The sequence below is a fragment of the Lytechinus pictus genome, chromosome 12 (genome assembly GCF_037042905.1).
Source record: "Lytechinus pictus isolate F3 Inbred chromosome 12, Lp3.0, whole genome shotgun sequence".
Lineage (NCBI taxonomy): Eukaryota > Metazoa > Echinodermata > Echinoidea > Temnopleuroida > Toxopneustidae > Lytechinus > Lytechinus pictus.
Window position 1 is genome coordinate 24,532,071 of NC_087256.1, and position 130,285 is coordinate 24,662,355.

The 130,285-nt window shown below is 36.3% G+C and overlaps 2 protein-coding genes and 1 non-coding gene across 3 annotated transcripts; 1 reads left to right on the plus strand and 2 right to left on the minus strand.

The window, feature by feature from the left end:
• Window positions 1–12,031: 12,031 nt before the first annotated feature.
• TRNAA-AGC (transfer RNA alanine (anticodon AGC)) lies at window positions 12,032–12,104 on the minus strand. Its single transcript has one exon. It is a non-coding gene; the product is annotated as a tRNA-Ala (tRNA).
• Window positions 12,105–12,400: 296 nt separating this feature from the next.
• Window positions 12,401–44,022, plus strand: LOC129272607 (nucleolar protein 14-like). The gene is made up of 20 exons (XM_064108048.1): window positions 12,401–12,483; window positions 20,934–21,179; window positions 21,569–21,703; window positions 22,273–22,411; window positions 23,624–23,682; window positions 23,899–23,964; window positions 24,578–24,673; window positions 25,330–25,407; window positions 26,424–26,590; window positions 28,432–28,505; window positions 30,934–31,220; window positions 31,702–31,756; window positions 32,420–32,639; window positions 33,054–33,189; window positions 34,054–34,218; window positions 34,825–34,985; window positions 35,775–36,000; window positions 37,043–37,164; window positions 38,735–38,896; window positions 41,238–44,022. The coding sequence occupies exons 2-20, from the start codon at window positions 20,997–20,999 to the stop codon at window positions 41,335–41,337; spliced, it is 2,631 nt and encodes an 876-aa protein (XP_063964118.1). The 5' UTR covers window positions 12,401–12,483; window positions 20,934–20,996; the 3' UTR covers window positions 41,338–44,022.
• Window positions 43,317–64,966, minus strand: LOC129273058 (shootin-1-like). The gene is made up of 11 exons (XM_054910109.2): window positions 64,796–64,966; window positions 60,976–61,094; window positions 60,142–60,223; window positions 58,056–58,150; window positions 57,090–57,248; window positions 54,688–54,932; window positions 53,751–53,806; window positions 52,599–52,789; window positions 51,917–52,049; window positions 50,666–50,714; window positions 43,317–47,165 (listed from the first exon to the last, which is right to left on the minus strand). Exons 1-11 carry the CDS (start codon window positions 64,929–64,931, stop codon window positions 46,673–46,675), a joined length of 1,758 nt encoding a protein of 585 aa, XP_054766084.2. The 5' UTR covers window positions 64,932–64,966; the 3' UTR covers window positions 43,317–46,672.
• Window positions 64,967–130,285: the final 65,319 nt, after the last annotated feature.

The window sequence follows — 130,285 nt, forward strand, 5'->3', positions numbered from 1 at the left end:
CGAGCTTTCGAGTGCCGCTGCAACTCTTTATCAAGTGACGAAAATTATCTGACAACGTCGCCTATTTATACCAACCCCCAGGACCGTACACACGAACGCGGGAACAATAGGTGGGCACTGATCCGTTATGTGATTGGCCGACCAATCACATAACGGATCATTTTAGAATAAAGTTTGTTTTGTTCTGATTGATTTCAATATAGCTTGTTATCTATGGATTCCTTGCCTTTTTTTTGTAGCAGAACACTTCAAAATTTGAGCATGCTTGTTACAAATGGCTCCAAAATTTGTTAAAAAATAGCATATCCATACATTGGTTGGTTCCAGTTTCAATATTACTCCAGTCTTGAGCGGAGAGCTGACAAAAGCAGACCTTATTATAATACCTATAATTCCTTGTAAATATCTTCTGTTTATCTCTTTCCATCTTTAATTCATTCTGAAATATAACATAAATGGGAAAATGATCAGAACTATCAGACAAGCCATTAGCAATGCTTGCTCGGTGCATGCTGGGACAATCCATTTTTATCGCAGGGGCGAATATAGTGCTTTCATCAAAGGGAGTAGGACTAAATGTTGGACAGTGATGTCAGTGATATAATACCGTGTATAAAATATGTGAAACCATAGCCTAGGAAGTTGGACAAGACGGTAAATTGAGCTGTGATTACATGTTTGCTTCATGTCAATCTCACTGAATAAAATCTATTTTTTCTAAGCATACTTCTTTAATAACAATTATCAGAAGACGTTGGTCTATTGTGAGACCTTTCACCATATTAAGGAGTTTCAAGTTATACATAAATGACTTCAATGCCAAATCCCCCTTTTATTTGGAATGACTGAATCTGTTAAATCAGTTTTTACCGACATCTTTAACAAAGGTGGTGATGCACACATAACCTGTGTGTAGAGGTATTTTCTGCCCATCCACACTGTATTCGTACAGTGGTTTCCCCTCTAACCAAAAACGAAGTGTTGGGATGATGAGGTACTCAAAATCTCTGCTTATTTAGAGCTGTCTGATCTCTTGTCGGGAAAGCCTGAGCATGCCTTGTGAAATGATCGGTTACCACGAGAACATTATCTATATTCCTCCTCCTGACAACTCTAGGCTCAGAAAGTCAAGGCAGACTACAGTATAGTTCAAGCGGTCGTGAGTTCTTAATTGAGGTCAACGGTGCTCTTGACTTGGATTCTCTCGTCTTCCTTACAGTGCAATGTTTACATTGTCGGATGTATTCTTGTATACACAGGATTTCAGTCCAGGACGGAAGTATCAATCTTGCATCAGAGCAAAAGTCCTCTCTACTCCGAGGTGACCCATGTCTTGATGTGCCTATTGAAGAGTTGTTTTCCTCATTCCCTTTGGAAGAACTACCAGTGTGCGATCGTCATCTCTTCAGTTTGGTACTTGTCTGAATCCATCGGGCCATCCGTCTCTGATGATCCGGGCCAACATGATCATAACTGGATCGACTGCTGTCTCTCTTAGCAACGCTTGTTCTCAGAGAACACAGACAAATCATAAACCTCTAGCTTATTCCATCGTCGAAGTAGCATTCTAACGGCAACTTTTTCTTTCTTGATCTGATGTGATCCAGGTTTGCTACCACTTTCTATTAGCTCAATGACGCGGTTATTGACCAAATATTCCATCTGAAACTGAGCGATCTCTGCCAAAGTCATTCCTTGTAACTCTGTGCTTTTGCACTCATTCTGTTGATACTGATCTGTAGCATGTATGTTGTGATGCTCAGCCACCTTGAAAGGAATGTCCTCTTCCGGAAATGTCATGGGCAGTGGTAGTGAAGTCCAAGGTGCGCCTTACTTCTTTTGAAGAAATTCTTGACAAGCTGTCAGCGTTATCGTTAGACTTCCCTGGCTGGTACTCTATGTCTGGATTACTCTGTGCCAAATCGTTAACCCAGCGTTTACCATGAGCGTCCATGCGAGTTTTTCCTAGAACGTATGTTAGTGGGTTATTATCTGTAATTGCTGTTACCTTCCTTCCGATTTCATAGTCTCGAAATTTCACGGTAGCAGCTCAATGTAATGCTCTGAATTCAAGTGTATATGAGCCTGATACCTGGCCTCTCCAGACGACAAGCTCCTGCTAGCATAGGAGATCACTCGCTCTTTACCATCATGTACTTGTGCAAGTACTGCTCCTACATGTAGACAAATCAAAGATGCCTCCGTCTGAAGGATTAATGGCAGCTCAAAATCCAAATATCCCAGAGCTGGAGCTGACACTAGTGCCTCTGAAATGATGAAGACCAAAAAAAATTAATTTTGATTTGAAATTGATTTAACATTTGATAAATAACAAATTTAGAATTTTAAACCTCACAACACTGCCCACAGCCCACACAGAATATACCTGTTGAATTGAAATAAATAAGTGCAAAGAAAGAAATAAACTTATCAATTTATAGAAATACATTAATTTCATTTACAATCGAGGGAACAATAACATATTTATGCAGACTTCTTCATATTCCAGATAGACAATATAATAAACATGTTGTACAAGAACTGGGCCCTGTTGTACAAAGAGTTACGATCGATCCAATCAATCATAACTATGGAAATCCATCAGTGTCATAATTTCTTCTACAGGAAATTTGTAAAATGTCCTTTGCAAACAAAAGAGAACACACCAAATTGTCAAGAAATCAATGAATTTATGGTTATACATTCATATCTAGAATGTTTTTTGAACAAAAAAGCATTTAATATGTTGACATTGCTGGCCGTCCACAGTTGCGATGGATTAGATCAATCGCAACTCTTTGTAAGACGGGGCCCAGGATTCGTAAAATTTCATAAAAGTTTTCATAAACAAAATAGTTACCTAATTATTTACCTGACGCTATCGGTTAAAATTGAAGCTAAATTCCTCTGTCTGACTCAAATTATGAAACAAAGGTGGACATCAATATCAGAGTAGGAAAATTGCAAAAAATCAACAAAAATGCAGGTGAATGAAATATCGTCTGTCTCTGTTATTTTTATGGAATTCGAGCTGACGTCAGAAGGGTTGTGCACAGGCGCAGTTGATTTGATGAAAAAGGGATATTCCAGTCGTGCGGGGGGGGGGGGGGGAGGGGATGTAAACAAGGTCTATTGTGATAACAGAAATAATAAACATTTATACAAGATAAATGCATATGCTAATAAATAATGATAATAAATTGATTCTTTAACATAACATATATATATATATATGTATATGTATATATATCTCTGAAGTTTGAACACCTGAATTTTATTTATCTCAAATGACTTTACTACAGTTCATTCATAACATTGGCAGGAATCAGTAGAGTTACCAATATTTACTTTTCATAGAAAAAATGAGAAATGCTTTTCACTTGAGGGTAATACATGTATAAATGGCCCTATGAATGAATAGGCCTTGTGTTCCATAGCCCTTGCTTTATTGCAAAGACATTTCAAGAATCTCATATTTTTATTGTCTCACCTGCATAGCAGAGTGAGACTATAGGCGCCGCTTTTCCGACGGCGACGGCGGCGGCGGCGTCAACACCAAATCTTAACCTGAGGTTAAGTTTTTGAAATGACAGCTTAACTTAGAAAGTATATGGACCTAGTTCATGAAACTTGGCCATAAGGTTAATCAAGTATTACTGAACATCCTGCCTGAGTTTCATGTCACATGACCAAGGTCAAAGGTCATTTAGGGTCAATGAACTTAGACCATGTTGGGGGAATCAACGTCAAAATCTTAACCTAAGGTTAAGTTTTTGAAATGTCATCATAAATTAGAAAATATATGGACCTAGTTCATGAAACTTATACATAAGGTTAATCAAGTATCACTGAACATCCTGCATGAGTTTCACGTCACATGACCAAGGTCAAAGGTCATTTAGGGTCAATGAACTTTGGCCGAATTGGGGGTATCTGTTGAATTACCATCATAACTTTGAAAGTTTATGGATCTGATTCATGAAACTTGGACATAATAGTAATCAAGTATTACTGAACATCCTGTGCAAGTTTCAGGTCACATGATCAAGGTCACAGGTCATTTAGGGTCAATGAACTTTGGCCAAATTGGGGTATTTGTTGAATTACAGCCATAAATTTGAAAGTGTGTTGGTCTAGTTCATAAAACTTGGACATAAGAGTAATCAAGTATCACTGAACATCTTGTGCGAGTTTCAGGTCACATGATCAAGGTCAAAGGTCATGTAAGGTCAAAGAACTTTGGCCACGTTGGGGGTATTTGTTGAATTGCCATCATATCTCTATAAGTGTATTGGTCTAATTCATAAAACGTGGAAATACGAGTAACCAAGTATCACTGAACATCTTGTGCGAGTTATAGTAGTTTTCAAAATCAGCACTGCTGCTATATTGAATCGCGTGATGCAGGTGAGACGGCCAGAGGCATTCCACTTGTTTATAAATTTGGAATCGAAATTGTCATCTTGGAGTAAACTATTTTTGTATGCCATGTCCGTGATATACCCCAGCCCTTGCTTTATTGCAAAGATATTTCTACAATTTCATATTTTTATTTATGAATTTGGAATTGAAATGTCATCTTGGAGGAAAGATATGTTTGTATCCCCTTGATATGTATGCACATAATTATTAGATTTTATGAGTATTTCCTCACCATGTCAAAAAATTATTCTCGAATGTAAAAGGTAAATTTCATCTCAGTCTCAAATATCTAGAAGAGGCTTAAATTTGATTGTATGACTTATTGTTTGATATTGTTAATGATTCGTTGATTACACCAAATAGCAGCAGTTATCCTTCTCATTGAAATTGAAATGAATTACTAGAAGTTCTGCAAAAAAAAGTTTAGTACTAAGTCAAACAGTGACACAGTTTCTTTGATTAGTTTATGAAAGTTGATAATTATGATATTTAAAATCTTGAGTTATTTTTATTGTTGCCTGTGTTATGCCTTGGTCTTTCAGTATCGTGTATTATTAAATAGAAAATGTAAACTTATTTATGAATTATGATTTCTATGATTGCAAGTGGATGGGCTGCTTTGCCAAAGGACTGATTTTAATCGCATGAACAGTTAGTAGCAATATGACACTTTAATTGGTTTGCCAGAAACACTTTTGTTAGTGAATTAGCCTGGGTGCCATATTGCGTACAGAAATGAAAAGATGTGACTATTTCAAAGCACGCTTGTGCTCAGTCATGCTATTTCAATTTCTAGAAGAGAATTTCAGTTCTGAATGTCAGAAAATCTTTTATTGGCGTAGTCAGTGTATATTTTATGTTGGGATTTTGTAGCAATAGCCACTTTAAACTTGGGTCCTGTTTCACAAAACATAAAGTCACAAGCTGGTGTATTATAAGCTATTGGTATACTGAAATATAAATATATCCCAGGATCTGAATGTTTATGATTGACAACAAGTTTTATTGAACAGGGTCCTAAGTTTTGGGGCCCATTTCACAAAACTTGTCATAATAACAGTTAAAAGCTACTGAAATCCTTCTCTTTGATTGGCTGGTGGAAAATTGTTATAGAAATTGTGCATTTGTTATTATAACAACAAGGCTTTATGAAACGGGACCCTGTTTCATGAAAGCATCGTAATTCCTTGATAGTCTGCAAGCTCAGACTCATATCTAGAGTGAAGACGAGATGCCAAACTCTGTCTGTGTCAGTGTGCATAGAGCCAATCACAGTACATACTTAATCTAGTCTCACTACTTCAGACTCTGCATTATGCACTATGCCAATTGCGAAAAACCAAATGTCTATGCCTGCAGACTACCTTCTCAATGCCATCTACATGGAGGATGAGATTGACATTACTCATTCGTAAATTAACAGATGAACGTTAATCGGGGAAAGTATATATATGTCAGTTCACAGACTATGATAAGAAAGTTTTTGCATCCACTATGCAGACGCTTTCTGGAACATTGTGAATCTATTGTCAAAAGCCCTTCATGACAAAGCAGCCTTTGTTGACAATCGGTGAATCAAAACAGTAGTGTCGTCCTGGACTCTGGACAAACAACATATTTGCAATCCGCTGTCCCTTTTCACCAATTTACCACAATTACCTCTTATTTGTTGTTTATTTATTTATTATTTATTTATTCACAATCTTTCAACAGGATACCCAATCAACATAAAAATTGCTCTCCCTTGGGGTCCAGCATAAATTATTAAAAAAACGATCAAAATATACATACATAGAACATGATAGTTGAAGTCAGAAATAAGCAATACTATGATAAAATTAATGCACATCATTAAAAGTAATGGAATATACATTCATAAAGCGTGATAATTGAAATTGACATTGGATATATTTAGTATTGGAAAATTAAGCTACGAATTGGACTTAAAGGTTATCTTTTAAATATTTCTTTAAAATTGAGAGGGAGGTTATGTTTTGAGGTTCAGGTTGAAGACTATTCCACAATGAGACAGCTTGATAATGAAAGGAGTGTTTAAATGATTCAACATGACTTTGGGATTGAAATGTAACTTATTTTGAGAGAAATTTCCTGTGCAGTATGAATGAATTTCTTTGATTCCTAAAAGTAAATAACCTAGATAAACATGTGGGAGCAATATATATCGTACATTAGATCATTAAGATCAATCCAAAAAAGCAAACTCTTGCAATTTAAAATACCTGTGTAATACCCCTTTCACAAACCCAATTATGCGGATAATATCCGCATAATTTGGTTGTAAAATTGGGGCAGGACCAGAGTTATCCGCATTATTTCGATGTTGCAATTATCCGCATAATAGCAGCATCGGGACCAGATTTTGGCTTTGTGAACGCATTTCCAAAGTAATGCGGATAATTGCCATGGTGTGGTCACAAAAGGTCACCCTTTTCCAACACAACCCCATCGGAGGGGGCGTGTGCAGTTGCCATGATAATTATCCGCCTTTTTCAGGACGCGCGCTCGTAAAAAATAGTGCGGATTATTTTTGGAGTTTGTGAATGCAATTTTTATTGAATTATCCGCATTACTCTTAGGCGGATAATTGGATGGGTTTGTGAAAGGGGTATTAGTAGATTGATTGATTCTCAACATTCCATAAAGCGCCTGCACAGTGGTTGCAAAAATTTGCTATTGTCCAGCATTACTTTCCATAAAGATGTCATTGAGCTGGAGTTATGAGGCTCTCATAAAACATGCCTCAGGTCTTGAAAACAGTTATGCTTAATTCTATGAAAATGTTTTGTATGTTGGGTAAAAGTACATCATTAGTGTGTATAGTATTGATCTTCACTGCTTAAAAAGTTAGTGCAATAAAATATATGGTTTAGTATCTTCCGGAGTAATAATTGTGTATTTATTGTTATTGTGTGTTGCTGTAGCTTATCACTTTCTTATGCTTTATGGGGATTGTCCAATTTCCTACGGTACGGTACTTGATAATTAGAAACTATTTAAGATATCTTTACACCCGTTTCGATTCATCATCTCTCTAAAAATGTGTGAAATTGCCACTCTTTAATGAGTGAGTTTATGAAATATATGGGATTTCCCGTGTTAATCCTTGAATAACCTTAAAGATCATTGAAGTGCTCCCAAGGTCTCTCGAACATCCCTCCTTACTTCATTAAATTTGTATCTTTCTCATTCACTATTACCCCTTGCTGTTTCCTAATCTTTTTTTTTTATTTCACTTTTAAGTATTAATTGAAATATGCCATAATACAGAGTTCTTTCTTTGTAATTTTTTTCCCTACATCAACCCTGACATCAACTACAAGTAGATCAACACAAACTTACAAGGAATTCATAAAAATATGAACCTCCATTTGGGGACACTCTCCCTTTATATTGACAGGGGAGGGGTGGGTCTACTCGTTAATTATTAAATCAGTAAAATTAGAAGAACATATCATTGAAGGTTTTAGAAAAATAGATAATAGAAAATCAGTGGGGATTTATTTTATTTTTGTTATTTAGTTTTCATGGTGTGTACAGAAATTGCATAAAATTACCTTCTTCCTTTCTTTAACAGAAAATTGAGATTCATTTTATATGATTTATTTGTCCATGTCTCTTAAAATAATATACAATGAGAATGAAGTGAGTTGAATGATTCTTGAATAACTTAATAAAAAATAAAGTAAAAAATGCAAGGTGAAGGAGTATAAAATCATACTTGAAATTGCTATATGAATGCATGAAATTCCCAAGTCATACACATCATTTATTTTTCTTCACCTAATAGTTTACAGGGAAAATCAATTCCTAAACCTATTATGGAAACAAATTAAGTTTTTGTGTACATGATTTATTCATTTAAATTAATTAGGGTGATTCCATACGTGTCGTACGGGACATTTAGAGAACATTTTACAGTTTTTTGACAAGAAAAACAAAAAATATTCCAGTAACTAAAGGTGATCATCAAGTACTACCAGAGTGTTAGAAAATTCAAGACTTAACATGACTTGAATTCACATCCTGTATAATACAGATTTAAAATAGTAATGTGTCGTACGGACGCAGAAAAAGTGGCTTTTTTCGAAATCTCAAGTTTGTACTCTAAAGTCTGTGAGTTGGACGGATAATTTTCGTAGAAACTGAACTCAAATTGATATTCAATTACCCAAGAACAAACACATCTATGAAAGAAAGCAAAATAAACATTCATGAATAAATAAAGCAAATTACAATTTTCGAGAACATTGTGGCGTACGGGACACTCAAAATGTGTCGTACGGGACACCTCTAAATTGAAGCCAAACTTTCTTACTTTATGTCTCTTTGACTTCTTCAATCACTCTATTTGGCTGATGATAATGAAAGTCCTATCAAACTAAAGACATTCATTATGTTAGAAACCGCAATTGGCTGAATATTTCTGTCAATATATCATAAACAAAATAATGTGTCGTACGGGACACTTGTGTGTAGTACAGGACACTTCTGTGTCGTACGGGACACTTTTGTGTTGTACAGGCACTTGCGTGTTGTACTGGGCAGTCTGAATAAAACAATGAACTTTTATCAATTAGAAGGGGAGCATTGCCCCTAAATTCTTCCTTTTTAATAAAAAGTCTTTTAATAAGTAGTCATTCAGGACAATATAATTAAATAACCTCAATATATACAATCGGGAGCAATATGTTATCATTTTTTTCATAATGGGAAATGTACAAGGGTTCGCAGCATTTTTTCCAAGCTGAAGAACTTGAGGTTTTGTGTGAAGTTATATTTTAGTAAATTATTTGATGATTTCCAATACACTATTTAAACAATGAATGAATGGAACTGTAAATTATGGGGTTAAAATGTTATAATTTTTCATATAAAATGTATACATACATGATATATGTCACAACTGTCACTTATAATTCCACAAAATATTTTTTTCTAAAGAAATGCGGTTCTACTTTTTCAAACCTTTCTGCATTTCATGAAACCATATGGTTTGTCTTATTTTCCAGATTTTTATTTACAACTTGAAAAAAGTAGGAGTTTCAATACTGTATATAAAAAAAATAGTGATCATCAAGGGAAGTCCAAATAGTTGATTGATATGTAATTTTTTTACATCTTATAATAATTCCATGCAAGAGGAAGTCATCTTCCAGGCTAGGGTGAATCAATTATAAAGGTTTTCTTTTCATGCTCAGTGACAAAGAAATTAACCTGCTCTGACCAGTGAAAATCACCAGTTTAGCTGCAGGGATTCCCAAAAGAATACACCTACACTATGAAATCAATTAAATGGTTAGAATCACCTATTTCATGTTCTATGGAGATAAAAAAAGTATTTTTTTTCAGTTCACTTTATGTCCAATCAATTACTTGAATCAAAATAGGCCTACTATTTACAGTTTCTGAATCAAAATCCTGCAATTAAATGCATTATATATTGTGTGTCGTACGGGACAACTTTTAATAGGACAATTATTGAAAAATGAAGGGCTGTGATTAGATCCTTATGGGATAAATCGATCACCCATGGGTCAAAGAAAGAGAAACTGATATTGTGAAATTGCATCATCAAAAATAAAATTGTAGGACAAACTTTTGCATCTTTATGCGTCGTACGGGACATTGCCAAAAATAGGTTCGGAAAAATCAGGGCTGCCCCTATTATGGATCATGAAAATGTTGTAGATATCATTTGGAACCATCAATGATACATTATTCCATTGACGTGCAATATTTTCAATCTTCTCGTGCTTTGCCAATAATTGTTTCAGGCAGTGTTTGTACTTGACTATTTAATTAGCAAAATTATTGAAAATTGAAAATTCCATTATTCTTCCCCAAAAAAACTATATCTGATTTCACTTTTGGTTAAAACTCATAATTTTCATAAAATTTAGGTATCATAGTAAAATATTACACTACTTATGACTTATTGAAAGCATGTTGAAATTTCTGATATTTTTGAAGTTCTATAGTGTGGAATCGCCTATTAGCAGGTTTCATGAAACAGCTATTTTCACTTACCATTGTTATAAGCAACTGAAAATAACCAGGGGGCAGTCAAACACATTGCTGTACACATGTGTGACCAAAAAAAAAGTGTTTAAACAGGTGTTTTTACAGTTTTGGACGCGGGCCATGCTCGCACACCCGTTAAGGGTATAAAAAACACAGATTTTCAAGAAAAAGGATGGTTTTGAAAGACTGGTCAATGCGGGGCAAAATAGGGTATTCTTTTCCAATGCTTTTTTTTTTAAAGACTAGCCAAACGTGTTTAGGGTATGTTTTTCCCCAAGCTTTTTCCCCGAGGTCATATTCTGGCGACAAATTGTGTATTTAAAGCCCGCAAAAAACTTGTTTAGGGGGTTATTTTGTACATGTACAGAAAAAACCGTTTAGGGGGTGTTTGGAAATAATTTGGTCACGCTTGTGTACAGCAATATATTTTACTGCCCCCCCCCCCCCTAGTCTGCTGTGCAAACCCTTCACTCGAGTTAAGGGTCTGAATATGCAGCCGACTCATGCCTTGTGTACTGAAGGCCCTCTCGCTCACAGCAAGTTTTGTATGTGCTAGTCTTTGCGTGGAGACACACTTGCTGTTCAAAGTTTCAATCAGGGTCTGTGTCTGCAGACTACCCCCCCCCCCTAGTCTGCTATGCAGACTCTGAATGGCTCGTGAAGTGGGATCTGCAGCTGGTTTGCGAAGCAAACCAGCCTGAAAGGGCGAGCGTAGCGACATCTGCAGCTCAAGTAGACCATGTAGACCTAGTCTGCTATGCAGACTCCTTGAATCAGCTGTGATACACACACTGCAGATGTGGGTCTACAGTTGTAGACTACCCCCACCCCGGGGGAAAATAATTCAGTCTGATCGGCTGAGAGTACGTAAGCCTGTGAAAATCACTGACTTTTAGGTGTTAGTGAATAAGAAAAATAGAATCCAGATCGGTTTTGAACCCATATGGGACATTTTCATTTTTATAGATTATAATATAATGTTTGAATGTATTCTCACATTTTTATGGTATTCGATTCTGAATAATATGTATTCAAACATGAAGAGAAACTTCAATGCCTTACAGAAGTCCCCAGTGTAAATGATGAGGATTCATTTTAGGGTGTGAAGTTTCACTATACTAACATGAGAAAGATATAATACTCTCCTGCTAAATGCTGCATTATTATAATGCCGATATGCACTGAAAAATTGTAATTTTTCTCTATATTTCATTACATGGAAAAAATTTTAAGTGGGATTCCACCATTTTTTGTATTTTGTAACCATTTAGCATTTCATTAAAAAGTTACTCAATTTTTTTATTGTTAAATTGTTAATCAGATTTGTAATAAATTTCTAATTGCAAAATTTTGTCCATCCTTTTTTCTTCGCATGGCAGCTTTCTCCCCCCCCCCCCCCTCTCTTGTTTGGGATGACAGTTCTAAGAAAAACAAATATTATTTGACACCAAGACGAAAAACGTTTTTGCTCAAGGAATGATGAAGCAAACAAGGATCGTATATAAATTTATAACAATTTGAAAAACGATTGGTAGCCTTGGGGACAAATAACAAAAAAGTTTCCACTTGGAGAACCCGGGCATCGATCCCGGTACCTCTCGCATGCTAAGCGAGCGCTCTACCATCTGAGCTAGCTCCCCTTGTTGAATCTCCCGGGCTTAAATAACGTATATATAGATTGCATTTTTGCGTTCTAAACAGTCTTGTTCAAGGTTTTTCATTCATATCAATTTTATTTATTGACAAAGTGAAGGGCAATACTATCTTAAATAAACACCATTCGTCTTTATCTGAATATCAGCAAAACACTTATCAATTATTTTACTATAGCGGTAATCAATGATAATTTAGGAAGATTATTAGATTTATTGAAATTTATTCATTTAGTCTGAAGAATTGTACTACTAACCCACATGTAACGAGCGCACGTGGAATGCGACATTGCGACTTGTACTTCCGCATTAACACATCATTCGTGGGACTTGGACAGTCGACAACACTGAAGTCACCACCCTTACCGTAAGTTGCAAATAATACAGCAGTTGTTTGATTAAAAAAATAACAAAATAACTAATCATACAGAATATATATTCTAGATTGGAGTGTAGTTACTGCTTAATAAAAGTCAATAAACGTTCGGCTAACTGCCGGTAAAAGCTAAAATGGTGTTGGTGCGCTTTCGCATCGCACGACGAAATCAACGCAGTTTTCCACGAGCCGCTCGCCGGCACCGCTGGCGCAGGACGAGACCGGAATTTCTTAGGCGCTATGAGGGTGCAAAAGCGCATTAGCACCAAATGATAGGACATGGTAGTGATTAGACAGGAATAACCGTCGTTTCTGGGGATTTATTCAACAATTTCTGACATTTTACTGTAATCCCCATTTACCGACGGTAGAGTGTTCGTGTGGGCTCGCATGTGTTCTCACTCCCTCCCTTTTGTCAATTCACAGACACAGTCCAAAGTTTGATGTAATTTTAATTACACATCGAATTTAGACTCTAAGGATTTATAACCAACAAACTTTTAATACTTGATATTCCATTTTTTAAATACTTTAAAACGATATAGATGAAGGCATGAAAATTATACTTTACCGATGTTTAATTGGGTTGAACACGATGAAAATGGTCAAAATGGCAGCCAAACGAAATATTTACAAACGAACGGAGAGGGCGTCAACAATCACGAATGTGATATCGATATTGCTTTCGATATTATACGATCTGCTCCATATGCGAGCGAAACCGAAGATAAACGATACTAGTTATACTAGTTATAATCGCGATATATCAAGACATTAAAAAATTAATAACGATAATGACGTCATTCAAGATGGCAACTTGCAAGAAAAACCGTCGGGTCAGGTGAAAATGTCTTAGATGACAGATTTCTCAATCATCCAGAGGATTTTTTTCAATAACTCCGGCCCAAGGTATGCAATTACTTAAGTTATTTATATTTCCCTGATAATGGAAACCATGAAACTTTTAATTTTGCTTAAAAAACAGTTTTAAATCGCGATCTATAAAACGCTAGTTCACTATACGTTGGCTGTAGCCATAGGTACGGGCCCCCATCCTCTTCAGTCTATGTATGGTGAGTGGAGCCAACGTAGTTCAGTGGAACAACCAAAATACAGAGACTGAAGCTTTATGTATGGTGAGTGGAGCCAACGTAGTTCAGTGGAACAACCAAAATACAGAGACTGAAGCTTTTGGTCTAGGTAGTAATGGGCACGTTGACTTCCTTGCCTTTAATTTGAACTGAAACTTTAACAGTGTTTTCTGAAGGCAATCTGAATGTTTCCCATCTACTCTGCTGCCTGCATTCAATTTTGTTTTATCTAAAGTTGTTTGCTTGACATTAATGACAATAATAATACTAAATTACGAGGCAGCTGTCTGTTTCGAGGAGTATTCGCCTTTTCGGTCACCCTGTCCCTGCCCAGAATTCAGTCACATGACATTTTGCAGTATTTTTGTCCAATAAAACTTTTTGTATCCTAAAATTATTTCATAATTCATGTGTAAAAATGCAAAGACTACAAAAATAAACTAAATAAAGATTAAAGTGAGAGGAAAACATTGCTTTTAAAAGAAATTTGACATTGAAAAGAATGTCCCCAGGCCCAGTCTCCAGACACACGTACGTGCATAGCGCCAACTTAATGTGTTCCGCCATCTTGCTTGTTGGTTGCCGATAAAATGCGCATTTTCAGATTTTTTTACGCTCAGTTATTACCCATGACTGAAACATTGACCAATCAAAAACTAAGATTCTATAAGAAATATGAATATTCATATACGAAAGTATAAACATAGATAATTCAGTTTTATGTGAAATTTAAACCCAATACTTCAAAATATGGTTAGTTTTATGTCTCTAAAATGACCCTTAAAACCAGAATTTTATTACTAAAAAATAAAGGTTTTCCCAAGTTGCCATGGTAACGCGGTCTGAGATATAAAAGCTTAGCAAACACTTCATTTCAGTGATCGAGGATGTATTTGTTTACGGTATACGTCTACATAAATTATAAAATTTTTTTCCAGACCATGGATGAACTGTCAAAAAGAGACATTTTAGGCAAGTTTTTACGATTTCCGGCAATTTTCTGACACAGGCACTTTGAAGAGGTAATTTTTACAGAATTAGAAGAAGACATCATGGATTTTCCTAATTATCACGACGGATATGCAACTTACTTGTAAACAAATCAAACAAAGTCTATGATACATTTTCGATAATGCAAAAAGAGACATTCAAGTCTCTGATTGAGAGCCGCAGATTGAACATTCGCACGGCGCAATGGTAGCGTTTTCGCCGAATTCGTCGGGGCGAAAACTCCAAGCGAGCCGTACCACTCACCAGTCCCGAACGCTGCGCTGTATGTTTGATGATTTATCTGGTGCCATTTCGTGCTTATAAATTTGTTTTTTCTACAATGCCACTATCTCATTAAAATTGTTTGTCATGATAACATTGGAAATATTATCGTTTAATGGCCCAAAGGATCGACTGTAATAAAAGATACTTTGAAATATTGTCAGAGAGTGATTAGTTAGGTGATGTTTATGGTCAGAATTTAGTCATGGCTTCGGGTGAACTTACGCGAACGCGGTCACTTGCTCACGGGGCGAGTCGGCCTGGCCCTTTGGTGGAAGGCCGTTAGGCAACGTGCAGTGCAGCTAGAGCAGAGTTGGGGAGTTATAACTTATAGGTATAAAAATACTTTGAAATAAGTAATCTGCAAATATTTTTGTCTTATCCCTTTGGATTACTTAGATAAGAAATTCTAATTCTCAAAGTTTAAATCAAATTTTAGACAGTGACAACAAAGAGTGGTGCTGTATGGGGGGGGGGTCTTGCATGCCCCCAAATTAAATTCACAAACAAGAAAAAAAAAGGAAAAGGTAAGAGAATCTTGCGAAATTGTTCAATTTGATTTTTGTAACCAAAAGTCAAAATTATGCTTATGTCGCTTGCTTGCAACTATATATTTTATAAATTTTGCCTGATACCCCATATCGTAGTACCCTCAATTATTTTCACTTGTTACGCCACTGACATGACTGATATAACATCTACTATATAGTTTATGATAACATTATTTGGTTGCGGGATCAAAGCATCAGCTATAGCTAAAAATTTATACTTTATGCCTGTTCAACTTCCAATACAGGTTTAGGCCTGTATTTATGAGATGTTAAGATCTATGGGTGCCTTTATTATTTTCATTTTCAATTAAAACAATGATTAATTATGTATTAATTTAGTATTAACCTCGATGATACATTTTATTGTGTTAAATCGTACAATTTCTGTTGTATTAATCCCCTTATTAAGCCCTTTTAAAAACATGCTCAGTAGCAGACCCCCCCCCATATATAAAGACAATAGAAGTGTATATAGAATTAATTGACCCCCCCTATTGAAGACAAAATGAAAAAAAATACTCAAAATAATCGACCGCCCCCCCCCCCCCTTTGACGAGGCAGCTGTCGGTGGCCTGATGTCTTCATTCACTTCTTTTTGCTTGTAAAAATAATATTAAAGAAATAGGGGCTACTCTAAGTGTCCCCTATGAAAATTGATTTGGATCTGCAAGTGCATGAGGCTGCGCCCCCTCCAACGTCATAGCTACCCCATATCTTTAGGTTCAAGCTCTCATATTTTTCAGCTCCCTGATTTTTTGGAAGAAAAAAAAACGAGGCGAAAGAAAAGAGTGAAATAAATGAAAAACGATTAATCAAAATTTGATTTGTTTGAAAGAATTATACTTATCAGAGAAACTAAATTAAATTCTACAACCATGAGCTGTAGAGCTGGATATGTTCAGTAGGTATTATGAAAGAAGTCTAATTCTGTTCTGTTTGATTGAAAAAGCATCAAATAACAGCAATCTTGATAAATTCTGTTTTTTTTTCAAAATCAGAACCAATCAACCTTTTTCTGATTATTCTGTCACTTTCCATATTTTGGAGAAAAAAATAAAAGTGTTCATCGACGCCCTGTACTGCATGATGAAACTGTATCCCCACTCGGCCCTCGTAACCACCCCCCCTCTCTCTCTCCCTCCCCCCCCCCCCACCACAATGCCCCTTGCTCATTTCTCTTATCTCACCTTGACCTTAATTAATTAATCTTAACTATTTGGCGGTACAGTCAAACGTGACTGGTCGCCATCATAGTTTCATCCCCAACAAACAAGGAACAAACAATAACAATTCTGTTTTTCGACCCAACATCATTCCTTTCAATACGCGTAAGGCTATACGTGGGCATGCACAAACAACGTGGGTTAACAAAAACTGAACCGCGTTTGGACTGAAATTGTGATTAAAATAAAAATGTTATAAATATGAAAAAAATATGTGTATAATGAAGGATATTTGATAAACGGAAAAACATCAATCGCTAATTCATAAAAATGCTGGAAAAGATTTGACAGAGGTTTTTAACAACGGTAATCAAGGGGAATTAGTGTATGGGTGAATGGCGTTCGAGTTTTAGCCGAGCGTTAGCCGGTGAGGGCGCGGGCCAAATCTGCCTGAATCTGGCAATATGGCGTCGTCCATTAAGCTGACGTTAGCCAGCGGCGACTGCACGTACGTGGACAAGGAGCAAAATATCTGTGCCAATAACATTCACATACTTAAAGGGATCGTTTAACTTTGTGAGCAGCTGATTTAAAAAATTCTCAAACTGAGTTGAAACGTGCGTATGAGTGCCTGTATTTGTCCTCAAAAACCCTGAAACAGACCACAATATAGGATGAAAATCTCTAATTTAGATACAAGTAGCAATTTATTAGCCTGATTTTGAGAACCATCTAGTAGACGGGTTCAGCTTATGACCAGTTTTCTCCAATTCAAAAAGTCTGTTGGCTATTTTGACTGCCTTCTGTTGTGTGTATCTCCTATACACACGCTATAAGCTGAACTGTACATTCAGTGTATACCTTGTACACACTGTATGTAGGTCATGCTGTGTTCATCTAGAAATAATGTGTTGTGGTGCACAGATTCCCTGTATACACATAGTCATTGAAACCAACTCCCAATTATTTTCAAACTATGGTTTACATCTCCAAGGTTTTAAAATTGATCCTGTAAATATAATACTATGAAACTTTTGGGATGGTATTTTAACACTATAAGCCTAATGTTTAGCCCATTTTCAGGAACAAAAAGGAGAATTTTTTAAATCAGAACAAAGTGAAATGATCACTTTAAGACATAATGGTTATGCACACAAAATACTCGGGTGACGGTAAACTGGGCAAGTGTCAAACACATGTAGCCTGGAGCCTAGGCTTCTGGGGAGTAAAGTCATCTACTCTACGAGTCTACGTAGGCTTACTCCCCATTGAAGCCTGGGACGCAGGGTAGGAATTATTTTTTTTTAGGGGCTACTTTTTTTTTTACATTGGGGCTACCACTGAATATCTTGGGGCTATTTTCTAATTCATGGGGCTACTTTTTTTATCGCATATCAGCAATTACCTTTTGAAATTCCGAGACTCAATGTGATGCCTAAAAGCTCAGAACATTTTTAACTGTAATTACTGTAGGCTACAGGCCTTACAATAAACAACAGTGATCCCACCAGAGCAGTGGCGTACCTAGGATTTTCACAGGGGGGCAAATTCGTCCGCCCAAAAAATTGACAAGCAAAAAAAAAAAAAAAAAAAAGGTGCATGGGTTGTGACTCGTCAGGGGGGCAGACTGCCCCCCCCCCCCCCGTAGGTACGCTAGTGCACCAGAGTCGCCTTCAGCTTCACACACTTCAGATTCAAGCCAATCGAGGCCCTAAGACTTTATTGTCGATTGTCTCTGTACAGTACTGTTTCTTTTTTGGCTTATTCTTCTCAACAGTATCTCGATTTGGAGAGGCTTCTGGCGCTGGCTCTGGCCGTTTGGCTAAGCCAGGTTGAACTCGAATTAGAAACTTATCAATCTCGCACTCCGACTCGATAATCAGCGCTGTCACAATCACCAGCTGATCGCATACAATTCTGTGCATGCCTAGTACACATAATATACTGTACGATGCACGTGGTCTCGTTACCAGCTGTGCAGTCTAATCGTGCACGCGTACATGTACATAAGCCATGCGGCAAGTGCGTCAATAATTCTAAAACCCCGTGCTAAAGACTATGCGTACTCCGCATCCCATATTGCATTGCGCGTTTATTTTACAATCGCGAAGCTTCCGGTGTTAATGAAGGTTCGGATATTGCATCGACCGTTCAACTTAAGCTAGCAAGGGCGATATAAAAGATGCGCTTGCTCCGCCGCCGGAGAACGTATTATGTGAAGTATTTTTTACATTGTCGATGGTATTTTATTGGGGCGATTCTGAAATAAATAGTCGCCCCAAAGCATTGGGTTTTGAGAATTTTTAGGGGCGATTTGGGCTGTCATGGGGGCCAAATTGCCCGTCACCCCCGTGTAATTCCGACCCTGCTGGGACGCTTAGGCATAGTCATGCACATACGGCCACAAAACCTGAAACTTTCGCCCCCTAGATTTTTACTTTCCCTCTAAAAGATCTAGCCCTAAATCATGTACATGGGTTTCAACTTCATTTCCGACATTTCTGCGATATCGATTTCATTTTTAAAGAAGAATTCATAAAAAAAACGAGAAAAATGTTATGAAAAGATGGGAAGAGCTTACGGCCGTGTTTACGTCGCCATCTTGATTTCTTTGTCTTCCGCTTGGCGACAGCACGCAAATCGTGCGATGTGCGTGCTGTCGCCGAGGCTTCAATGGGGAGTAAGCCTACGTAGAGTAGATGACTTTTACTCCCCAGAAGCCTCCAGGCTAACCACATGGCAAGAATAATGTGTGACGCCCTGTATCTCCTTGTTGAAGGCACCCTTGCATTTTAGCTGCAGTAAAGTGAACATCTACATGTAGGAAGTACTCTTCACACACATATTAAATTCATTCTACCAGCAGATACAATGGACATTTACAAGTGTCTAAATCATGGCCATATAGCTCATATGCTAAGAAAACCAAGAAGTGAAAAACTGTGATGACACTGACCACTTGAGAGGCCAGTTTGACCAATTTCCAAAGTGGTCAGTGGGCTGAACATTTATCAAGGTGGTGATACATGCTTAGATCTCTGAAATATCACATTTTGGTGGCTTCTAAATTATTCCTGAGTTTTCAACAGCCATTGAAATAAAAACTGACCTAATACTGGACATGTTGTGCTACTGAAGTTTAATTTAAATGTAATGGGACCTCACTCAGCTGTAATGCTGCATGTAGCCAAACGGCCTCTGATGTTCTTATGACATTGTCTTGTCGTTAAACGGAGAAGAACAAGAAGTTCTAGCTTTTGATGTGAAATAATAGTATGTGAAAAGTTCCACACATACACTCACAACCAGTGCGTTTATCTTCATCAGTTTGAAGCAGCACTTTGGAAGAAGAAGCCTAATGTAAGTAGGCCTGTGTTGAAACACATAAAAGGTCTAAACTAACATTGATTTCACCAGGAAATCCACATTTACGAAAAATCATTTTGATAAAACGGGGTTAATCCTGTTTTTTTTTCCTTTATAGAATACTCTTAAAACATATAAAGGATTCAAAATTTGAATTAAAAATTACATAAATGGAACAGATTTCTTACCAGACCGATGTCTTGTGTCTCTAAAATGTTCCCATGCTCCCTACATAAACACAATGCGTATAACGTTTGACACATTTTTCATGATGTGTAGATGTGCTGGTCCACACAGAGAGAATCGATGGGATCCGGGCTTACCTCATCCCCGAGGACAAGTTCTCGGTCGAAAGGCAAACTTGTCTTGGCATACTTGAATTTGAAACTCAATCGAAGGGACACTACCCCTTCAGCCAAGTGTCACATACAAGTACATGAATGTCTCCAATCGAGGAGAGGAGCACTGGGGGAAAATCTTGCCAATGCAGGTTTTCTCGATAGGGAAGAGGTTATATTATAACTTTGTACATGTACGTAGGATGAGTGGTCGCAGTCAGACTTCGTCTTTGCTGTAGGCCTAGTCTATAAATTCAATTATGAACCAAAGTTAGCTATAAAATTTGTGTTACCATGTGGTTTTACATGTAGGCTACTGTATGTTTAGTTTAGTCAGCCATTTGCATGAATTATGATTGCTAACTTTAGTCCGTGTCAAAAATGCATGTACTGCAAAGACGAAGTTCGACTGATAGTTTTCATGACAATGTTGAGATAAAATATGTCGGATCCGAAATAGACCTGTTCCCGATGCATGATGTTGCTGAAATTCAGGTAATCAAATTTGTGTAAAATGTAAATACAAATTGTCCTAAAACGTGCATTTGGGTTGGCTACAAAAACTTTTATGCCTGATCTTGCCTGCCAGCATGTATATCAGATCGCACAATGTTAAACCATGCCATGGCTGATTTGTATTTTTATTTTAAACCATGGCAGATTGACCTGAATGTCTTCGATGCACCGCTTTTGATGGATGGGTGATTGTGAGATAATAGAAACATGGCCAAGAATAAGAAAAGACGAGGTCTGACATCCAAAGTGGAACAGCGCAGCAAGTCAACAGACGTTAAACACAATCCATTTGAAGTTAAAATCAACAAACAAAAGCACAACATTCTAGGAAGAAAGAACAAACATGGAAAAGGAATGCCGGCGGTATCCAGGTCTAAAGGACTGCAAAAGGTAAGGTTCTCTTTGCCATTTTGAATCTTCCAAACTGAAGTTGTGAATTACATGTAATGTATTCGAGCTTGCACAGTGGTGGATCTGGCTGGCTGGTCCCTCCAAAGTTTTGTATGGGTTGTTTTTCTATCGTTGTGTTTTTTTCAAAAAAGGCCACCGTGCATCGTTAAAGAAATATGTTAACTGTATTATAAAACTATGATGGGAAGCTATTGGGCACAGAATTAACCAGCAAGAGAAAAAAAAGTACTGATGGACCATGTGTCTGGCATTTTAGGGCAAAAATTTGTGTCTCATTTTGTTCTTTTCCAATTTTGACCCCACTCATCTTTGTTATTAGCAATCATGACAAATTCTCAACTCCCAAAAATTCTTTATTCTATGTGCAGAGAAATGCCACCCTGCTGCAGGAGTACAAACAACGGCATAAAACGAACAAGTTCCTTGACAGAAGACTAGGAGAGGACGATCCTGGAATGTCAGTCGAGGAGAAGATGATGGAGAGGTTTACGCTGGAAAAACAGGTTTGTTTTCTTTGATTATTGATTTCATGACTTATCTCATGACTGTGGGCGCCTTTCACTGGTCTTTGAGGGTGGAGTATCGAGTGGATCAAATGTCTATATCTCTGTGTGAAGTTAGAAATCAAACAGAATTTTCCATATAGTTTTACTAAATACAAAATCATATTTAATTGATCCATCTTTCGTGATGAATGAGAGCATTTCCAAGAACTTTTGCTTCAACACAGTTGAAAACTGTGTGTATAAAATGCAAAATAATTTCTGTAATCTTCATCTATCCCTTCAAATGCATTACTAAATTGACTGTTATGTTAATGTGCTCCTTTATATCATTTAAACACCTATTCCCACAAATCCATGTTAAGCTTTTTTACTATAATATCATTCATATCGGGTATTGAGTTTTCAATTACATGTAGGATACAAATATTCCTTACAGAATGAAAATTTATGAGTGTTCAAAATAATGCATGTTTGCAAAGCTTGTGTTGTATTAAATGGCTGAATGAAATTTTGTGAAATGCTTTTAAATATTTATCTTTCTCTTGATGTTTGTTTGTGTTCAATAGAGAACACATGAGAAGTCTAGCTTGTACAGTCTGAATACGGACGAAGATTTGACACATTACGGCCAGTCTTTATCAAGTTTGGAGAAGTTTGAGGAGCCGGATCTTGAGAGTGATGAGGACGACACGGGTTTGATAGATAGTAAGTATTCATTCATTTGTATCCTTGGAAGAGTCATGAAAAGTTTATGTCAACTTCGTAATTGTAACAACATTGAGACCTTCAAATCTAAACTAAAGGTAGATTGCCAATTCGTCCACTGCCGACTCGTCCACCCACCACATGGTCTACCTTCATTTAGTCTAATCCAGTCCATCAACATTTTGTCTAACAGCCATTTGATCGAATAACCATTTGGTCCAATCATCACTTTGTCTAATCACCAGTTCATCTTATAACCAGTTGGTCTAATATTCGTTTTATTTTCATTCATTTTGGCCAATTAACACCAAGTCTAATCAGACCAAATGGTATATGGACTAACTGGCTATTGGACCAACTGGTTATTAGACGAAATGGTGAGTGGACGAAATGGCAATGAGATCGTGGGGATATTGGACAAACTGATGGTAGACCAAATGATAGTAGACAAGTTTGTAATTAGACGAATTGGCATTGGATCAAATGAAAATAAACCGAACTGAAGACCCAACTTTTCCAGAATTTTGTGAATAATGTGTGGCATACTGGGGTGGCTTGCACCTTTTAATGTTGGCTGTTCATCATCATCAAGGGTGGCATTTCATTAAATGTGTCTGTAATATATGTGCAACTTTACACATAATTTTTCATATGACTAGTGATCTGTGCATAAATGTCAAATGCGATTCGTTGTCATTTTGATGCCATCAATTGAACTTGAAATCAGGGGACCATCTTACAAAGAGTTGCGATTGATCCGATCAATTGCAACTATGGAAAGCCAGCAAAGTCAACATATGAAATGCATGTTTGTTCAAAAAAATTCTAGATGTGAATGCATATCCATAAATTCATTGATTTCTTGACAATTTGGGGTGTTCTTCTTTGTTTACAAAGGACATTTTGCGAATTTCTGTAGAAAAAAAGGATGACACTGATGGATTTCCATAGAGTCACGATTGATTGGATCAATCGTAATTCTTTGTAAGACGGGGCCCAGATCTATAGAGATTGGATTTCTTGTTATGAACAAATATCTGAATAAAAAGTTTACAGGTGTTAGTGCTAGAGAATTCATTTTGTGAGTCCAGGAACCCAAATGAAATGATGGTACCCAAACTGTTTTTAGAGCATATGTTTTTTAGCTTGTTGGCATCCTATTTGTTCTCATATGTTCACGTCCTCCTTTGGCATTCTCTCTGCTCATTTCAGAAAAGTTTGTAGCAGAAGAACATTTTGGTGGATTTCTGACGAAGAAGAAGACTGACGAGGTTCGTACAGCGAATTGGTCTATACTATTTTCGTTTGCATGTCTTGACTCTGAGAATGTGTTATGCGTGATTGACATCTGCATTTAACTATATATTTGAAGTTAATGTATCTTGTGAATATTGATAGTACTTCAGAAACTATACTGAAATTGTTAAGCCTTGATTTCTACATTTGTGATTTTTGTTTTCATTTGAATATTTCTTTATTTTCTTTAGGAAGGAAAGCCCAAGACCCGACATGAAATATTTGAAGAAATCATCGCCAAATCTAAGAAAGACAAGGTAAATAGCATTCTTTTTTTTATCAAGTTATGCTCCCTTTCTTGCACTTGTTTCACATCGCATTTCTTACAAAAGTGTGTAAGTAAGTTTCAAGAATTGTTTCAACAAAAAGTTGGATGGAATAAAGAAAAATGAAAAAGCAAAATATAGGCAAGCTGAAAAATGGGGCAAGGTTGCCCCCCCCCCCTCCCTCCCTCAGGCCAGGTACAAGTTTTGACCAGTGATAATCATTTGTGAGACAAGGGAATTTTGGAAATTCCATAATTCAACCATTATTACCTAACCACAAAGATAAATATTAGGATGTATCAAGATTGTATGATAATTGAAAGAAAATATATTTTCTTCATATTTTATAGCTTCTCTCTTGTTGGTTTTTAAAATCTGTATTGACCTTTTCCCTGCTTTGGTCAACTAGTGTCACCAATTCTGTGTTTCATCTGTTGGCTGTAATAAACAAATATGCAAAATGCCATTCGATGTCAGTTGGCCACTCCAACTTTGAAAATAAAATTCATTCATGGATTTCATAATTTACAGGACAAAGAGTTAATGAAAACACTATAGGGTATGCTAAATGTATTTGTATAATATTTTTATGTTAAACTTTCAGTTCAACCGGCAGAGCGAGAAGGAAGATGTTGTGAAGCTTACTGAGCAACTAGATCAAGAGTTCAATTTCGTAGCACAGTTCATAGCCAACGTCGAGGTAAGGTCATACATCAATTCTTAGTAGTAATGATAATATTCCGACATCAGGGCCCTGTTGCATAAAAGTATATTATGGTAACTTTGCCATCCAATGGTATCTGTCATGGAATCCTTGATTCTGATTGGCTGTTGATCAGCGTTACCATGGTAGATACCATTGGATGACAAAGTTACCGTAATAGTAATTTTTTTGCAACAGAGCCCAGAAGCACTTTGCAGATATCAGATCTGATCATCAGAATATGGCATGCCTGCACATCTTCTCCACTCCCTTGGGAGCATTCCAACAATAGGTCCACAACTCAATTGCTAGATGTATTACATAGGCTTTCCATTACTACCGGGAACCTATTTGAAACCTGGATGGAGAGAGGCAAATTGTTGATTGATGCCTTGCCAAGGGATGGCCTAGTACATCGAGATGATTTTTTTTATTATCTATTATCCTGTTCATGTTATATCTGAATATCTATTTGCCAATTAACGATTTTTAGTCTTAAAACAGCAGCAGACTCTTGCCATGCCATTTTGTTGAAATCTTTTATTGGGAAGCAGAGTCCCCCTTTAAAGATTGGTTTACCGAAGAATAACAAGTATTTTAAGAATATGTTTTATAATTTGTTTGTTTTTTTGTTTTGTTTTTGTTTTTTGCAGTGCAAGAAGGAAAGAGAGAACAAACCAGATGACTATGATATGTCTGTGAAAGAACTCATCTTTGATATGAGAGCCAAGGTAATCTTTATAATTGTTTTCAACTCACTCATCTTCATTGTCTCTTAGCATTCCTACAAGCTTTTGTACAGGTTCAGGACTTTGTGAAAAAATTAAGTGATGTATTGACTCTATATAGCCCACCTTATTTTGAAATTGCATAGCAGTGGGGGTGGGGCTTTTTTGGTCCCTCCATATTGCCCTTATAGGGAAATCCAACCCAAATAAAATTTTGTTTTTATAAGAAAAAGAAAAATCATACAAGTTGATAGGTGAAGGTTTGAACAATATTGGACAAACAACAAGAAAGTTATGAACTTTTTAATGTTGTAAATATTGGTAATCACTATACTCATAGAGACTTCAAATTGGCCACATATGGGATGTCATAGTAATGTAAGGCAAGGACTACTCTTCAATGTACTCCAATACATATGGCTAAAATGTCATTTTTCCCAAAAGTTTTATTTCAAATTATATTTTTCTTTCATGAGGACATAAAACAATATACTACCTGAGTTATATTTAGATTACTGCCCCAGGCGAATGGATATTTAGGAGAAAACCACAAATCCCTGATAATAAAGTACATGGCCTATGGGAAAGTTGTCCTTGCCCCTTGTCATAATTTACTTACCCAGTTGCCAATGTGAAATCTACATACTATTAGGGATCTCAATTTTAATGGAAGCTATAACTTTCTTATTGCTTGTCCGATTTCTGTCAAACTTTCACCATTCTGTTTAATTTATTTTTCTCTTTCCCAACACAACATTTTATGGCCAAGGATGGATTCCCCTTTAATCATGTGATCAAGACGAAAAAATTGACACCCATGTTCCCCACAATGTAAGCTACAAAATGTATGCTGATTAATTTATGCATGATGTGTCAATTTAGATGTAAATCATTAAATAAAACTTGAAATTACTGAATTTTTTACATATTACCCAAAGTGCATAAAGACTTGATATTATCATATGCAAAGTAATCGGTGGTTTACTAATAATGAATATTCATGAATCATCCCATGACAGGCTTCAGACAGGATGAAAACCCCTGAGGAGCTCGCCAAGGAAGAGAAGGAAAAATTGGAGAAGATGGAAGCAGATCGACAGCGAAGAATGAAAGGGATCACAGAGACCGAAGAAGAGGAGAACAAACGAAGGATGCAATACCTGTCAGCTGATGATCTGAATGACGGGTGAAGAATTTTTACTTACTTTCGTCCTTAATTTAAATATGTTCTGTTTCCGTTTATGGTAACTCCCGTAGGAACTCGGCAGGACAGCATTTTGCTGGTAATTGCCAAGCTGGTATATAACCAATTACCTAGGAAACATTTTTACGTCTAGGTTAATCAGTCATAGTAGCTGACCTTATAGACGACAGATATTACTCTCGGGCCTTTTAATCAAAGTGGAGACAATGGCAGAGTGAGGATTCTAATTCACAACCTTGCGATCATGAGTCCAATGCTCTAACCACTGGACCACACGACCCATGTTTTTAAGGCAAGGCCATCTTTTAGAAAAGGCACATTTCTCTAATACAGCACTAATATCAACAATTTAAATTATGCAAGGCCAAATAGAGATGCCAATCACTGGTGTATTTGGTGGTCTAGGATTAATTCAAGCCCTGTTACTCAAACTAATATTGACTTTTATGGGGAGTTCAGTTTTAATTTGCCAACTCTGTGAAAAGCAGTGGCAGTACTAGTAATAAAGATATATCTTTGAGGTAAAATAACAAGCCATTAATGATGTAAATATTCATAACTGAATGATTCAAACTGTATAAACTAAGACCCATCCCCAAAGCCTTGACCCTCGTTTCGATAAATGTGATGACATTAACATACAGTTGAGGCCAGAAGTTTACATACACCCAGGAAATTCAAAGAAAAGTTGACACTTGCCAAGCATCATTAAATTTACTGTATCTTATAAAATATTTGTGCTATCATGACAAATTTGATATCAAACAAACGAGTATGTCATGCCCCTTCATCACATTGCTTTGTCATCAGGAGCTGAAAAATATATAGGTGTCATTTTTTCCCAAATTTTTTTCATATTTTACACAAATTAAAAATAAAAACTTGACAAAAACATTTCATATTCGTGCTAGTTTCTTCTGAACACAAACATTTCAGATTACACTTTTTTGTTCAGTGGTGACATATGATAGAAAATGTAATATAATCATAGATTTGACATTGATATATTTCTATGAAACGATGTTTGAAAATATACTAACAAACAATAGAATACATTTGGCATGAATATTACTTTTTTTTTTCAAAGAAAATTCCACCTGAAATATACTTTAATCCCAACGGCATCCCAATCATGTGAAAGAGCATGATATGCTCTTTTTGCCTCAACTGTATATGCTTGTCTGAAAAATCTGTCCTCTTGGTCGACTAACCACACCTTATGCTGGGTACATGACCATATGGTGCAGGGAGAAAAACACACGGGTGCTGTGGGTGATTTCGCCCCTGAAATGCTCAAAATAGCCTGGAAATATCCATATACTGCAATGTTAAAGCTTATCCAGTGTTGCGGATTAAGGTAGTAGGTTTTAAGAAGTAGCCCCCGGAAATGAAAGATTCTTTTTTTTTTTGCCTGAAATGGAGATATATTTTCCATGAAACCTGACAGGATTATGCTTTTGTTGTTTTTATCAACAATATCAAATTTTATTAAAATGTCAAGTTATTTAGACAATTAGTCATTTCGAGATTATCTATTATTTTCAATCCATAAATCAGAAGTTTTGTTGATTTTGAGGTTTCTTTGAAATACATTCTGTAGCAGAATGTTGCAAAATTTGGGAACCGCCTACCCAGGCGTCACAAATTTGGTCTAAAAAGATTTGCAAGACTTGAAAGTGAGGGGGGGGGGCCTCTGAGCCCCCCCCCCCCCCGGCCTAGATGGGGTTAATGATGTATTAAGCACTGTATAAAAACATTAATAGTTATAAGCAAAATACCTTATGTACTTACTTTCCCTTCTTCAAATCCTTTTTTTCTTCTAGATTTGAGTTAACCCGTGATAATCGAAGCACTCTGAGTTATAGTGATGGCGTTCCTTCATTTGGATTTGATCAAGGTAGGTTTCCATATTTCAATGTGGGCATTGTTTTGTAAATTTTTTCATATCTCTTGCTGAATTGCACATTCTAATTTCTTTGGCATGATTTTCCCAGCTGCTTGAAAAATTAAACGAGAGCATAATGAATGGTCGATTGTTGACGAAAAGTGAAATATCATTTTCATTTGGCTGAGAAGTGCATGGTTGTTCAAATCTTTTCATAATTTGCTATTATCGATGTTAATTTGTTCTCTACTGTGGATTACTAGAGATATACGTCAATATAACATATGATTCAAGATTCAAGATTTATTAAAACATATGATCGCAGCTTGTTAAGCTGAATTGACAAATGTTTTACAAAAAAGCATAAAAATACACATAAAATCAACAAAAAAGTAATGTTACAAAAGAATCAAGAAATTACAAAGACAATTACGGTATAATCATGATAATAATGAAGAAGTGATCTTAGTTTTGGAAAGCTTTGAAAAAAGTGCATATGTTGGAAAAAAATACTAAATATAAAATTATTGTGATGTGATATGGGTTTAAAGAAGAATTAAAAGGAAATTTGTTGTAACGGCTTCAAGTAGATTGAAAATGAAAATGAGAAAAGAGCATCAAAAATTACTGTCTAATGTGAGAGTAACTTAACCCTATCTATGCCGGGGGGGGGGGGGCCTCCGAGGCCCCTCCCTCAACGAGTCGCGCGATATTTTCGCTGCGCAAATTTTTTTGACCGCGCTGCTCGCTGACTTTTTACTTTCAAGTCTTGCGCAACTTTTGAGACCAATTTTGTGTCACCCGGGTACGCGGTTCCGAAATTACGCAACGTTGTGTAAGTGCATGTCAGACCAAAAATTGCTCAAAAACGTGATTTCGTGTACAAAGTCAATGTAAATTGTGTTTTCAACCAAAAATCATAAATGTAGATTATTTTTAGTTTTGCTGGTCTAAATGTATGTATTTTATGCTGTTTATGATCTTAGAAGAGTCCCCAATGAATTTCATTGAAAAACAAAGGGTCCAAAAAACATAGAAATACAAAAGAAATTGCAAAAAACAATATAATACATAAGAAATTGATCAGATATCACAATTTTTTTCATGTAAACTTGCTAAGAAAACCACAAAGAGTTTCTATGCCAAAAATTAGAACATTTGGAGCTTTATTTATGGATTTAGAGGAAAAAGTATGATTTCGAATACTAATTACGCATAAATTAGCATAATTACTTCATAACAATTTGCATGAAATAAATTACTATACAATTTTGTAGATTATATCCAAGACAACCTGCGTGCCAATTTTCGGCGCGATCGCGCGGTCGACGGCTGAGATCTCAAGGGGGGCCTGGGAGGCCCCCCCCCCCGGCCATATGAACTCCCTAAATACCCCGGCCTAGATAGGGTTAAGGAAAGTAAGGAAATAAATCGGGAGAAATCAAGAACAAACTACCAAACAATTATGCTAAATTAATGAGACTGTAAACTGATAAGAAACATTTTCAATATGCATGTACAGTAAATAATGGATACAATGATTGCCATGGTAATTAAAAGTGTAAAAAATAATTTAAGAACAAAATATACACCACCAGTCAGCCACTTCTAACTCACCACTACACCACAAAACAGAAAACAATAGACTCGGTCCACCCAGGGTCCACCGAATCTACTGCTCTCCGCCCCACAATGCAATAGCGAGCCAGAAGCAGCCAACTGGTACTGTATGTTGAGACAGATCTACAGTTTAGAGTTCACCAAGCGGACAAGATATGGTAACGCACTTTTGCGATACCTTTCCGTCCAACATCTAATTTCTGTGAGTCTTTGACTGTTTCGGAGCTCTCGGTATGATAACCTTGCAGGTGGGAGCCAATCACGAAAGTTCTTGAACAGTTGTAAGGCAAACTTTTGACACAGTTCATCTCTACGGTCCCTCAGAGTGACCAAGGTGCAACGCTTCATAGATAGTTCATATGATTCATACTCCTTACTTAGCATCAATCTCAGCGCTCTCTTTTGGATAGATTCAATTGCTGCAATTTGTCGCTGGGTCAATGAAGAATGCCATATTGTACTTCATTAAAATCTTTACAATGTTTTTTATTCCGTATTTTGTCACATTGTGACAATGTCTTTGCATGTGACAATGTCTTTGCATAAAAAAAACAAAAGTGATGAGAAGAGCAGGTTGTGATGACTACAAAAATATTTTTTGTTGTGGGGGGATGTTGGTATTATACAGGAAAAGATTATGCAGTAAATGTATGAAGAAAACAAAAACATTTATAAGGCTGACAGTGTTGCCAGTATTGTCAGCCTTGCATTTGAATGGTTACAATAAAACAATTGACTATTGGTAGTGATACAGCCCTTTTAGCATAAGGCCAAAAATATTCTGCATTTGGCTAAATGCACATGTCTTTGTATTCTGCAGGTGAATCTGACGCAGAGGAGAAAGAGGAGAAGGAAGAAGGAGATGATGATGATGATGACGATGAAGAAGATGATGACGATGAAGAAGATGAGGAGAGCGATAATGATGAGGAGGATGACGATGCTTCTGATTTGGAATCTGAGCCTTCTGAATCAGATGATGATGACAACGACAATGATGATAAGGAGCATGATAGGACTTTGAAGATGAAAAGCTCCTTGAAGAAAGACAATAAGCAGAGTGTTTCAAAGAAAGTCTCCATACAAGAACCAGAGGAAAATAAAAAGGTATGAATCATTTCAGAGTTGCCAAGTCTGGCTGATAGGCGGGGAGGCTTCTTTAAAAATTGAATAAGTCCATATGAAGTTTTTTGTAAATTTAATGAGAGTATTTATTTTCAAAGTTGAATTCAGAGTCAATAAAATGAATATGGTTAAGCAATATGTCCATATGATGTCTATATGAATGTCCAATATTGTGATGTGATGATGCTATGTTTACCAAAATGTCCAAATTTAATTAAAATTGAGTTGGGTCTCTGACTTTATAAAGATTTTCTGATATAATCAACATTATTGAACACTTGGGATAGTTTGAAACTTGAAGTGTGTGTGTGAAAAACAATTGCCTCTATTGGTGTAGCAATGAAATGTACTTTTTCTTGTACAAACAAACGCATGACTCCACATCCAAAAGAGAGAGTTTATTAAAGATTATAGTTAGTCAAATATGTTGACCTGAATACTATTTTGTGATTTTATCATACAGAAGAGAGAAGAAATTATAAGGTTAGCCAAGGAAGAGCTTCCGTACACATTCAAAGGTAAATATTTTCTTCCTAAATTCTTTCCAAGTTTTCCTATGAAAGAAGTGCTTTATATCCAAGTATGGAAGACCTGAAACTTATACCCTTTATTTAGAATAATGGAAGTTTGTGTTTGGAAACTGAACAATGTATGAAATGAAATCCATATTTAATTGTTCATATTAGAAATCTGATATAGAAATGCTACCAAAATTCATTTTGCCCAATTGATTGTTGACCCGGCAGGCACTGTGCAACACCAGATCGACGTTGCTCTATTCCTTAAATCGTTGAACGCCAAACAAGGGTAGCAGCAACTCCCTCTTTTTAACGTCTTTTTGGTCTGACACGGCTGGGGCTTGAACATCATTGGAAGCAAAAATTATTTTTTTTAATTGTGTTTTATGTTTACTAATGGTGAATAAAGATTCATTTATGCTGCTATTGACTTATTATAATACTCTTTTGGATGATCCAATTGTCATAAGAGCTGATACATTGGATCTCTACTGTTAGAGATTTGTGTTATCATTGGCTATGCCAAGTTAAGTCACAGTTTTATGCCAGAGATTCTATTAAATCCATGTTCAAAATACAGGCCAGTGTGTTTGAATATTCCTCAATCCAAATCATTCGCACCATCAAACGATTAGTCCTATTGGTTTTTTTTTTTTACTTCAGCTCCAACATGCCTTGAAGAGCTCGAGGATGTGTTGTCTGGCCACACCCCTAGCAACCAGCTGACCATCTTAGAGAGGATGATCAAATGCCACCATCCGAGTCTCTCCGATGGTAACAAGGCTAAACTAGAGACCCTCACCTCGTTGACATATCAACTCATGGGGAAGTATGTGAAACGAGGCAGGGATTTGGAGGCGGACTTTATCAATGGTCTAACAAAGTAAGTATGACGGTATTATCGCTGCTAAGGTGACAAGGGGCCTGTTGCACAAAGGGATGCAATCGAACACAACTTGATTTTTATCCAATCACAAGCAAGCATTTCAAATGTGTGTTTGATTTTTTAAAATTAATTTCTGTAACATGCACAACAACTTGGATCCACTTTATTAGTAAACCATACTCCTTGACTGAAACAATATGGAGTTGAGCTTACATGGATTATTGTGGGAGAAAAGGTAATGAAAAAAAATATATATGAATTTTTAATTCATTATATGTTGGGATTTTTTTGTTTTGTTTTGCTAAATAAAGTGATTTTAATCTTCTGAGCTGTAATTGGTAGATAGCAAGATTTTTTTGTATTGGAAATGCCACCGGTCAAGAAATGTTTTGGGGTCTATCTTTTTTGTAGGCATCTATATGATTTGACACAGACCTGTGCGCTATCCTCGGGTAACGGCCTACAAGCGATCATTAGTGAGAAGTTTGAAATTTTCAACAAAGAGACTGAAGACAAAGGAAGGTCAATGTTTCCTTCATTGGATGTGGTGAGTGAATGTTATCCCAACTTCTCTCATGTTCCACCACTTTCCCTCCAATCTCCCCTGGTTTCAGCCACTCTCCTCGCCCCCTTTCTTGTACCTCCTTCGTTTCCATTCTTGCCTCTCCATATACTTCCTCTCGCCTTTCATCTTCTGTCTCCCCTTCCACCATCCACTTCTTTCCTCCCTCTGCCTCTCCACTTTCACCTTATATCCTCCCTCTTCCTATCCCTCTCCCCTCCTTCATCCCCTCCACTCTTCTACCATCCATCTCTTTCTTCCCCCATTCCCTTCCCTCTCCCCTTCATCTCTCCCTTCTGGCTTCCCCTTCTCCTCTTCTTTCCCCCCCCCCCTTCACTCATCCCCTCCCCTTTCCCTTGTTAAACATGGCTTGTGTCCCTTGAGAAAGCCCCTACAGTCTGAAATTAATTCCAAGGCTTGTTTCGTAAGCCAACCTTTTGCAGTTATATTATGGAGATTATTTTTTAACTTTGTATTCCAGTCATTTTAAAGTAATGCTCAACATGAGTTTCTTGGAAGTGACCCCATTAGCCATAGCCTGTTGATTGGTTGATTAATTTTATTACTGAATTTCATTATTGAACAATGAATTCTACTTCCTAATTATACCAACACATGATTGTAATAATGCCAGGTTTGATTGAAGTTGTAACCCTTGGATATCCATTGTCGTTCTGTTGCGATGGACTTCAAATTTGCCATTACCCAATCGGTAGGTAACTGCTCATTTGTCGGTAAAAACCACATGGTAAACCAGGTTGTCATTGGCTGGAGTGTTGTTGCCATGATAGGGATAAGGGTCAAAGTTTTAAGATACAAACTGTAAGAGTGTTTACATTTTTGTTGCAGCTTCTCTACTTCAAGCTGGTGTCGGTCCTCTTCCCAACATCTGACTTTCGTCACAGTGTCGTCACACCCACAATGCTCTTCATGGGGGCCATTTTGAGTCAGTGTCAGGTGAGGTCATGTCAGGATGTGACCTTTGGCCTCTTCCTCTGCAATCTCTTCCACAAGGTCAGTTTAAGACCATTCTAAATGTATTGTTACAATTTTACAAGTTTGTGGTTGAGAATTATGAGAATGAGAAATATACAAGAATAAGTTTCCTTCATTTCTATCTAAGTAAGTAATTAAACATGTATCACATGTGCATGAAATGATGATGTCAAATTCTAAGTAATTGTCATTTCATGTGAGCATCTGAGGTGTTCATAATGTAAATTGTCAACTTTCCATTTGATTTCATCCCTCATGGTCTTATCCTAGTTTATCTCAGACCAGATAATTCAATAACCATTTGGCCTAATTGCCACTTACCCCATTTATCATATTGTATTATTTCCAGTTACGCTATACGATTTAATAGATTATTCAGGGTTTTTTTACCACATTTTCATTTTACTATGAAGTAGCCCATGTGTATTAGACTATATGAGAAACAGACCAAGTGAATATTAAATGAACACTAAATTTGTGATATTTTGATATTTAGGTTTGGGTGAATTTAAGTTTCTTATGTATCATAAATTAGTATTAACAAAATATATTAATTGATATTTTTTTTGGTCCAATTGTGCTCTTAAATTTTTCACGATTTTAAACTTAAATTTTCTTTCTCAGTATGTGTCACTGTCAAAACGTCTTGTTCCTGAAGTCATCAACTTCTTACGAGGTATTCTATTCATGGCATCGGACCATGAGAGTAAGACAGGAGGACTTGTGGTGGCGCCCTTCAAACACTCTGGAAGATTTGCCAAACTCCTTAGACACGAGGGAACGAGGTCAGTTGAGCCGAGCCATTTCTATATCTATTCATTGTAATTTTGCAGAAAATATGAAGTCATAGATTAAATTGATTTCCAATGCTATGAACCAACCATATGTTTGTATTTTATCAAATTTTGAATATGGGCTGTATCAATTAAAAGGAAGCTGCAAATTCATAATTGTAGTAATAATAAAGTAAAAGTGCTTATCAAAAATTAAAAAAATACCTCACTATTGTATCATAAAGTAAAGGGGAATCTTAAAAGTATTTTGCACAACTATCATGATGTCTACTTGATTTCTTTGTCTTTGATTGGTACTTTCTTTGTTATCCACTACCATAATAGCAAGACATAAACAAACTTGTTTGGGATTATGTTGCAAAGACAAGAGTAAAACATCAAGTATCTTGTTCGTGAGAAAATTATCAAATCAATGATGATTGAACTTAAATCACCTATCATGAATCTTGATAGTGATTTTCATGGACAAGTCTGCTGTGAGCCAGTGTTCAGTACATTTTTGTTCCATTAAAGTTATTTTCACGAGCATCTATGAATCAACCAACCATGTAGGTGCCATGGTCGAGTGGTCTAAGGCGCCGACTAGACATTTGAAAGTCCGGGTTTCGATCCCTGGCAAGGGTACCTATGCCCGTGAGCAAGGCATTAATTGACAGTGCTTTTTTATCCTGCATTCAAATAAATGGAAATGCTACATGCATTCTTGGAAACTAGGTGTGGGTTTTTTTTTAAACCAACCATGACTTTTCCACTTTGGTGTATGGGTTTAACACTAAACAGTAAATCTGAACTGAAACCGGTGAAGATCCTGGACCTGATGATAGACCCCGATGACCTGGACCAAGCAGAGTTCTCTACGTGGGCCGTTGGTCTAACCTGCCATCTCCTCCACCAGTTCTCTAAACTCTATGTAGATCTACCCAGTTATCCAGAGATCTTCTCCCCCATCTACACCCTCCTACAAGATAAAGAGCTACTGCTGAATAAATACAACCATGAAATTCAGGTGAGGTGATGATTTTACGTCTTTATTATGATCAAGTGATGTCAATAATGTTATCCTTCCTTAAATCAGGGCCCCGTCTTACAAAGAGCTATGATTGATCCGATCAACCTCAACTTTATGAAAATCCATCAGTGTCATAATTTTTTCTCTAAGAAATTTTCACAATGTCCTTTTTAAACAAAGAGAAGCTCACTGAATTTCCAAGAAAACAATGATTGTATGAATATAATCATATCTAGAAAATATTTTGACCATATGTCCATATTAGATGTTGACGTTGCTGGCTTTCCATAGTTGTGGTTGATCGGATCATTCGCAACTCTTTATAAGACGGGGCCCTGTTGTCCGGTTTGATTTCATGCTTATAACTGGAGGTTGGGACATCGCATAGGAGGTTTTATTTTTTTTTTACACAAGGTTCCATATTCTGAATTTTGGTTTAATTTAGGACATGGTCTAACTCTGTGTAAAAAATATGGGAAACCAAGTATGTCAAACATTTTTAAAAATTTGTTCATTAAATTTATTTATTTTAGGTTACTGCACTCTTTTTTCATGCATCAATGCTGTGGAAAACTATTTGGTTATCATTGACAGATAATATTCAATTGTTAGTAGGAAAATGTGCTGCTTAAATGAATATTAAGTAAATAATAAGCACAAAAATATATTTTATAAACTATCAAAATGTAGAATACCGGTAGTGTGTGTGTATTTGAGTTTTGTTAGACGTGTATCAATCAGATATGATTATTTACGTTTCGGACCGACCTTTAACGTCACCATCCGGAAGACGTGATCAGGGCTCGAACCTCTGCATCAATTTGTAACTTCCCCGACTATAAGCTTGGATTACCGGTGCACGCCACAACACCCAGTTAAATAGCGGTATTGATGTAAAAACCTATGTTTCAAATTTGTAGTTCAAACAAAACAAAAAAGAAGACACAAACTCTTGTCAGTTTGTGTTGTATCTAGTATCATAATTAATATCATACTTTCATTTAATGGTGACCAATAACCATATTTTTCGTCTCATCAGTCACTGGGAGATGAAGTCCATTTACACATAGAGGGCAGCAGACAGCGGACAAGGAAAGTTCTTGAAGTCGAGAAGAAGAAACCAGCTCCTCTCAAAATGTTTGAACCAAAGATTGAAGAAAAGTAAGCTAATAATAAAGTCAAGAAATTGTATCATTTTCATGAACACCCCCTCCCCCAAAAAAAGGAAAAACCCACTGTTTTAGATCTGTCACTATCTCAGACACCATTTATTTTCTTATGGATGATAAAAGTGCATTGTTGATGAAATTGACCATTGGCAGATGTGCCGCAGTCGGCATCATACATGTATGCATTGATCCCAATATATTTGCAAACATGTTCCAACACTCTGCAAACGCCCTTCTTTGGGTGACGGATATACATGTATTTGTTATCTTCGGATGTAATAAGGATGATAAGGGCCCGAGTACATACTCTATCTCATGAAAGGCAGTCAGCACTGACAATTAACAAGGCATTATTCAGTTCCAGTGAGGGGGGGCACTGGTCACTTGCCATTAAGCCTGGCTCACGTCTTTACATTTTGGGCTTGTGTTAAGCCGCTTATTGCCCAAACGCAGACAATCACAGCCAGCGGCAATACAACAAAACAAGCCAATACAAGGTCAATACGCAGACTAACGCAGAAGCCTTGGGTTCTTTCTTGGTAGTGATGTTTAAAACATCTGCAACTGATCTTAACCCCAATTCAACCAAAATCCATGCGAGCAAGGAGCGGCGTTGACAGGCAACAGCTAACGGCTTACGCAGCCGTTAGTGCTCAATCTAACTCACTTTTATCTCCCTTCATTTCGCGCAATGCTTTACGAGCTCCACCTAGCTCATAGAATAGATGTGTGTACGCAGCTTAAAGCAAAAGGTGTGAGCTACATGTAGGCTTTACTATAGTATCTGTCAAAGATCAACAACATTTATGAAACGGTGTGGTGTCCAGAGCTAGGTTTTAGGCTAAGATCGTAGTGAAAAGTTCAGTCCATAATTGTTATTTCTAAATATCTTAAAGTTTTGTGTTCTTTAAAGAGTCATATTTTTATCTGTTCTAAGATTAAAAGGTACTCTAAATGGTTGTTAATTATCCTTGATGTGATAGAAACATGTCTTACAACAGACCAGCAAATTCAACATATTTTTTATGCATGTTTGTTCAAAAAAAATTCTAGATATGAATGTATATCCATAAATTCATTGACTTGACAATTTGGTGTGTTCTCCTTTGTTTACAAAGGACATTTTGCAAATTTCCTGTAGAAAAAATTATGACATTGATGGATTTCCAGAGTTACAATTGATTGGATCAATCATAACTCTTTGTAAGATAGAGGCCCAGGGCCCTGTCTTACAAAGAGTTACGAGTGATCCAATCAATCTCAAGTCTCAAATGTATGGAAACCCATCCATACCATAATTTTTTCTACAGGAAATTCACACAATCTCCTTAGTAAACAAAGAGAATCACACTGAATCGTCAAGAGAACAATGAATGTATGATTATACATCATATCTAGAAAATGTTTTGAACAAATTTGCATTTTAGATGTTGACATTGCTGGCCGTCCATAGTTGTGGTTGATCAGATCAATCGCAACTCTTTGTAAGACGGGGCCCATATTGTATTTTCTTTCTAGATATTAAACAGAAATATGTATGAAAACTTGTATCTTTTTCACAGTTATGATCCGACGAGGAAGTATCGTAGCACAGGAAACAAGGAGCGCGATGAACAACAGAGATTAATCCATCGTCACCGTAGAGAGATGAAGGGTGCTGTCAGAGAGATCCGTAAAGATACTCAGTTTATCGCTCGGCAGAAACTCAAAGAACAGAAAGAGAGGTAATGCTATTACTTAGCTCTTTGAATAACCTAAATTAAATTAAAGTGTAACTGTTATTGTCTGCAATGTATCTTTTCTTCCCGATTATGCTGTATCATAAAAATGGGCAGAGGGCTTTTCTTAAAGGACAAGTCCACCCCAACAAAATGTTGATTTGAATAAAAAGAGAAAAATCCAACAAGCACAACACTGAAAATTTTATCAAAATCGGATGTAAAATAAGAAAGTAATGACATTTTAAAGTTTTGCTTAATTTCACACAACAGTTATATGCACATCCTGGTGGATATGCAAATAAGGAGACTGATGATGTCTTCCACTCACTATTTCTTTTGTATTTCATTATATGAAATAGGGAATATTCTATTTTTCTCCTCATTGTCAAGTGAAACAACGATTGATTCCTCTCTAAACATGTGGAATGAGTATTGTTTAATACTATATGATTCAGTCAAGTTGGTCCTTATTGTCAAATCTATAAAAAAAATGAAATATTGTATAATTCAAACAATAAAAAAACAAAAGAAAAAATGAGTGAGGGACATCATCGACTGTCTCATTCGAGTTGTGCATATCACTGTTTTGTGAAAAATAAGCAAAACTTTAAAATGTCAAAACTCTCCGATTTTGATGAAATCTTCAGCGTTTTGCTAGTTTGATTTTTCTCTATTTATTCAAATCAACATTTTTCTGGGGTGGATTTTACCTTTAATTATTTTAGAAAGATTACATTTTCAGATGTTCATTAACATTCTTATTCAAAGGTAAAGAGCAGACAGTGACTCTCTTGCCTAAATCCCAGATGAATTAGGACTGCCTTGTTATGTATGCTTTTCAATTAGGCACCAAACTTTTTGTTTCTGGCAAATATTTTGGTGGAAAGTTGTACAGGGGAGCGAAAATATATTAGTGCGGAAGATGTTCATCGTGGTGATCGCACCAGGTCTTTGGCTGGTGCAATTCAAAGTGGCACATCGACTTTAAACCGAGATGCAGTAGATTCAAAGTTCTATTCACAGGACTAGAGATTAGTCTCATTTTGAGTCTATTACAGCTCTTTGTAATACCTAGTTAGTTCCCACTGTCAAGGTTTGCACCATGATGGAAACAGTGGTCAAAACTGGGGAGTAATTGCAATGATGGTGTCACATCTTATCAGATCTTGAGGTCAATTTTTGAACGGCTCAAAAGATTTCATGATCAGCTACAAAAGGCCACTCGTAACGGATTGGACGACAGTGGGGATGAGGTGTATTAAAGAGAGGACCATAGAGTTTTTCTTTTGTTCTTGCTTACAGGAGCAAACCATAGTGTTGGGGGGATAGGGTCTATGGAGAGGTGATTAGTAAGACATGGTGATAAGTCATAAAAGCTGTTTATAAGTTTACCCAAAAAACTTTTTCTGCTGTTTATAAGTTTACCCCAAAAACTTTTTCTGCTGTTTATAAGTTTACCCCAAAAACTTTTTCTGCTGTTTATAAGTTTACCCCAAAAACTTTTTTCTGCTGTTTATAAGTTTACCCCAAAAACTTTTTCTGCTGTTTATAAGTTTACCCCAAAAACTTTTTCTGCTGTTTATAAGTTTACCCCAAAAACTTTTTCTGCTGTTTATAAGTTTACCCCAAAAACTTTTTCTGCTGTTTATAAGTTTACCCAAAAAAACTTTTTCTGCTATTTATAAGTTTACCCCAAAAACTTTTTCTGCTGTTTATAAGTTTACCCCAAAAACTTTTTCTGCTGTTTATAAGTTTACCCAAAAAACTTTTTCTACTGTTTATAAGTTTACCCCAAAAACTTTTTCTGCTGTTTATAAGTTTACCCCAAATAATTTTGGCACATTAGTGCATAATAAACAAGCTTTATAGAGGACCACCCATATTTATCCAATTAACCCTTCAATGAACATATCATATATCTTTCATTCTGTCAATCTTTGACTTCATTACTCTACTATGCATTTGGTGAAGACCTTAGCTCATCTTACAAAGAGTTACAATTGATCTAGTCAACCTCGACTTTATAGAAATCCATCAGTCATAACTTTTCTACAGGATATTTGCACAACATCCTTTTGTAAACAAAGAGGAGCACACTGAATTGTCAAGGAAATGATTTATGTATGGATAAACTTATCTGCTGATAGAAAATGTTTTGAACAAAGTTGTAGTTTTAGATGTTGACGTTGCCAGATTACAATAGTTGTGGTTTATCGGATCAGTCGCAACTCTTTGCAAGACAGGGGCCTTATGAACATTCAACTTGATATTTTAATACGAGTTGTAACTAAATTCTTGTATACTCCATTCATTCATGCCATCAATCTTTCTCTCACTGCCACAGGGATGACGAGAGGAAGGAGAAGGTAAAGCGTCTCCATCAGATGTTGGCCACGCAGGAAGGAGACTTCAGGGATATCAAACGCAAGAAACACAAACTGTGAAGCCTTATCTCTCACCCCATGGCTTCCACTACATCCGATGCCTACAGGCAGGCAGGCTGAAGTCACTGCAGATTTCAAAGTGCATCGAGGGTCTCCAAACAAGACTATGGATAGCTTCTGCTATATCTGTCGCTTCTAGGCAGATTACTGTAGACTGCAAAGTGCATCAGGGTCTTTCAACAAGACTACAGATAGCTTCCGCTATATACCTTGCCTACAGACAGAGATCACTGTAGACTACAGAGTGTACCAGGGTCTTTGAACAAGACTACGGACAGCTTACATTATATTTGCAGCTGTAGACTGCAAAGTGCATCAGGGTCTCTGAACAAGACTATGGATATGGATAGTTTCCGCGATATCTGTTGTTAAGATGCAGAGATTATTGTAAACTGCATCAGGGTCTCTGAACAAGACTATGGATATGGATACTTTCCGCGATATCTGTTGTTAAGATTCAGATATTATTGTAGACTGCATCAGGGTCTCTGAACAAGACTATGGATATGGATAGTTTCCACGATATCTGTTGTTAAGATGCAGAGATTATTGTAGACTGCATCAGGGTCTCTGAACAAGACTATGGATAATTTCTGCTGTATCCGATGCCTACAGGCAGGCAGAGTTCACTGTAGACTGCGTAGTACATCAGGGTCTCCAAACAAGACTATGGATGATTTGTACTATTTTTGTCGCATGCAGGCAAAGGTTACTGTAGGCTGCAAAGTGCATCAGGGTCGCTGAACAAGACTATAGACAGTTTTTGCTATATCTGTTACTAATATCTCGGTCACATTTGCTCTCCGGCGGCCGTACAGCAAGTCAAAAACAGCCGTTTTTTAATTTTTTTTTGCACCAGCTACATATAGTGGGGTTTGAATAAAAATGAATATAACGGCTGTTTTCGACTCACCGTACGGCCGCCGTAGAGCTAAAAAATAGCAGCAGTAGACCTTCAAAGGTCTTTGCTACTATTTGTGCATTTTATATAAATATGTTAATTTATGCAGGATTCAGAAAATATGCTTAGAAGTACCTGAAATGTCTCAAAAGTTGCCTATCTGAAATTTAATTAAATCAATGGTTTGCTCTTATTACTGAAAATTATCCCTCGGTCTCTTTGAGAGGACTTCAAGTCTATAAATTCGGTGGATTTACAATATGGCTCGCCATCTATTGGTTGCAGCGAACAGGCCAAATTTCTAACTTCAGGGTCGACATCACGCAGGCAGGGCAGCGCACGGCGCTAGTGTACCGACTGTGATGCATCAAAAATGAATACGATTTCGTAAAATGGGAGGAAGGATTGTAACGGTCTAGATTACGCAAAGAAATATGCAGCAAATTTTCACCCACCTCCTGGACCCTAGTGAGCATCATATGCCAGCCAGTCGTGCCATGTCGGCCAGCGCTGAATAATCGCATGCATATGCACTAGCACGCAACAATTGTTGACCTTTTTACCATGAGGCATTGTGAACTTCGGCCTGTCCGCTGCAACCGATAGATGGCGCACTGTATTGTGAATCCATTGAATTGAGAGGAAAATTCCAGGCATATCCCTTTATCATTATTTCATATTAAGAATATGTATGACTTAGTGCTTAATGATAGTGGAGCGTTGTGGCCCAGTGGATTAGTCTTCAGACTTTGAAACAGAGGGTCGTGGGTTCGAATCCCAGCCATGGCGTAATTTCCTTCAGCAAGAAATTTATTCACATTGTGCTGCACTCAACCCAGGTGAGGTGAATGGGTACCCGGCAGGATTAATTCCTTGAATGCATGAGCGCTGAAAGGCAGCTCGAGCTAAAACTGGGGTAATAATAATGATAACATTGCGCCTCGGAATAGAATATTTCTAGATAGATGGCGCTATATAAATGCCTATTATTATAGTACCACCTGAGAACTTGCTCGAGTTGTGTGTAACTTTACGAACATCACCCACGTCCGAAGAAAAAAAAAACACAAAACACTCATTTGGGGGTGATGAAAGACACCTTTCCAATTTTTTATTGAAAATAACCCTGCGCCCTCAAAAAGATACACAAAATCCCCATGAAATTCTACAATATTTCACATATACATCATTTAAGCACATTCATTTAACATACAAATCTGTTTCTGTATGCAACCAGTTAGCATAATCCTGTAATCTTGCTTTGATTTCAACATATTAAAAATACCATCACCATGTTATGGCATGATAGTATGTAAAATCTTCTGCTGTCATTTAGAAGAATTATCTGTTTATGGGACAAAAAATACAAAGTGAAGATTAAAGTAGGGTCTTAATAAAAATGATAAAAGGAGGACAAGGTTACAGAGAATATAATATAAAACTTTGGAACATGATATTTTTCTCTTAGAAGGGGATATGAAATGATGTCAAACATCCCTGGCCCTGGCACAAAGAATGCTGACCTATTTTTTCCCCTGCCTTTATTAAAACCAACTTCCCCTTACTCTGAGTTTGTTCGGATCTAAAAACCCACAATGCAATGCCATCACCAGTTACAATCGATTACACACAATGGATTTGTATAAAATTGTGATGCAGCATTTTTCATAGCAACCATATTCCTTGCATATCGATTACACATAAATAAAAAAAAATCATGTAAAATGCGATTGATTATAAATGAATGAAAAGTGAAATACAATAAAAAGAAAATCTTACTCATATGCAATATCTTTGTTATGTCATTTGTTCCCTACACTAGATTCCAAATTTCCTTTGCATGTACTACTGTTATAAGTGCTTTACTGGTCCAACATATCGAACACAATATTCAATGACAAAGCGACCTCGTGAGACAAAATGTGCTTGTATTACTTACATGTACATATCTTACAAAGTCATTTATACATATAAATATATACACTAATATACTTTGCATTATTAAATATATTGATTTTTTTTTAGATTTGGTGACTATAATGCTCTCTTATATGCTGGATATAAATTAGGAGATGAGGGGGGGGGGCTGTTAAATGCTCTTGAAATACTTTCTTGTTGTTTGACACAGGACCGTATTCTGAAGTCGGGTTTAATTTAAACTCTGGTTTTAAGTTGTGGTTTAACTATGGAAGCCAGCTGTTACATAAATCTCTAACAGTAGAGGTTCAATGTATCAGCTCATTCGACTCGCAAAAACAATATTAACTGCCTGGGAAGGATAAGGAATGACAATTGTCTTCACCATTAAAGGTAAATTCCAGTTCTGGTAACGATCTCAAAATGAATTTTTACAGAATCTAATATAATGACCACCCAAGTGTCTGTTTGTATGAATAAAAAATATGTGCCAAAGGATTCTGGAAGAAATTGTGTAATTGCTGAGAAATAAGCAAAATAAGCGCGGATTCGGTCACTTCCGTCGGGTCTTTATTCCAGCAATAATAATACACTGTCCCACGTGTGCCTATCTGTGTTGAAGATCTTCAGTGTGATCGTATTTCAGCTTAGATTTTATGATTTCACAAAGTTCAGTTTATGTAACTGTACCAGATCTAGATCCTCGATGATATACTGACAATTAAGCCTGGTTTACAGACTTTCACATGAAATCAGTGTTTACTGCAACTACTGGCATTTCTCTTTAAAGAATTAGTAAAGAGCACAGTAAACATGTGAAGCATTCACTGTAAACAAAATTTTCAAACGTTTGGCTTCCCATACTTTTAGCACAGAGTTAGACCATGGTCCAAGTTAAACCCGACTTCAGAAAACGGGCCAATAGATCTTAATTTTGACAAATGCAAAGCAACTTAGACAATTAGCGATCGGGGTCCCGTAACACAAGGTTAGCGATTAATCATACGCTTGATTGGACATTGTACTAGTCAATGCAATCAATCGTACAAAAATGTTCTACGATCATTGCTATTAGCTTTGTGTTACGGGCCCCCTGGTGCTATTAAGATGTGAAATCATGCGTAACTTCGCAATAGAGCAAGTAAAAATGTAAGTTTATCCCATTTCACATAATTAAAAAATCAAATCTTTCAACAAATCCTACATAATCCTTCCAGCCAACATGATCATTTCAATGTTTAAATAGAGTAACATTCATACCTTGTGGGCGAAAAGTTTTACCTCCAAAACTTGTTTGCCCCTCTCCTTCCATTTCGTCAGAGTGTATTAAACTTACTAAAAGAAATTCAAGGTATGCAATTAATTACATTGACTGCCAAATAACTATCACTAATTAATTTCTCAGGATATAACTACAAATGAAGCTGAAATGAAGTTGATAGGATCTATTGTATTGCACAAATCAATATATAGACTTTATCACTGCACTGTGAATGGATGAGAATTAAATTTCAGCTTCCACAATGAAAGACCATTTTTAATTTCACATTTCACACACCACTTTGATCTTTATAAGGGACTGTTAAAAAATTAAGAATTAATGAATAATAACATCCAAAACCACCCCCCCCCCAAAAAAAAAAAAAAGAATTCCCCAGTGTCGTTTATAGTCGACAAAAGCATATGTTAAGCATCAAAGGCAATTGGTTATTCAGCTTTTGGCCCACTAAAAAGCAAGGAATATTAGTGTAGAATTACAAATTTCTGAATTATAAATGGTGAATAAAACAATATCCGATGTGACAATCAAAACTACTGGTTAAGTACAATCAATCTATTTCTTTGTGAAAACGTATTCTGAATACATTTTGCTACCATGAAATCTCTTTCTCCCTTAACAATAAAAGTCACAAATCTAATGAACATATCACAATCATATAAGTTAGGCAATAATTAGCAAGAATTTATAAAAAGGCTAGTATAATAACCTAATTTTTCTTTAGAATGTTAGGATAACAAGTCTATACATTGCAAGAAAATATACATAAATACACTGTATATATATATATATTAGGCCCAAAGAGCTCTCTTTTCTAGTACAACTACATAAAAATGCACCATTTTAAAACATGATACTCTTTATTTTTATTATATACATATAGGCTTACCTTCAAAAAGAGGTAATAGAGATATTACAAAAACATCTGCAAGTGCGGTTTTCACGGGGCATATCAACGGCAAATACTGTACATGTAGGCGCTGAAGCCATTGCCAATCACTCAAACATTAGTAAATTCCCAACTAGATCTCATACTAAAAATATTTTGGTTACATGTTCTTTCTGTATGCTGACTGGTTTATCTAGGGCTTGCTTGCTCTATTCGTTTTTCCTTTCGCTGATTGCCCCGTGAAAACCGCATCTAAAGGAACATGGCTTTATCAGAGATTAAAAACACAAATGATAGGAAATTCAGCAGCAGTCACCTGACCGATCACATGACAAGTTCAGCTCACACTCTAAAGGTTGTTGACCTCGCTGTAATAAGGCTCCGGCTCGTGCTTGGGGATCGACGGTTGTCGCCTTGGCGATGGCACTGGCTTGTCCTGCCTCTCCTCGACCAGGGAGTAGTCGCCCGATTCTCCAAAGTCGGTGGCGATGGTAAACTTGGAGCCATTCTGTTGCAAGGCAGAGGGATTTGCTGTCGGGGGTGGTGGGGTGAAGTCCGCGGAGGCGTATCGCTCGTCGCCGCTATCGTGGATGAAAGCCGGGTTGTTCTGGATCTCGATCTCTTGGGAGGACGAGGAGATGATTGAGGAGAGCGTGGAGGAAGGCGTCGACGGTGGACTGTCGTCATGATGTACCGTGCTGTAGATGGGTTCGGGAGGAGGGGGTGTTGGGTCGCTGGTTGTGGTGGTGAGAGGGGATCTCTTCGGAATAACAGGAGGCACGTTGGTGACGGTCCTATGGGGTAGAATACCACTGTCTAGACTAGTACTGCAGGTTAATGACCTGTAAATCAAATCGATTTATAATAAATTACAAAGAATTACACAGAATATCAATCATTTGACAAGAAAAATTATTCCATTTAGCCTCATACCAAAAATTACGATTGATCCAATCAACCTAAAATATATGGAAATACATCAATGTCATAATTTTTTTCTCCAGGAAATTTGCACATATTGTCCTCTGTTAACAAAGAGAACCACACTGAATTTTCAATTAAACAATGGATGCATGATATACACCTAATATCTACAAAATATTTTGAACAAACATGCATTTTACATGTAGACGTTGCTGACTTTCCATGGTTGTGATTAATCGGATAAATTGTAAGACGAGGCCCCAAACTGAAAGAGCATAAATGTAAATTTGTACATATTTTCCCCAATGCAAGGTAAAGAATAAAAATGAACTCACTTGGACCATACAAATCCGTTTGATTTAGGCAAAATTTGACTTTTTGAGAAGATGTACATAAATGTATTGCATATTCAGTTTTGAAATTGTTTTCAGTGATTATTCATCTTATAATGCTGAGTCCACAGTACACATTTTCTACAAGGGCTAGAAGCCGGGGGGGGGGGGGGGCACTTCCATTGAAGAGTGGATATCATGCACGACCATGGGGTCTCAAAAAGCACCCTAAACAAGTATTTTCCGTATTCTGAAAATGCACCCCTTAACAAGTATTGGCATGTGAAACCCTACCCTTAACAAGTATTGGAAACAAAACGATTCCCTTGGCAAGTATTCCCTGAATTGAACCCCTAAACAAGTACAGCGATATTTTAATTGTTATATGTCATCATACGTCAGTTTTACCTTTACCTACACCTCGCGCAAATCGCACTCTAAACACGTAGTGTTGACTGTCGGGGCAAAAAGTGCATCCTTTATAAAACATTTTAGTCTTTTTTATATCCTCGCAAATTTGACCCTAAACACGTAGCTTTCCTAGCGAAATAGATACCCTCTTTCATTATTTTATTGTTTTTGACACCTTTATTTCGTTACGTACGTAACGTGCCCTATCTTGAAAAAGACACCCTTTTTACGTGTTTTTTTGGTCGCGCATGGTATCCAATCGTCAATGTAAGTGGCCCCCCCCCCCGGCTAGAATATGAATCTTGCCATCTTTCATTTCTGAGGTTTCAGAGCTAAATGTATTTGCTTTCGAACAGTATTCATAATTTTATAGAAAATGCAGATGAAAAAGAGAAACGGAGCTAGGCAGGAATGTGAAGGATAGTGAATATATATATCGATAAAGACAGTTTAACCCTAAATAGACTGGGCTATTTTGATGCCTAAGAAGACTGGGGGGGGGGCTGATTCAGCCCCCCCCCTATGATCTCGGCCGTCGACCGCGCGATCGCGACGAAAATTGGCACGTGCATTACCCATGGCATAATCTCCAAGACTGTAGGATCAAATTTTCCAAAAAATCTCATAATTCATTAATTATGCTAATTTATGCGTAAAATCAAAGATTTGCTCTAATTAACTAAATAAGGCCTCTAAACTGCTAATTTTTTATTCAAAGACTCTTTGAAGGATTCTGATCAAATGTACTTTTAAAAAAATTCAATATCAAAATTCTTTTCTTATGTATTTTATTGTTTTTAAAATTTCTTATGTATTTCTTTGTTTTTCGACTTTTTGTTTTTTATTGTTTTTTCAATGGAAATTGTCCGCTACTTTATTCTGACCATAAACAAGATGAAATTAATTAAGTTTGATTAGTAAAATTGAAAATAATGATACATTTATGAATTTTGGCTAAAAACACAATTTGCATTGGATTTGTACACAAATTCACGTTTTTGAGCAATTTCGGGTCGACATGCACTTACAAAATGTTGCGTAATTTCGGAACCACGTACCCGGGTGTCGCAAATTTGGTCTCAAAAGTTGCGCAAAACTTGAAAGAAAAAAGTCATGGAACAGCGCAGCGCCAGCTTTTCGCGTTACAGATTTATCGCGAAAAATGTTGAGGGGGGGGCTGAATCAGCCCCCCAAGTCTTTTTAGGGTTAAACCTGCTTTCGCTTCTATTGCCCCGATCCTCTTTTCACGGAACCGATTAAATAAAGCATTTCACTGTTTTTACCACAAAATGCATACATCAAACATATACCATGGATAGATTCATGCAATATGTTTCAAAATGCATCATGCACAGACAATGGGCCGGGTGCTAATTGATCTGAACATACAAAAACATTTCACATAATTCACTTAAAAGACAAAAATCACAGGTTCCTATCATATCAAGAGATTTGAAATGTTTGTAGGATCTTATTTTTTGCAAATTTGTAGAAAAGACTTAACACAATAACACACACACTACTTTCATACATGAAAGTCAAAATACTAGAACAAAGTGTATGTCCACTGAAAAAAAGTTTATAAAAGTTAATCAGAATAATATAGGTATAAAGAACTGTATTATGATGGATAGGACTAGCAACGCATTAGACCTGTATCTAACGTTACAAGCAGTGGCGGACTGTGACCCGAAGGAGACAATGATTGGAGGGGCACTGTATTGTTTGTGAACAATGCTGTGCCCCTCCAATGCTTTGTCTCCTCCGGGTCTCGGTCCGCCACTGGTTACAAGCTACATGTAACAGATAAGCGATACAAAATATTGAAGAAATGGCATTGCATCTAGCAAAGAGAATTAAAGCTGATGATGACAGCAAGCACCGAAAGACATCCATGCATTAAAGGTGTTATTCAACACTGAGGAAGAGGCAGCACATTTGAATAAAAAGGCCAAACACTCTAAAAATGGATGAGAAAGATTATAGACAAAGTCTGAAGGAATTGTTGATAGAGAGGGGGGGGGGAGGTGAAAGAATTTTCAGAGCTGATGGTCAAAGCACTGCTTGCCAAAGTCAATCAACATGACAGTTACAGATCAAGAGAGGAAACAGCAATGAACTTTGGAGGGGGCTTGATTCTGGGAAAAAGTGCCCTTTTTTTTCTATTTCATTTCTGATTCATATTTTTTTAAAGCTTTAATTCCAATTCAAATTAGGGAGACCAGCCAAGGATGGTGGAAAATACAGCAAAGTACCAAAAGATGAGATCTGGGGAAAAAAATGATGTAATCAAAGTTTGCATAGAGAAAATGGAGTAAGCACGCAGCAATGATAACGACCGTAATGTTGGCTTTCCATATCGAGAAAGCTTGCTTTACTTTAACCCTTGCAACACTTATGTTGAAATTTTTAACATTTGTACAATTAAATTCAACAATCGTAATTAATAGGATGGATATAAGTCTTGGGATTGATAGAAAAAAATTTATAAAATAATTTCATATTATTTCCCCAGAATTCAGCATAAGAAGAATCTACAAGGTTTAATACATAAAGCATATTAATCATGCAAGCACTAGAAAAGAATTACAATACATTCCCAACTGACACTTCTATTTTATGCATGACAAGCAACTAGATGATGCGTTCACATATAATTTGAAACACGTTTCTACCTTGGGGTAGAGCGTGGGTGAGCTGTGGGTTGAGGGGATGGTCTCGCACCTGTTTGGGAAACAAACAATTGTTGTTTTATGCAATTCACTGTGTCTGTTCTTCATCTATATAGTCCGTCACATTGGCAATATAGATGATCAAATTTCTTTTTGAAGAAGTGATGATGATTTATTGAATACCAACAAAACATTGAGGCCACTTAAACATAGCGATGCATTTAATGACATTGTAGTTGTACAATCTTAAGAAATTAAAACATTAAAAAAAACAATTATTGTAAAAAAGGTGGGGGATATACCTCCTACAATACACAGTCAAAAAATCAGTTAAAGACAGGAGCTCCTTTTCGAGAATGTACAAAAACTAAGTTTCTTTCCGCGATTTCAAGGTTTATCTAAAAAAAAGTTGTAAGCTGTCTGTTCAAATTTTTCGAAGATTTGAATATTACGATGTATCTTACCATACGTGGTCATTTAGATAATGGCAAATGTATATCAGTGGCTTGCCAAAGATGGCATGGGATTTGAAACAAACACCTTTTGATTTAGTCCTATATGGGGATTTATCTTCAAATCCAAAAATTTGCACATATTTACATTATTTGCATTATGAAAAAAAAAAAATAACACATATAGTGGATAACACAGATGTTAAAATACACTCACTAGCCAACATTCATTAAAGATGGTTTGATTATACCAGGCTTGTGTAGATTTGACAAAAGCAAAAAATGGTCAAATAATGATTGTAACATATACTTTTGGCAAAGTGCAATCTAAATCCATGATTTGAATTATTCCAGTTCGACTAGATTAATTAATAACCCATGGTCTAAAACCGTGAAATCGGCCTAAACCAAATACTTCACAAGCATTGCATTTAATGGATGGATAAAATGTTTTTGTTAACATGAATATTATCTGACCAACAAGAACACACTGAAATTACTTTACAAATACATTATACTACCTGGATGGGATTAGGGACTAGGCACTCACCCTAACCCCCTCACCCCCCCCCCCGAAAAAAAATGGGAATATAGATTCGGTTGTAACCCCCTCCCCCCTTTCCCTCCATCCATCTCAACAAAACACATTGATGCAATCCTGGCACCAATATTAAAACATTGTTCCCCTTCCACTTAAATGTATTGATAAATATGCTGTATTAGAAGCATGAACAGCACACTAAAGCATCTACCATACGAGAATAACATGAACATAAAACTTAATGAGGATGATAATACTTACTTGTTGGAGGCGGCTGCTTTGATCGTTCCTTCCTCTGTGCCATTATTTTCGCAAACTCGTCGGTTTGTTCCGTCTCCTTAGACCCCTTGGGTAGAGGTCTTGGTCTGTTTCTGTTCCTATTCTTCAGACCAACCTGCAAAAGAAAAACATTATTTGTTTCAATCAATCTTTACTTCATAATTCGTCAGTTGCTTAAGTGTAAATAATTCATAAATTTTCACAAGGTTTTGAGTGTGCCTTACACTTGAATTTAAGTTCCCAGTGCGTGTGTTACATGACACAAAATAATTGCATTGGTCAGAGCTGCATGCCCAGGTAACTGCATATTCATCAGTGAGATCGCATGTTAAGTATCATGTACATGTAAATAGTTAAGCACGGATCATCAAAGGCACACTTAACTGTAAAACACCACCTGGAAATCTAGAAAACAGGGGGTGTTTCACAAAGATTCCCAGTTGCACTTAAATTCCAAGTGTGCAGTATGGTTGGCATCACCGCATTGGTCAATTCCTGCGACGAGGATGCGCACCACTGCATATTAATCAATAGGATAGCGCGTTACATATCATGTGCGCATCTGCATAAGCATGACTCTAAAGTAACTTTTAACTCTTTATGAAACACCCCCCCCCCCCCCCCCGGACTAAGCTGCAATCAGCCTCTTGCCATCATCACTCACCAGTATATTATCCAGTTCTTGTACTGCCTGTGCTCGCTTCATAGATTGTTTTGAAGCTGGTCCTCTTGATGGCCTACCCTCACTAGCCTCAGGTTTGGTGACCGGTTTCAGAACGATCTGACCCTTCTTGATCCTCGTTATCATGTCCTGCATCGCCGTCTCAAATTGCTTCTGATAGCAGTCCAATTGTCCTTCAGAAAAGGAAGAAAATTAGATTAAATTTGTTAGTAAATATAAAGAGTGCAGTTTGATACCAGGAGCCATTGACATTGTTTTGTCAACAGAAGGGTAAAAAGGACAGGTGCCTATCCCTAACTGCTCAAAATAGTACATTAATTATAATTATCAATGCTTATTAGTGATTGTATACTGCACTTTTCCCATTAGGCCCACAGAGCATACAATAAATTAATTAAATGGAATGATATATATCTTATTATTCTAAACTACAAAATAGCTGGGTTTTTAACGCTTTTTGACATTGTTTTGTCAACAGAAGGGTAAAAAGGACAGGTGCCTCTCCCTAACTGCTCAAAATAGTACATTAATTATAATTATCACTGCTTATTAGTTATTGTATAATGCACTTTTCCCATAAGGCCCACAGAGCATACAATAAATTAATTAAATGGAATGATATATATCTTATTATTCTAAACTACAAAATAGCTGGGTTTTTAACGCTTTTTGACATTGTTTTGTCAACAGAAGGGTAAAAAGGACAGGTGCCTCTCCCTAACTGCTCAAAATAGTACATTAATTATAATTATCACTGCTTATTAGTTATTATATAATGCACTTTTCCCATAAGGCCCACAGAGCATACAATAAATTAATTAAATGGAATGATATATATCTTATTATTCTAAACTACAAAATAGCTGGGTTTTTAACGCTTTTTCTGAAAATTTCAAGTGATGGAGACGGTACGTCCAATTCCAAGTGGCAAATCATTCCAGTATTTTGAAGCCAACATGGTTCATGTTCTATCGCCGGCTAATTTACGAGTAAGTGAAGTGTGAGATGAACAGGGTCACCAGCCTACATTGTACCTAAGTGCCCTTGTTCTTTTAATAAATAGTGTTATGTAAATGAAAAACAAGCAAGGCAAGTGCACTCCTTGTGTAACAGTTGTGGAAATGGAATACTTACTGCCATCTTCCGACTTTTTATTGTGATTTTTCCTTTTAATGATCTTCTGCAGCATTCTAATAAAACAAACAGAATCAAACATAACCACGACAACAGTGATGATGACAACAATGAATACTAAAATATACCTGCCATCACTTTGACTGACAGCAACTAAATAGATTGGTTCCTAGTTTAATTCGACTTTTTCAACAACTATCATGTTTTACATGATGAGGCAGGTAAGCATAATGTCTAAAACCTGGAGTCCCACAGGGAAACATATTGGGGCCCTGCCTCTTCAATCTTTCTATGAACGCTCTTCCTTCGGTCATTGAGTATAGTGACAATGTAACCAGGTAAAACTACCGTTTATTTATTAAATGGCAGAGTAAATGAAATATATTCTTGTACAATTTAAGTTCTACTCCTGATCAAGGACAAATCCAGGGGCAGATATTTCATACCCACCCCCTTTTTTTAATGATAACCTAGTTTGTTTTAGGTAATTACAGTCTCTTTGAGCGGGTGTCACCTTGTGGCTTTTCACAAAATTCTAAACAAACTGACCAACTTTCTACGAATGTAGTTGCAGCAAACTATTATTTTTTGAGAAAGTCCTCGAAATCATAGTTAATTTTTGTCACCATATCACCATAGATCTAGACTTAATTTAAATCATGAAATCTTAGCTGAAAACCGATAACTATGAAAATCACTAACACATAAAAGCATTAGCCGGACAGTGTATCAATATTGCTTGGAAATACGTTTCAACGTTTTATGGAATACCTGCATATTTCACTCATTTCTCAACTGTTACATATTTTCTTCCAGAGCCATGTGGAACATATTATTCTTTCATACAAACACTTGGGTGGTAACTCTATCGGATTCTGTTCGAACTTGTCTTGAAATTGTTACAACTTGCATATATATTTAAGGTTGTTGCACTCACTCTAGAGGGTTCCTAGGGGGTTGTGGCACTGGTGGAGGTGGGGGAGGCGGTGGGATGTTCGGAAGACTGGGTTTACTAAGCGCTTCTTTCAGTTCGTAGGCCAGTTCCTTGTTCTTGACATCGAGTTCATCCACTCTCTTCTCCAGGGATTCGTTCTCTTCCTTTGCGATGCTCAGCTTGTTCTCGAGCATTTCCATCTTCTCCCGGCTTTCTGAGAGTTCCAGCTCGTCCTTTAATCTCTTCACCTGTGGTCAAATTAAAAAAAAAGCGTCGTGGCCCAGTGGATTAGTCTCCGGACTTTGAAACAGAGGGTTGTGGGTTCAAATCCCAGCCATGGCGTAATTTTCTTCAACAAGGAATTCATCCACAGTGTGCTGCACTCGACCCAGGTGAGGTAAATGGGTACCGGCAGGTAGTAATTCATCGAAAAGCTGTGTGCACCTGAATCGGTAGCCTAGCTTAGCCGGGGTAATAATAATAATAGTAGGAGAACAGTGGCAACTGAAGTGGCTACCCTGGGTAAATATACCGTTATTGTTATTATTAACATTATCTGTTAATACACCTGCATATCTATAGGGGAATGACTCAAACCTTGATTTGTCTAACATAATTCATTCATAATTTTATAGAAAAAAAATGAGATTTACATTTTTTTTCTTTAGCTGTTATAGTCTACCCAACCTAGAAAGTGGATAGCTATTGAAATTTTGTTGTTCAGATATAGTTTTTGAAAATTTTCAAGAAAAATTCTCAAATTTATCAGTATTTCCAACACTGGCATAGAGTTAGATAATGAATTTTAGGAAAAAAGTGAAATTTTTATTTCCTTTTTTTTTTTATAGCTGTTATTGTTTTCTCATCCTAGAAGGTGAACAACTATTTCATTTGTTATTTAAGGGGAGCTAGGGTAGTACCCAAATTCCAAAACATTACTTTCTAACCAAATTGGCAAAGGGGGTATCCGGGGGGGGGGGGGGCACTCAGTATATAATGCATAGTGGGTATGTGCCGCGGAGGGGACCCTCATTTTTACACTCAAATTTCTGTTCCAAGTTTCTGTTTTTTGTCTTATTGAGAAAAAGAAAAAAGAAAGCCGCTCCAAAGCATAGCATTTTCTTCTTATTGAGAAAAAAGAAGAAATCCGCTCCAAAGCTTTGCATATTTTCTGTTACGCCGTTCCGGTCGCATTGACATGATTGATCTGCGCAATGAGCCGCAATTTGGTGAAAAGTGGCCGCAGACCGCTGTCTGACCATCGCCTCTGCGCTAGCGCACCCGGCGCCCGTGCCGCTGGGCTAGCTGCATGCATGTCCCAGGGGGGGGCACTCAGTAAATAATGAATAGTGGGTATGTGCCGCGGAGGGGACCCCCATTTTCACACTCAAATTTCCGTTCCAAGGCATAGCATTTTTGTCTTATTGAGAAAAAGAACAAAGAAAGCCGCTCCAAAGCATAGCATTTTCTTCTTATCGAGAAAAAAGAAAGAAATCCACTCCAAAGCTTGCATATTTTCCTTTACGCCACTCCGGCTGCATTGATCTGCTACAATGAGTCGCAATTCTGGTGAAAAGCGGCCGCTGAGCGCTGTCCAACCATCGCCTCTGCGCTAGCGCACGAGGCGCCCGTGCCGCCGGGCTAGCTGCATGCACGTTCCATAGGGATGCATACGCACTCAAACGCATAGTGGGTATGTGCCGCGGAGGGGACCCTCATTTTTACACTAAAATTTCCGTTCTAAGGCATAGCATTTTTGTCTTATTGAGAAAAAGAACAAAGAAAGCCGCTCCAAAGCATAGCATTTTCTTCTTATCGAGAAAAAAGAAAGAAATCCACTCCAAAGCTTGCATATTTTCCTTTACGCCACTCCGGCTGCATTGATCTGCTACAATGAGTCGCAATTTTGGTGAAAAGCGGCCGCTGAGCGCTGTCCAACCATCGCCTCTGCGCTAGCGCACGAGGCACCCGTGCCGCCGGGCTAGCTGCATGCACGTTCCATAGGGATGCATACGCACTCAAACGCAGGCGACCCGTTCCAAGGACCCCCATTTTCACAAACATTTGTAGTTTCGAAGCCCGTTCCGAGGACCCTCCTTTTTACAATAAGCCCACTCCAAGGCCCCCGTTTTTTTGTCTCGCCCGCGGCACATACCTACTACTTTTTTGGTCGAGTACCCCCCCCCCCCCCCCACGGATGCATGTTCCATAGGGACGCATACGCACTCACACTAGACCAAATGACAGTGAGGCCAAAATGGGTACATTGTGGTATTATCAAAAGAGTGTGAAATGGATCAAGTGGTATCAGGCCAAGTCAAGTGGTTACCAACACAATCATTATGGAGTAAAATAAAATAAAATAAAATAAACTTCCTACAAACCATTTGATAGAAATACTATACCTCTAATCTATGTCTCTCTTTCTCCTCTTCGAGTTCCTTTGTGAGTTTCTCCATTTCTGTCATGCTTTGAATGAGTTTATCATCTCCGCTGATGGCATCACTTACTAACATCGCACTCTGACGTTTGTACGCCTCGGCTTCCTTATTCTTTGCATAATACTGACAAGTAAAAAATATCAAATATAACATATAATATAGTACTATTCATTCATTTATCTATTAAGAAAAACTGTAATAAGTATTTCAAGTTTAATTAACTTCAACATTTTATTTGATGACTTCACGCAACATATTAAAAGAAAATACATATACCACTTCACGGCCATAAAAATGGAAAAATTTACCCCCACCCCCTTCCTAAGAAGTGTACATCCAAAAATAAGTATAAGTCAAAATCTTTTGTAGATGAAAACCACTGGGGGTGTCACTTTTTCAATGTCGACACATTCTACTTCCATGGTTGACCGTTTTTGTTGATGATAATTTTTTTTCAACGAACTGAACCCACCTCCAAAAAAGCTTACCCAAGTGAGCAGTTCAACAAGCAATCCATTCTTAACCACTATGGCAGATATATCATAAATTCAATCAATTAATCTGATGCATGCTCAGATGTTCCAATTTGGCCCAGTGGATTAGTCTCCGGACTTTGAAACAGAGGGTCGTGGGTTCAAATTCCAGCCATGGCGTAGTTTCCTTCAGCAAGATATTTTTCCACATTGTGCTGCACTCAACCCAGGTGAGGTGAATGGGTACCTGGCAGGAATTTATTCCTTGAAATGCACTGAGCGCTGGAAGGCTGCTTGAGCTACAGCCGGGGTAATAATGTCCAAGTCCTTTGGAAGCGCATAGAGATGTTATTCATAATGTGATATACATGTAGGCTATACAAGAACTACTGTGTTTCCAAACTCCTAACTATATTCTAATGATTTCATGAAATTATCAAGAGAATATCTTTCTTACTTCTGATGCCATCTTTTCAGCTTGTTCCCTCATGGCGGATTCCTTCTCATATAGGCTCTGAACCTCGTTGAATTCATTGTATACCAAGGTTGATACTGTATAAGGATGAAAGTATAATAAAGGAATGGTTAAATTAGCATAATCATCACCATCATCACTAATATCCTTGTCATTATATCTTTATCACCATCATTATTGTTGTCGTCACCATCATAATCACCATCCTCATTTATCTGCAGCAGTAGCAGCAGAAGCATCAACATTGTCATCACTATATCATCATCACAACCATCATCATCATCATCATCATCATCACCACCACCATCAACACCAACACCACCATCACCATTGTAATGATCATGATCATCATCATCATCATCATCACCACCACCACCACCACTACCACTTCCACCATCATCATTATCATTATCAATATAATCATCATCATCATCATCACCACTTCCACCACCATCATCATCATCATCACCACCACTACCACCGTCACCACCATCATCATCATCATCTCATCATCACCACCACTACTGCCATCACCATCATCATAATCATCATAATCATCATCACCACCACTACTGCCATCACCACCATCATCATCTCATCATCACCACCACTACTGCCATCGCCATCACCAGCATCATAAACATCATCATCACCACTGTCACCATCATGATTATCATTATCATCATCACCACAACTATTGCCATCAACCATCATCATAATCATCATCATCACCACAGTCACCATCATGATTATCATCATCATCACGACTACCGCCATCACCATCATCATCATCATCATCACCAGCCACCACTACCATGATCATCATCATCATCAAGATCTGGCTGGATCCACCAATATCATCAAAGATTACTCAATGGAATAAAGAATATGTCCAAGTATAGCATCCCCCTTTTGAAAAATTCTAGTTTCATAACTGAATTTTAGTATCACCATGGCTGAAAGGAGAAGGAGCATCTCTGTAACCCCCCCCCCCCCTTCAAAATATCCTAGATTCACAACTATGAGGTTGGTTGAAGTGAAAATGAATAATTATGTGCCCTATGCCACCCCCACTTCACCTCCCCCCCCCCACCCTGCCCCGAGAAAGTATAACAGTAAAGCCAATCATCTCTAATTGGTAAGACGTGCTGAGTCACGAGATTCATCTCCACACATGCCACAAGAATATAAACAACCAATCGAACACTTTACAAGCACACGCCATAAATGCTTTATTTATTACAGACATCACATGAATTAAAACGACATAAAATACCCCTGGCATGAATGCATGAGTGGTAACATACAACTTCTGAAGGTTTCCATGGCAAAGAAGGAGAAGAGTGAAGCGAGCTTCACGGTACATTCGGTAATAAATATCAAGCATTTGATTCATCCCTCTCTGACCAAATCTTTCATCGCCATACTTCGATTACATACCGTTGACACTTGGATTGGAACATTATGTAATTTGTTCATATGTGCATTTTTAAAAATAGATTTCAGCCCCCCCCCCCAAACATATCTTGCAACTAATTAGATCACAAAATTCATTTTGTCAGCAAAAGTTTATCAATTCATTCCTCTAATAAAGCCCATTGAATCTGCTCAATTATATGGGGTCTACATGAGGGCTTGCAACAGAAGTCACAAAGGTTTTAATCTGTTTAATCTGTACATCAAGTATGCATCAAATGTCAACTGACTTAAAATATAAATTGCTTAATTAAACTAGCTGGCAATGAAAGAAATGTACATTGTTAGGGTTGACACGAGTATCATACATGCATCTAGCTAACAACTTCATGGAATTCAAAATATGGACTTACATTGATCAAAATAATTATAAGCACAGTATGAACAGTTGTAGTGCGCCGGCACCCACACGTTGATACTTATGGTACAGTCAAGAAATGAAATGGGAAAATAATAAACAGGGGTGAGAGTTACTTTTACTGGGAAGCTTAATTATCTGAATAACCAGGTCTAAATTGAAATGTTGAAGGTGCTACGAGAAGAAATATTGCGGATGAAAGTATGAAAGAATAATCAAATGAATAATACTGACCTCTTTTGAGTTGATTAATGATATTATCCCTTTCTTGTAAGGCCTTCTTGGTTTTCTCGTGCGAGACATTCTCCAGTTTCATCTGAAATTATAAAAGAACACAAAATCATCATTTTTTTCTTAGGACAGCTAGGAAAAACCTCGATATTAGAGTGAAATATATAGCAACCTTCTTCTGTCTACAGTAAGAGTTCTCCATAGGAATTAGGATCTGTTTGTAGAATATGAGTTTGCCATCATTGCTACATTTTTATATCACAGCTTTTCCTTGGCTGTCCTCATTTTTTTTTACATTTTGAGTTAGAGATACATGTACAAGGAATTATTAACATCAGAGGGACAAAATATTGAATACTCTGGATCCCTGAAACAATGTGTAAAGACGATTTAAGCTTCTACCAACCCTCATAACAAGCCATTCCCATTACAGACGAGTGCAATTCTCATTCTGGTTCTCGTGTATGGCAGCACTTTATTCAGTCATACTCATCGGTTCCCTATCTCCATTCACTTTGTACACAAACGCGCACATACAAATCAATGACGAGTGGTTCCCAAAACCTATTTGGCCAACAAGTTCCTTTGATAGTAAATAAAGACTGAGGCTTTCATAGGAGAAATTATAATTTGTAAACAAATTTTCGGCATTACTCATATGTGTCTAAGATCGCATGCACGATCTGTGATGAAAATCATAAGTCAGAAAAAAATTGGAACCAGTGGGATTCCAACCTGTCATCTACTGCTAATAGCCTGGTGGTTAAGTCGCTGCCTGGCAAGAAGTTCCTTTGACTTAAAATGAATGAAAATAATAAGAATTAATCTTCTTCTCACCTGCTCTTTGAGTTGTGCTATCTGGCTATAAGCGGCAGCAAGATTTTCTTGTGCAATGTCTCTCTCGTCTATCGCATAACCTATATCCTTCTTTGCATTGAACAGCTCATCCTTCAACACTACAGATCAAAAATGTATTTTGAAAATGGAAAGAAAAAGAACTCATGAAAATGTGTCATCAAATTGGACTAGTTTAATACTAAAATATTCGAATTTCAAGCATACTTTTACAACAAAGGTTTTTATATTACTACAAGTAGGTTCATAGAAAAGGCACATCCATAAACTTCAATCACTTTCAGAATCGTAACAATTCATCGTACTTTTTGTAATAAAAGGTTGTTTACAAGCCCTGAAAGCATATCAGAGGACTGTCTGACATAGCAACAAGTAATTATAACAGATTAAATAATATTATTATGTACTTGGGCTTCTTTGCTAAAATGTTTGAGTGATTCTTTCATACAAAGCTTGTTCTCGAGATTCTAACAAAATAGCCAGAGGCTTTTCACAAAATTAGTCTCATCAGAACCTGGATCCTAACTATTCTAGTTCATTCACGACATCCTCATTACTCATTCCCAGGAAAGTGAACATTCATGAATTTGAATAACATGGTAAACTGGCATTAAAATAAATGGAAGTTTCTCTTCAGAGGACCAGCTAACCTGAAATTCAATGTATACAACCTGAAAAATGAAATAGGAATCCAGTTTGAAAACATTTCTTGTTGCTTTGTATGACAAACCTCTGGCAAGTTGTCTGGTTGTCAAGAGCAAACTTTCCGTAACAAGTATATTAATTTTTGCATAGCAAACTGGACTGCCCTTTTGATACTTAACATGAAATATAATGGTATGGAATGGGATTTTAACAAACTTGTCTTTAAAATGCACTACAGCTTTCCACAATCAAGAACTTCAAGAATATAAATTGAAATTGTCTTTTATCTTTCTCTCCACAGATTAAAAAAAAAAACTTTTAAGTTGATTCAAATTTTATTGCCTATATTTTTAAACCCCTCCTCCATCTAAAATCTAAATTAATCAGGGTTTTATAATTACGATGGAAGCATCATGCTCTGTTTATTACAGTTGAAGTACTTTGCAGTTTCTATTTTACTCAAAGGACCTTTTTCTATTATTCATAGAAAAACATTGTATTGGATTAGATTCTATGCAACGACACACTGTAAATATCCCACAAGTACCCTGGGCTCAAGCCCTCCATCATATCTATGTAAATTAGATGAAGAAAACGGGGAAAGACAAGCGACAGATTCAGCAACGATTTATTTGGCTGGGAGGCCATTACTTGCTAACAGAAGTCTCCATGCTAATAACATGGCACTCAAACCAGAATCTCGTAGGCAGCATCCGTTAAAGGTCTTGATATTTGCAAAGAATAACCTAGAATCTCTTCCCCACCCACTCTATTTGTAAATAGTCAACATGGGGCAGTGGGGCAGTTGCCACCCCCCCCCCCTTCAGAAATTTTGAAAACTTACATTTTTTACTTTAAAAAATCACAAAATTCACAGAAAGTGTGCAGAAAATCCTTAAATTTCACAATTAAAAAATGCAAAGTTCCCCAATGAAAAGATCAGTCGCTTCGCTCCTTCCCTTTAGTTTTCCTTGAAAAAAAATATTAACAAGTCTCGCCCCAGGAAAAAAAGTCTGTGTACGGCTATGATAGCTACTGAAATACAGTAGCCATGTGCAATATACTTTAGTCTCATACCTAAGTGGGATTTTTTTTTTGTAAGTGCGATCCTCGTGCAAACTCTATGCAGATAGCCAAGTGCAGAAACTATCAAAGCATTGTGTAGACTAGACTCTAAGGGTTGATAAATTTTTATACGATAATATGAATTACTTTGCTAAAAAGCAGATAAAAACAGAATACCAAATGATGTCCCGCACTGACATTTTCATGGAATTTAGAAAATATGAGACCATTGCTTATCACTTTTGTGTCAAATATCCTTTAGCTACTACTACTCATCTTAACCTTAAAAAAAGTAACCCCCATTGCTTTAATTCCGACCAAGCAGCAGCAGACGTTAATCTCTGTATATGAGCCTGCCTCCCCCATCTTCATACTGCATGAAGAGAGATATTGATGCTCTTAAAAGCAACAATAAAACGGATACTGCTTGAACATTGCTGCACATCAAATGACAGTAGAGAAGATTTTTTTGTGTGTGACAAGTGAAGACTTTGTCATGGTCCACTATTACGATTTTTAGTAGTATTACTATAAGATATTGTTACTGTTACTATTACTTTTACTATTACTATTGTTATTACTATTGCTATTACTATTACCACTACTATTACTATTACTATTTTTGCTATTACTATTGCTATTACTATTAATATTAGGCCTATACTATTAGAATAACTATTACTTTTGCTATTACTATTAATATTAGGCCTACTGTTAGAATTACTATTACTTTTGCTATTACTATTACTATTATTATTACTGTAACTATTACTATTACTGTTGCTATTACTATTACTATTTTATTATAACTATTTCTATTACTACTATTATTGACATTGAAATTATTCTCCCACATTGCTGATTACCTTTGATATCACATCAGTTCAATAATGCCCTTTTTGATGTTGTTGTTTCATTTTTGATTTACTCTTAAATCTTAAATCTATATCCATGGACTCGCACATTACCCACATTCAGTTTTATTTTGCTCAATCAGGACACTGCACATTTCATAGCAAAGTATGGCCTACATCTTCATATCCCCCCAAAGCAATCAAAATAGAGTATAAAAGCATTCTCATCAATACTCCACCAAACCCCAAGCTAAATTGCAACCGAGATTGACACGGGGAAGATGGATTCGTTGCGAAACGAAGCTCCCCGGAAAAGTGCCTCCCTGGCATCCAAGAAGACATCATCCATTATTGGAATGAGCTCTGCTAAAGACCACTTTCTAATGGCTGTCATCGTAACGCTCTCGTCCCTCCGTCTCTTATCGTTACAGTTTCCCCCCTCTTATGCACAAAATATAGACACACAAACAAAGTGCATTAAGGAGGAGGAACCTTGAAAGATGTCAGTGTGTACTTTTGTAAATATGATATAAAGTGGACAAGATTTGGAATACTCTGTTTTCTTTGAATCTGTGTTCTTAATAGGAGAATGAATTATGACGATAAAGACACACTGATGTGATGATCCCCCTTGTTATTTCTTTAGATGAGTCTCTTACAAGTCACATATCAGTATCATTTGGTTGAAAATACTGAAAAAATATATAATGTATATTCAATTTTATCTATGATGGACATATGGAAAATTTGTATTGATAGTCATATCTTCCAGCTAATTTTCTGTAAAGATCATCTGTACATTCCAACCCATTGCTGTTTGCGTGTATGTGTGTGTGTGTTTTCTTTTGAGGGGGGTGAGCAGAGGGGGAAGAGCCCACTATTTGGACTAAAATTGCGAATTGTGCCACCCATTTTAATGGGAGTACTGGTGTCGCTTTTTTAAGTGACAACAGTTTACATTTGTATGCTTGTCCAATTTTTAAACACACTTTTGCTTTTCTAAGGGGAACCATCTTTTCCCTGCAATCTGCCATCTTCTATGCCCCCTCTTTTATTGAAATAATGAAACCAATGTTGTTGTTTTTTTTTGTTTCCTGTTTTGCATAAAACTCTGCAATGATGGAAAACTTTCCTTGAAGACAACCTTTTTTTACTCACTTGGGTGGTCATTATATACCCAAATTTCACTGCGCTCTAATGCCTCTATACAGGCAAAGTAGCTATTTTGAAAGACTGACCTTCAATTTGAGCTTGATATTCCTTGGCATGAGGGGATTCCTGTACCTCATCTTCCAGCAACGTCTCCCCCGGATCTTCATCCAGGTTGATATCGACGATTTGAGAAAAATCAATTCCATTCTGTGCAAAAACCATTTGACTTTTCCTTTTCAGCTCTTTTATCTCTCGAACCGTCTGCATGAGACAAAAAGAAAAGCAGAAAAATAGACTACTGGTTAATGTTTATTTCATTGTATCGAATACAAGTATAGATCTACCATAATAATGAATGAAAGATTACAATCATTTAGAAACCTTCCTGCATACATAAGCATCCAACAAAAAATCTGCAAGTTAGAAAAGCTAATTGCAATAGAGAAAGGCAACAATAATCAGATTGTAAAAAGGAAAACAATCCAAAGCTTTTTCTCTCATGCAAAACAGCTATAAAATTAATACAAGGTTTATTTCATATTCAATCAAAATGACACGGTTGAAATAGCCCAAAATGATGGGAAAATTTGGCAAAATGAGTGTTATCGGTCAATTTCTATACACTGACCAATCACAGGAATGTACTGAACGATATCTCTTTCCCCACCCTCCCCCTCCCTGAACCCCAAGATTGAGTATGTTGAGCTTTCTTAATACAATGGTTATCCTTAGTTCAACAACCACAACTTTCGACAAGAGTTCAAAATAGGCCTACGGGCCTATATAGGAACTACAGAATTCGGTCACCAAAGGGTTAATGCAATCTCTTCTGTTCACCTGACATATTTGCTTCACACCTCTAAACATGATTCATATGAAATGCAGCATGGAATCCAATTTTCAGCTTGAACTACATTGCCATTTGCACATCCCTACTTCTCTTACTGTCCTCTGGAAAGGTTCAATTTACCAGAGAGCTAAAATAAGAGTGAGGAAGACTGGCGGGAAGGGACAATACTTTAACCCTTTAAATGCCAAGTTTGAGGAGATTTGAATGAACATTTGGAACACATAAACTGATTTCAAGAGGTTTGACCAGCTCTTGGAATTTTTACAAAAAGTTGGTAATGCATCCAGCCGAATGTTTGTTGATCAAGATTTCAACCATGTTAGGCATGTTCAATAGAATATACATTAACATTTTTACCACTTTTTTGTCACTGTTAGAACTTTGAATCACACCGATATGTAAAAATCACCTCAACACTAAAAAATGTCATAGAGGGAATAAAAAATTACTCTTCATAAATGACTTTGTATAAAAATTCACAACAATAACATCCTGGGGTTGAAATGCAGTTGGCCGTCTGATTTACTGAGGTATCAATTGTCATAATAAATGTCACTTATGTGTACACTCTTAAAAATGAAAGGGTGGAAAATGATGTCACTCCCTTGCCCTTTTCACCCCTTACCATAATGTTTTTATAGTATTACATTAGCTAGCAGACTAGCATCATTGTTATCTGTGGACGTGCAAATTAATAATGATAGAAATTCCATTATTGGACACCTATACGTATAGAGTCTATAGACAGACCGCTCTAAAAAAAAGCAACATTGATCGAGCAATTTCTTGCAAGCTAGCTTCTCTAGATGAATCATTGTGCATACACGATGAGTGGTGGGTGGGTAAATAAAAGTCCGTAGCTTGGGTTCGGTTTCTTTTCTCATTTTTGCTTTAGTTTAAAAGTAAAAGACAGGAGTTGCAGCAAAAAATTATTTCATGAGAAAGTCTTTTAAATCGGAGCTTATTGTCACCATATTATCATATATCTCAATCTGGTACATTCATGTAAACCTATCTTTGCAAAATCATGAAACCTTAGCTCAAAAACGATAATTCTGATGATCACTAGGACAGGAAAGCATATGTGGGACAGCATATTAATATTGCTTGGAAAAGTACCCGACATTTGATGGAATTCTGTGCTTATTTTTTTTCAATTTCTCGGCAATTACGCATTTTCTTCAACAGCCATTTGGCACATACTGTTTATTCATACATACAAACACGAGGGTGGTAATTTTATTTGATTCTGTTGGAACTCATTTTGAGATTGTTACCACAACTGGTATTTATCTTTAATCATCACTATTCCCAGCTGCACCATTTCTTGAGCGAGGGAAATCACCTTGAATGACCAATTGAAATGTGCTTTCAAAATAATGTGTGAAAGGAATTTGTATCCTGGAGAGAAGGTCCTCTATGAAATGTTCAAGATGTCATTGTTTCCTATGCCTGTCTAAAAGCACAGATTACAGTCATTACATTACTATACAACTTTGATAATAATGATGATGACAATGATGATATAATTTTTGTAAAGCACAGAAATAAGCTGATCATTCTGAGGTGTTAAATCATTCTTTAAGTGGCTCAAAACATAGAGTAGTGTATGTGCAGTGCTTTGTAACCAAAAGGAAAAGGCACTATATCAAATGTTCTTTGGATTGGGTACATATTCCTCTGCACATACATACATTCATGGTATACCAACATTAATGATCATTTTAATCTATTCAGTATTTCATTTAACATATCAAAACTTGTGCAGAATGCCTAATGTTAAGGGAAAATTCATTCCACAGGCTTTAATTGTGCTGCCCCCCAAAAAAAATCCAAGGGTTCCTTTGTACAAATATGACGGTTGTGTCATCTTTCGATCTCTACGTATGGCATTTAGAGTAGTACTCTTTGAAGCAAACTGAGTCTGATGGCTTTACATCCTTACTGAGGGATGTGTTATGAGCATGTGACTATTGGGTTGACTTGGTTTCAATCATTGGTTGCCTCATGGCCATTGTACAGACTCAAACTTGATGAATACAGATGCTATATGATATATGTATATTGGATGGCACAGCTATCTTCATAAGATAGAAACATGTTTTGACTGAATTTGTTTATTTAAAATATCTATTGAATAGATATCAACAACAGTGTCAAAGTAAATAAAAAAACAAATTATGAATGTTTTGACTGATTTTTTGTCTTAGTTTCAATATTTATTAAATATATATCAACCACAATAGTTACAAAGTAAATACATATCATTAATGGATTGAATGAATTGAAAATTCCAATCAAATTCTGACCTATATGGATAATCTTCATTCCATTCAACAATCTCTCATCCTTGAGACAATGTATTTTCACATGTTTCACACACATGTCACTCTTAAGTTTTACGTAATGTGATCATGAGTCAATATCCAAAATGATACACAACAAAAATATTGTTTTCCAATGGATTTTTTTAATAGTCCATAGAATAGGAGTGGATTGAAGATTAGAAATACGACCCATATTTTGCAAGACGCATGCAGAGTTGATGATAGAACTGCATGATTCATAATTCAAAGTTGACCTATCCCATTAAGAAATAACCAGTTACACTCTATATAGAAATTGTCAAATGGACTGACTTACTATCCATAAAGGAAGGTTCACTATACTACATTCAGTACGAAAGATGTCCATAAAGATCACAGATAGCAAACAGGAAATGAAATGAAAATGTGTGAGAGAAAGCAATACAGCTCTAGAACTCGCTCCATAAATATTAGAACACCCAAGCGACGCTCGATGGTAACTCGACCATTCATACAAAGATGAAGGCTTGTAAGCCCGTATTGCAGGACAACTCCCCTGCGGTCGATTCCTGGGGACATCTCTAGCAGAGAAGAGTTCCTTGGAGGACAATTCTCCAAGGAGAACACGTTACCCAAGCTGAAACACTTTTTGAAGAGGACTTGTCAGTCACTGGGGTAGTTGTCCTTTAACACTATACTCGGCTTTAAGGCCTGCATTATCAGAACAGATCTCCATTGCACCAAGGTAAAAAACTATAGACTATGCATATTTTCAACAAAATTACATTTATTTCATCGCATACACTTAGAAAAGTCCAATCATAAATGCGTGTTTTTGGCAAAGGGTGCCTACTGAAGCATGATAATACAAGAAATCTGCATAGTCCATTGTTTTGTACCATGGTACAATTGAAACCTCTTTCGATTATACGGGCCAAAGTTTGCATGGATTTGAAATAATTCATGGGTGGGGGTTCGTAACTCAGGTAATCAATAAACAATATTACAGCTTAACCCATAAACTCCCAAATTATCTCATTCACATAGCCTAATTTGCTACTTAAGGGGTCATCCCAGTCCAGTGGTCAATTAAGTTAATTGTGGAGGAAATACTACATCACAGGGGGTGTGCCTCCAAATCAAATAAGATTTTGGTAAAACTTGCTTTTTGGATAACATTAGATTTTAATATACATGTAAGTTTTGCCTAGCCGTTAGTCTTACTGCACTCATGTTTAACTCCCACCCCATCTTTTTATTTTTTGCTTTTCTAAAAAGCTGACAAGTCTTTGTTCCACCTGCCAATAATAACTGCAGTACTTTAGGAATAACCTGTAGCATACAAATTTCACACAAGATCTTCTCTGTTAATGGGTCTTTTGTAATGGTAGAAGGAAGTAACATATTTTAACACACCTACATTTAAAAGTCAGTTCATTTCTCGATCTGAAAAAAAAAAAAAAAAATAACTTTGCAGTATTCACCAGCAAAAATGGAACAAAGTTCCAAACAAAACAAAATGGTGCCAAAGGGGAAAATGGTGACAAAGACTGAAAGTAAATACTGAAAATAGTAGAAAAGGGAAGTGCTGCCCGAAATATCATAATGGAATGTTTTTTAAACAAATTCTTTTGACTGTAACACATCTGGGCCCCATCTTACAAAGAGTTACGATTGATCCGATCAAACACAACTATGGATGACCAGCAAGGTCAACATCTAAAATGGAAATTTGTTCAAATTTTTTTCTAGATATGATGTATATTCATACATTCACTATTCTCTTGAAGATTCAGTGTGATTCTCTTTGTTTAATAAGGAGATTGTGCAAATTTCCAAAATTATGGTATGGATGGATTTCCATACAGTTGAGACTGATTGGATCAATCGCTGCTTTTTTGTAAGACGGGGCCAAGGACTCAAGGCAATTTGTAGACAACAATCAATCCAACAGCAATGCAGACAAATCTAATTCACCTATGGAACAAAATACAAAAAATAGCAAGTAATCATATGAAGTGTATCAAAAATTATTCTCAAACACATGCTCTTAATTAATTTCAAAGGACATTGCATTCTTACTGCTTCGGATCGTTGAGCCTAATAGGTCTATGAACTTCCATAAGGCAAGATATTATTACCCCAAAGAACAGTCACTTTTAACACTTCACTGAGCAAAGTAATAATGGCTATGCCTTTAAAGAAATTGCTGCAAAAAACTAATGAAACTAACTGCACTAAGCTCAAATCATGTCACTCAATTTGAGATAATTTGGAAGGATTAGGCTGTCAATATTTTGAAGATTATGCATTTCCTCTCTGAAATTGAGCAATGCGTGTACGACTCGCAACAGTAGCCTTGCAGGTGCAGTTTAAAGAACTGCTTCAGGACATAATTTGATAATGCAAGTTATTTCCCAAACCAATAAGATTTGAATGGAGCGAAGGTGACGAGAAGGGCTGGGTCTTCATAAAGCGTGCTGCCAAATGCACGCACCAGCTAACTCAGTAAACAAATACATATCTTAACTCTAATCCAATATATAAGATTAACTGGAGAGATTACTTATCCAGTAGCTAATCTGTTGAGTATTATTGAGTGATATATTAGATTGGAGTGATACAGAAGTAGGAATCAAGAGTATTTCTCTCATCTTGAATTGGGGCCATGTATTTTTTTTTCTCCCATGATGCATCTGTTGACCCATTTTGATAATCCATTTTATCCTGAAACCGATTGCAATCGATGCATGCCTGCCTGATACAATGGTTATATAGTTTGGCCCACATTCATGAAAAATTGCACTCCCATGCCATATGTGAACGGGGGCAGATCCAGGATTCCGTAACTGAAAGGTCACAAAAACTGGGGTAAAAACTTCTTCAAAAATCACCTGACCAGAAATACAGGTTCTCATTCCCCCTAAAGGATGCTATTGCTAAAAAATGGGTTAGAACAGGAAAAAGGGGAGGCACTTTTTATATAAAAAGGGAATGCAAGGGCAAATTTTGCCCCTTGTGCACCCCCACCCACCCCGACAACTCCTGGGTTGGATCTGCTTCTGCGTGTAAATAAATAGAACAAGCCTTGTGGCACCGTTAGAGGAAAAGGTGCAGAAAAGATGGAGGCAAGATATCGATTCCTACAGGAATCATAATATGAATGAGAAACATGAACATGAAAAGACAGAACTTAGGGCCCTTCTCACAAAGAGTTGCAATTGATTCCCAATTCACATCAATCTCGACCATGTATACCACTTTCATACTGACAGACGAAGTGGAGTTACTCCGGAGTCCAGAAGGAGTTACTCCACTTTGGAGGGTAAAATGAAAATTCTAGGATTATTTCGATTCGGATTCAAAGCGGAGTACTCAACCAACTTCGAGAAGAGGGTTACAAACACAGTTCACATAACTTCATTCATTTCAGCACGGGGGAGTTTCCGCGCACCACTCATATGGCACGAACTCACTTTGAAACCACGGAAACAACTGCAGATACACTGCGGCGGAGCTTGCCAGTGTGAAAGGGGGTGTAACGTCGGTACAAGCGTATCAACTCAATCCGGAGTTACTCTGGAGTAACTCCACTTCGCCTTCAGTATGAAAACACCTGTAGAAGCACATTACTCTGGATTGAGAATTTTATCTTTAGTATTATTAATATTATAAACATGATTCCTTTGTGAATAAACAGAGCAATGTGATAAGTCAAAGGAGAACATTTTGTCACTTATACAAAAAACCCAAGAGGATTTCAGCAGAAAGAAACAAACTTTGAGATGAATTGCATATTAAGGTTATGTTTGTATGGAGAATACTAGAATTTTGTAGCATTGTCAGTCAATATATATCTGTTGAAAAAGCAAAGAGGATGAAGAAAGGGATAGATGATAAAACAAAGGACCAAGGGGAGTCCAGAAAGTGGATCTATCAGAATCTCGCCTAGTTTAGCAATCATGTGAAAGTTATGACTTATCAGCAAGCTTTGAATTTATCTTGGATATGGTGAAATTAAACAACATCTTTAAGAAATGAAAGTTGGGAGAGGGGAGAAGTGAAAGGAGATGGTAGGGGAGTGGCAACGAAAAGGAAAAAAACAGAACAGGTTGTAAAAATTCAGGGCAGAGTATTTGCTCACATAATAAGGCAACATCACAACAAAAACACATAGTGGAGTTATAGGAAAATCACTGGATCTAGTCTCGCAGGGGCGTTATCTTCAAAAGAAATCGCAAGTCGGAAGGATCCCGGTGACCTTGAAATAGAAAGGTTAGACCCTAGGAGGAGGGGGAAGTGCCAGAAATAGGATGCCGTCCCTAGAGGGTCTGTTCAGATGGATGTTGGCTTCGGGAGAAGGGGAGGATTTCCATTCCGTTGACCGCATCATCATCATGGAAGTAGGATATTAACATGAAGCAATGTTGTCCATTCCAGGATTTGGTTATTAACACAAGTTTGTATGTTCAGTACTTCAAAACAGCCTTCTGTATAGCACTTTATATTTCGAAACAAAATAGAAGTGTATTCATTTCTAATGTAGTTGCTGGCTATAGAATTCTGTAACGACATATATTGTCATCACTATCAAGAAGGGTCCCAAACTTCTGAAATCGATGAAAACATAAAAAATAACAATTTTTTTTATATGTTAACTACTAGTTGACTAAAAACAATCAGTCTTAAATAGTCTCAATCAATTGCCCAACATTCAAAATACAAGATGTTGACAATAGCTTCAAGAAAATCACATTCGTTTGATCAATTCAATCCCTTTAAAAAATCAATTGAATTATTTAACTGAACAAGGAGAGAAGAAGTTGTAGATACAGAAGCCTAACCGCAGACTGTTCAAGAAGATTCAATGCAGCATGGCCTTCTAGCCGAGCGATATCATTGTGATTCGGTGAACAGCATGTTTTATGCACACTCCCATCTTCCATACACTCACTGCTAGGAGGCACAAAAGGAGGGTCCATATGACAAAATATCCACTGATTTAATCTTGCTCAAACCAATTGGAAAACACAACATTTCTAAATAAATTTACAAAGGAAGAAGAGTGAAACATAATAGGCAAAGACAACTATATACTCCATCAAATGTCTATAGATTTCATCTTGGTCAAATAGATCAGGAAGATTTTGTAAGATTTTCAAATAAAAATGAATAAATCTCACATAAAAATCACTGACAGTTTTCAATAAAATATCTACGTTTACATGGCGACATTCTCCACTCCCTGGGGGGAGTGGATGATGTGCATACATTGTATGTGGGGAATGACTACAATCACTACATTGGGCAATAATAAATATGTAAGCACTATACACAGTGTATGTCTCAAGTGCCCTATGTGTTATCATCATTACTATGATTACAGATATATATTTTTTAAGGGCTTTTTACATACAGTCAAACATATATGAAAATGATTTTTCTCATCACTTGATGCTTACCTGAACATCGTTAAAAAAAAATCCTAAAATATTCATTATCATACTGATCATTACAAGTAAGTCTAATGATTTTCAAGATTGCCATTTTAGGCCTGTACCCTGAAACAGGTACACATATTCCTAAACACAATCCACTTGACCATAAACAAATTCTGTTTCTCATTTTAATTTGTCTCCTCCATATGGATGCATTTTTAGAATTTATCCTGAATTTCAATATACCCTATAACCGCCCTATATATTCCCATGGCTTTCTGCCAAAATCTGAACTGAACTCTGACAAAAAACCACTACAGTCATCAACAATAAAAGAATAAAGTTAGAAATGTCCAAAACACGACACAAACTATTTCTTTCACTTACTAAAAGTGGACAGATATAGGAACAACAACACCCCCATATAGATAAAAGTATTCCTACAGTTGTCATGTATGGTGGGATATTTCTGGGCTAAGAAGCTAAACTCCTGTCATTTAGTATGAAATGGAAAGGAAATTTTCTCAAGATTCAATCATTCAAGGACACCATCATTTCCTTGTTTTCCCCCATATTCCATCCTGTTATATTCAACTTGTATTTCCATTTCTAATATGCTTTCCATCGCATGCAAAATCCCCCCTTCCCCTTCTCTCATAAGGAATACTGTTAACCGGTTCTGTGCGGAAATTAGATTTCTACTTTCTTCTACCATATGCTGATGGCCAATAAAAACATCAAAAGTAATATTGCTTCTACATGTACGTTATGACAAGATATCTTTCTTTCAATCAATTAAATTTAGCAGTTATTTTGTCTGTCTTCTTACTTTATTCAGGTTCAGTATTAACAGAGGTGCCCCTGACATTAGTCTATTGGTTGCCGTACTGCCTGTACATAGCATGAAATTGTCAGTTTTCATGAATTATTCCTGAACATTGCATTCATGTCACTTGGCCCATATTGGACATGGAGGGGGTATTTCTATCCCATTTTGTTTTCAATGTCTACATCAGAATTAACATTCAATTAAAAAAAGCATAAAATGGGATTTAAAAAGTCATCATTTTCAACATTATCTTGACTTGACCTATGTGTAGATATCAAAATCAACGGCTCCAATAGAGGTTCTATTGATCATCGACACCACTTCAACTTTTACACAGGCATGGAGCCAGCTCCGGGGCCGGCTTTAAAAGCCAACGCGTGTATGCATCGCAAGGGCCGTATGGTATCTTACACTGAACCAGACCTAACAGCTGACCCCTGAAGCAATATATCTCATCAGTCTACGAGAGGAAAAAACACGGAGATAAAATACTTTCTCATCTACCCGAGACTACAGTCTCATCAACCCCTGGCCAGAAATTGAAAATAAATTGAATTTCTGTCCCTGATTGGGCCGGGATAAGATTTGTGGTTACGATTAGTCACACATTTAACGGTCAACCATCACCGTGCATACAGTAAAACGCATCAGGGGGATGTTATCCATGATCGCCTTGGGATATCTTGTAAAAACTTTAAAAGACTTGTAGCCTAAATATTATGAGGTAATCTTCACATTAAACAAATATCTATATTTAAACTTGAATTCTGCATTATAATACTGATTACTTTTAACTATGATCATCATTACTTGGTATTTCTTACAATAGACACATTCTTAATGCAAAATATATTGTCTTCGATAATACATAAATATAAATGACTATTAACAGATGGTTTATTAACGCAGGTCAGGCAGCCATGGCAGCGAGATGAAGTGTGTAGATATCGATACTGATATTGTATATTGTAACAGAAAACAAATGGAGAACATTTTGGAAGGTTTGTAAATAGTGACCAACTCTTCCTGTAACGTAAACACCAACAAATCAGAAACTTCTATATTGCTGCACGAAAAATCTCATAATATGACTTATGATATGAAAAACTAGCAACAGCATCCGAATTCATGTACATTGCATGTATATGATATCAATATTATCTCATGGATTTTCAGTTAAATTTCAAACATGACCACAGATAGTACCACAACTAGACATAAGGACATGTGTTAATTGGATATGCATATAAACAATGTTAATAGGATTAACCTCGGTGTTAGCCACTTAACATCTTGAATTATCTCATTTAATTGGTGAATAGCCTGTCATCTATAATCGTGAGATTGATGAAGAGGATAGCTAACAATGCAGAATCCATATAAAAATAGAGCGTGTTTACTCCAACTTTGAGCGAGAAGAGAATGGAGAGTTGAGCATCTCGTCTCCTAATGAAACGGTGTTCATGGTTACCGTGACGATAATGGAGGTCACCCCGATGACTCATCGGTGATACCATGGACCTACTAACACAGGTCCATGGTGATACCAATGTGTCATAATGATGATCATAATCATATTACAGGGAAAATACCTGCACTGATGCATGATGGGTATAAACACAAGACGTGATTGTGCTGACATATCAATGATTCATAATGTCTGGTTGCATCTATTCTTAATATTGATTAAAAATGTTATAGGAATCAATGACAAAGGATTGGGTCACTGTAGATAAAGTGTGTTTTTTCATAGAAATATGACCAGGTGCTGGTCATTTGGATTTCTTTATCATCTGATTCATTTCCAATAATGCAATACAAAGTAGCAAATACATTCAAACAAAGATGATGAAAATAAATTGGGAATAATATGAGCAACATTCATACATCATATAAGTTATAATCTTGGGATTTTTGCTACATTTTTCATATGAATCCCAAAAATATTGTATACAAGTTACAGTAGGGTCTGATTCTGCATGTATTGGTACAAGGTATCTGTCAAGAATATTCAAATTTTGTAAATAGACATGGAACTAGTATTACAAAATTCTGATGAAAAGTATTTTATACTCTTTTAATAATGCTCAAAAACATAAATGAATATAGTAAAAAAAAAATTATAAGGAAGAATAAAAATGAGCATATAAATAATCATGTAAATAATTTTTGAAATATATACAAATAAAAAAATGAACAATTTTCTTTTATTTTATGTATGAACAATTATTCTTTGTCCATGCTGTTTTACCAATAAATGCATTCCAAATAGAAGATATTCATTTTTACACTTCACCAAGTCAGAAGTTAAGAGTAATTTGACAAAGGTAATAAAGAACAACTTATTATTTCACCATGACTAAAGACTTCAAGGTATAAGACCTGACATGTTGGTTTATTTATGAATCCGGTACATGTCAAAAGTGCAATTTAACGTGGATCTGACAGGATTGAGCAGGAGAAAGCAATAAAAAAGATTCCACATCTTCATCCTATTCCATCTTTATTCAATCCCATCTCAAAATACTCTTTCAAAATTAAGGTCTCTTGCTGCAATATGTTTGCGTATCTAGGTCAATAGGTGATTATTGTTAACTTTTCTTTTATTCTTGTTTTGATCTATCTGTTCTAGTTGTTGCTTGAAAAATGTTGCTGATATCTGATACCGATCCAGTCCTCAAACTTGATGCAAATATATTAAGTTTTGATAGATCTACAGAATATTCATTTTCAAACTTTTAATTAATTGTCAAATACAGTTGAAAAGTATAGTATAAATACAGGTGTGAAAAGCGTAACATAGAATTTAGATTTCATTTGTTTTAGATGTCTAAACCAAAAAGTAAGGTCCTGATAATTAGCATATATGCTTTATCTGTACAGTAATATATGATGAAAGTCCAATATTATTCACAATTGAACCTTTATAAAAAAAAATGAAACTTTAAACATTGAGGATTTATTCTTTGAAATATTGTTTTTCAATGTTGTCACACATGTAACAGAAAATGGTTCCGAAAGAAAAAATATATGAACAGTATGTAGGAACTTGTATTCTGCTTGCTGAATAATTATATAATCTACACCATTAAAAAAAAGTAGACGTAAACAAAACAACGACGATCAAGAGATAGAAAGATGGATGGATAGGTCTGACACCTTCAAGTGAGCATCATATTTTTTAAAATCTACTCTTCCTGATGATATTAACACTCTCCATCATCGAAGGATACCATACCATAAGAAAAGGGGGAATCTCTGAAAGTATCGCGATATTGGCGGCTGGCCCCAGGGGTGCCGAACACAACAATGAAACCTAATACGTGCCACTATCGGTTACATAGGTCCTCAGGAGTGTGTTGTATGGTATCTGATACCAGCTCAATCTATTGTGTCTGGGGTTATAACAAAGGGGGCTCTAGAAAGTGGAATAAATAGATTTAAGAACAGGGATATGGCAGGCGAGGGGGGGGGGGTGTGGAAATTTGCATGAAGTTATGATATTAGGGTGTTCAATTTTTTTCTGTTTCAAATGGTGGTAGAAAGAAAATGTTTGTGAAACTAGGTAAATAGATCACTGAATGAGGTTTTTGTGACTTTGCCAAGTATTTTATTAAGCTACAAATATTTGAACAGGAGATATAATTACAATGTCAATTTCGACAATGCCATGGGAACCACAGGTAAATATATCGGTTTACACTTGTGGTATTTGATACCATGCAGATTCAGCGTGTCGAATCAATACAGAATAAAGAAGAAAACAGTTACAGGAGACTGTGACGGAATCTATTGAGATGAGTAGAGTAGTAGAGGAAGAACAAAAGAAGAATGAAACAAGTTACAACATAACCGTGAAGAACAAGAAGAATGAAACAACATAATCATAAAGAAGAAGAAAAATGAAACAACATAATCATAAAGAAGAAGAGTGAAACAACATAATCATAAAGAAGAATGAAACAACATAATCATTAAAAAAAAGACAGAAACATAAATCATATAGAACAAGAAGAATGATACAACATAATCATAAAGAACAAGAAGAATGAAACAACATAATCATAAAGAACAAGAAGAATGAAACAAAATAATCATAAAGAACAAGACGAATGAAACAACATAATCATAAAGAACAAGAAGAATGAAACAACATAATCATAAAGAACAAGAACACTCGAGAACACTTATACTAGCAAATTGATTTGTGCAAGCCTTATCTTACATGACTAGATTGTACATTTATAAAAGAAAGAAATTTAAAAAATGAAAGAAAGAAAGAGAAAATATATTTTTTGGGTTACTTCAAACCTTTTTTTTTTGTTTACAATAAACCCTTTCACTAGACCAAGTGATCATCTGTTGATGAGAAAGTTTAGGATTACAGGATCACTTTAATAAACCATAATTACTTTCAAGTTCTTGTCTAATATTTACCAAGCCATGAACTCGCCATGTCTCATTCTTTAATATGAAGTGACATCATTTTATGAGTTTACCAGGAAAGCACCTGCTCGTAAGGGGTGTAATACACAGACCTGGTGCAATAACTTAACCTGCGTTCACATAATTACATATATGCTTTTCACACTGCATTTCCTTAACCCCATACTATCCTCAACCCCGGACTATCCTTAACCCCATACTATCTTTTTTTCGATTCACACTGTCTTTCTTAACCCCGTACTATTTCTTAGCCGGGGTTAACGCCTTAACCCCGGGCAATCACACAGCTCATAAATATTGATGATTTTACCATACAGGCGCGATTAACGTGCAATCTCGACTTCTGTGATTGGCTAATGCTTAGCCCCACTTTTGCTTAGCCCTGTTTCGTTTCACACTGCATCTCTTAGCACCACAATTGTGGTGCTAGCACCACAATAAGCCGGCTAACCCTGCTTTTTTGCAGGGCCAGATAGTACTGTACTATTTACCGTGCTAGCCCACTTTGCTAAAACGTAGAGTGAAAACGAAGTGGGCTAAGCTTAACCCCGGGAAATTGGTGGGGCTAAGACCCCCCCTTAGCCCCACCTATTTAGGACAAAAAGTGCAGTGTGAAAAGCATAATAGAAAACTGGAAGGGGATACCATGGAACCCGGAATATACCCCTCCTATCTTGTGATCCGCATTAATGGTGGCAGAGAATGATCAGCGCTAAATACTTTCGAATGGCCCAATGAGATAAAGCAATGTTCCATAACCTGCTTGCCGGTGCAGGCGATGCTTGTGAAGTAGTGCTTTATTTTGTTTGGCATGACATGAGAAGCACGCTAGCACCGATTTACCTACCCTCTCCTCTCTTGATCGATCCATAGAGTTTGATAACAAAATTTGGAGGAGAGCGCGATCTTGGGAGAAAAACTGATAGGGCACTGCTGTTTTTTTATCAATTATGTGCATGTGTGATGTTGGTACTGATATGGTGTAGTCTGCAGGCACAGACCCTGATTGAAACTTTGATCAACAAGTGTGTCTCCACGCAAAGACTAGCATATACAAAACCTGCTGTGAGCGAGAGGGCCTTCAGTACACAAGGCATGAGTAGGCTTCAATTCAGACCCATAACTCGAGTGAAGGGTTTGCACAGCAGACTAGATATGGGGTGCCATTCACATCCATGTTGTTGCAAAGTACGACCCTCGTCTGCAGGCACAGATTGAGACTTTGATTAGCAAGTGGGTCTTCACACAAGACTAGCACATATAAAACTTCCTGTTTCAATGGAGCGAGAGGGCCTTCAGTAAACAAGGTACTGTAGGCTGCGTATTCAGACCACTTTACTCGAGTGAAGGATTTGCACTGCAGACCAGCATAACACCTGGGCCCCGTCTTACAAAGAGTTACGATTGATCCGATCAATCCTAACTCTATGGAAATCCATCAGTGTCATAATTTTTTCTCCAGGAAATTTGCAAAATGTCATTTGTAAACAAAGGAGACCACACCAAATTGTCAAGAAATCAATTAATTTATGTATATACATTCCTATCAAGAAATTTTTTTTGAACAAACGTGCATTTTATATGTTGACTTTGCTGGCTTTCCATACACTGTTAAAAAAAACCCTAATTTTACAGAAAAAAAAAGATTTTGCAGAAAGCAATAACAGAATCATTCTGTAAATTCATATAACAGGAAGTTTTCTACAATTTAACAGAACAGGTCTGTTTAAAAAGGGGAAAATGGTGTTTTATTTAAGCACATTTGTAAGGTTCCATACACCAAATACCAATTTCCTGTAATTTTACATGATATAATGTAAGATTACGCAATCTGGAAAGATTACAGGTGTCCTCGAGATTCTGCTGCAGGAACTTCTTTTATTTTAAGGATAAATTTTCTAACAGTGTAGTTACAATTGATCGGATCAATCGCAACTTTTTGTAAGACCGGCCCAAGATACCCAAAATTGCACGATCTCTCCATGGTTTGGAAAGACTGTATCCAAGACACAGAGAAAGGTGTGAACGGTTTGATTGGGACACTTTCCTCTCCTCTCCGACATAGTCTGAATCAAGGGTTAGAAATATGAGGGGTAATATTTCACTTAATTGGATGCTGGGACCAGGGCTGGAAAAATGAGAGGTCGGTTGAGGTATGAAATTAACTTTATTGACAAGCAGACGGAAGATTTACTATGCTCAAACAAAAAAATCTTTTCACAAATAAACCCAGATCGAGACGTAATTGAAAACAAGTCTTATCGTAAGACTTGCATATTGTTATTGAATCTTATATTTCTTTGGCAGAGGACAGAGCATAAGGAGCCGAATACTAATGAAAAAAGATATTTGATTGTTTTCTTCACAGGAAATCTTCACAGAAGATCTATAGTGCATGTAACTTTGATAAATCAATGCATTGGATTTGTCAGTATTGTAATAGCTAATGCATGATATTGTCTGTTTGTGTTGTATCTGTATCTGCAGCTATATTGCAATGGATCATGATTGGCACTTGTGATCTTCAGAAGCATTTCAGGCTGCACAATGTTGCATATTTCGTCGGCGCTCTTCCCAACCGTCGTATCACACATACGACGGTGCAAACCCATTTCAGAGAAAATCGACTTCAAAGTTTACTATAATTTTCACATTCAGTTCCCCAGCCTTAAAACATTTTCATTGCTAGAAAAACACATGGTTGGAAAGACCAAGACAATTGCTTGACAATGGTATCCTTATTTTTACACAAAAGCAAGGATCAGAGAAAATATCGCAAAAGAGCTACATGCTTGAAATTTCGGTTTGAGCGGTTTAGATTTCCCCCGTACAAAAACGCCATAGGGAATTCAACAACCCTGACCGCGATTTCAATGCGCGTGGACAGTCAAAACGTCGTATCGCTTTTCACGTGCAAAGTCAATGCAGTGCAGGTGGCCGATACGACAGTTTGGCTGACCGCGCGCATTGAAATCACGGTCAGTCAAAACGTTGTATCGCTCTGTTACGGTATACGTTTCCAATGGGATTTTCGCATTTTATTTAAAAAATGTATGGCATCACCGTGAAAATCCTCTCATATCTCAGAAAATTCAATAAATTGCTGCCTAGAAATTTAGTTATGAATAGAGTAGGACTTGTACTTTAATTTTCTGCAAAAATCTCACTGCCGACGATTTGGTATTTTTTTTTTTCTTTTCTTTTTATCTAAATTCAGAATTTTCTCAATTCCAATTTTGTGCAATTTTTGCCCCAGATAGACCTAGTCTGCTATGCAGACTCTGAATGGCTCGTATGGCAGGATCTCAGCGCGCGCAGCGCGCTGCTGCGGGTTTGCAAAGCAAACCAGCCTGAATGGGCAAGCGAATCAGCTGTGGTACACACACTGCAGATGTGGGTCTACATTTGTAGACTAAGATAGACCAGGGGCCCGTAACACAAAGCTTAGCAATGATCGTAGAACATTTTTGATTGATTCTATTGACTACAATGTATGATCAATCGTGAAAATCAAGCGTACAAATTAATCGCTAACCTTTGTGTTACGGGACCCTGGTGTTCATCTGAATCGGGGACCTAGTATTATGACTACCTATTTTTCTTTTGCTTGTGTGTGAGTATTATGTTTTCTTTTTCAGAGTCCCTCTACAAGCAAGCATTATTATTCCACTCAGCTTCATTTCTATTATAATTCAAGATAAAATAATTCTGATCAATATCTACGTTGACTTAGAAGAGGTTTGGGTGCCACCAGAGAAAATTAATCTTTCGCTTCTGACCAGCTTTGATCTTCAAGGGTATAAGTCTTGCAACGGCAATTGACTACATGAATGTCACTTTCTTGTTTAAGGAGAAAGCTAAAAGTGGGAAAGAAAACCTGACTATTGAAAAAAAAGTAAGAAGGAGAGTAAATCCTGAATAAACAGAGGAAACAGGACATATAAAGTTACAAAGGTAGAAAGGGGAAAAGAGGCAGAGAGACAAACAGAGCCAGAAATAGACAGATTTAGAGAGACACACACACACACACAACAAACCAAAAGACAGACAGAGAGCAAGAGGCAAAGAGACAGGAATGGATAACAAAGCAGCACCCCCCCCCCCAAAAAAAGGGGGTATTAAAATCAAGGTGTATCTTATTTTTCAAATTTCACAATACCACCTCATTTTGGCCGTAACAATCAGGGGTGTGGGGGGTGCTTCCAAAATGAGAAAAAGAACATTCAATGGATTGTGCAATGAATCAGGTGTTGCTACGTCAGTGAATGAATAAATCAGGCATGGCATACTAAAAGTTCCCTTTATATTTAAGGAAAAAAAACCTATAAACCAGCATCCATGGTCTACAAAAGGCACTCGGTATTCATATGAAATAGGTTGCATGCTTAAATTGTTACCTATTAAGTACTACAATGTGAGTTAATTGGACATTAGCCATGAACCACTTCCATTAGGGAACTATTTCCATCCCTATTCCCTTCGAAACTCAATAAAACGCTTCTATTTCTTGGTCTCCATTGGGTAAAAAGATACATAATGTCACCCACTCCTATTGATTTTTCCCCTTATTTTTACCAGGAGACTGTATCAAAGTACTTTTGTGTGTTGCCATAGAGAATGACGGTGCATAATGTTTTTGGCATTTTGTCTGTCCAGCTAACCACAAACATTTGATTCCAAATGAAGCATATGCAAAGAGACATTTATATATATGTGGGGAAAGGTTTGTGGTGGAATAATTTTAAAATTGGAAGATGGAATAGGGTATAGACAGAGCAGGGAATTGTCTCAGTACCCTGGAGAGTATACGTGAGAGTGATTAATGGAAATTAAATTTTCAATTTAGATTTACAATGATTTGTGGAAGCAGGAAGGCAGTGAACATGATACAGATATAAATGAAAATCATTATCAAAGTCATTGAAAGATTGATTTTGTAGACAATTTTGACTATATCTTTCATCGTACAAAACCATTTAATATTTATTCTATAGTAGTTGTAGTATTTAGTAGCAGTATTAGTAGTATAGTAGTAGTAGTAGTAGTAGTATTATTATTATTATTATTTATTTCGGCATTGAAAAGTATAGAAATTGGTACAGTGAAGTACAACACATAATAAACATAACAGAGTATAGATTGAGCACCCACTGGACTGCCAGGGTCAAATAAAGTTAACTGAATTACTGTAGTCAATGAAGACCATTTGACCCTATCCAGTGGGTGCTGACATAAAACAGAAGCGGATAAAAGAGTGAGTATGAACAAAAAGGTTTAAGATCAATTATAATAGAATAACATAGGTCTACTTGATATCACTTCATCTTAACTTAAAATATCAATATCAATGAATTTAAATTTAAAAATAAAATAGTCGCTACGAAGATATAAAAACAACAAGGATAACTGCCACAAACACAATCCTAAATAATAAACTCCTGCAAAGATAAACATGGTCATTTATCACCGGCTAAGCACAAAATTGTTTCTTAGTTCATTCGTCCATGAGATAAGTGAGTTAACAACCACCCCAGAGCGCAAACTTACCGGCAATTCATCCCAGTAACGGGGAAAAGAATTAATAGCTGATAGATGAAGTCGATTTGTTCGCGCTCGGAGGTAATTGAACTTCACGTCCTCCAAATGCCGACTGTTAATGATAATGGAACATCTAACTGCATCACAACGTACAATACCATACAAAGCCTTGACAACATAAAATAGTAGTGAAAATTTCCTCCTTGATTCCAATGTTTGCCAGTTGAGTTTTAATAATCTGTCATGATAGGACATTTCTTGTCTTTTTTGTTTGAGTATTATGCGGGTGGCTCGTCTCTGAACATTTTCGACCTTTTGGGATAGATATTTCGTATGCAAGTGCCAAGCTGGTTGACCGTACTCAAGAATCGGAAGAACAATTGTTTTGAACAAGGAGAATATGGAAGATGCGGTCAAGGACTTAGAGACTGACAATACAAAACCGAGCATACGATTTGCTTTCTTAACAATGTGTTCAACGTGAGTATTCCATTGTAACTTATTATTAAGCATTATTCCTAGATACTTGTATTGCTGAACTGATTCTAGAACAATATTGTCATAAGTATAATAAGGTACTCCAGGGTTCTTTGCCCATGTTATCCGTAGAACTTTAGATTTGGATGAATTAATACGCATTCTATTGTTCGTACACCATGAATGAATATTATCAATATCGTTTTTCAACTGACAACTATCAGAGGGTGTAAATATTGGTCTGTATAATAACGTATCGTCAGCAAAAAGTGCACATGGTGATATGGTTTGGGAGAGAAGGTCATTTATAAACAAATTAAAGACACACGGCCCTAAAACACTGCCTTGCGGTACACCAGAAGTTATGGGCAACCAGCAAGAGATTGAACCCCTGTAAATTACTCTTTGTTCCCTACCATGAAGGAAGGAAAAAATCCAATTCCAGACACTTCCAGTAATGAAGAATTGTGAAGAGAGCTTTTTCATCAACACGTCATGTGGCATTATATCGAAAGCTTTTGCAAAGTCGAAAAAGATAACGTCAAGTTTTGGTGTGGGAGAGGTATCAAGAAAATTCAACCATTTGTTTGTAATATTCATTAACTGAGTCACACAAGAGCGGCCTTTCACAAAACCATGTTGGTTAGGGTTAAGTAGACAATGGTCACTGATATGTGTTTGAATACGGTTTGTTACGATACATTCCAATACTTTGCATACAACCGAAGTTAGGGCAATAGGGCAATAGGTCTGTAGTTTTGTACCAGAGCCTTATCCCCGGATTTGAACACAGGGGATATATTGGCACGTTTCCAAGACATAGGCAATCTACCATGAGAGAGTGAGTGGCGAAATATCTTACATAATACAGGTGTAATGGTAGTAGAACCCAATTTCAACATCATTGGAGTGATTTTGTCTGGACCTGGAGATTTTTCCTTCTTCAAACCTTTTACCACATTAAGCACATCTATTTCTTTGATTTCAATAGTACGTAAGTATGTAGCAAGTGGATTTTCCTCTAATTGGGGGGTTTCTATTGGTGCATCAGAATAGGGTGTGAAAACAGAATTGAAATATCGACCAAACAACTCCGCGATCTTATCAGACTCATACAATATTATGTTATTGTCATTGATTGTTAGAGGATCTTGACTCTTTTTCTGGGCCCTGACGAATGAGAAAAATCTCTTCCTATTATCGGATTCATCAGAAAATAAGCGGTTTATATAGGAATGGTATAATCTACTGGTAATAATTTTAATGCGATTCCGTAATTGTCTATACAGTTCCCAATGAGTGTCTAAGCCTGATTTCTTTGCTTTTTTGAAAGCTTTACTTTTTTCAGAGGCCAACTTCCGGACTTCATCCGTGATCCATGGGCTACGTTGTTTGGCACGACCCACTTTCCTTGGAATGCAATCACGTGATATAGCATCAAACAAATCATGAAACCCTTCCCAGGCCTTATCTATATCGGTTTCGTCGAAAAACAATTCCCAAGGGGCGTAAGTAATTAGATTAGTGTAATGTTCAACATCAGTTTTGTCGTACTGTAAGAATTCCCTAATAATATTTTTAGGAGATCGGAGCTTCTTAAACTTTATTTCGAAGAAAACTGCGTCATGATCACTTGAGACTGGGTTGGACATGGTTTGAACATTATCAATATAATAGGGAGATGTTGTGAAAAGTAAGTCGATGATAGTTCCTCTGGAAGGGTCTTGGGACGAACGTCGAGTGATATCTTCTACTAGCTGGGTAAGATCCATCGATGACATGATGGAGTCTAGCTGATGAACTATGGGGAGCTCCTGATCGGCCCAGTTGGTGTTAAAGTCTCCAGTAAGAATGATCCCTTGATAGTCAGAAGAGATAGCCTGAATGTCGTCGACTGCTTGTTGTAGATGATCCCAGAACTCAACAGTTGCTGATGGCGGGCGATACAGTACGCAGATAAGCCATTTGATGTTGGGTTTACAGGCAAAATCGACACACACCATCTCAATATTGGCGTTTTCCAATTGCGGGAGGCGTTTTGGTATCAGGTTAGGTTTGACAGCAAGCAGTACACCTCCACCCCTGGTTCCTGATCGGTCTCGACGGAACGTTACGTGATCGGGGAAATGGACATCAACCGTTGTGTCCATATCTGAGAACCAGGTTTCGGTAATTCCTATAATATCTGGGGATGACGTCTCAGAGAATGAATGAAATTCATTCATCTTATTCCTTAAACTTCGAGCGTTAAATATAACAGAGGAGATTTGGGTAATTGGACGATTTGTCGGTGTACCCTGTTGTGAGTCAGATTGGGGTGGGTTATTGGAGTGGGAACGAGGACCTGGGTTTTTCTCCACATCACCATGGCAAAGTATGCATATGTTGAACGTTGAACATGAATTACATGTATTGTAATACGATACTGGACATTTCAGATATTTTATTTTCCGAATGTTCGTTTGTTCAGAGTTTTTTACACCATAATCGGAATCATAGGTGGTATTAGTAAGAAGCAACACAGACCCGGTAAGTAGCAACAGGGTCACTATGGAGACCAACCCGAACTGTCTGTGACAATACATCGTGAATATCTATGACTGTTACGTAATCAACATGCGATTTGTCAGTGCGGTTCACATCCACGTATCGTTTCACAAACATGAAGCTCTAGCTATGTATGAATGTATGTAATACAAGTCCATTGAGAAATGACGATGGTGCGTAATGATGTACAAAATTGTAAAATTAATATACACGAAAAGTTCAACACAAACTCACACAATTCTGCTCCGAGGTGTATCCATAGATCCAAAGTATACTATATTTCAAAAATTGTGCAGTAAGGACTTACGAATCACTAATAAACAAAACGAAATGATACAGGAAAATGAGGTGCGACCCACTCCAATCCAAAAAAAAAAAAAAAAAAAAAGTAGTAGTAGTAGTAGTAGTAGTAGAAGAAGAAGAAGTAGAAGTAGTAGTAGTAGTAGTAGTAGTAGTAGTAGTAGTAGTAGTAGAAGAAGAAGTAGAAGTAGTAGTAGTAGTAGTAGTAGTAGTAGTAGTAGTAGTAGTAGTAGTAGTAGTAGTAGTAGTAGGAGTAGGAGTAGTAATAGTAGTAGTAGTAGTAGTAGTAGTAGTAGTAGTAGTAGTAGTAGTAGTAGTTGTAGTTGTAGTTGTAGTTGTAGTTGTAGTTGTAGTTGTAGTTGTAGTAGTAGTAGTAGTAGTAGTAGTAGTAGTAGTAGTAGTAGTAGTAGTTGTTGTTGTTGTTGTTGTAGTAGTAGTAGTTGTAGTAGTAGTAGTAGTAGTAGTAGTAGTAGTAGTAGTAGCAGCAGCAGCAGCAGTAGTAGTAGCAGCAGCAGCAGCAGCAGTAGAAGAAGAAGAAGAAGAAGAAGTAGTAGTAGTAGTAGCAGTAGCAGTAGCAGTAGCAGTAGCAGTAGTAGCAGCAGCAGCAGCAGCAGCAGCAGCAGTAGCAGTAGTAGCAGCAGTAGTAGTAGTAGTAGTAGTAGTAGTAGTAGTAGTAGTAGTAGTAGTAGCAGTAGCAGTAGCAGTAGCAGCAGCAGCAGCAGCAGCAGCAGCAGTAGTAGAAGTAGTAGTAGTAGTAGTAGTAGTAGTAGTAGTAGTAGTAGTAGTAGTAGTAGTAGCAGTAGTAGTAGCAGTAGTAGTAGCAGTAGCAGTAGCAGTAGCAGTAGCAGTAGCAGTAGTAGCAGCAGCAGCAGCAGCAGCAGCAGCAGTAGCAGTAGTAGCAGCAGTAGTAGTAGTAGTAGTAGTAGTAGTTGTAGTAGTAGTAGTAGTAGTAGTAGTAGTAGTAGTAGTAGCAGTAGCAGTAGCAGTAGCAGCAGCAGCAGCAGCAGCAGCAGCAGTAGTAGAAGTAGTAGTAGTAGTAGTAGTAGTAGTAGTAGTAGTAGTAGTAGTAGTAGTAGTAGTAGTAGTAGCAGTAGTAGTAGCAGTAGCAGTAGCAGTAGCAGTAGCAGTAGCAGTAGTAGCAGCAGCAGCAGCAGCAGCAGCAGCAGTAGCAGTAGTAGTAGTAGTAGTATACTTTTATTCATCCCAACTTGACATGATTTGTAGCCAAGAGCTTTGTACTTTCCCCTTTAACAGGAAAAGGGTATTAAAAGTAGGGTTTACTATATAATTTGAATTAAAGTCTGATGGATTACTAGACAAGATAACTTTTAGATAAGATTCTTGATGATTGCTATGGCTAATGATTGCTAAACGTAAGATATGATATTCATAGACTAAAATAGTTGCCTTTTTTAGCATTTTCATGCAAATTTCATATTAGAATTATAGGAAATTCAGTCCAATTCTGTTGCCCTGTGTTTCCATAATCATGATATTCCTATATTTACCATTGGATGACAAATTTAGCATAAAAGTTGTTATACAACAAGACACTTTTAGTGGAATAATATCATCAAGTCATGCATACATTACACAGAAACAGCTCTCCGACAGGTCATAAGGTATTATGTGACATATAGCAAACTTTACTTGGGCCCCATTCAGGCTTAATACTTTTCATGTCCATCTGAAAGGAATCAAATCAAATCATATCTGTAGGTCCCCTGGTTGCATCCTGATATATATGATTTTTTATTAACTGAATGATGAATACTAATAGGGTTTCTCAGCCCTATCTCACTAGCAGTCACAAAAATGCATCTTGAAAACATGTAACATATACCATTCTATAATAAACAAAAACAGTAATGTAAATACACTTTCTTGAAGAAAACATGTACACATTTTATACAAAGAAAATGAAAATGCTTATTCTATCAAATATTGAGGTCAACAATGAATAACACATCAGATGGTCAAATACTTTGAACCGATGCAAGAAATACACAGAAAAATATGTTCAAATACATGAATATATTATTACTTACAACAAGTAGTTGTGCTGCTAGGTCAGGACTCAAACAGTTGCTTGAGATATGATTACTACAACAAACAGGTTATATGTTTGCAAGCACCTATGTTCTTCTGTTGCCAGTACAAGAGGGAAAGTGAGAACAAAAACCTGGAACCGATCGACCACCTTAAAGGCTTGGAGGAACCAATATCACACACTACACGTAACTCACACTCTTCCCTATAGGGAAACACAATACCCCAAATTAACAGAGAAATACCAAAAACATTGAGCCTGATAAGGAAAACATGAATAATGTATGCGATGACTAATCAGGGAAATATATAAGAAATGAAGATGAAGAGGGGGGCATCTTGGCAGCCCTGTAGGTATGGCTTACCCTGTCGGACTCCTGTCCGTGTGCATGCGATCGCCTCATATCTGCCGACTTACGAAATGAAATCTTGTCGTACCAGGCCATTCAAAGCAGCCGGCCCCTGCACCCGGCAGGGCCAAGGGAGGAAAAAAATTCCACCGAATGCACGTACACCGGTTAATGAACAGAAAGAGAGATGCCCTATTGTGTAGAATAAAAAGAACAGGCTTTCCCTCTTTCTCCCCTCCGCCTCCTCGACCTGTCAGTTACGTGGAGAGGTACTCACGGCTGGGTTTGGACAGGAGTCTGGCGCCATAATTCGGGCATTCCAAGTACCGGTGGAGATGTGCGTTGGGTGTTTGGCATAGACTCCACAGCAAGACACTTGATTATAATGTACGTAAATACATATGTACACACAAACAACACATACACACAGAGTGTGTTACCATCTACCCAAGATCAAAAACAGTCATATGTTTGTAAGGTGGTTGAGAGATGGAGCGAGAGAGATAGAGAGAGAGAGAGAGAAAGGGGGTGGATTGAGTGACTCATTCGTCTCCATTCCATCCTCATTCAGTGTCCTCATCATCTATGCCCGGATGAAGGCACGTGGCGATGCCGGTAGTGGTGGTGGTGGTGGAGCATTCAAGCTCCGCCCACTCATGCAAATACCCCTCACACTTTCCCATGCACTCAAGCTGCACTAATGAAATTGTGAATGAGAGCTGGACACACAAATACACACTCATATTCCCCACCCACGCACACACAGTGCATCGTGTGTGGTGGTCAGTGAGATTTCAATGCAATGTGCAGGAGGAGGAAAGATGTTTAATCGTATGCAGGGAGTAACTGTATATCTATCTGTCTGTGAATCTTGAGATATGGTGTAAAAAGAAAACTGTCTACTGGATAAGGTAATAAAGGAAATGCTAAGTGTGCTTTTATTTTTGATAATGGGTGAACTTCACTTATCATGAACAATGAAATCCAAAGTCCTTCATTAAATCAGTATACATGAGCTATATGTGTCTAATTGACAATTAGGTCTATGGGTCATTCATAAAATATAATCAAAAGAACATAACATGAAATAATTAATTAATAAGCTCACAGAATAGGAGAGAATCGAGGATTGGGAGGGGGGTCGAGGTGGAGAGATGGGGGTGAAGGAGATGAAAATGGGGGAGACAATGAAAGGCTACAGATAGGGAGAGGAGATAAAAAGATACAAGAAGAGGGGTGGAAGGAGAGAGGGGAACAAAACAGACAGTCTAGAAGAGCTAAGAAGAAACATAACATGATCAGTGTGGACAAATGGCCTTTATCAGATTATTATTTACAGGTGGTGGTAATATCGCAGGTGTAGTCAGGTATTATACCAGCAGACGAACAAAGACCATCTGACTAAGATGGAATTGGCTGTATCATGCAATTCCTGTGCTTTTTTGTTACACCAGGTTCAAGCAAGGTTAACCTCAAGCTAAATACTGTCAACGAAGCAGAAGTCAAACCTTTGAGATTTCGTTTTTGTCACTTTCACTATATTTCCACCATGTTGCATGCGTTGAAAGAGGGAAGGACTGTTCCAATAGGTTCAGGCAAAATAGGATGAAATTGCTTTCATTTTTAATGATCTACCTCTTCCAGAGCGCTGATGAGTCATCTAACCAATCTATCATTCGTTATATCGCGAGTGATGGGGGAACTCCACATCATGCATGGAATTCGTTATTTCTGCAATGGGAGGGGAACTCCACATTTGGCCAATAATTCACTCTTGATTCGTGATAGGAACCTCAACATCATGTATGGAATCCATGAGTATGACCTTGGGGGGGGGGGGTGGGCAAATAAGAATGCATTATTGCATTCATGGAAAGGGAAGGAAACTCGAAATCATGCTTTGAATTTATTACCGCAACCATGACAACAAACTCAACATCATGAACAGAAGCTGTCTTTATGAACGACAATGGTAGGCGATGGAACTTCAAATATATATCACTGAAATTTACCTGATTTCCAATAATGGGAAACCCCACATATCATATAAAACATGCTTCATCAGTGTCATCACCTAGGGAAAACACCTCATCAGAAATTAACATGAATAACCTCAAGGGGACTGGGTTGATGATTGGTAGAGAGGGGGGGTCTACTCTTCAATACGCACAGAAATTACTGATTCCGTATGAATAATGACTTCCAAGATGGGCACATAATTAATTTGAGCAATGAGGCATCATTACACAATATGATTATTCTTATATTAGATATGATACTTCTTATCACCAACAGTACTCTTTCATTACAAATTAAATCAACTTTTATTTACCTCTTTGCGTATGTTGACATACCCCCCCCCCATAAAAATATCAATTAATGGAATGAATGAATGAATGAAAGAATAATTAATTAAATAAATAGATGAATAAATAAACAAATAAATAAATAAAATAAACAAATAAATAATGGTAATAATAAAAACATAATAATAGAAATAAAGAAACTTTTAATGAACCTTAGTCAAACAAAAAATACATTAATGAATGAGCATAATTATAATGAATACATATATATTATTCATAAATGAAATGAAATAGTAATGAATAGAAAAAACTGTTTTAGCAAGTTAATCTGTAGCAGAGATAGAAAATAACCTTGTGTTCAATGATTTATTCTCAAAAAGTTAATGTCTATGGATCCCCACTATACACAGTGTATTGTTTTCTTTTGAATTGATTTGATTGGATTGGATTGGATATGATTTTTTACCTGATTGCTAAGAAAGCATGAATGCTTGTAATAATAATTAAAACATTTGTAGGGCGCTTAATACAGGTGTTTCTAAGCGCTCAGTTTTCTGCCTATCAACTAAATTACCGGGGAAAAAAAAAAAAAAAAAAAAAAAAAAAAAAAAAAAAAAAACCATGATATATTCAAAGCAAAATTTTAAACAAACAAATGCAACTAAGATGTGCACCTCAATATAGACCAACCCACAACTGATACCTATACATTAAAAAGGTGGGTCTTTAGCAAGGTCTTAAATTGATCAAGGGAGTTGGCATTATGGATGTAAGATGGTAATTTATTCCACTGGATTGGAGCGAAAACGGAAAAGGCTCGATCCCCATAACTGGTATTTTTACGTGGTCCTAAAGTAAGCTGCAAGGTTGTTGAAGAACGAAGTGGTCTGAGTGAGCTAGAAGAGCGGAGAGAAATGAGATTAGAGAGGTATTCAGGAGCTAGGCCATTGATTATTTTATACGTCATGAGAAGAACTTTGAAAATGATGCGTTGGCGTATTGGAAGCCAATGAAGTGATTTCAGAATAGGTGTAACATGTTCAGATTTTCTTGAAAGAGTAACAAGCCTTGCAGCACTATTTTGAATTCTTTGAAGTGGGCGTAAATGTGACAGTGGGATACCAGAAAGAGCAGAATTGCAGTAATCAATGTGGGAAGATACAAAAGCATGGGTAAGTTTAGCAGTTGTGGGTTGGTCGAGTAGCCTCCTCATTTTTCCAATCTTAAAAATACCAAAGGAGGCAGACTTACAAATATTCTTAACATGCTGTTGAAATGTGAGATTCTTGTCAATTGTCACCCCAAGATCCCTTACCAACTCATTACACATCAAAATACTATCGCTAGTGCTACTTGTGGTTGAGAGCATTGGGAAGGACTCTGTGTTTCTAAATTTGGAGGAGATGTGGATCATTTCAGACTTGCTTTCGTTAAGACAGAGTTTGTTATCATGTGACCAGGCTTTGATGTCCTCTAAGCAACTATTGAGCTTCTGTGCAGCTTCATGTTTACCAGTGGGTTTCAAAGTGATGTAAATTTGTGTATCATCAGCATACATGGCATGTCGAATGTCCCGGTGAGAGTCAATGAATCTTGACAGAGGACTTGTGTACAAGATGAAGAGGAGCGGGCCAACCACTGAACCCTGCGGAACGCCGCAGACCAAGGGGAATCTCGCCGATAGGGTGCCGTTGATGGTAACTTGTTGACTTCGATTGTAAGCAAGCAACCAGAGGACCGACGGCTTAAGGTCCTCTCCGAAGGACCTGGTACTGAGGATTAATGCCTTACCAAAGGGCACTAGCGCACCAAGTGGGAATCGAACCCGGGTCACCGGAATACGAGTCCCCCGCTCTACAACTTCATTGAATTATAATACACAACAACAACATCATTTCATTCCATTTCATCAATCTTTTGAGATATATGCCTACTAATTGTTTATCAATGACCTTCAAAAGTCAAAGTCAATAGGTAATAAGTTTAAAGAAGATGATGATGAATCAATCACATAAATGAATGATTTATGAAGTGTAGGGAAGCATAAAACTGTAGATGGGGCATGAAATTATATATTCAGCCATTCCAGGGCACCCCAGACAAGAGGAAAATAAAGACTACTTTAAAGGATCGTAAATAAGAATATCCTGCAAACCATCCGGCTGGAGAGAAGCCAATGCAATAAGTCTGACTATTCCGAGAGCCTCTCAGTGGACTTCAAACATGATATCAATAAATATGTCAACACATATATTCACCCAGATTTCAATTATATCACTCCTGTCTGCTATTAATCCCACACTATAGGATTAACATAGAAAGGGGTGTTTCTAATCCCACAGGCCAACACTCTCATTTCATTTCATTTATTCAATAGTTTCATTAAAAAACATATAACAACGTACATATATACACACATATGAAAGAGTATAGATAAAGAAAACATATACAACAAGTAATACAAATGTACAAATGAAAGTATTAGGAGAGAGGCAGAGCCTTATATTAAAAGCCAATCTCCATAAAGATCACTAGATTTAAATTTTGAATTGTTGATTAAAAGGATGGGTCAAAGTAATCAATCGATTAATTAATGAATATCTTACCAATAAAATGGTCAATATCAACCAATATTCTTTCAGATTCTGACCAACAAATTGATTGATTGCGACCATATTTGTTGGATTGGACACTTTTATATTATTTTTTAGGGGCTATCATTTTTTTTTACACATTGGGTCAATTGCAGAATTTGGGGGGCTATTTCTTTCATTTAAATGCTAATTGTTAGGGATAAAAGCACTTATGCAGTTAAAGTCAATATCATTATTCTGCCATAGTTGGAATATTGATTTTCTAAAGAATATTTCAAATGGAAAATCTATTGTTTGTGACAGATTTTGGGGTGACTCTAGAAAGAATAGTCATCCCAAAGCATGCATTTTGGGGGGAATTTTCGGGGCGATTTTGGGCTGTCATGAGGGTGAAATCTCTTTTACTATAATCGTTTCTTTTTTCGAGAAAGCAAGTATAAAACTTGAATTTGGAACATTTACCTATTTTCATTTATCATTTATTTATCAGAACAGATTAAGAAATTCATTTTATTTCTTTCATTATGAAAACAGTCAAACGCTTTGAAATATTTATAAGGGGTGTAGAAATATTTATAACTTTTTTTGTTAGGAAACATTACCCTGCAATAAACTGATAAAGTTATAAGGCAGAAAAATTGCTTTATGATAGAACTTGTTCAAGAAGCACTATCATCTTGTAAATAGAATCTATCAGGAGAAGATCTCACATGTATATAGTTGATCAAATAAGATTGAATAAAGATAGTTATAAGTGACAAGTGATGAAATTTCCTGCAGGTCATAGAAAAGTTGAGAAATTGACATTTCCCAAGTTTATCATGATCCAAGTTTTTTATTATCATTTTATCTGGTCTTTCTTGACTATGATAAGAAGATCAAATTCATAACAATGTATTAATTTTTCACAACTCTTGTAATCAAATCAATATATTTACAATAATACAATGTAGGAATTGGAGCAGAGTGGCAATAAGTGCTGACAAAGCAATAACCTGAAAAGAGTTAATCACTGCCATATAGAATTTTACAACAACATGGTAAATAAACAGATTAGAACATTCCATGAATTTGTATTAAGTAATTATCTCACTCACCGAAGAAGCCCCCCCCCCCCCACAAAAAAATGCAATTTTGAAACAAAAAATACAAAACAAAAAATCCAAACATATCTTGATACAATTTCCAATGTCTTAGCAGTTCGTATATTGAAGGTCAACAGCGAATTATATGCCTCAAAGTCAATCAATTAATCGATCAATCAATAATCAGCAATCCAAGAAAATAAGGAAGATATTGATTTGCAATCAATTTAAAATGATAAAATGGGATAGGAAATTACTAGATTATCCATGATAACAACTGAGGGATGGCGTGTAAATCAATTATGACGTTCAGATTAGCAAACTCAGCAAGTGGCACACCCACATTAAAACAGGTTCATCAATGCATCATTAGAATACAGAATTCTTTTACTTTTCTCAGCAGTGCAGTGATACCTCGAATCCAAGGGATTAGACAACGAAACTGGTATAAAAGGAAAGAAGTACTGAGCAAAAACGGGATAAGAAAGTTAATTAGAAGAAATCAGGGATGCAAGGATAATTGGAACCTGGCTAAATTTGCCCTCATTCCAAACCCCACATGAGTCATGTGTGTCGCCTATTATCATGTTAATTGTCCAGGTCGCGGCAGACCAGCAATATGAGAAGCTTTGTCATGTTGTTGCGTGACCCCTTCCCCTCTATGAGATACTCCTCCCCTTCCTCTCTCTCGCTCTCATCCCCCCCTTCTCTACCATTCTCTCTACTAGCTCCTTTCCCATCCCTCTCATCCCTGCTCTCTACATCTTTCTCTCCTTCTCTGATTGTCTTTCTTTCTCTCTCCTTCTCTGTCTCTGTCTCTTCTGTGTCACTCTCTTTCTTACTCTCTCACTCTCACTCTCCCTTTCTGCCTCTGTCTGTCTCCCCCTCTATGTCTGTCTCTCTCCCATTTATCTCCACCTATGCATCTCTCTGTTCCTCATTCTCTTTGCCATTTTTACCCATATAATTGGTTAATATTCTTTTTACCCCATACTATTCATCACCAATGACAAAGCTCCATTCTTTTTCCTTGAACGCCTATGACATGTATTGCATGGATGCAAATACTGACCGATATCTTGAAATCTTACTTAGGAATATTCATGAAGATAGTCATGAAAACAAGTGAACCAAGATATTAGCAAAATTGACAATTTTCTTAGTTCCTACACTCTTAAAATAGTTGGGCAAAAAATGCCCAACTTTTAACCAATCCTAGGCAACATACTCTCCACAAAATTATTGGTTAAAATCTGCCCAAATTGGGTAATAAAAACTAATAATTGGGTAATAAATTTGCTCAATTGGACAATAATTGTGTAATATATCAAAAGACTGATTATGGTTTTAAAAACAATTCTGTAGTCCGTATAGTTCTGTAAACATTTCAGTGAGATGCATGTTCAATGTGTCAAAAATATCAATCAAAAGTACATGAAATATTCATTAAAAAATCATTACCATACGTACGTTTTCTCAATTACTTCTTCACATTTTCAAATTTCAATGTTGCTCACTATTTCCATATGTCCAGCTGCTGCTACGTAGACAACCCATCAAATCCCAAGCTACCAAGAAACAAAGTGCAGATGAACATCAGTCGAGATAACTCAATTCTTTCTGCATTTCCCCAGACAAATTGGACATAATTTACTTACGATGACAAACTAGCCGGATGGTGTCGGCATAGCCATTTCCAATGTAAGATCATCGGGTGAAAATTGCATCATCATTGTGGAGATAAACGGGCATTATGATGCAGGATCAATGCACTTGGACTCAAAGCTGTGCGATGATCGCAGAGCTGAGATTTGCAATTGATTCTATTGATCTCTCCATATGTGTAATCAATTATACAAATAATGAGTGATCAATCAATGTAGTTTGTGATAAAGGGCCTAGATTATGTTGCTATCTTAGGAAGATCTCTTGTCTCAAGGTGTAATCTGCAACAATGTGAATAGAGTTGAAGCAAGTATCACAGAGCAACTGAGCGTGAATTGAAAACTTGCTACTTCAGGTAAATCAATAGAAAGGACTTGATTTGATTTGACGTGATTAGAATTAATCTTTTTAAACTCTTTTCAATTCTTTACTACTCAATTTTCATTATATTTTAGTAGAATTTCACTGTATCATTGTACATTTACATCTGGTGCTTTTCAAGTTTAGTACCTTTTAAAAATTACATGAAATTCACTGATTAATAATAATAGTCAGTGCTTGTATAGTGCATAACACATTATGAATAACGTCTCTATCCGCTTCCAAAGGACTTGGATATTATTACCCCGGCTGAAGGTAGCTCAAGCAGCTAGCTTCCAGCGCTCAGCATTTCAAGGAATAAATTCCTGCCAGGTACCCATTCATGTCACCTGGGTTGAGTGCAGCACAAATGTGGATAAATTTCTTGCTGAATATTTTCTTTTTGTTTGCCTAATGTGTGCTTCTTAATCATTGAAGGAATAAATTGAAATTGAAAATTGGACATTTGATCTTTTTTTAATATCCAAAGCATAACATATAACAACTACAATGAAAACTAGAATATTAGTTAAACTTAAAACAGGAATGACTAATATGTTACATCTATCTTGTCAATCGGCATAGGTTTGCTCTGAAAGCCTGTCTAAAGCTTTGGACTGAATGTTCAATAATGTAAATTATACTGATATATATAGTAACCAACACTTTGGAAAGATTTAACCAAGCTTAATGAAAGAAGAAAATACTTCCCTTAACATTCATTGGGTTCCAACTTCTCAACTTCCGAATGTGCCATACTTGTATTAAAAGTAATGAAACTCGGATTGATACTTGTGAATGAGAGGAGGAAGGGGGATTCGGTTTGCCTAACATATCATCATGCTGGCTTTGAGGTTAGTTCAAGCACAACAGTTTGCTTCCCTGCAGCCGCAGCTACATAATGATTCAATTAGGAAGACTATTCTAATATTTCCCATCGGTGGAAGTTGTTCAGAAATGACCACAGCCCAAGAGGGCTTTTCACAAAAGCCTTTTTGTCAATGAACTTCACTGGCACGTGTCATAAGCTACTGAAATCCTTGCATCCGATTGGCTGAGAGAGGTCTTTAATTGAAAATCACTGATACATCTCTCTCCATGAAAGGCTCCCCGTCCTGTGATTAAGATCATCCTGGCTATGAGGCCCCTGGATGCTTCTGGTCGGATATCCCCCTGGTGAAGTGATTGGCACTTTATTGCTACCTGCCATGGCAGAAGACTCTCTACACTTAAACAAATATTAATTTTGTGTGCTCCTCATATGAAACCAATATCTAGAAACGATCAATGGTTAATAGTCGAGTTGCTGACAAAGGTGTGCGTTAATAATTAAAGGGATGAATCAGCTTTTTAGAGTGTAGAACAGTTTGCATCTGATGGAATGCCCCTCTTTTTATCATACAACATGATGTTTTGAAAGAAATCATCGAAAGCACTTTCAACATCTTGATGTGTCTGAGGTATACCATATCTCCTCCTTGTGTAGAATCAACATACCTGGTCCCCGTCTAACAAAGAGTTATGATTGATCCAATCAATCGTAACTCTATGGAAATCCATCAGTGTCATAATTTTTTCTACAGGAAATTTGCAAAATGTCTTTTGTAAACAAAGGAGATCGATCACGCCAAATTGTCAAGAAATCAATGAATTTATGGATATAAATTCATATCTAGAATTTTTTATAGTAAACATGCAATTTATATGGCTGGCTTTGCTGGCTTTCCATAGTTGCGATTGATCGGATCAATCGCAACAAACTCTTTGTAAGATGGACCCCAGAACTATTTAGATGATATGTACAGTGCCGGCCGCGGGAAACGTCACAGTGCCCCCTAGGGCGAACGCGGTAGCCCGTAGCGGACATTTGAGGGGAGCGGACGAGGGAAGATGCCCGCGTCCGCTCCCCTAGGACATGAGTGCCCTAGGGGAGCACCCGATGATAGTGCCCGCGTCTATCCTAGGGTGTTTTCCTAGGATGTTCGGCCGTGCATTCTTGGTCGAAAGAAGAGGTCTGATTTGACACATTCAAGACTGCATGTGATTTTTATCTCATATCAAGCATCAGTTTTCGATAATTTATCGTGGATAAAATCTGTTATGAAAACTACAAAGTTTTGGGTTGATAACTGGGATTTTAGGCTTTTTCACCGAATTACTTATTGTGTTCGATTACACACTGGCACCAGCTTAAAGGGTCCTTTCCTATATATGAATATTCTTCCCGTGGTGTCCGTTATTTCATTCACTGACATGGTTAGTCGTGATCGTAAATGAGTTTCTGACAAAGGAGCAGGTATTTGTCGATGTTGACCCTACATTCCGGAGGTCGTCCTAGAACTATTTACTCTATTCTTTCCCTGCATGGTCATCCTTTTTTATATACCCTGACATGCCATTCAGGCGCAGATCTACGAGATGCAGATAAAAGGGAGGAGAAAGCAAAAATGAAAGAAAAGGCGAAAATGAAGGGATGGGTTGAAGACGAGAAGGAACGAAATAAGAGAAAACAAATAGAAAAGTGAGAGAAGGGGAAAGGGAAGAAAGAGAAAATATAGGGGGGCGAAGAGGAGAAAGAGGGAGAGGGGTAAAGAAAGGTGAAATGGAGAAGAAAACAGAGGGGATGAAAAAAGGGAAGGTGAGACAGAAAGAAAAGAGGGAAAAGGAGAAAAGGAAAATATTTTGAAAATCGAACGGGAGATGAAGAGACAAAGGAAGAAAAGGAAGGACAGAATGAGAAAGAAAGAATGATAAGGAGGGGAAATTAAATAAAATGAAGAAGGGAGTCATAATAAAATGGAGTAAAAAACAAAGGAGGGAAGAGAAGGAAGGGCGCAGGAAAAGGTAAGAAGTACAGGGGAAAATAACAGTGGGACTTAAGAAAAAAGTACAGTGCGTATCAAAAAAAAGTTTACACTTTGAAAAAGCCCTGGGAATTAAAAAATATACAACATATGGGTAATATTTTCACATATAATCTTGGGTTTGGGTCTCATCTATCAAATGAAAGTAAAAGTTTTGACAGAATGTTACACTTGAGTGAGCACTATCCATTTTTGTAAAGCTCGCAGAAATCTGTTTGCGCAGAAATGCTCGTTTTCACGCTGTGTCAAGGGGAACGGGCGAAATCGAACTTACCCTGCGATACATTTTTCATACATTTCCCTTGTACTTTTAGTCAATTTAGATAAAACGGATACATTCAAGCATTTTGTAACAATTTTGCCACCTAAATTGAAATTTCAACACTTAGTAAGCACAAACTTAACCAGTTTTGTGCCAACTGGTATTAAGGACATAGCCGAATCTGTACAAAAGTTTACATCAGACATCTCCAGCATTTTTTCACTAAGTTTTTATCATTTAAAGTGGATTTACATTTCATTTTTCATTCAATACTTGTTTCTCCACACTTTTCCCAAGCTTAACAATGATTAACAAGATGAAAATCAAGCCTAAGCCATTTCATGTAAATCACAGCTCAGGGTAAAGCAAATATCGTCTTGATGGCCTTGGTTTGTGGGGAAGTGGGGTGGGGCGCAATGCACTCTTTGAAGTGTTTTGGGCAAGGAAACAAGTTTAAAAAGGTGAAAGATATCTACAAATAAATTTCACTATCTAAATTCAACGTGTTCTTCATGATTAAGGTCTTCTTTTATTCGCATAACTATTTCAAAGTTCTGCGCAAATCATTTTTCATTAACTTTTCAAAAGTAAGTGGTGCTCACTCAAGCGGAAATATTTTTTGACAGTTATATTGTAATTTGCTTAAATGGATCTGTACTAATGTTAAAATGTGGGAAAATCTTCAGGATATTGCAAATGTATAATTTTACAGGATTTTTTCAAAGTGTAAACTTTTTTTTGATACGCACTGTAGAGGAAAAAAGAGAAAGCTGGAAGAAAAAATCTGAGAAATTATCCAGTTTTCCATGTCAGAAAATACTTTAGTAACTCGCATCTGCCCATTTTTACGCTGATGGCAAGTATTGAACATTCTTGCGCTCAATCTTGTTATTATTTTCTCTCACCATGCTCACAATTTCTTGCTCTCGTTGCATCAATTAAAAACTTGTCCCGAATTAACATCCGCTCATTCAAGAAAGAAGAAAGAAAAATGAAAGAAAAATGCAAATAGGAAGGGATGGAGGGAAAATGAGAAGGAAAATAGAAGAAGTAAGAGAAGGAGAAGGGAGCGAAGAAAAGAGGGGGAAAGGGGAGAAAGAGAAAATAGAGGGGGCTTATTTTTTCATGGTAATATGGATACCATATAGTTCTGCAGTACTTAGTTATGAAACTTGTTTTACTCAGTAAAAATGCTCACGCGTGATGATTAAAAGGATTTTCGACTACATAGAGGTGAACCGGGACGGGGCTTTCATTCTTTAACTTGGCTTGACTAACTCCGTTGTTCCCCGAAAAGAATTGTTAGGTTTGATAGTTAGCGTTTGCGTGAGCACCTCTTAACAAAAGAAATGAATGGTTTGTATATTCTTGCTTTGTCGGCAAGTGATTATTAACTCGTTAATTACTCATTCCACACACTTCGTCATAGTACATGTAGCTTTCGAAAACATACTTTTACTTGGGTATGTGTTTAAACTTTGAAGCTAAATGTGCTAGAATTTTTTTTAATAGTTACATTATGTAAATAGCTTTTGTTGGTTTGCTCTAAAACGCATTGAGCATCCAATCAAGATGGAAAGAGCGCTTTACAAATGTCATGTATTATTATATTTAGCTGCCATATAACACTGAATTCTGTATTATACCAAGTTGTGACTTGGTTTTATCATGTCCAATTCATATAACAAAATATATTTCGAAGGTAAATCTTGCTTTACTGAAATAAAATAAATAAATCTATTAATATAAAACCGCAGTTCGTAAATATGATAGTTTAATCTTTACTTCGACGTCAATTATTCGTGTTAGGTGTATCAGGGATATTAATATTCGTTTTAATCCCATCTATAAGTTTGTATAAAATTGCGCGAAATATATGTGTTGTTCTCATCATGAAGCTGGAACCCCTCTTCATTTTTCTCATCCTCCTCTTCCTTCTTCTCCTTTATTATTTCCACCACTTTCATCTCTTCCCAATTCGAATATCTACGAATGTAACTTAAAAACTGCCATAGAGAGCAGGTAATGTAATCAGGTGTTTTAGCAAAAAGATAAATCTGTTACATTTAGGTAAATTTATATTTTTTATAGGGTGAGGGCTTTAGAGACCCGATTTGAACCGAAATGAAAAGAACATCCTCATCTATTGTTGTTAACGCATCAACAAATTAATCCCCCACCCCATTTCTATGAACATCCTGTCATAAATTGGGAAGCGGATGTGATCAAAGGAGATCAAATGTGTGGGCGGGGAGCAAGACTACCAGGCTGTTGACAATAACAAAAGAACCAAATAACAAATCGATGAGCACAACCAGTTTTGTTGGTGTTCGCTTTTTGCACGTCTACTTTGTATGATCTTGGTCATACTAGTAATCGTTTTCACGTACCTTTCATTCCCTTTAATAGGGTTTTATCAACCATGTCAACGAATTGACGATCCCAATATTGACCGCATGTTTGTTTTAATGAGAATTCACAAATGCCCTTGATATTCATAATTCTGTTTTATTTTAAGTTTGTCATTAATGTTTGTTAACAATCACTCTGTTTTATAACTTGTTAATTTTGATTTACAAAGAAAAATCAAGTATGCTTATTAATGTCTTTTATCTATTTTAATTATTTTTTGTTGATATGCCTTTCTTTCTTCTTTCCTGATTCCGCCATGTGCCCCAGTTAAAACTTAATGAAGAATGTTTCAAATGTTGTCTAGTTCTTACACTGTTCATAATAGGTGTATAGTTCACGCTGAAGGGAAATGAATGGGAATCTATGAAAAAAAAACTTATCCAAAAAGATAGAGAAATGATCTCCATGACATTAAATCACAATTGTGTCCTATTTTTAAAAAAAAGTTAGTTTGATACATGTATGCCTCCCACGTAAGGCGTAAGGAAAAAAGTTTACCTCATATGCATCAAATTAGATTAATTGATTAGATTCATATTGCGGTAAATGAAAAGCAATAAATTCGACGTTCAAGCCAGGGTGACCAGATTTCACAAAATTAAATACGGGAAAATCGACAAAGTACTATGTACCATCGGATCGACCGAGCAGGCCAAAAATCAACGAAAATGCTACACAATGTTAGACTTGTTAACAAAATATATTAAGAAAGGGGAAGGGAGGGTGAGCGGAAGAAAGAAAAGAACAAAAATGAGGAAACAAGAAATTAATTGAGAGGAAAGAAAAAATAAGGAAAAATTAAAAAGAAAAAAAAAAGAAAAGGATGAAAGAAAGAATGAAAGACAGATAACGGTTTCCGTCATTACTTGAAATGAATAAAGAAAGAATTAAAATAAAGGAAGGGAAGATGAATAAATGTGTGAAAGAAAAAACATAAGGAGAAAAATAGAGGAAAAGAGAAAGAAAGATAAAGAATTCCTTCATTATTTGAAAGAAACAAAGACAGAAGAAAACATGAAGGAAGCAATAAAGGAAGAAAGGGAAAGAGGGAATAAGGGAAAAGAATTAAAAGGGAAAACAGAAATTAAAAAATGAAAGAAAAGAATACAAATAACATCTAAAATAAAAAATAATAACTTACAATAGATTCCGATCACGCTAGTTTAAAAACATAATGGTCTATCACAAGATGACCAAAGTACATGCACATGTAAACATAATGCAATGTACGTACCCTAGGGTAGCCGAGGATAAGTGCGGACACGGCCAATATTATATAGCACGCAGACAATTGCGGGCCCGTCTAAACACCCTAGGGGGCTCCCCTTGAATACCCTCGGTTAGACGCAAAAGCCCCCTAGGGTGTTTGCGTGCTCGGGCGTGACGTTTCCTGCGGCCGCCACTGTAAGTCATTAACTATCCAAGAAGGTGAGAAAAAAATCAATATTCCCTGTACACCAAACCTGAAAGCACCTAGTGGGTATACCACATATGACGCAAGGATTTCTATGGCTTATAACAATTTGTCAGTGAAAATCACTGAATTTTTGTTTCATAGAATGCTCCCTGTCGATATTGTCAGCTGAGAACAAGGCATATCAAAAATGTTCCGTTGAGCAGCAGAAGGGCGATATTACCATGAAATTTGTAGAGCAATAGTGCCCTTCTGGTTCTGAATGGAACATCTTTCAGCTGCAATAACGCTCAACGGAACATCTTTCAGCTGCAATAACGCCCTTCTGGTTCTCAACTGACGATATGGTCTTGTTTAAGAAAGCGTGAAAGCATACAATTTCCAAGGTAAATTGGCATCACTGGCATGACGCAATGAAAGTACACACTCCAGAGGCACATTAAGAGGCGTGTCCTAAGATTGATTGACACATGGTATGGAATGATGCTATCATGATAAGATGTAGACCTATCTCAGGAAACAGCCTTCCATCATACTCCCAACATGAAGGACCTTAAAGCCAAAATTAAATTTTGATAAATCTAAACAATGTGGAAAGATTGCATGAAATCTAATAAATGGCCAAATTCAAATATATAAAAATCAACCAATAACAAATGATAAAACAGTCACTATATATGTGCAAGATTTAAACATTGAATGGTACACTCTAAATTCCAAGGATTCAAAATAGATCCAGATCGGCTGTGAATAGTGACAATAAGTGACTGATATTGACAATAGGGACCAAGTTGACTGAACCATATAGCATTAAACAATGCTAATTCCACATGTTCAGGGAAGAATTAATCGTTGTTTCACTTGACAATGAGGAGACCATTATAATATTTCATATTTCATATAATAGAATACAAAAGAAATAGTGAGTGGATGATGTCATCGGATTCCTCATTTGCATACTGACCAGTATGTGCATAGAACTGTTTCGTGAAATAAAGCGAAACTTTAAAATGTCATAACATTCTTATTTTTCATCCGATTTTGATGAAATTTTTAGTGTTATGCTTGTTGGATTTTTCTCTTTTTATTCAACTCAGATTTTTGTTGGGTTGGATTTGTCCTTTAAATAAAAGTAGAAAATTTGAAACTCATGAAACTCACCTGTCTTATTAGTTAGCTTGTATAAGAACCAAAATCCCCATCTAGTTTGTACATTATGGTAATAGAAATTGTTTTTTGAAAATTCATTCGCAGCCAAAGGTTGAATTGTAGAATCTTTTACAAAAAAGTAGAAGAACACAATGCTTGAAATACCCCAATATGATTCTTTTTCCAGAATAAAAACTTGCTTAAATGTGGAATGTGTATCATGCATTGTTAGAACAAGTATCTACTATAGACAGTTGGTTGGGGCTAACCTTGATTAGCATCTTATAATAATAATATGTCCATTTATATAGCGCAGTTACTATGCGCATATACTCAACTGCGCTTTGATACTTGGTATCATATTATTACCCCGGCTATAGCTGAGCCACCATATTAATAGGCGCTAAAGCATTCAAGGAATAAATCCTACCGGGTACCCATTCACCTCACCTGGGTCGAGTGCAGCATAATGTGGATAAATTTCTTGCCAAAGGAAATAACGTCACGGCTGGGATTTGAACCCACGACCTTCTGTTTCAAAGTCCGGAGACTAGTCCACTGGGCCACAATGCATCTTGCTATTCTGTTAGCTCCAATTACCAAATGTTTATGTTAATATTCGATGTACTATCTCATGCACTTGTAACTGAGAGTGAGATTTGGTAATAAATTCAATTCAATTCAATATTCATTTCAAACACATAAATCTTTCAATGAGAAATGAAGCCACAGTCATGCAAACGGAAACCAACTCCAAGCTGACTGATAGTATATCATTGAAAGCAGTACAACAGCTTTGATCGGGTCTGGAGTTAGTTTCTCGATGTGACTGGGGCAGCAGTGTGAACTCTCAAAGTTAATGAGGTCATAGCAAAGTTATCCTCGTCCCTAAATGTGGTAAGCTGATATTTTCTCTTCTAATTAATTACAGGTAGCACAGAATGCTGCGTCAGAATGGTCCCATTCAATTAGGGGAGGAATGTGCTTACTAATATCATTTTCCACACGTTATCACAATTAACATTGCCATATAATAATAAAGAAAAATACATGAAGGTACATGTATATATATGAATATAATCATAATATATGATCATATCACACAATTTGAAAAATTGTAGAATCAGATTGTGAAATGGCAAACTGCATGTAAAATAGGGTTTTCTTAAAAAGTCCCCAAATAATGGTTTATTTGTATAGAGAACAGCAAAATAAAACATTTTCTCTTGGAAATTTCCAGGAGAGATATGGATAATCAAAACTGGATTTTTTTTTCACATTATTATTATATTGTTTTAATTTGATATAGATGGCCTGAACACAATTTTCTCATCACTCTATGGACGTATAGTTCATAAGATTAACAACATTTAAAAAAAATGCCTCTTGTATGTGTGCAACTGTGGTTTGAACTAAACATCCTGGATAATTACGTTTCAAGAGAAAAAGAAGGTAAATTGAAGTAACGCAGCCCCCATGAAAACAAATCTGAAACTAATGCAAAGCAATTGCATCAAATGTCTGGGGTAAGTTTATACAGGCACAGACATATTTCCTGTATGGAGTTTCTTTTGTTAATGCCATATTACAATTACTGATGCTCTTTATAACTTACATTTTTTTTAGATAAATAACAAAATAAATCCCCTATTGCCCTTATGAACTTTTTTTTATATTTGAGTATATAGCTTTAATATTAATAAAAGTCTCGAAAACCTAGTTTGAATGAAAAAAAATAATAAAAAATATAAAAAATGCAAAATCATCCTTAGTTTAGCATCGCATATACATCATGATATGTAGACCAAACCATGTCACATCTATTGCGCTATTAGAAATACTGGAACATGACGTCAGAGAATTTAGGAACGGGATCATGATAAAAAAGGGATTAAGATTATCCAACCAACCATGAAGCTGTAAATGTTGCATGAATTTCTGTTGGTGACATTGAAGCCACCATGACCGGCATATTAGAAGATACACCTGTCGCTACTGTCATGATAAACACCTGCTATAAGGAGGGGCGAGGTTGACACCCCTTCCCCCCACCTCCTTCCTCTGTCACCCTAGGCTTGTGAGGACAACATAACATTAAGGCTGTTCTCACCAGAGCAGATTGCGATATCAAAGCACTTTTCCAGAAATCTGAGCACCCTTAACCAGTAAGGACAGCACAACATGAAGGGTGTTCACACGGGAGCAAATTGTGATATTCAGGCACGGATCCAGGGGGGGCACAGGGGGCACGTGCCCCCCCCCCCCTTTTGAGAAGCAAATTTAAAACAGAGTTTTTTTGCTTGTCAAATTGTTTTGGGTACGAATTACCCTTAATCTGTCCTATATTTGTGCCTGCAGACAATACGGGGCCTTGGTTTCATTAATTCCATGCTTATTATCATACTAAGAGTAACCAGACAAAAATTACTATCTCAAAGAATTCTGAGCTCCCAAGGCACATAGGGACAGCATTTAACATCAATGGTGTTCACAAGAAGCAAATTGTGATATTCAGGCACGGATCCAGGGGGAGCACAGGGGGCACGTGCCCTTGTGCCCCCCCTTTGAGAAGCAAATTTAAAACAGAGTTTTTTTGCTTGTCAAATTGTTTTGGGTACGAATTACCCTTAATCTGTCCTATATTTGTGCCTGCAGACAATACGGGGCCTTGGTTTCATTAATTCCATGCTTATTATCATACTAAGAGTAACCAGACAAAAATTACTATCTCAAAGAATTCTGAGCTCCCAAGGCACATAGGGACAGCATTTAACATTAATGGTGTTCACAAGAAGCAAATTGTGATATTCAGGCACGGATCCAGGGGGAGCACAGGGGGCACGTGCCCTTGTGCCCCCCCCCCCCCCCCTTTGAGAAGCAAATTTAAAACAGAGTTTTTTTGCTTGTCAAATTGTTTTGGGTACAAATTACCCTTAATCTTAATCTGTCCTATATTTGTGCCTGCAGACAATACGGGGCCTTGGTTTCATAAATTCCATGCTTATTATCATAAGGGTAACCAGACAAAAATTACCATCTCGAAATTTGCTAAATCGTGAAGTTAGAAAACTCTCACCTCTCATCAGTACACTTACAAGAACTAGTGCTCAATCTCAACTTCTAACATTTCACTTAATCCTGTCTTCATGTACCTTAAACATAATTACAATTTTCCATCACAGAAATTTGACAAGCTTTGAAGAAACATTGTATATTTTATTTTAAAGCTTCAATCAACTAATCTATATTTCATTACACCTCTACAGGGAGTTTCTTACAATTTCGCTTCAAGCATCAAAAGTAAAGCTGCTATACTCCATCAAAAACAGTCGCTCCTACTGACTTAATTCAAGAAAAGTTATCACAAAATTACAGGTCATCCCTCGGGATGATTAACTCCAAGACGAGTTCCCTTCTCGGAGCAAAGCGAAAGAACTTCTCAAACTAAACTTCCTTTCTTCCTCAAATTATTTTTCACTTCCAAAGCTCACTTTCTTGCTTAGTAAATTATAAGCAGATTAAATAAAGTGAGAAAGACAACATGAAAGGGTGAAATAACATTTAAATGAGTGAAGTCTACTGCATACTTTAGTTTGTGTGCAAAAGAAGAGAAAATGCACAACTGCCTTAAACATCCAGTACCGGTAGTCAAAAGTCTACTGTGAATAAATTTGAATAAAATTTTAGTTTATTATTTCACCTTTGAATAGTCATTTACAATTGGCTGTATCAGCAATTTCAATTTCAATTTTAACTATTACATTTTCATTAATTCTATTAAACCCTTTGCACGCTGATGTTGCAATTTTGCACATTCGTACAATTAAATTCAACAATTTTAATAATTAGTTTTCTACACTAACTTCATATTAGAGAAGCTAATAAATGGCAAAAGTTCTTGGGCAACATCTATATAAAAATCTTCAGTATAAATTGTTTAAAATGATAATCTTGATTCAAAGAAAATAACATGGAAACGGTTGTCATTATTATTTCCCAAAAAATTATTCAGCGTGCAAAGAGTTAAAAAACAAAAAAGAAGACTAACAGTTTTGATTCATCTGTTCAAGGAGCTTGTTAAAGGACAAGTCCACCCCGACAAAAAGTTGATTTGAATAAAAAGAGAAAAATCCAACAATCATAACACTGAAAATTTCATCAAAATTGGATGTAAAATAAGAAAGTTATGACATTTTAAAGTGTCGCTTAATTTCCCACAACAGTTATATGCACATCCTGGCCAGTATGCAAATGAGGGGACTGATGACATCACGCACTCACTATTTTTTTTTTTGTATTTTATTATCTGAAATATGAAATATTCTGATTTTCTCACCCATGCCATTTGAAATCGAGCTTTATTCCTCCCTGAACTTGTGGAATTAACATTGTTTAACATTATGAAGTACAGTCAAGATTTACATTATTGTCAATTCTGTATAAATTGAAATATTGTATAATTCAAACAATAAAAGACAAAAGAAATAGTGAGTGATGGACATCATAGACTCTCGTATTTGCATATCACTGAGTTGTGCATATAACTGTTTTGAGAAAAATATGTGAAACTTTAAAATGTCATAACTTTCTTATTTTACATCCGATTTCGATGAAATTTTCAGTATTTTGCTAGTTTGATTTTTCTCTGTTTATTCAAATCAGCATTTTTCTGGGGTAGACTTGATCTTTAAAGTTAGCGGAGACTACAAGCTACAGCTCAAATTACAGACAGGCAGTATTTCAGGATACAGGCAGAATGATTAGTCTAGCAATGACACTACACAGATAGATCAGATTCAGAGGATCAGAGGAACCATTAAGTGATATATTTCCTTCCTTGTTTAGAAGTGCTATTAAACTGATTGAATCAATTAAGGTTAGCTGATATTTGTTCAAGATTAGTGAAGTAACAATTAGTAATCATTTTCATGTCATTATACATGTACGAATGGTCCCCATATCAGAGCCAGATTAAGACGTGGGTACGGTGATACCACCATGAAATTATGAAAATTCTTTGAAATTAAAAAATGTCTGTAGCGATAAAACTACTAAATCTATAGACAAAAGTAACTATTTAATAAAAGGTTGTAAAATGAGTCATGAATTTCATGCTGTATCATCAATTATGAAATTGTTGAAATAACAAGATGATCATCAACCCACAATAAATGAATTAATTTGAACAATGCATTTTCACTTGACAAAGGTCGACACGGGCTATTTTGACTCCTGAACACAATGTCAAAACGTTTTTTTTTTAAATATATCATTATTTATCATCATTCATTCCATTTTGAAATTTGGCCAAAAAAAATTTAATACAAAATAGAATAATTGAACAAGACTGAAAATAATATGATGCCCGGGACATGAAAAGTCAAACTCGTAATGGTGGCAAAGAGTCAATTGTCCCAAAATCAGTGCATAATGTTGATATTAAGTCAATCATAATTGAGAATTGAGATATGTATAAAAATACTGCTCCAACAATTTTTCGCTGAGCTGAAACATTCAATGGCATGTTCCATTGGCTCGATCACAAATCTCTTCCCAAATATAGAATCAAAGATTACATAGCATTGAGCAGGTTATTTCCATGTTGGATCAATGGACATACTGCGTCTAATTATTTCTATTGGGTGTCACCCCTTACGATCTATTACCTCTCGAGATTTCCTTGATTACGATTGGTACGAAGAGAAGAAAATCTACCAGGATGTGTTAAAGGAGAGAACTTAATAGCAGGAAATGCAGTACTTGGAGGGTATAAGCAGAGTGACATGTGGCCAGACAAGTGATGATACCAGCTCTGCATTCGGTTCCATGACATTTGCTCTGGCGACAATTGCTCCGCTGCAAATACCACACACTAATGGAATGACCAACTTCAACCCTGGATTTACCACTTACCCTATCATAAACCTAACCCTAAACCTAACATAACACCTTCCCCCATTGCAACCCTACTATACATCTTAGATTAAATAAAGCTCAGAGAAATTGTCGCCAGAGTAAATGTTGTGTCACTATGTGTACACACTGATTTGTGTTCACATCAGTGTACAATCAGATGAGAAATCCCCTCAATACAATCTGAACTCTTGTGAACAGTAGGGCCCACACTCACTAGGTCTCATCAACAGGTAGTCAAACTCTACATGGTCAATTTCAAGTTAGTCAACTGTTTCATGGCCTAAATATAACTTCAAATTAGTCAAACACCAAATGATCTACATTCATATTTTGAGGAGTCAGATTCATCTCAGGAATGGTGCCATAATGGGAGTTAATTCTGTTTCAAATCTGAGTCAATGTGACTCTTTTCCCAGATCATACTTTGACTTGTGTGATTTTTTTGCCAGTGGTACATCATTCCGAGTCAAATCTAAATCCACAGATATATGAGTGTATAAACCCCATGACTTATACTTGTAGTTAGTCAAACTCCAAACGGTCTCTAAAATTTCAAGTTAATCAAAAAATGAATGTGGTCTTTAGAACTTCTTGTTAGTCAAACCCTGCATGTTCTATACATGTACAAATGTATAACTTTGAGTTTGAAGATATGAAAAACAAATATTATGGTAAGTACAGTATATATGACATGAACATCTTTACTACAAAATTAAATTGGAATCAGAGTATAAAGTTAAGCTTGAAAAGAGTTTGGATAGAAGTAATAGTTAAGATTAGGAATGAAACAAGGATAGAATCTGCTAGTTAGTTTCATTGGAGTTTATGAGAATTGTAGTAAGGGTTATGAGGGCTATGACTAAAATCAGACTTTTGGGTAAAGATTATACATAAAGCTTATAAGTTTGTATAAGCTTGTGAACAGAGCCAGATAAAACTAAATTCAAACTTCTAGTTAGGATCAAAGTTAGGATTGCAGTTAACGTTATAATTAGGATAAGAGTTAAGGCAAGGATTGAGGGCAAGTTTATCAGGTTTTTTTTTTTCCAGCGGTTGCACTTAAGATGTCTGAAAAATGGACCAAGGGTCTGTTGCTAGCATAACTTTGGACATGACCTACCGGTAAGATATCAACGTCTGTATGCTTGCATTTGATGCGACGAGAGACCGGTGAATGCTGTACGCAGACTCGATTAGCTGGAACAACTTGGATCCTTCTCTTCTGGAATCCCATGTTGAGTGGTGGTGCATTAAATTCACACTATATCCAATTATCTCAATCATCAACTTCCAAGCGCATCAAGTCTCTTTCTACATGCATATAAAAAAATGTTTTTTTTATCAGCATCCACTAATTAAAAAAAGATGCTTTTTCCAGTTAAATAAGGACTTTCTTGATGAGCTCAGTAACAGAATATTGAAAAGTTTCCAAATAACTCAAAAGGCAATAACGAAAAGAGATGCTACTTCCCAAATGTAAAATAGGCTTTCTGGATCAGCTAAAAAAACCAGAATCTCCACAAAGTTTTCCACCAGCAAACAAAGGTGACAATGAAAAAAGATGAAATATATTCCAGTTTTGAAGAATTTCTGAGTCTAATAGCTAAATGAGAAAATCTTCACAAACTTCCCTCCAGTAAAAAAGGCAATAATGAAAAGAGATGCTTTATTTTCCACTTTCGAATGCTTTCTCGATCAGCTGAATAAAAAATTTTCCCACCAGCACAAACAAGAATAATGCAAAGAGATGCAATATTTTCCAGTTTTGAAGACCTCTGAATTAACTGACTAAAAGAATCTTCTATAAGTTCATAAAAGTATTGAGATAACTATCCTTTTTATCCACTACTGAAAGATTGGTGAGATCCTGGAATATTCCTGAATAGTTTTGAGATTGTTCCTTCTCAACATCCACATGAGTTGCAGGTTATGACCTAATGAGGTGAGCCTTGGAAGGGATAAACAGAAGCAGGAACTAGAGTAGAGGAGATTCAACCAATCACGCGAGAGTAATCCGGAGGACATAGCCAATCCTGAAAGGCCCTGCTGCTTCTGCAACACTCGACTAAAAAAACTGAGTTCTTCCCTCCAACTTGCGGCTTGTTTCTTAAGAGCGTGTAAGTCAGGTGGCTCCCTCCCTTGTCTATCGTCATTCATCATCGTCAAAAACAAGCACGGCTTCCTGCTTTTGCCCCCTCATGGTCGAGCCTCAACCGAGGATGGGGTTAGGTCCTTGGGTTAGAACCCTGCTACCTCAAACTGAGCTCAACTTTCAGTCATCTTTAGTATAGTCGCGATGACATCACCAAAAAGACTCTCTGGTGTATTTCAAAGTTATCATCAATTGTTCACACTCTGTACAAATCGATTGACTTTCAACTCACTTTGAAAAAATAGATTATCTCACCAATATTTCAGAATAGAAATTAAAAGATGCTGCACCTCTCTCTGGGGAAATGAAATATAAAGTGTTGTACTACAAAAGAAAACAATACTCAAATTATATCTCAATTGAATTCTGGAAAGAAATGACATGCATTCAAAAGATTTTATGACTTCATGATTTGATCCTGGTTAATATTTTCCCCCAATTCTTTTGGCACCAGTTGGCAGTTTAGAGGACCACTCCCTTTCTAAATATCCTATATAGCTACCATGCAGCCATGAAATTTGAACAGGTTCTGCTAGTATCAACATATAAAAACAAGTAATAACAATTATTGATCATCATCTGTCAGTCTACAATCATCATCTATGAGTGTAAAAGAGTAAAGGAATTAGGATTTGATTTTTTGTACCAACAGACGATCACAGGAAAAAAAGTGTAACAATCTTAATCAGTCCACACAAAAAGTGTTTTTTTCTTATAAAAGTTGTGTTTTAACTCTAGGCCTATAACACAAAGCTTAGTAATTGATCATTAGGCAGAATTTTACAACTGATCCATCACAATAACCAATGCAATCAATCTTAGAAATCAGCCTTATGATCAATCAATAAGCTTTATGTAATAAGACCCTGGGGCCCGTCTTCAAAGAGTTACGATTGATCCAATCAATATCAACTGTATGGAAATCCATCCGTACCATAATTTTTTCTACAGGAAATTTGCACAATCTCCTTAGTAAACACAGAGAATCACACTGAATCTTTAAGAGAACGATGAATGTATAAGAATATCGAGAAATTATTTTGAACAAATTTGCATTTGAGATGTTGACGTTGCTGGCCGTCCATAGTTGTGGTCGATCGGATCAATCACAACTCTTTAAAGGTCAAGTCCAGCTCAGAAAAATGTTGATTTGAATCAATAGAGAAAAATCAAAGAAGCATAATGCTGAAAACTTCATCAAAATCGGATGTAAAGTAAGAAAGTTATGACATTTTAAGGTTTCGCTTATTTTTCACAATATAGTTCTATGCACAATTAAGTCACATGCAAATGAGAGAATCGATGATGTCCCTCACTAAAAAAAAAAAAAAAAAAAAAAACTATTTCTTTTGTTTTTTATTGTTTGAATAATGCAATATTTCAATTTTTACAGATTTGACAATAAGGACCAACTTGACTGAACCATACAATTTTAAACAATGGAAATTCCACATGTTTAGGGAGAAATAAAACTCCGTTTCACCGGACAATGAGGAGAAAATTAAAATATTACATATTTCATATAACAAAATACAAAAGAAATAGTGAGTGAGTGATGTCATCAGTTCCCTCATTTGCATACGGACCAGGATGTGCATATAACTGTTTTGTGAAATTAAGTGAAAGTTGAATATGTCATAACTTTCTTATTTTACATCCGATTTTGATAAAATTTTCAGTGTTATGCTTGTTGGATTTTTCTCTTTTTATTCAAATCAACTTTTTTTGGGGTGGACTTGTCCTTTAAGACTAAGGCCCTGTTCTCACTGGCTTAAGAAGAGATTCATAGACTGAGGCTGAACTAGATGAGGTCATCTTGTAATTATAAAGCACTTGCTTCATATGAAAAAATAAATCATAAATATACTCATCACTTATTTTTGAAAAGTAACAAATATTCATGAAATGCGCATGAGCTTGGTGATGAGCTCCGAGACACCTTAGTCCCATAATCTTATAATCTTGCTCTGATAACAGGAAACTATCAATTCCAGTGACATTGAGTTGACAAGATGATGAAATACGGAAAAATCATGAATATGATTACTTTAGCCATTTTATCCCAAATACATTTTATCCTAAATACAGGTTCATACTGATCTCCTCCGTTGGTGTGTAGTGTATTCATCATATCAATGTTCCAAAGTAATTACTCGATATTAAAGTTACATGTACCAATAACATGATGTCAATCATAATGGCTAATCAATGTTAAGCCCAACAAGGGCCAGGGATGGGGGAGAGAGGGCTTCACCCCCCCCCCCCCCCCCCCACACACACACACAGTATTACAATAAATACATAAAATAACCATCTATTGTGTGATTGGGGGGAGGTCAGCTTCCCCTCCAACACCCCCTCCCCAACTTTCAAAACTGTCCTATGGCCCCTGCCTAATATACAAATGCAGATATTAAATCAATACCCTTAAAACCAGTGTAGTATTCATTTTTCGTCTGATGATCTGACGAAAATAAATCATGAAAACTAAACAGTGCAATGACTCTCCTACAAAGTCATCCTTGATACACTTAAGTCATTATGGTAGCGAAGGCTACAAGTTCGATGCAAAGAAGTAAATCAGTCTCCCTAAACCTAACAAAGGTTTCTGGATTGCGATGGTAGTTTCAGGAGCAGTGTAAATGGTCTGATGAAAATAGCATGGAAATCAAACAGTGTGAATGGCCCCTCCTCTGAAGCCATCCTTGGTGGACTTAAGTCCTTCTGGTAGTGAAGGATACACAGGAAGGCATCTATCAGACAAGACTTCCTCAGACAGAAGGCATCTCCCTACAGCAACTGACCTCTCCCTTTCATCACAGAAAAAAAAACACTATCTCATAAGATGCATAGAAGCCTTGACCATGGAAAGTTTACACCTCCAGAATGAAATTATCTTTAAAATTTAAGAGTAAACAGGTATAACGCTAGAATGTTTAGCAGAATAGGAGATGTCTGATTTGCATCATGTAGAGCTCTGCATTATCATAGCTTAGACGTATTTGAAGAAAATAACGTCTCTTTTCCTTTTTTTTTTGGGGGGGGGGGCTTAGTTGCATGTTCAAGGGTGTGGTTCTTTTGTTGTTGTTGTTCATGATGATAGTAGTTATAATAATGATCAGGGGTGGATCCAGGATTTTCCAAAAGGGGGGCACATTTTTCCTAGGAAAAATTTGACAAGCAAAAAAAACAAAAACAAAGTTTTTAACCAAAAATTAAGGATATTTCGAAAAAGTTTGAAAAAAAAAAGAAAAATAAGAAAAAGGGGGCACACTTCTGTTTTAACGGCAGTTTTACATTACAAATGTTAATTTTGCTTCTCAAAGGGGGGGGGGGCGCACAGGCTGGCTGTGCCCCCCCCCCCCGATCCGTTAGTGATGATGATGTTGATGATAATGATCATGATTATGACCATGATGATGATGTGTTAAAATGTTCAGCATGCATAAAAATACAAATTACTGTACTTAACATTGTGAAGCTATTCTTCATTGAATTTCCCTTCAATCAAAACATGTCCTGATGGGGGTGTGTTTCATCACTGAAATAAAATAAATTTTAAGCTCCAAAATAGATTTTATCTAAAAACTGATAATAGTGAACCATTTTATTAAGTCGATGTTTTTAACATTTCATAAAATGGCCTTATAGAATCCAAATCTTTTTTAAAGTATCTGAAATTGATTGGATCAATTTTAAGATCAATTTTAAGTGACAATGAAATGCCTCCTGGGAGCAATACACCTGATGTTTCCAAACTAACCAAGGAAGGATTCCAATTTCCCAAAACTTCTCACAAAACACAAATCCATTTAGAAACTTTGTTCAACTCAATCGGAGGAGGACGTCGATAAGAATCTTGGCAGAGTTAAAAATACGAGCAGAACTTGGACTTGGTTCAAACAGGACATGAAACATTTTTCAGAGCATAGCAAGATGCTAATCACTCCATCCCAAGGTTTAAAGGGTATTCATTTTCATCTCCTTGGTGGATAAATAAAAATATCTTATGCAATCATTGCCATGGGGTGTATGTACTGTCCTTCACCTTTGTCAGTTGCAGCCACCATGTGGTCAATATCAGATGACCACTTTCATATTTATTGCTTAACAGGGTCAAATCTAAGGTTGGTCCAGCTGTGGCTTTGACTTCAATGGAGATCAGAAAAAATATATATACCAGTACTAGAGTTCACAAAAGGCAGGTCACAGGCAAAACATGATGTGGTTATAAACATACATGATGGGGAGAGTTTCCATTTTGTGTTATTTTATCCATCATCTTATGAAAATGAATGCATTCACGAGAGATGTACGCAGTAAAAAAAATAGCACGTTGTTTAAGCCTGTCACTCTAACAACAGGTTGTTTAAACTGTTTTGTAATTGTTTAAACTTTTTAAACAACTTGTTTTAAAAGTTTAAACAGTTGTTTAAAAAGTCTAAACATTTGTTTAAAAAGTTTAAACAGTAGTTGTTAAAGTGACGGGCTTAAACAACGTGCTTAAAATTTTAAACAGCGTTTTTACAGTGTAAAGTCATCAAGAAGGAGTCATTTGGAGACCTTGCTGTAGTCATTTCTTAACCATGGCTAGATTACATTCTTGTAGTGAAGGTTCAAATCCTCAATATCAAGGCCAAGGCCAAGACATTGAAAAAGTAGGCCAAGGGTGAGCACCAAGGAACCATAACTCTGATTATCAGAATCTGACGGATTCTTTTTATTAGGAGCATCATGATCTAGTGATTTTGTTTCATGTCCTTCTATCACAGGGTCATGGGTTCGAATCCTAGCCATACCGTTGTTTCCGTCAGCAAGAAATATATCCACATTGTGATGCATTCACCCCAAGTGAGATAAATTGGGACCTGTCAGAAATTAATCTAGTTACGATATGAAGAGTAGAAGAATTTACATGTATTACGTTTCAAAGATCGATAATTTCAGCTTTAAACAAATAAGGGAACACATAGTGCATTAATGGACAATATGTAGATCAAATATTTCAGAGAATATTGTATTTTTTATCAATGGAACTTTGTGATGGGCAAAAATGATTTCAACCAATTTTATAGATATATTTTCACTTCAAATGAGAGGAAGGGAACAGATTTTAAATCATTAGTGATGATTTTCAGGGCTTTTTTAATTTTATTTATCTCCATTACTGTAATTGTCGCAACAATTTTGAATTACTTAGCAGCACTTGTGACTGATCATAGTGCACAAATTTGCATTTATGGGCCAGCACACACATGTATGGATCATCTCATTTCAGATCTGTGTAAAAAAATATAAGTTTAAATCATTTTTTAAGTAGGCCTACAATCCCCATTTCATAAAGACCTGTTATAGTGACAAATGCACAATTTTCTACAAAAAAATTATCATCAGCCAATCAGATACAAGGATTTCAGTAGCTTTTAACTGTTATATGACTTCGTTATTATAACAATTTTTATGACACGGGCCCCTGGTTATGAATATAAAAATGTTGAAGTGCTTCTTTCGGAGTCAACTTGATGGAGTTCATATTCACTTTGTGTCAAGAAGAATAATATCACAGCAAGAACAATAATATATTTTTAGAGACATTTCGATGCACAAAGAGCTACATTAAACTAAAGAAAACATAAAGAGAACCAGAGTCAATCCTATAATAAAGATCTAATGAGATAGATTAATAACCAATGCAAAATAATTAAACAAATGTTAAATCAGGGTCAGTTGCCTTTTCAACTATGCTTAACTGGTAGGCCTATATCACATAACAAAAACATTACAAAATCCAATCATTTTATTTGAGGACTATCCAATTATTAAAACAACACTTTTCTTGATTTACATTTGAAATACCGATATCATAGTTCCATACATTCGAAGGAAATCGCTCCTTTCTGGGCCCCCTCACAAGCAAATCCAAACAATAGGTGAACAGTAGTGGCGGCCACGAAGTAATTGATCCTGTCTGCGCATGATTAAGATAAGGACCGAGTGATTTCCTTTACGAATACACACTCATACGCACACTTTTCGACAAAAATTTATATCAGAATCAGATTTGAAATCAAATTCAATGCTCCTTCCCCCCCCCCCCTCCTTGTTAAAGCATCTCAGGAGAATAATGCAGGCCTATATTATAATTTCTTGCAGTTAGTTTCACATGATCACAGATTTGTTATTGATTAAGTATTTTGCCAAGTCTGAAGGGGCTTAAAATCCAATCTTGGGTTAAACAATGACGTTTAAAAGTCTGAATAGAATTTCTCTCCTCCTGACCAAACCAATATGGATAACTCTTTGGGGGAATAGGAAATTGCTTTTCTTTTCCTAAACAGTATAAATTGCTAGTTACTGTAATATCATAATTCAAATTTAATTTTCCACTTTAATTATTGTTCATTATATTATTTCATTATTCAATTGATGTGCTGTTATAATCTAAGCTCCCAATCCCAGAAATGAAGTGACAATTCCATTTCAAAAGTAAAGATATGCTCATTATCAAGATCTTCAGGAGAGTAAATAACATAAAATAATTTCAATACAAGTCATTCTATTGGTATAGAAAAAAAAATCTTCCATGTATTTTTCTTGTATTTGAATATACGTATATATGGAAATGTGTTTATATATTCTTGCCTGTATTATTTTTTATTGATGGCAGGAATAAATTCAAACAAATATAAATTTCGATTATATTGTTGAATTCCAATTAGATCCAACTAAATAAAAAAAATATTCAGTTGTATGAAGTTTATCATTGGTTGCATCCTAATTCGCTGGACTAATTACCTTACTTTTATCTTTCTTAACACTTATAGCAATGATCCTTAAAAACACCTAGGAAAACTATGAGCTTGTGGCAAAGTTGAGAAAAGTTTCATATTATTTCTTGAATTCATGCAAAGAGAAAGGACAAGCTCACAAACATGCAGGCAACGAAATGCAAACATTTCTTTCTTTTTCATTCGTTCAGACACTTACCAAATCTCGTTCATTGTAAAGCATGGTATCTAAAATGCCCCCAGACCTATAACAGTTCAAGATGTGATAAAATCCAATCTTTTAGTATATTAATGATTTTTAGTTATTGTCAAAGAATTTCAAAAATCATAAATCATGTAATCCTTTCTATTTTTAATCATTACATGTCTATTTTAAGTTGATTTAATGATCTAGATATATTGTTTATGAAATTGACTTGACTTGTATTTACTTTGAGTATATTTTGTTGGAAATGAAATAAATGAATGAAGTGAAGAGACACTATAGAAATATCAACAGAGCTTATGAGCAAAGATTATGAAGGTAATATGACTAGAAAGCAATCTTCTTTCGACTCTTTCAAACAAATTTCCACCATGCGTTTATCGTCCTTAACCTGTTAAAAAGTAAAATTTTCTAATAACACTTCATTCGTAAAGGGTAAATACAGGCACGGATGTTTGGTAATACTTTAAATATTAACATTATACACTCAGCAATGCAAATCAATGTTGCTTGCTAAATTTTAGTCTCCATTAAAAAAAAAGGATATGAAAAAATATATACAGGTTGTATTCAAAACAAATATATTCCAATAAATAAGCTAATTCATTTGACTCGTAAAATATATCCTAAGCCAATAGATTGCTTTGTCATCTTTCCTGATGAAGTAATTATCTGCCCTGTCCTAGTTATATCTCACTCAAAAGTTTGCTATAAAGAAGAGGTCACCGATTTCTTGGCTGATTGATTTGTACATGTAACTCAAATAATTTTATCTGTACTGGCCTCACAAAGGGGTTTATATTCAGACTATCACTGAAATATTAAGATGTTGAATTTATTACCACACAATGTAGAGTATTTTTATTGAAGAATACTCGTCTTCTGGAAACCATTATCATTAATGCTTTCCAAGTTAATCGTCAGATTAGATATTGCACAACATCTCGTGGTACTGATTAAAAACTGTGACAGCTTAATTCTGTTTCCAAGCCTGTATTAAAAAGAACTTTTCTGATCCCAAACAATTAATTTTTATGAATGGACAGTTATATATCTCTTGGCAGGAAAGAGATAATTGAATTCAAGATTTGCCCATAATAACATATTCAACTATTCTTTGCACATGGATTGTTCCTTATTGTAGGAGTAAATGCTGATTTATTAATACAATTAATGAGATTCTATAGGGCTAGATTTTACTTTTACATGAATAGATAATCATTGATATTATCCAAATAATGAAAATGAGTGCAATGACATGGTTATAAAACGGCTTGTGTCGTCACATCAGGTAGTCGCGTCCTTTCGGACAATCGCGTAACCCGACCATTCAAGAAAAAGCGCACCCTACATTTCCCGAAAGGTCAGGTCCAGTTTACACGACCCTTTGTATATTTGACTTTTAATTTTCATGAAACATCAGGCGTATTGGACACATTCGATATTTGACTGATAATTTTTTACAAATCATCGGGCAAACTGAATGAGACCCTGCAAGTGTTTAGAGAACCCTTTTCTCGAAAGGTCGGGTTACACGATTGCCCAAACCGACGACGACCGATGTAATAGCATGAGCCTCATTCAATAAGCCAACCATGACCATTTAATTACGTATCAATCATTTAAAGTATATAAGGACAAACCGAAACAAGCAGTTGTAATTATGATCTCAAGAATGGTCGATATGAGATAAAATTAAGATCCGCAGACCACATAAATTCAAATGAAATTTGTGCAATAAATTTAATATCATTTTCCCCTTTAAAAACTGTTTATCTGTGTTTATGTTTGAACACAGGTCGTGTGATCCAGTGGTTAGATCATTGGACTCATAATCGCAAGGTTGTGAGCTCGAATCTCTACTCTGCCATTGTCACCACTTTGATAAAAAAGGCCTAAGAGTAATATCTGTCATCTATAAGGTCAGCTTCTATGACTGATTAACCTAGACATAAAATGTTTCCTAGGTCATTGGTTATATACAAGCTTGGCGTTTACCAGCAAAACGCTCTCCTGTCGAGTTCCTACGGGAGTAACCAGAAACAGAAACAGAAACAAATTTTATGTACATCACAATTTGGTCTGGACAATATCAGGATCTTGTTTTGTTTATTTATCTATCTATTTATCTATCTATGTTCAATCTCCTTGACTTACCTTTTCCTCAAAATTCCAAACAAGTAATCCGAATTGGATGAAAACATTCTTAATCAAATCCTGATTCCGAGAGACTACCTACATATACCTGTCCTTTCCAAGTAACAGAAAATCATTCTGACCAATGTCCAAGCAAGTTGGTCAAACTAGTCAATCTATACAGTCCTCTTTCAAATGAGCTATTCAGGAAACTTACAATAAACACTTACAGTATCTTAATATGTGTGAGTCTATTAGAAGCCCCCAGGGAGGTACTCTATTATCTATACTGAACTCACTTGTCTGCCAAGTTGTTGCAGATATTTAATTGAGTCACCAGATGAATTGATTATTAGATCCAACAAATGATAGACAACTGCAGGGAGAACTGTGAGATCTTTTTTTTTTTTCAAAGAATGCCCCACTCTAAATTTCAAGGATTTGATATAAATAAATTCAGATCAACTGTACATAATGACCAGCTGAAAATTGGATTTATGTCTAATCCTAAGGAACTAGCTTCTAAATCTAAGAAGATTTGATTTGGATTCAAGTCTATTATAGCTTTGAATTCAAATCAACAAGGTTTAAATCTAAATCCAGTCACTATCCACAGCCAATCTGGATTCATTTTTATGTCCTTGAAATTTAGAGTGTACAGGAAAAAAACTCTAATATTTTTATAGTGGTTACATATCTCGTCCACCAATGAGATGGACATGAGTTCGAATCTCAGCCATGGCGAATTTTCCTTCAGCAAGAAATTTATCCGCATTGTGCTGCACTCAACCCGGGTGAAGTGAATGGGTACCCGGCAGGATTACTTCCTTGAATGCACCAATCGCCTTTTGCAGCTGGAGCTACAGCCAAGGTAATATATAGTGTGCCATTGAATAGGAAATTAGATAAATCAGAACCTCATAAATGCTATATATTTTAATTATTATTACCAGAAAAAAGATGCTTAATTCTTAAGGTCTGATATTATCCCAAATTTGCGAACATCAAAAGGACAAGATAAATTTATGGTATACTCTTTGAAAAGAACAATAAAAACATTTTTGGGTCATATTTTCTATTTAAAAAAAAATCATTCTCCGGGGGCTTCTGTTCCATACAGTTAAATGTGGGGGACTATATCCTAAAGCTACAGGGCGTCAATTATTTATTTTGAAACAGTCATCTGTAACCTCAGTTTTATGAATTAACTCAATCAATAATATTTGAAGGAAATTGGTTTGTGGTTATCTAAATTGCACCCAGAATAACTTTCATTGAATTTTTTTTCTTACCATCACCATAACTTTAATAAAATTGAAGATCATTTTCAATTTAGAAAGTCAGAAAATTATCAAATAACATATTCATCGAAATCACCGTTGATTATGATTATTTTCTATACATACATGTGCTTCTAATGTGAGATTATGCATTACACAATTTTTTGATTCAATAGCCTTTAAAATGATATAAAATAATTTAAAAAAACAGGGGTTTTTTATATTTATTGAAACAAAAGATTTCAAAACCTTCTGAATATTTTGGCAAGATGCATGATGACTTGATAATGATTCAGAAGTATCATACCACAGTAGGAAAATATTACATAATAGTAAGATGAGAGGCCTTGTAGTAAATTGATGAATACAATCATTACCTTATATTCTTAAGAAAGTGGCCTCTTACAAGGTTCAGTTGAGGCCAACACCTTGTTCACTTTTCATAACTCATTTTACATACAGTGTGTCCCACAAAAAATGATAACCACTGCCATCCTCACTTTTTAAAACTCATTTTACATATAGTGTGTCCCATGAAAAAACAGACAAAGAATAGAATTATCGATTATTTATCATAACCAAATCACAAACACAATAGACAAATGACCTGTCATTGTAAAGCTTTAGAGTCTCCTTTTTTATCTGGAATAGCTTCAATGATTCCCCATTCACGTTTGAGTAATACAATTTGAAGAAAGGATCGATACCCAAAAAGTCACTTGGCGAGCAGATCTGAATTTCAAATGGAAAATCACATGTAAAAAGTTCAATATCTGTTCTTTAATTTGATATCTGAACCAAAGTAAATGGTCAAGAAATAACAGAATTCAACACTAATGCACCTAGAAACAAAGCATTAATTAGGTGTGTTATAAAATGTGATTTATCATAAATTTCTCAAATTATAAGATTGGACAAATAGGTTTATAAATATTAGCTAAAATTTGATGAATACATGATTCTACCTGCTTGAGGACAAGGAATAAACTTGAAACTTGGAGTACAAAAATGTCAATGACCCTAACAGGTTAATATAATTAGGCCACAGGAACCAATATGACAGGAGCGACAAATACGACGTGTGAACACATTATTACCCCTTAATTACCAGGCATCCTTCTGTCATCTCTCTCTCCCTCCCTCCCCCCTGTCTTTCAGTCTCGCTCCCCCTTCCCCTTCTCTCCCCGCCTCTCTCCTCCCAACCCCCACTCTATTGTGCCCTCTCTCGCTCTTTGCACCCCTACGGTACCCCATCCCTCTGCCTCTCTTTTCTTTTCACATTCTTCCTCCCATCATAAAGGACAAGTCCACCCCAACATACAGTTGATTTGAATAAAAAGAGAAAAATCCAACAAGCAAAACACTGAAAATTTTCGCTTAATTTCACAAAACAGTAATATGCACTTCCTGGTCGGTATGCAAATCGGCAGAATGATGACGTCACCCGCTCACTATTTCTTTTGTATTTTATTATATGAAATGTGAAAAATCATAATTTTCTCCTCATTGTCGTGTGAAACAAAATTTTATTCCTCCCTGAGCAAGCGGAATTACCATTATTTTAACAGTTTATGGTTAAATCAAGTTGGTCCATATTGTTAAATCTGTAAAAAATGAAATATTGTATAATTCAAACAATAAAAAACAAAAGAAATAGTGAGTGAAGGACATCATCGACTCTCTCGTTTGCATATCACTGAATTGTGCATTTAACCGTTTTGTGAAAAATAAGCGAAACTTAAAAATGTCATAACTTTCTTATTTTACATCCGATTTCAATGAAATTTGCAGCGTTATGTTAATTTGATTTTTCACGATCAATTCAAATCAACAATTTTCTGGGGTGGACTTGACCTTTAACAAACTCTCTGCCTTATTTTCATCCCTCTCTCTGTTTCTCTCTCACTTTTTCTCAACCTTTCTCTCTAATTGTCCCCACTTCGCTCAACTGCCATCTCCCTTTATATCAAGTCAAATTTCCAATAATTTTTTTTAATTATATGTTAGTACAACAAAATAAAACTACTCCCCTCTTTAAAATATTTTTTTTTTAAACCTCGAGCAATAAGACTTCCAACTGGCGCACAGAGACGTCACATGGGTCTCCAAAGACCACAAAATGACACTGGAATAGATAGAAACTACAACTCTGTACACAATTGAGATGGGTTTTTCAATGCTTGCATCGTCTGTCATGTTCATACTCACCAATCTTGTTCATACTACCAAAAACAACTGCTGTATGCTTTATATTACAAGGCTATTTTCACCCAATGCTGACAGAAAAAACCCACTGTAGAGTGAAATGGGTTACAAAACTAGGGTGCAACCATTATTTAAAAGTATAAATTGTCTTGATAGCAAATCATTGTTCCAACTTCAAAATGATTCTGAAAACAAATGAGCAGGACTTTAACGTCAATATAGACGACATATTACACTACCTAAATTAATCATGGAGCAAGTATTTTCCATAGTAGCATATACAGTAGAAAATTACTAATCTACATTGCTTTGGATGGATTGTCTAAATGGTTAATAAGCTAGGATGACGTCCGTTTTAGCGATTTTTCAAAATGAAACATTTCACGTCTGAACAGGCCCTTTCACAAAGGGAGGGGTATCATCAATCCCAGCTGTTTTTTGGCAGACTTCCCCTGGCAATGGATACTACCATTATTAAATCATAATTCATAGTTTCATAAGAAATCCAAGCACAAACATTAACATTCGATAAAATTGTATGCAAATTCATAAAATATTTGTGAAGTAGTAAGATTGACTCTGTACTCCAGCAATGGAGTGATAAAAGGATATTTGATTCAATAGACTCTAGAGCCCGTATTCTGAATGGTTTAAATTAAACTCTGGTTTAAAGTTGTGGTTTAACTATGGAGAGCTAATTGGGACACGAATCCCAAACAGTACACATCCAATTTATCAACTCAAATGACACTCAAATCATCTGGGAATGATAACTGAACTATATTGAGGTATTTTTCTTCAATATGAAATCAAAAGGAAACAAAATAGTAAACAAAGAATATACAATGTGAAAAGAATTTTTGAATTTGCATAATCTTAGCACAGAGTTAGACCATGGTCTAAATTAAACCTGACTTCAGAATATGGGCCTAGGGACAGAAGATGGAAGATAACAATAGAAATGGGTTTTATGCAGGATAATGTTATCATTAGCACTTTACTTTTATAACTTCTTGTAAAAAGAGGTTGTATTTTGTATCAAAATCAAACCTACTTTATAAATAGATAGATTAGCCTATATTATATGCAAATATTGTTGCAGCTTTAAAGCCTTTTTTCCTGAGGTTATATATCACAGAAATATTGACCCAGAAAAGGGGATGCCATTAGTAATGGATGTTCTAGAAAAGCATCCATTTATTCATTTCACCTGCATTGAAGGAGGATTTGGTGTGGATTAATTGTCCTAGATTGCTATTGGTGACTTCTTATTTTTATCTTTACTATACATTGCAAACTTATTGAAATACAAGTAATTATAGCAAAAAATGCTTTCAGTTATTGAGAGAATGTTCCAATATGACAGGTGATTTGCATAAACTGGTGCTTCAATATAAATGCTCTGTTGTGTAGACGAATAATTTTAAGATGGTAATAATAATGATAATAATTGGATCTGACGTAGATGTTAGATTTGTACACCTAAAGGCAAGAACAGAGAGACTCCATCAAACTGCAATTCACAGATATCCCATAGTATGGGAAGCCCTGCCCCCTGAATGTAGAGTCAAAATAGTATCAGGAAACATTGAACATGTTCTGAGTGTCCTCAAGAGAGATATCCTAAAGTTCCAATTAGATTAAATTTATAAATCAAGTATGTCTAAAGATTCACAACACATTTTCAAGCTTCATTTTTATTTTCCAAACGGTATCGAATATTCTGATTTTGTTATATCTTTAATCTCATGCGTTGTAAAGTTATTTCAACTGTTCCCTAACTCTGGCTCAATTATTTTAATCAAATATTTGTTCCTCCTGGTTTTCTATGGTTATGTTAAACATAAGTTGGTTCCTTTTTTGTGCAACCTACCTGTTTATACATGTTATTCCATTTTGTAAAGTCTCTCTATTATATGTAATGATATTTGTTCACCCAATCAGGTGTGGGAGGGAACGCCTGTGGGCCATGGCCATTAAGTTGACCTATTCTCTACCCAGGCTACCTGATTGGGTTCAAAGGGTCTAAAATATTTGTATTTTTTTGTACTATTTCTTAATTTTGTATTGTACATGCTGTCTTGTTTTTTATTAAGTGCCAAATAAAATAATAATAATAATGATTAATCTAGCGCCTTTTTGGGAGGATTCAAAGTGCTGTTTTATGCATAGAGTATGTTAAGACTTGTGATATACGTGGGTTTTCTGATGCCTTTTATACAGGCCAAATGAGGTAATATTTCAGAAAATAAGAAGGGTACACTTTCCACAGACGTGGGGCAAAAGATCGAGAAGACTTGAAACCAGCCCGTTTTCTGGATTTGGGAATGATTTGGGAAGGGGCACATTCACTGCACAATCATCTATTTAAAATTAAAGATCTGATTGGCTGTAAATTGTAAAATGATAACCTTTTTTCTGAGTAGTACTTGCTCCTTAAATTTCAATGTAATGTTTATGTTTAGAAGAACCAATAAATAAATGCTTGATCCCACCAATGGTTAGATTTACCTTTGAAAATCTTGTTTCTAGGGGGAAAATGCATTAATTGAACACTGCTCAAAGAGTTTGCCCATCTCATCAGAAAGCGTATCTACAGATGATGAAGGCTTGTATGTATTCAAACCAGCACAAGAGGGCGTACTCATCTCATGCAAGCTTTGAATCATTGAACAAGATACTCCTACTGTACCATTTTGCCTTGAACGTTTAAAGGCATTGACTTTCAGAAAATTCAATTGATGCGAGGCGAGCAGACTAATCGTTTGTCCTTTCAAAAGGCAAATGGATTATTAGCATTAACTCAATTAAAAAATGAAGTAACATGAAAGACAAGAGACTTAGAAAATAATCCCACTTTGCTTGGGATTCGTTAAGAATAGAAATGAACGCAAATCATATTGCACATTCCAAGAGAGCCCATCAACAAAAAAAATTGTAACTTGTAATTTGTGGGAACTGGAGCCATCTCACTTAGAACCAATAATCACAAACAACTTAAGTAATATAGGACCAGTAGGGGTAGCCATTATAGTACAACAGTTTTGATTCATAGCTGCATAATCATAATTGTAACAATATTTTAGCCTTAGCATTAATTCCAATTATTCCACCTACTAATGTAACTACTTTCCCCTAGAAATATTCATTTCAGGTTCATTATATCTATATCACTATTGTATTTATTATATAATAGCTTTATAATTTTTTGTTCTATTAAGAGCAAAATATTGTTGCTTGTATACTTTCCTGATCATGTTTTCACTTAAGTTATTTATGCTTACTTTCTGTATATTTGTATTTAACCAGTTATGGTTGTTTATACTGTGCATAATGTATTTGACACCGTTCTCATTACCTTCCTGAAACTAGTTTACTGGAAACTATTTTAACATGTGGTGAGAACGGTCGAAGCAATCTTGGAAGCGATCTTCCAAACCGGTTCAGAAAACCACCTGCGATCTAGTTTTCATTTACGATCGCTTTGCCTCGTTAAACTGTTTTTTGCGTTAGTGAGGACACAACCGTTCTTCGGGGAGCGATCTTCGCATATTTTGAGCGCGCTACTCCACACGACAGGTGTAGAATGCCTACGCTGCGGTTTCGAATTTCGCACGAAACGTGTCACCCCACCGAGAGTGTTTCCATAGCAA

Excerpts from the sequence above, each read along its gene's own strand:
- LOC129272607 (XM_064108048.1), top strand. The coding sequence starts at position 20,997 with ATGGCCAAGAATAAGAAAAGACGAGGTCTGACATCCAAAGTGGAACAG. Across the intron at positions 23,683-23,898 it reads CGAAGAAGAAGACTGACGAG|GAAGGAAAGCCCAAGACCCG; the intron begins GTTCGTACAGCG and ends TATTTTCTTTAG. Across the intron at positions 34,986-35,774 it reads CTTAGACACGAGGGAACGAG|TAAATCTGAACTGAAACCGG; the intron begins GTCAGTTGAGCC and ends AACACTAAACAG.
- LOC129273058 (XM_054910109.2), bottom strand. The coding sequence starts at position 64,931 with ATGGTTTTTGCACAGAATGGAATTGATTTTTCTCAAATCGTCGATATC. Across the intron at positions 60,224-60,975 it reads TAGCACAACTCAAAGAGCAG|ATGAAACTGGAGAATGTCTC; the intron begins GTGAGAAGAAGA and ends TTATAATTTCAG. Across the intron at positions 58,151-60,141 it reads CATTAATCAACTCAAAAGAG|TATCAACCTTGGTATACAAT; the intron begins GTCAGTATTATT and ends ATCCTTATACAG.